At 34.5% G+C, this 130,652-nt stretch overlaps 4 protein-coding genes across 5 annotated transcripts; all 4 read right to left on the bottom strand.

Moving 5' to 3' along the window:
- Window positions 1–14,077: 14,077 nt before the first annotated feature.
- Window positions 14,078–17,242, bottom strand: LOC138308690 (serine-rich adhesin for platelets-like). Its single transcript, XM_069249722.1, has 2 exons — window positions 15,939–17,242; window positions 14,078–14,174 (listed from the first exon to the last, which is right to left on the bottom strand). Exons 1-2 carry the CDS (start codon window positions 17,240–17,242, stop codon window positions 14,078–14,080), a joined length of 1,401 nt encoding a protein of 466 aa, XP_069105823.1.
- A 1,712-nt stretch (window positions 17,243–18,954) lies between these two features.
- Window positions 18,955–34,181, bottom strand: LOC138309672 (chymotrypsin-1-like). Its single transcript, XM_069250885.1, has 7 exons — window positions 33,877–34,181; window positions 32,850–32,905; window positions 32,516–32,664; window positions 31,802–31,889; window positions 30,847–31,027; window positions 21,992–22,128; window positions 18,955–19,407 (listed from the first exon to the last, which is right to left on the bottom strand). Exons 1-7 carry the CDS (start codon window positions 33,914–33,916, stop codon window positions 19,249–19,251), a joined length of 810 nt encoding a protein of 269 aa, XP_069106986.1. The 5' UTR covers window positions 33,917–34,181; the 3' UTR covers window positions 18,955–19,248.
- Window positions 34,182–43,074: 8,893 nt separating this feature from the next.
- Window positions 43,075–59,605, bottom strand: LOC138308691 (syndecan-1-like). The gene is made up of 8 exons (XM_069249723.1): window positions 59,561–59,605; window positions 58,383–58,518; window positions 57,764–58,024; window positions 56,908–57,105; window positions 51,904–51,995; window positions 49,903–49,954; window positions 48,052–48,222; window positions 43,075–47,681 (listed from the first exon to the last, which is right to left on the bottom strand). The coding sequence occupies exons 1-8, from the start codon at window positions 59,603–59,605 to the stop codon at window positions 47,518–47,520; spliced, it is 1,119 nt and encodes a 372-aa protein (XP_069105824.1). The 3' UTR covers window positions 43,075–47,517.
- Window positions 59,606–67,592: 7,987 nt separating this feature from the next.
- LOC138308871 (nidogen-2-like) lies at window positions 67,593–117,060 on the bottom strand. Of its 2 annotated transcripts, XM_069249902.1 has the most exons (5): window positions 116,736–117,046; window positions 84,370–84,423; window positions 69,198–69,333; window positions 68,578–68,838; window positions 67,593–67,915 (listed from the first exon to the last, which is right to left on the bottom strand). In XM_069249902.1, the coding sequence occupies exons 1-5, from the start codon at window positions 116,802–116,804 to the stop codon at window positions 67,608–67,610; spliced, it is 828 nt and encodes a 275-aa protein (XP_069106003.1). In that variant the 5' UTR covers window positions 116,805–117,046; the 3' UTR covers window positions 67,593–67,607. The 2 variants fall into 2 exon arrangements, with proteins under 2 accessions (XP_069106003.1, XP_069106004.1); XM_069249903.1 differs by lacking the exon at window positions 84,370–84,423 and having other exon boundaries at window positions 116,736–117,060.
- Between the last annotated feature and the right edge of the window lie 13,592 nt (window positions 117,061–130,652).

Here is a 130,652-nt window from a genome sequence, read left to right on the forward strand (position 1 = left end):
GGAAAAGTATAACCATACAATGGAATAGTACCATACAATGGGCAAGTATAACCATATAATGGAAAAGTGTATAACACATACAATGGAATAGTATAAACCATATAATGGAAAAGTATAACCATATAATGGAAAAAGCATCACCATATAATGGAAAAGTATCACCATAAAATGGACACAATAGTATAACCATACAAATGAAAAGTTATAACCATACAATTGGAAAGGAAAAGTATAACCATAACTCAAATAATGGAAAAGTATTACCATAGAATGTATATAACCATACAATGAATATGAGTAAAGGAAAAAGTATAACCATATAATGGAAAAAGTATAACCATATTCAAATGGAATAGTAATATCAAAATGGAAAAAGTATAACCATAGTGGAAAAATATCACCATATAATGGAAAAAGTATAACCATAATGGAAAAGTATAACCATACAAATGGAAAAGGTATTACCATACAATGGGAAAAGTATAACCAGACCAATGGAAAAAGTATCACCATACAATGGAAAAGTATAACCATACAATGGAAAAGTATAACCATATAATGGAAAAGTATAAACCATACAATGAAAAGTATAACCATACAATGGAAAAATATCACCATAGATCAATGGAAAAGTATAACCATATAATGGAAAAGTATAACACCATAGAGAATGGGAAAAGAATAACCATATAATGGAAAAGTAAAAACCATACAATGGGAAAAGTATAACCATACAATGGAAAAGTATAACCCATATAATGAAAAAGTATAACCAACAATAATATGTAAAAAGTATAATGGAAAATATAAATACAATAGAAAAAGTAATAAACCATACAATGGTAAAGTATCCACTATGAAATGGAAATAGTATAACCATAACAATTGAAAAGTATAACCATAATGAATGGAAAAGTATAACCTATAATGGAAAAGTATTACTATAGAATGGAAAAGTATAACCCTATAAATGGAAAAGTATAACCATATAAATGAAAAAAGAATAACCATAAGATTGAAAATTAAAATAACCATATAATGGAAAAGTATAAACCATACAATGGAAAAGTATCACCATAATAATGGAAAAGTATAACCATACAATGGAAAAGTTATAACCATATAATGTAAAAGTATTACTCATAACAATTGAAATGTATAACCATCAGCAGTGAAAAGAGTAAACCAATACAAAGAAAAAGTATCACCATACAATGAAAAGTATAACCAAACAATGGAAACGTATAACCATACCATGGAAACGTAAAACCATACAATGGAAACGTATGCACCCATAATGGATTAAGTATCATCATATAATGGAAAAGTATCACCATAATAAGGAATCCTATATAAACCATCCAATGGAAAAGTATAACCATAACAATGGTAAAAGTATCATCATCATAATGGAAAAAGTATAACCATAAATGGAAAAGTATAACCATACAATATTTAAAATATAACCATAAATTAAAGTATAACCATACAATGGAAAAGTATTTTACCATACAATGGAAAAGTATAACCATATAATGGAAAAGTATAATTTAGCATTCAAAAGTATGACTGGGGTTCATATAAACCTCTATTATTGGAAAAGTATAACCATATTCAATGGAAAAGTAGGAACATCATATAATGGAAAAGTATAACATGTTATAGATGCCTTCTCCAAATGGAAAAGTTTGAACCATATGTTCGAAAAGGAGTAAAATAATGGAAAGCAATAAGTCCATAAGCATGGAAAATACATAAGCCTATCAGACCATATTCAAAAGTATGCCTAGGCTGTCTACAATGGGGAAAAGTATAACCATACATATGAACAGTGGCGGTAAGGTAGATGGGTACATCAACAGCATCGCGCCCACTATGGAAAAGTCGTAAAAGGTGAGGCAGGATATATGGACTGTGTATAACCATTGGCAGAATGGAAAATGTATATACCATAGCAATGGAAAAAGTATAATTACAATGGAAAATATAACCATATAATGGAAAAGTATAACCCATACAATGGAAAAGTATAACCATCAAAGGCAAGTATGGAAAAGGATATTTTGGATGGAAAAATATACCATACAATGGAAAAGTATAACCATATAATGGAAAAGTATAACCATACAATGGAAAAAGTATAACCATACAATGGAAAAGTATCAACCATACAATGGAAAAGTATACCCCGGAACATGCTTCATAGATGCAATGGAAAAGTATAATGATCATACAATGGAAAAAGTATCACCATATGGAATGGAAAAGTATATCATACAATGGAAAAGTATCACCATATAATGGAAAAGTATAACGTGTCCAATAATCACCAACGGAAAATAAACTTCAAAAGTAAGCTAAAAGTAGCCATACAATGGAAAGAGTATAAACCATGATCAACATTATTAGAAAAGTATGGAATACAAGAGCCCTTTTGGAAAAGTATCTACCATAAAATGGAAAAGTATAGACCATATAATGGAAAAGTATAATTGATACAATGGATGGAAGTATTATGGCCATATAAGCTAATAAATCTGTCACCATATAATGGAATGTTATACCATAGCGGATACAATGTCAGTAAAAGTATAAACCATAACAATGGAAAAGTACAAAAGATTTCATAGACAGCTAGTCTTAGGAAAAGTATAACCAGGGATAGACAATGGAAAAGTAAACCATATCTGCAGAGTCCAAGCGCATAATATGAATATGCAATAATGGAAAAGTATAATATAATGGGGTTTAATGGAAAATAGCTATAACTTGCCGGTCTGCGCTATAACCACCTACAATGGAAAAAGTATAAGCCATACAATGGAAAGTAAAGCCCTCGTGCCATAATGAGACGCAAAGGACTATAATACATAAAAGTATAACAGTACCATATAAGGCGTTACAATGTGAGCTGCAAAGTGACCGTAGAGATCGATTCAGACCACGTCAGAAGAAAATAGGGATGATATAATGGAAAAGTATAACAGATACATGGCGGAAGTATAAGGGGAAGGATCATATAAGTTTGAAAAGTATTTTCATATGATGGATAAGTGGCCATTCCCGTAGTCAAACCATACACCGGATAAGGAAAAGTATATACCTTTCAGACATATATGGAAACCATCTATGAATGAGGTTCGCAGTACAATGGAAAAGTATATAGCAGCATATAATGGAAAAGTATGGAACCAATGTAGTCAATGGAAAAGTATGGGAAGCTTAGGATGTGTGTAAAACATACATTGAACAAGAGAAATATAAGGACCACTTCCAAGAATTGAAATATCCTGGATCATTGGCTGGAAATAAATACTTCACATGCTTGATAAAGTCCGGATACATTGGAAATAGAATATATCATAAGGCGAGAAACAGCATTTACCGTTGGATATTTAACCGACTGCCATTTGGACTGGCCATACCAGCGGAAAAGTTATGGAGGAATGCCTGGGAACTTCATTTAACGTATTGTTTTTGGAAAAGATATAACCTTACGAGGAACATCTACTGAGGGTGGAGAAAATAGTATAGTCATAACAATGTCTCCGAAGAAATGTTAAATGCCGAGGGTCATAAATGTGGGACATATTGTCTCAAGATGGAGTATTTATACAAAGTGGAGAAGGTAATGACATGGTCTCCAGAGGAAATGAGGCAGTTTCTAAGATATCATGGATATATACCAAATTTATAAAGGATTTTTCCAAGATAGTATAACCATGACCGATTTAATGATACACCTAGGAAGACAATGGTAAAAAAGGAAATTGAAGGCATTGCCATCCCCGAAATGGAAATGGGAAGTTGAAAGATATTCATGTCACAAATCAAGGATGCATTGATTTCTCCGCCCATTCTCGGATACCCGGACTTTAAGATAGCCTTTCGAAGTACATATACTGATGCTTCCCTTAAATTAATTTAGGGGCTGTCCTTTATCATGGAGAAATTATCGCATACGCCAAGGGGTTTGAGTAAATCTGAGAGGAACGTTCACATAAGCTATGTTTCTTCTTAAATGGGCACTTTGCGAGAAGTTTCACGACTAACTATATGGACAGTCAACTTCACATAGTGATGACAATGATATGGAAATCCATTTACGTACATATTAACAACCATAAACTTTACAGGGCATAGATATGGTAAATTCATACAACTTCAATATAGTATATCGACAATAGGGGTCAGCAATGCAGATGCATTGACGGTTTCTCGACTACCATTATACCATACTCATCAACATTAAATCGTCATGCAGCCTAATCCCTACGTGTTATACTTTTCCATTATATGATGGAAAAGGATCATCCATGACTTCGCTAAGATGTTTCCATTGTATGTTAGAGGGACCCAGTCCTCAGTTCATGGACCCCCCCATTGATGTCCCGAAAGCATGGTTTTATACTTTTCCTTTATAAAGGTATATGATGGACCGTCATATAAGCTGGTTATCCCCATTGTATACTACAATGGTGATATAGACCGGACCATTTCCATTATATGGTTCTATTGGCCAATAAATTTTAGGAATATTAATTGTCATGGTTATACTCAAATAAAATGACATCAAATCAAATTTAGTGATGAAATGAACCGTTGGAAATAAAGTTGAAATACTCTAGAAATCAAAGGGTACCAGCAATATAAAGGTTAAACGGATAAATTTCAAAAAGTAAAGCAACCAAATAAAAACACCAAATACAACAATGATAGATTTAAACCGATGGAATGCCGATAACATCCACAGTGTCAAGGGGCAAATCAAATATTGATGAACTGCCAACGATCACAGGATAAGTAAAGGACCACCCCAAGATCAATGGGTAATACCAATGACACGTTTTATGAATATGCTGGAACCCTCAAATAAAATAAAGAATTGGAGAAGTATTGTCAAAGTATTATATTGGTCAAATCAAATCAAATATAAAATCTCCATACAATTCTATTTTGAAACCGATACAAATATCCACATAAATGTTTATTTTATATGATTTGATCTTATCAATATTTGGTATCATTTTATCTATATTTGATTTGATCTGACCAATATATCATTTGCTTCTATCACTATTTTAACATGTACTTTGTATGTATGTTGTCAAACTATTTCTTTTAACTTCGGGTAAGTCATTAAATCCTTAAATCAATTGATGCTTCGAATAATTAAAATTGTCAAAATTTGAATCAATTTCATCTGTGGAAAGTTATGTTCGATTCTTTATTTCTTTAAACCTTGCGGTTCATCAGGATTATATACATAACTTAATTTACAATATGATAGATGTACAGATACACCCAAGACATACACAACCACTACGCTAGTGTATAAGGTGTTGTGTTGTCAGTATGTTTTGGAAGGCCGTGGTATATTAGTGTTGTGTCACAAGGTAGTATGATTTGGGAGGCTGCGGTATGTTAGTGTTATGTCTCCTTGTGATAGTATGTTTTGGGATGATGCGGTATATATTAGTATCGTGTCTCTTTGTGATAGTCTGTTTTAGGATACTGCAGTATATTCGTGTTGTGTCTCCTTGTGATAGTATGTTTTGGGAGGCTGTGGTATATTAGTATCGTGTCTCTTTGTGATAGTCTGTTTTGGGAGACTGGAATATATTCGTGTTGTGTCTCCTTGTGATAGTCTGTTTTGGGAGACTGCAGTATATTCGTGTTGTGTCTCCTTGTGATAGTCTGTTTTGGGAGACTGCAGTATATTCGTGTTGTGTCTCCTTGTGATAGTCTGTTTTGGGAGACTGGAATATATTCGTGTTGTGTCTCCTTGTGATAGTCTGTTTTGGGAGACTGCAGTATATTCGTGTTGTGTCTCCTTGTGATAGTCTGTTTTGGGAGGCTGTTGTATATTAGTATTTTGTCTCCATGTGATAGTCTGTTTTGGGAGAATGGAATATATATTTGTGTTGTGTCTCCTTGTGATAGTCTGTTTTGGGAGAATGGAATATATTTGTGTTGTGTCTCCTTTTGATAGTATGATTTGGGAGGCTGTGGGTTTGTTCGTGTTGTGTCATCTTGTCATAGTATGATTTTGGAGGCTGTGGTATGGTAGTGTTGTGTCTCATTGTGATAGAATGTTTTGGGAGGCTGTGGTATGTCAGTGTTGTGTCTCCTTGTGATGGAATGTTTTGGGAGGCTGAGGTATGTTCGTGTTGTGTCATCTTGTCATAGTATGATTTGGGAGGCTGTGGTATGGTGGTGTTGTGTCTCCTTGTGATGATATGTTTTGGGAGGCTGAGGTATGGTAGTGTTGTGTCATCTTGTAATAGTATGATTTGGGAGGCTGTGGCATGGTAGTGTTGTGTTTCCTTGTGATAGTATGATTTGGGAGGCTGTGGTATGTTCGTATTGTGTCTCCTAGTGATGGAATGTTTTGGGAGGCTGAGGTATGTTCGTGTTGTGTCTCGTTGTGATAAACATGATACAAATAAAACATTATTTAAAACCCAAACAATATAAGTTCGCCGCTCTCACCTCAGCCATGCTTATAAGCTTTAACTTAAACTGTTAAATGGTCGATAGACATAACAGGCCTAAGCTGCCGATGCAGGATTCAATACTACGTCCTAAGATCTAGCCGGTAGCTGACCTCCACCATTGATATAATCTATCCATGTGTAAGTGCAGCTATCTGAACGTGATATAATATCTATAAATAACTTAATCTGTAGTGGACTGTGGGTCAGTTTGGGGTCTCCGTACCATTATCTCGTATACACACTAAACCCACATTACGTAATATTTCACGCCTTCCAATATATTAACAACTACACGTACGCACAATCAGGGTTTCTTACTTCAACTCAATTCCTTTTTATTCCGAATGCAAACAGCATATAGAATTACAATAAACATACATATGACAACATATTAAATATTTGCAAGATGGCGGAGAACACAGCCAATGTAATACAACACAAAATATAATATACATTACAAAAAGCATGTGTTAATATAATTCTGCCATGAGAAACCAAGAAAAAAGAATATGTATCATATAATAACACTTACCATTGCAGACAACATGAATAAATAACATAGAAAATATAGGTATATAGCTATAGAATAGGTACGGGTAATGAGAAACTTGTGTAAAATTTGCAACGTTAAAGTTGTGTTCATTACATGTAGAAAAAATATGCACCAAAATTTACATTTTTACAACTGAGAGAGAGAGAGAGAGAGAGAGAGAGAGAGTACAATTTCAATTTCTTCTTTCTAAAGCAAGTGAAATATATTAACCGAAATTATTTAATTCCTTTATATTTGTGTATTTAATAATTGAACTGACTTAAACATGTTTGGATTTCTGACATAATATGGTTGGACATAACAAAATAAAATTAACCTCATGGCTATCACAAAAAGTACACAACCTTTGTAGTCTTCAGATTTCAACGTTCAACAACTAAGCATTTAATCTGTACTGGGATATTATTCGATTGATTTTGAAAGTTAATGGTTTACTCAGGTAATTCTGTAAAATAAATTGATCAACAATGAGTTTATATATAATGCACTTTGAAGAATTTTCTAGACTAGTTCTCATTTCTTGGAAAACAAGATCTTGTAGACGTAGTTATACAATAACAAAGACTACTTTTCATTTCAGGATCATTTCATGCAAGTTTCAGCTAAATCGCACTGATAGAACTTGAGAAGAAGTTCAAAATGTGTTTTTAAGATGGCGGCTGTGGCGGCCATTTTGGATTTCGGATCGACCCGAAAAATAACAACACTTGGTCGGGACCATGTCAGGATCATTTCATGTAAGTTTCAGCTAAATCGCACGGGTAGAACTTGAGGAGAAGTTCAAAATGTGAAAAGTTAACGCACGGCGGACGACGACGGACGAAACATGACGACTATAGGTCATCCTGATATGACCTAAAATAATTGTTAATGTTATTTTAAACACCCAGTCCAGTGCAAATATGCTTTCAAAGTATGCTTCTATAAACAAATAGAAACCTTTTGTTTGTTTGTTTGATTAGATTAACGTCCCATTAACAGCCAAGGTCATATAAGGTTTGTTTGTTTGTTTGATTAGATTAACGTCCCATTAACAGCCAAGGTCATATAAGGTTTGTTTGTTTGTTTGATTAGATTAACGTCCCATTAACAGCCAAGGTCATGTAAGGTTTGTTTGTTTGTTTGATTAGATTAACGTCCCATTAACAGCCAAGGTCATATAAGGTTTGTTTGTTTGTTTGATTAGATTAACGTCCCATTAACAGCCAAGGTCATATAAGGTTTGTTTGTTTGTTTGATTAGATTAACGTCCCTTTAACAGCCAAGGTCATATAAGGTTTGTTTGTTTGATTAGATTAACGTCCCATTAACAGCCAAGGTCATATAAGGTTTTTGTTTGATTAGATTAACGTCCCTTTAACAGCCAAGGTCATATAGTGTTGTTTGTTTGATTAGATTAACGTCCCATTAACAGCCAAGGTCATGTAAGGTTTGTTTGTTTGTTTGATTAGATTAACGTCCCATTAACAGCCAAGGTCATGTAAGGTTTGTTTGTTTGTTTGATTAGATTAACGTCCCATTAACAGCCAAGGTCATATAAGGTTTGTTGGTTTGTTTGATTAGATTAACGTCCCATTAACAGCCAAGGTCATATAAGGTTTGTTTGTTTGTTTGATTAGATTAACGTCCCATTAACAGCCAAGGTCATGTAAGGTTTGTTTGTTTGTTTGATTAGATTAACGTCCCATTAACAGCCAAGGTCATGTAAGGTTTGTTGGTTTGTTTGATTAGATTAACGTCCCATTAACAGCCAAGGTCATATAAGGTTTCTTTGTTTGTTTGATTAGATTAACGTCCCATTAACAGCCAAGGTCATATAAGGTTTGTTTGTTTGTTTGATTAGATTAACGTCCCATTAACAGCCAAGGTCATATAAGGTTTGTTTGATTAGATTAACGTCCCTTTAACAGCCAAGGTCATATAAGGTTTGTTTGATTAGATTAACGTCCCATTAACAGCCAAGGTCATATAAGGTTTGTTGGTTTGTTTGATTAGATTAACGTCCCATTAACAGCCAAGGTCATATAAGTGTGTTTGTTTGATTAGATTAACGTCCCTTAACAGCCAAGGTCATATAAGGTTTTGTTTGATTAGATTAACGTCCCTTTAACAGCCAAGGTCATATAAGGTTTGTTGGTTTGTTTGATTAGATTAACGTCCCATTAACAGCCAAGGTCATATAAGTTTGTTTATTAGATTAACGTCCCTTAACAGCAAGGTCATATAAGGTTTGTTTGATTAGATTAACGTCCCTTTAACAGCCAAGGTCATATAAGGTTTGTTTGTTTGATTAGATTAACGTCCCTTTAACAGCCAAGGTCATATAAGGTTTGTTTGTTTGTTTGATTAGATTAACGTCCCATTAACAGCCAAGGTCATGTAAGGTTTGTTTGTTTGTTTGTTTGATTAGATTAACGTCCCATTAACAGCCAAGGTCATATAAGGTTTGTTTGTTTGATTAGATTAACGTCCCATTAACAGCCAAGGTCATATAAGGTTTGTTTGTTTGTTTGATTAGATTAACGTCCCATTAACAGCCAAGGTCATATAAGGTTTGTTTGTTTGTTTGATTAGATTAACGTCCCATTAACAGCCAAGGTCATGTAAGGTTTGTTTGTTTGTTTGATTAGATTAACGTCCCATTAACAGCCAAGGTCATATAAGGTTTGTTTGTTTGTTTGATTAGATTAACGTCCCATTAACAGCCAAGGTCATGTAAGGTTTGTTTGTTTGTTTGATTAGATTAACGTCCCTTTAACAGCCAAGGTCATATAAGGTTTGTTTGTTTGTTTGATTAGATTAACGTCCCATTAACAGCCAAGGTCATATAAGGTTTGTTTGTTTGATTAGATTAACGTCCCATTAACAGCCAAGGTCATGTAAGGTTTGTTTGTTTGTTTGATTAGATTAACGTCCCTTTAACAGCCAAGGTCATATAAGGTTTGTTGGTTTGTTTGATTAGATTAACGTCCCTTTAACAGCCAAGGTCATATAAGGTTTGTTTGTTTGTTTGATTAGATTAACGTCCCATTAACAGCCAAGGTCATGTAAGGTTTCTTTGTTTGTTTGATTAGATTAACGTCCCATTAACAGCCAAGGTCATGTAAGGTTTGTTTGTTTGTTTGATTAGATTAACGTCCCATTACCAGCCAAGGTCATATAAGGTTTGTTGGTTTGTTTGATTAGATTAACGTCCCATTAACAGCCAAGGTCATGTAAGGTTTGTTTGTTTGTTTGATTAGATTAACGTCCCATTAACAGCCAAGGTCATGTAAGGTTTGTGTTGTTTGTTTGATTAGATTAACGTCCCATTACCAGCCAAGGTCATATAAGGTTTGTTTGTTTGTTTGATTAGATTAACGTCCCTTTAACAGCCAAGGTCATATAAGGTTTGTTTGTTTGTTTGATTAGATTAACGTCCCATTAACAGCCAAGGTCATGTAAGGTTTGTTTGTTTGTTTGATTAGATTAACGTCCCATTAACAGCCAAGGTCATATAAGGTTTGTTGGTTTGTTTGATTAGATTAACGTCCCATTAACAGCCAAGGTCATGTAAGGTTTGTTTGTTTGTTTGATTAGATTAACGTCCCTTTAACAGCCAAGGTCATATAAGGTTTGTTTGTTTGTTTGATTAGATTAACGTCCCATTAACAGCCAAGGTCATGTAAGGTTTGTTTGTTTGTTTGATTAGATTAACGTCCCATTAACAGCCAAGGTCATATAAGGTTTGTTGGTTTGTTTGATTAGATTAACGTCCCATTAACAGCCAAGGTCATATAAGGTTTCTTGTTTGTTTGATTAGATTAACGTCCCTTTAACAGCCAAGGTCATTAAGGTTTGTTGTTTGTTTGATTAGATTAACGTCCCATTAACAGCCAAGGTCATATAAGGTTTGTTTGTTTGTTTGATTAGATTAACGTCCCATTAACAGCCAAGGTCATGTATGGTTTCTTTGTTTGTTTGATTAGATTAACGTCCCATTACCAGCCAAGGTCATATAAGTTTTGTTGGTTTGTTTGATTAGATTAACGTCCCTTTAACAGCCAAGGTCATATATTGTTTGTTTGTTTGTTTGATTAGATTAACGTCCCATTAACAGCCAAGGTCATATAAGGTTTGTTTGTTTGTTTGATTAGATTAACGTCCCATTAACAGCCAAGGTCATATAAGGTTTGTTTGTTTGTTTGATTAGATTAACGTCCCTTTAACAGCCAAGGTCATGTAAGGTTTGTTTGTTTGTTTGATTAGATTAACGTCCCATTAACAGCCAAGGTCATATAAGGTTTGTTTGTTTGTTTGATTAGATTAACGTCCCATTAACAGCCAAGGTCATGTAAGGTTTGTTTGTTTGTTTGATTAGATTAACGTCCCATTAACAGCCAAGGTCATATAAGGTTTGTTTGTTTGTTTGATTAGATTAACGTCCCATTAACAGCCAAGGTCATGTAAGGTTTGTTGGTTTGTTTGATTAGATTAACGTCCCATTAACAGCCAAGGTCATGTAAGGTTTTTTTTGTTTGTTTGATTAGATTAACGTCCCATTAACAGCCAAGGTCATGTAAGGTTTGTTTGTTTGTTTGATTAGATTAACGTCCCATTAACAGCCAAGGTCATGTAAGGTTTGTTTGTTTGTTTGTTTGATTAGATTAACGTCCCATTAACAGCCAAGGTCATGTAAGGTTTGTGTTGTTTGTTTGATTAGATTAACGTCCCATTAACAGCCAAGGTCATATAAGGTTTGTTGGTTTGTTTGATTAGATTAACGTCCCATTAACAGCCAAGGTCATGTAAGGTTTGTTTGTTTGTTTGATTAGATTAACGTCCCATTAACAGCCAAGGTCATATAAGGTTTGTTGGTTTGTTTGATTAGATTAACGTCCCATTAACAGCCAAGGTCATATAAGGTTTGTTTGTTTGTTTGATTAGATTAACGTCCCATTAACAGCCAAGGTCATGTAAGGTTTGTTTGTTTGTTTGATTAGATTAACGTCCCATTAACAGCCAAGGTCATATAAGGTTTGTTGGTTTGTTTGATTAGATTAACGTCCCATTAACAGCCAAGGTCATATAAGGTTTGTTGGTTTGTTTGATTAGATTAACGTCCCATTAACAGCCAAGGTCATATAAGGTTTGTTTGTTTGTTTGATTAGATTAACGTCCCATTAACAGCCAAGGTCATATAAGGTTTGTTGGTTTGTTTGATTAGATTAACGTCCCATTAACAGCCAAGGTCATATAAGGTTTGTTGGTTTGTTTGATTAGATTAACGTCCCATTAACAGCCAAGGTCATGTAAGGTTTGTTTGTTTGTTTGATTAGATTAACGTCCCATTAACAGCCAAGGTCATATAAGGTTTGTTTGTTTGTTTGATTAGATTAACGTCCCATTAACAGCCAAGGTCATATAAGGTTTGTTTGTTTGTTTGATTAGATTAACGTCCCATTAACAGCCAAGGTCATGTAAGGTTTGTTGGTTTGTTTGATTAGATTAACGTCCCATTAACAGCCAAGGTCATATAAGGTTTGTTTGTTTGTTTGATTAGATTAACGTCCCATTAACAGCCAAGGTCATATAAGGTTTGTTTGTTTGTTTGATTAGATTAACGTCCCATTTAACAGCCAAGGTCATATAAGGTTTGTTGTTTGTTTGATTAGATTAACGTCCCATTAACAGCCAAGGTCATATAAGGTTTGTTTGTTTGTTTGATTAGATTAACGTCCCATTAACAGCCAAGGTCATGTAAGGTTTGTTTGTTTGTTTGATTAGATTAACGTCCCATTAACAGCCAAGGTCATATAAGGTTTGTTGGTTTGTTTGATTAGATTAACGTCCCATTAACAGCCAAGGTCATGTAAGGTTTGTGTTGTTTGTTTGATTAGATTAACGTCCCATTAACAGCCAAGGTCATATAAGGTTTGTTGGTTTGTTTGATTAGATTAACGTCCCATTACCAGCCAAGGTCATATAAGGTTTGTTTGTTTGTTTGATTAGATTAACGTCCCATTAACAGCCAAGGTCATATAAGGTTTGTTTGTTTGTTTGTTTGATTAGATTAACGTCCCATTAACAGCCAAGGTCATGTAAGGTTTGTTTGTTTGTTTGATTAGATTAACGTCCCATTACCAGCCAAGGTCATATAAGGTTTGTTTGTTTGTTTGATTAGATTAACGTCCCTTTAACAGCCAAGGTCATGTAAGGTTTGTTTGTTTGTTTGATTAGATTAACGTCCCTTTAACAGCCAAGGTCATATAAGGTTTGTTTGTTTGTTTGATTAGATTAACGTCCCTTTAACAGCCAAGGTCATATAAGGTTTGTTTGTTTGTTTGATTAGATTAACGTCCCATTAACAGCCAAGGTCATATAAGGTTTGTTTGTTTGTTTGATTAGATTAACGTCCCATTAACAGCCAAGGTCATATAAGGTTTGTTTGTTTGTTTGATTAGATTAACGTCCCATTAACAGCCAAGGTCATATAAGGTTTGTTTGTTTGATTAGATAAACGTCCCATTACCTGCCAAGGTCATGTAAGGTTTGTTTGTTTGTTTGGACGGCCTATTACCTGCCATGTGCCTCCAAGGGCCTCCCATGTATGCAGTGTGTAGCGTGTGTGAAGTGCGAGGTACGTGCCCGGGGACACTGTGGTATGTGCGTGTTGTGTCTTCTTTGCCCTTTTTATAGTGCTATATCACTGAAGTATGTCGCCAAAGACACCAAGCAACACACCTCACCTAGTTCTGTACACACATACAAAACGGAACGTATTACATTGTAATTAAGTATTGTGTGCAATTCATTTTTTTCTTAAATTATGCCATCTCGAAAGCAACGTCCGGACAGACAGACAATCGGTTTTACAGGCAGGGGGCTAATAACAAAAGTGATACATTGTGGTAACGAGTATATTGTTTAGTCACTAAGCAATGCTCTGTTGGATAATTTAAGACCAATCCCAATTACTCCACGTTTCATTATACGTTTTTTTATTACTAGAGCGCATAATATAATTCCTGGTCCAAAGCACGTGAAGTCATGGCTGGACTTCAAAAAGAAATCCCCGAAGTTCCTGTAGTATGTTGATCTGTTGAGAACACGAAACAAGTTTGTCTTTAATAAGTTCTGAAGATCTGAAATTTCACTCAAAAGGACATGAAACAAGTTTGTTTTTGATAAGTTCTGAAGATCTGAAATTCCATTCAAAAGGACATGAAACAAGTTTGTCTTTGATAAATTCTGAAGATCTGAAATTTCATTCAAAAGGACACGAAACATGTTTTTCTTTGATAAGTTCTGAAGATGTAAAATTTCTCTCAAAAGGACATGAAACAAGTTTGTCTTTGATAAGTTCTGAAGATCTGAAATTTCACTCTAAAGGACATGAAACGGGTTTGTCTTTGATAGGTTCTGAAGATGTTAAAATTTCACTCTAAAGGACATGAAACAGGTTTGTCTTTGATAGGTTCTGAAGATGTTAAAATTTCACTCTAAAGGACATGAAACAGGTTTTTCTTTGATAAGTTCTGAAGATTAAAATTTCTCTCAAAGGACATGAAACAAGTTTGTCTTTGATAAGTTCTGAAGATCTGAAATTTCACTCTAAAGGACATGAAACAGTTTGTCTTTGATAGGTTCTGAAGATCTGAAATTTCACTCTAAAGGACATGAAACAAGTTTGTCTTTGATAGGTTCTGAAGATGTTAAAATTTCCTCTAAAGGACATGAAACAAATTTGCCTTGATAGGTTCTGAAGATCTGAAATTCATTCAAAAGGACACGAAACATGTTTTTCTTTGATAAGTTCTGAAGATGTAAAATTTCTCTCAAAAGGACATGAAACAAGTTTGTCTTTGATAAGTTCTGAAGATCTGAAATTCCATTCAAAAGGACATGAAACAAGTTTGTCTTTGATAAGTTCTGAAGATGTTGAAATTTCACTCTAAAGGACATGAAACAGGTTTGTCTTTGATAGGTTCTGAAGATGTTAAAATTTCACTCTAAAGGACATGAAACAGGTTTGTCTTTGATAGGTTCTGAAGATGTTAAAATTTCACTCTAAAGGACATGAAACAGGTTTGTCTTTGATAGGTTCTGAAGATGTTAAAATTTCACTCTAAAGGACATGAAACAAGTTTGTCTTTGATAGGTTCTTAAGATCTGAAATTTCACTCAAAAGGACATGAAACAAGTTTGCCTTTGATAGGTTCTGAAGATCTGAATTTCACTCAAATGCTTTTATAAAGGTTGACCAGCAAATAGAGAAATTTTGTTACACGAAAAGTGTAAAATAAGAGCTTGGCAATTTCAGGAAGATCTAATACACTGTCAGCCAAAAGTTATGTTACGTATGTTAAAATTTGCTGACAATTTATCTCAAAGAAAATTCTCTAAAATGCAAATAATGAATTAGAGAAGGTAAATAAGTTGATAAATAATATAAAATGGTGCTGTAATAACAAGGTTTACATATTTCCGTACTTTATGTATATTTATAAAAATGCACGTGTAACTTTTGCCCTGCAGGTAGGGCGTAAGAATTGTACCTGCTGCCCCTATTGCATGATTGTAAAAGGCCACTAAATTAAGGATCTTATCTTTTCTTTATTCCTAAATTACTTTGTTTCCTGATACCTCCCTTGGCACCGCCTCACTTTTGGCCTTGAGTTGAGCGTTCGCCCCTGTGAGAAAGGCTCTCTGTTCTGTCCCCTGGCCGAGACACACCCAAAGTCTAAAAAAAGTGGTAGTTTCTGCTCCTGCATAGCGCTCAGCATATATGGAGTGGGACGACTGGTTCGCTCATTGTCAGTATAATGTGACCGGGTGGGGTGTGTTGCTTGGTGTCTTCGGCGGCGCAGCTTTCGTTGTTGTAGATACTTTCGTTGTTGTGTAGATACTTTCGTTGTTGTGTAGATACTTTCGTTGTTGTGTAGATACGTTCGTTGTTGTGTAGACACTTTCGTTGTTGTGTAGATACTTTCGTTGTTGTGTAGATACTTTCGTTGTTGTGTAGATACTTTCGTTGTTGTGTAGATACTTTCGTTGTTGTGTAGATACTTTCGTTGTTGTGTAGATACTTTCGTTGTTGTGTAGATACTTTCGTTGTTGTGTAGATACTTTCGTTGTTGTGTAGATACTTTCGTTGTTGTGTAGATACTTTCGTTGTTGTGTAGATACTTTCGTTTGTTGTGTAGATACTTTCGTTGTTGTGTAGATACTTTCGTTGTTGTGTAGATACTTTCGTTTGTTGTGTAGATACTTTCGTTTTTGTGTAGATACTTTCGTTGTTGTGTAGATACTTTCGTTGTTGTGTAGATACTTTCGTTGTTGTGTAGATACTTTCGTTGTTGTGTAGATACTTTCGTTGTTGTGTAGATACTTTCGTTGTTGTGTAGATACTTTCGTTGTTGTGTAGATACTTTCGTTGTTGTGTAGATACTTTCGTTGTTGCGTAGATACTTTCGTTTTTGTGTAGATACTTTCGTTGTTGTGTAGATACTTTCGTTGTTGTGTAGATACTTTCGTTGTTGTGTAGATACTTTCGTTGTTGTGTAGATACTTTCGTTGTTGTGTAGATACTTTCGTTGTTGTGTAGATACTTTCGTTGTTGTGTAGATACTTTCGTTGTTGTGTAGATACTTTCGTTGTTGTGTAGATACTTTCGTTGTTGTGTAGATACTTTCGTTGTTGTGTAAATACTTTCGTTGTTGTGTAGATACTTTCGTTGTTGTGTAGATACTTTCGTTGTTGTGTAGATACTTTCGTTGTTGTGTAGATACTTTCGTTGTTGTGTAGATACTTTCGTTGTTGTGTAGATACTTTCGTTGTTGTGTAGATACTTTCGTTGTTGTGTAGATACTTTCGTTTGTGTGTAGATACTTTCGTTGTTGTGTAGATACTTTCGTTGTTGTGTAGATACTTTCGTTGTTGTGTAGATACTTTCGTTGTTGTGTAGATACTTTCGTTGTTGTGTAGATACTTTCGTTGTTGTGTAGATATTTTCGCTGTTGTGTAGATACTTTCGTTGTAGTGTAGATACTTTCGTTGTTGCGTAGATACTTTCGTTGTTGCGTAGATACTTTCGTTTTTGGGTAGATACTTTCGTTGTTGTGTAGATTCTTTCGTTGTGGTGTAGATACTTTCGTTGTTGTGAAGACACTTTCGTTGTTTCGGTGGTGCTGCTATATTGTATTGTCACCATTGCTCCAACATGGCTATTTATATCCACGAATATTTCTATCTTCACTTTCTTTAAAGATGCTCCACCGCCGACAGAGCATGAATGATATTTATTATTTGAACAATAATTGGTGTTTACTCCTGTATAAATGTGCCTAATTAACACAAAAAATAACATAAAATAATTTATTCCGCTTTTGGTGCATGCGCAACCATTACTTCATTCCATATAGGATATAGTGCTACGGAATTTTTTCGGGATGCAATTAATTATTTTTATATTTATAATTTGAAGTAAAATTAGAAGCTCAAACTTTTCAATGGTAGTAATGGTGTAAAGTAAGTAACTTTTGTAACTGAAGAAAAATACTTAATCGTCTGCTACCGTTTTTGATAGTGAAAAAATGCCATTTGTCAGCGGTGGAGCATCTTTAAAGATGCTCCACCGCCGACAGAGCATAAATGATATTCATCATTTGAACAATAATTGGTATTTAATCGTGTATAAATATGTCTAGTTAACACAAAAATAACATAAAATAATGAATTTTACCTTTGGTATATGCGTAAATAGTGATTCATTCCTTATAGGATATAGTTCCACGGATTTTTTTCGGATTGTAATTACTTATTTTTCATACATTTTTCACTTAAAGAAAAATCAGAAGCTCAAACTTTTCAAAGGTGGTAATGGTGTAAAGCAAGTAACTTTTGTAACTGAAGAAAAATACTAAATCGTCTGCTCCTGCTTTTGATAGTGAAAAATACCATTTGTCAGCGGTGGAGCATCTTTAAGTTATATGTGTCGTAACTGAGCGAACATTTTCACATGCCATCTGGCCATCACATTTGATGAATAATGCTGTGAAAGTCATTCAAAGGAAAAGACAGACATGTTTGATGCCTAATAAACATTAGTTACAATACAGAATTTTACACTCCAACATTCTTTGTTTTTATGCCTTATGTGTGTTTATATGGAAATACATCTGCAGAGAGAACTAATAACTAAAAATACTGTAAAATTTTGAAAAGGAATTGTAGACCACCGCTGAGCTTCATGGTCTGACCATATATTTTCATTTCAATGCACTGTGTATGTAATTTATTTGTGCTTGTAAAATTAAAACCTATGCATTGTAAGCATCGTAATTTTCAAAATTTGGCAATTTTTGGAAGTGAATAAGATATTAAAAGCTCTCACTGATTCATGAAAATGAAAATTACTGCACGTAAATACAGAGATTCCACGAATATTTCATGTTAAACATAAGTCAGATGTTTTTTACAGGGAAAATATCTTGAAGGCCCACTACCTTTCCGAAACTGCTTTTATTTTTCAAAATTAGAATGTAAAACGAGATCGATAATTTTGTAGAGTCGCAAAAGTTATAAACTTACTGTTAATACTACACTTATCATCAACTTATAAATAAAACATTAATTTTAATAACGCGGGTCGTCTTATGTTTCCCGCCGTCGTCCTAAATACCACGCGGTAGTTGACTATCACTGCACGAGACGGCAGACCAGCGAAATGTCTGTCCACAATTATCATATATCACGCGGGAAATCTTACGTTGGTGTTGTAATATCACCTTAGGCCATCGATATATTTTTCTAATGTTATTAATGTGTTTAAAAAACCTATTATGTTTTTCTCCGGAAAGGTAGTGGGTATAAGGTATATTTAAAGAAATATACAATTCCACAGATTTTTCAAATTATTTTGTTGTTTTTTTGTGTTTTTTTCCCTTAAAATAAATACGTAATGTCAATGTCTCTATTGTGACGTCACGATAACATTGGTGTCTCTAGTTTTGTTTCATAAAGGTATCCCACCACACTATTTCGTCGCCTTCAAGATTCGGAAGCTAGCAATGTTATTGGCCAATTCGAAAGGTCACCAGAACGTGACCCCAAACGGGATGTTGTCAGATCCTCTATGAATCAGATTACCAACAACATAAACAAAAGGTACAAAACATTATATTGTAAACCATCTTTAATCCCGAAATGGCATCGTGGTCAGTGTAATGGTAACTTCCATAGTTTACTCATTATCCAGTCCCGGTACGGACTGACCCGGGTATATACGTTTGGATATTTCACAGAACAGCTTCTGTGACCCCACGACGTTATACCAACCAGTCTACCATTACAGATCAAAGGTCCACCACTGTCGCCCTACAACGGAGTAATTAAAAACAATAATCAAGTGAACTATACTTGTGAAACTCATCAAGGAAAAGAACCAGAGGTAATATTCTTTATATCACTTAAACATTTTCCCATTTTATCATTATATCACGAACCATAAACATTTTCCCATTTTATCATTATATCACCTAACCCTATCACCTACCCTAAACATTTTCCCATTTTATCATTATATCACCTAACCCTAAACATTTTCCCATTTTATCATTATATCACCAACCCTAAACATTTTCCCATTTTATCATTATATCACCAACCCTAAACATTTTCCCATTTATCATTATATCACCTAACCCTAAACATTTCCCATTTTATCATTATATCACCTAACCCTAAACATTTTCCCATTTTGTCATTACATCACCTAACCCTAAACATTTTCCCATCTTATCCTTATATCACCTAACCCTAAACATTTTCCCATTTTATCATTATATCACCTAACCCTAAACATTTTCCCATTTTATCATTATATCACCTAACCCTAAACATTTTCCCATTTTATCATTATATCACCTAACCCTAAACATTTTCCCATTTTATCATTATATCACCTAACACTAAACATTTTCCCATTTTATCATAACTCCGCCGTAGCCGGTCCCAATCCCGTGTTGAGAAAGTAGGAGGGGAAGGTCTCAAGTCGAGGTTGTAACCTAAATCTTGACTATAAACACCCAACAATCAAAAACCATCTTATCATCGCATCGACTCTTTTATCGTTACATCAATATTGTACACGAGTTTTCTCATGTGTTTTAGCCAAATCTATTTTATCCCATACAATTTTTTATAAAATTGAAATTGATAATCTGTGTTTTTTAGTTTTATTTGTCTATGTGTTATCCTAATCTTTTAGATACAATAATTACTTATCCTCTGTCCTTGAAACTGCTGCATGACTTGTAGTTTGGCCTTAAAAGACGCAATGGGATACAGACATATTTAATGTAGCGCGTTAACGCTACATGCAGAAAATGTCTGTATCCCATTGCATTCATACTACCTTTAACGCAATCAAAACACTGTTCAATCTAAATATTAACATAAATAAGTCTATTTTTACATAATAATAGTTTTGAAATACATTGCTGCTATGGTAATGAAATAAAGGCCACTGATTTGTCAAAATAAGATTGTAGCCTTTGTGGTGTTGGTATTCTTTTTAGTTTAAACATATATTATTTGAAAATCTTGTAATTTTGTTTCGCTCTTTAATCATTTTAATTCAATTTTAAATAGTTTTTATCGACATAAAAGGGAAGGATAATTTAATTTGTTTCTATTGAGTTTGAGTTTGATCTGACGAAAATATATTATTTTATGATTTCTGATATTAAAAAAGAAACTATTTGTTTCACCAAAGAGTATCAAGTTGTTAGGTTTTTTGTACTCTTAGGTAAAGCAATAATAAAAATGCACTTCTTTTATAGTAGATATGTTAACTTATTTTACAAAATTCTATCACTAATTGTTGTTTTATTAATGTACCTGTGGCATGTTTTTAAAATGGTTTAATGTGTGGACAAAATTGATAGCATGCCATATATTTTGGAGCAAACCCAATACCCTTAGTCTTCATCCTGTCAATCATTAGATTGGTTTTTCTTGAAAAATCACTTTGTAGTTCAAATTCTTAGTAAATATCATTATAAATGGGGATGAAATAAAGAATGAAGTATCTTTCAGCAACAAAAATATTAAAAGTATATATATATATATGTTCAAAGTGATACAATTAAGGGGTCCCCTTGCCGCATACTTGTTAGTATGTTTTGTTAGAAATTATCATTTTAGGCCCTTTATGACTTTTATAAAATACAAAATAAATTCTAGACCTGTTACACTGCAGGATTTGAAAAAAAAAAATCGGTGATTGCCCAAAATTGATTTTTGAAATGCGAAATGATGCATTCGACCATTTGTAATCATGGCTATGATATACTGTACTCGATATAACAATCCATATTATTATTTCAACTTTTTACATTAATTTTATTAGTTTGTAGTAGAATGTAAACTTAATGTATGTCATGACGGCTAGGATAGTCTTCATTAAGTAACTGATAAGTCATGTTTCTTTACTACAAATATATATATTACACATATAAATATATATGTTAATTGAATAAAGCATAGCAATAATCTCAATATAATATTGAAGTACTTATGGAAAAAGTTCACAAATAATATTACTGAAAGAATTACAGTTTTTTTTCGCATAATATATGGAAATAATGTGACTTGACACTTTAAGATGTTAAACCAGCCTATAAAACTACTCAAAAGACAATGGAAAATAGTCCTTATAACCAAGTGGTCTTTATCCACAGGTTTAATTGTGTTGAAATGGGCCATTTTGGATCATACCGCTAAGAAAATATTCTTATTACTGGTAAGAAGGTGGTCTTTTTACAGATATGATCGCTAAGGTTAACTGTAAACAAAGCTTAATGATAAAAGGACGACCAATTCTAGAAAGACATGAGCCGCTATATGGGTGCAAAATAATTACAAAACCATTCACCTTCAGCCGGAAAAAAAACCTTACCATACAAGCTCCGTTACTCCTTGTATATACACAAATGTTGTCGAACCCGAGTGTTTTCCCCCAAAAGTTTCTGCTGCAAGTGTCCTTATCTAATAACGCTGTCTGTGCGACCTGAAGTTGATCCGTAGGAACCACATCTATTGGAGTACATAAAATATAAAAACAAAAAGCCCAATGGACTTAAAGGTCTGACTACCTTAGTGAATCTATTGGAGTACAATAACGTATAATAAAAAAACCTTGGTTTTGAATCAAATCACTGCTACAGAGAATGGAATTCGGCTTAGTCGTTTTAATTAACATTAATCCCGTACTTTTGTCATTATACCACGGAAAAGGACTACAGACAAATTGAATAATGCGCATTAGGGCATCATGAAAGTTTCTCTGCTTGATTAAAGGTACTTACGAATTCCATATCAATATTAACTTTTATTAAAACAAAATTCATTCTGTGCCATGCATTAGATTAAAAAATATTTAAAATCGAAAGTACATAATATTTGTTCATACGACTGAACAATCTACGGAACATTTTGTCGTAATATTTGATGACGTCACGTTGTTGGAGCAATTGAAAAGATATTGATAAAGGGAAATTCGACAATATTTTGTCCATAATGTTGGAATTACTTTTTACTCACATTATCGATTTTATTATATACAGTACACATTTGTTAATAAATCATGTGACCCTATGAAGACTCATTGGGCTCTCATGTGGTCATGTCATCCTCCTGAATTTAGTTTAAAATCGTGATTTTTTGGCTAGACTTCGACTCGTTGCGAGATGATACCATTTGCGTACCTAATTTTCGTGGTCCAATCTTTTTGCGATTTGGACCTTAAACTATAAGACTGAATTTTTGCGAATCAAAATTTGGCTTAAAGTATTTAAAATGTAATTCAACCGATTCGTAACATTTCATGGATCAAAATTTCGCGACTAAGACGATAGCCTGTGAAATCGCGAAGATATCTCCGCAAAATAACCGTCTATACGGTAAACTTAAGTGAAATTGTATAGTAAACAGGAGATAGAAACTTGAGAAGATTCTATTGACTCCCAATAACGTTATTTTCACGCCTGGAACACTCTGAACGCTGATTTGTTGTTTATTTGTCTAGTTGTACGCCCTATCAACAGTCAGGGTCATGTAAGGACGAGTCAGGTTTGATGGTGGAGTAAAAGCGGATCATCCTTAAAATGACCACCGACCAGCGGTCAGTACTTGGCAACTGCCCAACATGGGATTCGAACTCGCGACCCAAAAGTGGAGGGCTTGTGGTAATATGTCCGAACATTTTTTTTTACAGTACAAATATTTTATATCTCCAGATGTAGAGTGATGTGTATATATATATGTGTGTGTGTGTGGCATCGCTACAAATATATATAAACAACTTTGTTTTGATGGAGCTGCCAGGTTTGGGGCGCCCTGTGGTCAACTCCTCGAACAATATTGTCCTCATACAGAAGTGGTCTCGCACAGCATACACAAATATAATTTTGACCTTATTTTTTTCTTGTGATTCCATATTTTTTGAAGGATTACAGTTAAATCTTGAAAGGATAAATGAAACAATTATAATTTAAGGGACATAACTTTTTGAAATGTTAAAAACAGCTGTGTAAGAAAATTGCATGTGTGTATGTAATATTCTGCTAGCATAATGATTTGGAATTTTGGTTCCATGTTTGTAGTAGAGAGAATGACGTATTTATGTAAATAAACAAAAAGACACTCTCACATACACATACATGTATAAAGAACTATAGAAAATACACTAACAAACCAAATAGGACTCAAATCATACATATTGAGTACTTATTTATAATAAACATAAAACATCAGAGGTAAACAATATCCGGTCTACCCGAAGACTTGTTGTTATCTCAGATAGTAAAGGGAGACAACTTCGTAATCAAGTTAACTATAGGAACAACACCGAAAAATCTATTGAATGGCATGTGTATCCCGGTAAGGGAACAAGATTTCTAATTAATCATATTATTGAGAATCTGGATTATATTCTGTCTCGTGGCCCTGTGTTAATTGCACTTTGGTGTGGAACATGTGATCTAACCAGAAAAACCGCTAATGTGTTGGATATTAATACTGGAGTCTCGCCCTCTGACATTCTTGAGCAACTAAATCGGCTTACTCCTTTGAAACAAAAGCATGGAGACAAACTGTCAATTGTTATATTAGAGTGTCCATATTACTCCATAACCCTATGGAACAAATCCAAGGGGCACCAGGATGGAACACAGTTTATAAACAGTACTAATACCCTGCAGCTGGAAATTGATGAACTAAACAATGGAATTCGCGTTCTCAATACTGGACTGGGAACACTTGCACCTAAATTCAACGAGGATCTAACAACTACTAGGAAAAGCAATAAGAGTCGTGTTACCAAACGTATCTCGTACAGCTTACTATATGATGGTATTCATCCAGGGGAGACATTAGCTAAACACTGGCTACGCAAAGTTGTAATAAAACTTATCAAGGAGCAATGTCAGTAATAAGCATAAATTCAAATATGGATGACGAAAGTGAGTGTACAGAGAGACTGGATAACAGTGAATCTACACAAAACAAAAGGAAGATGGGGTCTTAATGACACTAACAATTTTTGTGCTAAATGTGATCTTCCCCTGAACACAAACACTAAACATCTAGAGTGTAAGAACTGCATGCAAAATTTTTGTCAACAGTGTACCAAAGTACCAGACGAAGTCTACCAACACATGGTAAACAGTGTATCAACAGGAATAGCCTACAAGTGCAGAACCTGTACCCGGGTACAGCCCACCCTCGACAAAATTGATAAGTCAATTAAGGAACTATACGTGTCCAACGAAAAGAGAATTACTGGTATCGATACACGAATAACCAAGTTGGAAATGGACACTAAACTCACCATTCAAAGAGAGATTAGTCAGACTAAATCTACCATTGAAACCACTATGAAAACCAATGTAACCGAATTAGTGGATAACAGGATGAAAGAACTTGAGGAAAGGAAAAGCAAAGAATTTAATCTTATATTGTTTAATGTTCCTGAACCATCCAACGAAGAAAGTCCACAATCAAGGAAGACAGAGGATGAGGATCAAATCCGACATATATGTCTAGCCTTAGGGGTCGAGGAATTAAATAAAGCCGCAATATACAGAATGGGAAAACCAAAAAATAACTACATCATGCCTACTATCCTAGTGATGAAAGATAAGAAACAAAGAAAACATCTCCTCCAGAAGGCGCATACAATCAAAGACACACTACAAGGACCCTTTAGGAAAGTGATCCTAACCAGGGACCTAACAAGAGAACAGAGGCAAGAAAGAAAGAACGAAAGAAAGGATAAAAGGCCAACTCCACCTATTCCAACTATACCAAGGGAACCAGAAAATGATCACACTGTCTTATTGGCAACAGTAAGGGAAGGTAACCTGATGCGTGGGGAATGCTCCGCCACAGGCCCATCCCGATCCATGCCAAACCCAAAGACAGGTTCAAAAGGACCACAAAACATGTCATTGTCGAACATTCCCAGTCATTCTGCTGCCCCTGGTGCTACTTGTACCAATTTTTTTGAACCAACCATGATGAGTACTCAACAAAATCCTCATCGATATCCCAGTAACAGTGGAAATGCCAAATTACCAATAAGTCCAATACTGGCAAGAATGATGAGCGTGGACCCGTCAACAAGTAGCTACTCAGCCTACCACAACACAACTATGTATGACGACAACGAACAAACCCTGATCTACAACAACACACATGTTGATAGTGAAAATTTAGAGATGACAGCAATGTCTCCTCCTGACAATAGGGAGGAAACAGACTAGGAGACAAGTTTTATCAGTTTTAACAATGAAATAACAGCCCCTGAAACAATTCAAAACATCAAAATTTACTACTCAAATGTGGATACTCTAACCACTGCCAAAAACTTGAATTGGAAAACCTCATTTCTAGAGAAAAACCTGGAATCATATGCCTGACTGAAATCTTCCCAAAGTTTACAACGTTACCTATCGACACAGCTTTGTACAACATTGACGGGTACACGTCATACCTCGGAAGTAGTGAATCGCGGGGAACCATTATTTATATTACTAATAATCTGAATGCAGAACAAATTAAGGAACACCATTGTCTAGATTATGTCAAATGTGAGATCAAGCTACAAAACAGAGACATCCTTCATATATGTTGTATCTATTAGGAGCCCGAATAGCACTGAAGAAAACAACATGCTTCTGAACAGAATTATTGATGGGATAGACAACAACAAGCCAACCCATATACTGCTGTTAGGAGATTTTAATTACAAGGAAATTAATTGGGAACTTCAAATATCAATGGCAGGTCCGAACAACCCCGCAAGTAAATTTCTTGAAACTATTAGGAACAAATTCCTGCATCAACATCTAAGACAACCAACAAGACTTCGGGAGAACCAAATCCCATCGCTACTAGACTTAATATTCACAAATGAGGAGGAAATGATAGAAGACATCGCGTACCTAGATAGTATTGGCAAAAGCGACCATGTGGGTATCATATTTAAAATGATCTGCTACACCAATCCGGTAAACAAAAACATCAATGTGAGGAAGCTAAATTTCCAGAGAGGAGACTACGAAGCTATCAAGGAAGATTTGTACACCATTGACTGTGACTTCCTAAACAATATAGATGGTATTGAGAACGCCTGGACGTACTTTACTGAACATCTCCAAACCATTATAGAAAAACATATACCAGTGAGTAGGGTACAACACTCCAGTCGACCACACAATCCAGAAATTGACAAGGAAGCTCGTGCAGCAATAGCATTGAAAAGACGAAAATGGTACAAATACCTTAATAGCAAGACTCCTGAGAACTTCCAAAGCTACCAAGCAGCCCGTAACAATGCAACAAAAATCATTAGAAAATCAAAATATAAGTACGAAGAGGATTTATCTCTGAAAATCAAAACAAATCCGAAACTTTTTTGGTCCCGAGTCCGATCCAAAACCAAGACTAAATCAACGATAGGGGGTATCGAAGCCGGAAACGGAACGATTACAACAAATAACGAAGAAACTGCGAATGTCCTGAACACTTTCTTTGCCAGTGTCTTCGTTAATGACGGGGATCTACCATTGCCAGTGGTTATTCCAAGACAAGTCAACAGTCTACTGACGGATATCTACATAAGCGAAGAAACTGTCTTCAAAGCAATTAAAAGAATTAACCCCAATAAATCTCCTGGACGAGATAATCTACACCCCAAATTCATTTGTGAAACTGCAAAAAACCTCTATCCATAATTTACAGGAAATCACTCGATGAATCAACATTACCAAAAGATTGGAACAGAGCAATAGTTACACCAATTTTCAAAAAAGGAGCAAAAAAGAAGCCAATAATTACAGGCCCATCAGCCTAACCTCAGTACCATCAAAAATTATGCAGCGAATAATCAGAGATATTCTTCTAGAGCATATGGACAACAACAATCTCTTTACTCCGCACCAACATGGGTTTAGGCCAGGAAGATCCTGCATTACACAACTATTAGAAACACTTGAAGATTGGTATAGTGGACTAGACTCAGGAAGTAACATCGACGTGATATATTTAGACTTTAGTAAAGCGTTTGACAAGGTTTCACACAGATTTCTTATCCACAAATTGAGAAACTACAATATTGGAGGGAAAATTCTAAGTTGGATAACTGCATTCCTGGCCAACAACGTTCAAAGTGTCATGGTCAATGGTCAACTATCGACAGAACTACCCGTCACCAGTGGCGTACCACAAGGGAGTGTGCTGGGACCAATCCTATTCCTAATTTACGTTAACGATATGCCAGATATGTTGGACTGCACAATAAAGCTATTTGCAGATGACACTAAACTATCAGCAAAAATCACATCAGATGATGACCGTTCTAAACTGCAAGAAAATATCAACAAAATGTGTGACTGGACGTCGACATGGTTAATGAGCCTAAACACAGACAAATGTAAATTCTTGGCAATTGGAAACAATCTGGGAAACCACAATTACACCCTCACAACACAAGGCAACACGTCTACTATCTCTCGAGTAACCATGGAAAAGGATCTTGGAGTTACTATAGACAACCAACTCAAATTCACAGCACAATGTAATGCAGCAGCCTTAAAAGCGAATAGGATGTTGGGAAAAGTGTTCCGCACCTTCACCTATATGAGTCCGACCATGTTTATTACTCTATACAAAACATTAATTCGTCCCCATTTGGAGTACGCAACTACAATCTGGTCACCAATGTTGACACGTGATAAAATTGCACTGGAAAACGTACAAAGAAGAGCAACTAAAAGGATACCATCAATTCAAAACTTATCGTATTCAGAGCGTATCAAGAAACTCGGGCTACCAAGTTTAGAATATAGAAGAAACAGGGCAGATGTGATTCAAGTCTACAAGATTTTAAACAAAATAGACATTCTGGATCAAACAATTATGCTCAGAGAACTAACGGGTATAGCAACTAGAGGACACTCAAAAAACTCTTCAAAAAACGATTTAGGCTAAACTCAACCGGAAATTTCTTCAGTAATCGAGTAATTATCCCCCGCGAAACGCGTTTGCGGGGGATATTGATTTGGGCTCTGTCCGTCCGTGCGTCCGTGCGTCCGTCCGTCCGTCCGAGTATCGTTTCCGGGCTATAACTCCTAAACCGTTCAACTTGGCTACACGAAACTTTCTGTACATGTTAGGCTAGTGCTCTAGTTGTGCCTTTTGCTAATGGGAACCTTTCATTTTCGATACTTTTTCTGTTACCATGGAAACTTATTCAAAAATACCATATTATTAAAGTTTCCTTTCTATTCCGGGCTATAACTCGAAAACCGTTCAACTTGGCTACACAAAACTTTCTGTACATGTTAGGCTAGTGCTCTAGTTGTGCCTTTTTCTAATGGGAACCTTCCATTTTCAATACTTTTTCTGTTACCATGGAAACTCATTCAAAAATACCATATTATTAAAGTTTCCTTTCTATTCCGGGCTATAACTCGAAAACCGTTCAACTTGGCTACACGAAACTTTCTGTACATGTTAGACTAGTGCTCTAGTTGTGCCTTTTGCTAATGGGAACCTTTCATTTTCGATACTTTTTCTGTTACCATGGAAACTTATTCAAAAATACCATATTATTAAAGTTTCCTTTCTATTCCGGGCTATAACTCGAAAACCGTTCAATTTGGCTACACGAAACTTTCTGTACATGTTAGGCTAGTGCTCTAGTTGTGCCTTTTGCTAATGGGAATCTTTCATTTTCAATACTTTTTCTGTTACCAAGGAAACTTATTCAAAAAATACCATATTACAGTTTCTATTCTGGGCTATATTATTCAACTCATTTCCAAAAAACTTCTTACGGTAGATAATAATAAGTCACCGTCATGACTGTACTTTGCTTATTGTCAATTTCCCTGTACCCTATTCAGATCATCATATTGTGTGGGGAAAGCTGTCAAGGTTATAGGAGGTAATCTTATATTTATAATTACCTCATAAATTAGGTATCCGAATGCTCCATAAAGTGTTATCCATGTACACCACCAGCTGTCATATTGTTTTTCAGTTTTAGAATACCCATATATTGTTACTTGTGAATTTGGACAATTGCTTTGATGCAGTTCCATCAACATAATGAGATGTAAATTATGCAATGTATATATTTAGATATGTTTGTGTCATAAAAAATATCATATTCATATTACTTAAACATGTTACATCAATTCTGTGTTCTTTTATTCTTTCAAATGTCATGTTACTGGAGAGCGGATATATTGTTGTATGAATTTATTCAAGGACAATACTAAGCTCTGTTCAAATAGTTAAACCTACATGGATGACAATATCAAGATTTAAACTCTTAGTTACAATGAGCTTCATTTATTTTATGTTTGAGCTTTCATACACAACTGGGCGCGGGGGATAATGCCAAGCTTTGCGGCTCCTTGTTAATACATGGAACTCGCTCTCAGAGGAAGTGGTTACATCACCAACGCTTAATTGCTTCAAATCCAGACTGAGCAAATTGTGGGTCAACCACCCAACCAAATTTCGACCAACGTTCTATTAGTAAGTTAGTCAACTGAACTGTGTAGTGGTAGTATGAACTGTTAAACAACCACTAACATTTTAAATGGAGAGGTTATTTTTAACACCCAATAGGGTCACCATGATGTACCGTATACATACAAAATCAATATTACAGGAACTAACGAACGATTATCAAGTGTCAAATACACCTTTTAACGCAACCGGAAGTTTTAAACAAATAGTACGCATATGGGTATAGTACTATACCAGTTGAAGAAAGCATCAAAGTACATCAAACAAGCCCAGAAGCTTACCAAAGATGTCATTTCAGCGATTCAGCGATTCAGCGATCATAAAAATATTGATTGGCATATTTCAATAACTACTAACATATGTGTTTCCAATTAATCCATATTTGATCAAATGTCTCAATTTGACATTCATTCTTAATTGACAGTTTTTTTGTATTTTGTATACAAAGACTCACTCATACTTATGTTTTGTTTGTACTGTCGGCACGTCTTAAGCACTCGGCAACCGCGGCCTATAACGTTTATGTATATTTAAAAGTTTATATCCACATGGAAAGATCTGTCATATTTATCTTATGATATATCTTGACCCCAAACAGACATACGCTTATTGTATTTAGCACTGTGTCACAGTTATCACCTTACCAGAAAAAACTTAAACGGAACATTTTGACTCTTTATCCTTATGTTAATGTATTCTACTTAGGCTTACGGTTATCTTTCAGGATTCTGCCCCATCCAGTGATCTTGCATGCTTGGACAGGATGGAGATTAGATTCATCTTCTAGGATTTTAACAGGTTTTGCCAGATGTCTTGATTCCTTAACTATATTCCGCTTGAACTTTAGTAAAGCTAAGTCGTAGCCATGAGTTGAAGGTTTGTATTTGGGATGCTGTTAAAATATATAAATACTTGTTTTTACAAAACATGGCATAGTGTATTTACACATTCTACTTAGTACCGTCACATATAGAAATATAGAGCATTGCTAGGATCTGATTATTGTAATGTGACGCTACCAAATTTGAACAACTTTGAAGATAATTGTAAAAGTGTTCCTTCGTGGGCTTGAATCATTATTTCATTCTTAACATTCCGCAAATAAATGCTTTTAGTTTTAATTTTATGATTTTATTTTACTTATCAGCAGTTCTTATATTTATAAATACATGTAGAGAGCTTTGAAACATGTCTGGTCCAGCTCTGTGTTTCAGCAGGTTCGAGTATCCAAAATGGAACACCTCCTAAATATTTTGTTTTTTGTTCAGGATATTTATTATTCGTTTAGATTATAATTTTCTAAAATTCTATATCACATATTTTAAAAGTGTTCCATTTGATGTAACGTTCCAATTTGTGTAGCGTTCCAATATATGTAGCGTCACGTAAAATATGATTATATTAGCGTAAATTCGAAAAAGACTACATTATAATTTTTAGCGCGGTTTAAATAGGTGCGATTCCGTTGTCCATTACCGAGAATACTCCTTTTACACAATTTAACACTGTACATGAATTAACACGTCAAAGACAACGCGCAAAGCGCTAAAATCAAGCTACTGCTAAAATCAACCTATTGTAAAAATCAGCATACTGTTATAAGTACGTTTAGAGCATTATATTTTTTCATTTTATGTTTAAAAAAATACTAATAATAATTACTTACGACAATAGCATCGTCCACAGTAATAACATATCCTCCCTTCGAAAGACGACTCGATCCTACTTGAATTGTATACAGACCTTTTCTGGAACTAAAACGACGTGTGACATTGTGAAGATATTAATACGTAAAAGGTTACCGTACATCAAGTAAGATTTAGTTATTGTGATAAAGAGCGGCCGTCCCGTTCTTCTGCTGGATATCACTTGCATTGTTATCAGCAGCAAATGATTTCATATTGATAAAATTCAGAATGATTATGGGTGAACTCTTTGTTCTTTTTATGTGTAAATCTAATTTAAAAAAACACACACACATATATATATACATAAATATTTCGTCTGTGCCCTGTACAGCCTTGGTAATTTATATTTTGTGGTGAGGGGAATAATTAACAAACAAAATGTTTTAATAGCAAAAGTCCAATCCCATATTGTGAAAAAGAAGATGTTTCATTTTATCAACTTAATTCACAGACAATATCATATCACCTCAGATTTATTACATATGGATTAGCATAAATGTATTTTTTATGATATTGTGCTATGATATAAAAATCAATATTATCGTACACTAATTTTCTTTTAATTTTCAAAACATTACGCCATTAAAATAATATCGTTCAATGATGAGCACCGTTATAAACCGTCGAGGTCATATTTTACTTTATGGAGTGGTAAAGTAAATCTTAAGCTAATCAATGATTATTATACGTACTCAAAATCAAGAACACAATGTGCTGCCGTGATGGCTGTCCATGGAGATACGATTACTGCTCCACAAACATGGGACCTGATGACCCGTAGGGAGGCCTGCCATGGATACTGACGAATGTCTGCGGGTTCACCATTTATAATCCTTGAAACCTAAAATATAAAAGTACCAAAATATATCATTGAATCTTGTATTGTGTTTGCTACGACATTGAATAAGTACACGTACATTTGCTTGAGGCGTGGCTACACACTGCCTGGCGATCGAGCAATTTGGTTATAACAGAACAACAATAAGGACACGGTATTACTTTGAGCAGTTGTTAATAGATTTATACCTTCAATCCACTTCGCATATGCCGATTGTTGATTTCATGACTGCCACTTTCACACGCTGCAAAATAAATAACGGGTGTTTTATGTATTGTTGTTACACAGCAAGTGTGAGGTATCGATGACCGGAATGATTGTAAAGTCACACCTTTTCAGACAAAGGAGTGGATCACATGACCTTTTTTATAGTGCTATATCACTGAAGCATTTCGCCGAAGACACCAAGCAGCACACCCCACCCAGTCACATACTGACAACGGGCGAAGCAGTCGTTCTACTCACTGTATACTGAGCGCTAAGCAGGAGCATAAACTGCCACTGGTTTAGGCTTTGGTGTGTCTCACAGGGGCGAACGCTCATCAAAAGTTCAAAAGTGAGGCGGTGTTAAGGGACACGTTAGGAAAAAGGAAGTTAGAAAGGAAGAAGAGAACAAATGAAACCTTAAATTTAGTCGCCTTTTACGATCATGCAATTATGGGCGGCTGGTAGGTGACGGTGTACACATCGTAAAATCGATACGTCACATAAACGGGTTGTGTAATAATTGTCACTACATCAGTGCTCCAGATATTTTTTGAGGGGTGGGTAATTGTGCTCGCACTTTTAACAGAGAGGGGTACAACGTTGACTTCTGTGCGAACCCAAAATTAACCGAGATATTTCGATATGTTATAGGGATATAGCATAAAGTAATCGATGAAAAGTTAGCAATTGTGCAAATATCTATCTGAATCAAGGACACAGATTATGTAGATTTACAAATACTGGAATAAATATGATTTTACTAAATTACTTCTGATTTTATTTTTGATGTAAGCGGTCATACTAATTGGGTTGAGTAATAACAAGTATTGTAGGGGTAGTTTGTACACGTTAATACAATTTTAAAAGGGTAATTGACAGGCTTTAATGGGTATTTTACCTGTGTACGCATCTTAATTGGTGCACTGCTACATTATCCAATTTTTTTATAACATAAACAAAATACTTACTTTACTATCTATGAAGACAAGTCAACATATCATAGCTTACCCACGAAGGTAATCAAACACATAGCTACAAAACGTTTCATGTTGCTGCCAGCATTCGCAAGGGGCGCACAATCCACAAGTGGTATTGGGTATTTCAGTCGATAACCGTTCTTCGCTATCACCTTTGGGTCAAGTTGACGTTGGTCCTAGAATAACCAAATGGGTTTGCGTTAACATAATTTACATAGTACCGGTAATTCTTTTATGTTTACTTGTCAACTACAAGACCCCTTGACAAGATTACTTTTATTGTCAAACGTTAATACTGGTGTAGGACTACACAACAGAACGTCCCACCTTTCCGTTTCGTAACCGACACATACTTCTTCTCCTTCACCCCTGTAGATTTAATATTTCCAGAACCCCTTTCCCTCTCTTCGATCTTTTTCATATCATAATTAATTAACTAATTATGATATATACAAATGTTCGGTTACATATTTAATAAATAATGTATCTTATATTAAAAACCATTATTCCGTTGTATCATGGGGAAATGCGATACAAAATACTAGTATAACCATTGTTTGTATAGCATTACTTTCTACTTGAAACATAAAACCAAACCGTACCCAACCCTTATCACTAAATAGCCATCCCCGACCTCCAGGAGGTACTGTACCAACTTATATTCGTGTTTTCATGTTCAACGACATTTTCACGGCACAGTGGGCCAACGCTATGAAAATGAAAAAACCGACTTAGGGTAACTGCAGTTACTCTAATACGTGATGGCGGCCTGTCGGATTATAGAATATTTTCAGGTATAACCGGCGTAATTTCTTGTAACACTATTAGACAGATATGGAGCGAAAGTACAGAGATCAAATGACGTTGGAATTGGTAATATAAAAGACAGTAAAGTGTAGCGATAAACGTCGTAAGAAATCGGTTTCTCGAATAACGGTACATTGCCCATGACTTTGCGTCGTTCTTCAATAGAATACGAAGTTATTACTTTGTTCAGAGGTGGATATAACGGCAGTAATTGTATAAAAGATATTATACGGCGTAAACTATCATCAGGATGTGACACTTATGATATTTATCAGGCTTCTACATCTGCTGCTGATAAATTAAACTCGCATGGATGCGCTTCATCTGCTGCTAATGAAATTAAACTCGCGTGAATGCGCTTTGTGCCTTGTTGAGTATATAAGTATGAAAAGGTGTTACCATGTGTATTTTAATTAGCTCTACAATTACCAATTGTCGATCATCTAGATATTCAAATAATAATAACTAACTACACCAGAAATGTGGAATTGATCTATAGAAAAAAAACCAATATATAGACAAAATATTCAATTTCGTTTCTATATAATGCGAAATCAGGCTCGACTTTGACGTTTACCTGGAATGAAGAATAAGTTAGTTTTTAACAAACATATGCATTGTATATCTTGTCATGTTATTCTTCTTAGTTTGCACTTAGTGCTTGATCAGTTATCTTAATTAGTTAAAATAATTATATACATAAATCAACCCTATTCTTTTGAATAAAACGTTGAAAGTGAAAAACGGATTTGTTTATTATAATGTCATCGTATCATCGCGATCACTTTTCCGGGAATGATTTTCCAAGTTTTCCTTAATGTTTATGATATATTGCGATATCATTCTTGAGTGAATTCAGCTTTAAATTGTATGGCTTATGTTCAAATCCTTAAGTGATTGAAAAACTATCTGTTTTTTGTTGTTGTTGTTGTTTTTTTTTTTTTTTTTTTTTTTTTTTTATACTAATCTTAAATATGTTCAAATGATTCATTGTTAAAATTTCTCAAAGTTTTTTGGGTTTTTTTTTACCTCAGAAACTAATTATGCCTACTCTCTAGCCATGGCGTTTACCACATTACGTGTATTTGTTACTATTTTATGTAACTTGTATACTTCATCTCATGAATATTGTGTTATTCCTTGCCTATTTTCCATTGTTATGAAAGAAATTGAAAATTGAAAAATATGAGAATCACAGGTGAATTTTCATGTTGATATCCACAGAGAAGTCAATGATTCTTACTGAAATGATCATCCTCGATATTTCAGGGGTTACTATCATTGTCGTTATATCTATCAATGGAATATGCCGTACATTGTGTATGACTGGGGTTTTTTAAGTCATGTGTCGCTCTCTCCGTAGTGTTCAAATGAAGTTTCTGCAGGCATGTGAATGGTACGTTGTTTTTTTCTCCTGAACTGCCTCTAGTTTTACTATGAGATAGTACAGGGGTGAATAAAAGGACAGTGACAGTAACCTCTGCAGTATCGATGATGTCAAACTAGCTGGCGTTCCAATATGGGTAAAACTACTCATATGAAAGAATGTATGTGCCAGTAAATCATGTTAAATACACAGTGAAAATATCTTGAAACGAAAATCAGGTCGATTTCAGATGACATTTATTCGGACAATATTACCTAAAAATAGCAAAACAAGAACTTTAAACGTGGAATTGACTTAAAATTCACTTAAAAATTTAATATGCTTATTTTGTTCACGTCAACTGGAGATGAAATTGAATTTGATGTTCTCTTCATTCAACAATGACCTCAACTTTTAGTCATTGACAGATCAACTTTGGGTCAAGCTATTTTCAGGTCAAATTGATCTAAACATATTTTATCCGTTATAATATAATATTTCACTTTCAATAATACAAATACATGAAAACCAATTAGCTATTAAATAATAACGGATTATTGAAGTCGAACAAAAAATACGAAAAGATGAAAAGAAAAAACGTCCCATTCATCCGAATAGAGAAGAGAGAAAAAGACTCGCTCTTAGATTCTTAAAACTATACTGATCAAGCGATTATAATTATCTGTATTTGATCAGAATGATTTAAAGCTTTAAATCAATAAGTAACCCGATTATATCAACTTTTTATCGTAAGCACTCTTATATATGTATTAGAATAATCATTTCCAAACTTTTTAGCATTTTTTTCTTTACTGAATTAAAACATACCTTCTCCAGTTGAGTTGATGTCACGAAGTGCGGTATCTTCCAACAATGCATTTGTATGTCACGTGTAAACGTTTTAATTGTTGACCTTCCTGTTTGAACCTGCCACGTGTTACACCTATCCTAAGTACTAATGAACATTAAATGGCGTGAAACATGGCGCCGTAAAAAAATGGTAATTTCTTGTTAATCAATATTCACTACCATTTACTTTACCTGGTCATTAATTGTCTGACGTAGGTGACAGTGTACACGTCATATTAGTCACAAATAAAATATTCACTTAAAGGCCCATTACCTTTCCGGAGCAAAATATAAAGGTTTGTTAAAAAACATTAATAACACCAGAAAATGCATACCGATGATCTAAAATAAGGTTACGACACCAAACATATGCAAGATTGCCTGCGTAATATATGAAAACAGTGGAGAGTCAATTCGCTGTTTTGCAGTCTGGCGCAGTGATAGTCAACTACCGCGCGGTATTTAGGACGACGGCGGGAAACATAATACGACCCGCGTTATGAAAATAAGTATTTTAATCAAATCTTTCAGAAGGTGATGATAAATATAGTATTAACGGTAAGTTAATATTTTTTAGGACTCTACAAAATTATCGATCTTGTTTTACATTCCCATTTTAAAAATCAAACGCCGTTTCGGAAAGGTAGTGGGCCTTTAACTCATCGGATGTTTCATTGAGAGCACCATAATTGCCTTTAAAGAGAAAAGAAAAAGTATATGTTAAAATGTTCAAGATTAAGCACGAAATATAATTTAATATACTGTAAACCAACTTTTTTCCGCGAGCGATTTACTTTCGCGAATTTCGCGATCACAGTAATTTCGCGAATTTTGATCTCCGGGAATGCATATGAACCTCACTTATATTGATATATATTTGCATTTAATTTTCAAATACGCTAAAGTTAATCTTCGCGAACGTATTTTTAAATATTTTAAATTGAAATCGCGAAATTAGGTAGCCGCGAAAGAAAGTTGGATTACAGTATCCATCATACATAGAATTTCTTTGTCCTTTTCTAACTTAACACACTCAAAACTACAATTGTAGAATCACGTTAATATTGTAGCTCACCTCTAGACAGCTAATGGTGTCGTCTTTAAGCGTTATAGTCAGGGGACGTTTATTCGACGTTTTAGTACACTGCAGGGGTTAGAAAAGTTAAGATATAAAAAATCACATTTTTCTAGTATCCTCTTAAATAAGAACTGCGGTAGATACCTAATCAGGGCAACCAACGATAAAGTTCCCCTTGTTAAACGTTATTGCGACCGTCAGGAAGGATTTGTTATTTTTTTTTGTGCCCATATGCAAAAGAGGTTGACTGTGGTTGACAGATTTAATAGTGATATGGAGAACGGACGTTAATGTGGAGCTGTTCAGGCAAGTTATTGCAGTTTCTGATTGTTTTTGGAATTCAAGAATGATGATAGAAAATACTTTCGGGAAAAGAGATGAAGAATAGTACTGGTTACTGATTTTAATTAGATTGCGTAACCACTAGTATGCCAGACAATGTTGTGTAAGATTTGTTTGCAGTATTACAACAGGCACAATAATGACTTCGAATATTAGGCTAGAAAACTTTTTCAAACCGCACAGACACTCCTTTCAAAGGGATTTAATGGCCAAAGTGATGGATTTCCTAAATGCCAGAATTTTCATGGGAAACCTAAGGTAAGTGTTATTTATTTAACATTTAATGCAACATTTGTTCTGTTTATCATCAATTTCTTTGGATACCAATGAAATGCAGTGTATAACTAGTTACCTTTCGTTATAAATCTGTTATATTAGCGCTTAAAGTTTAAGACCCCGTTTAAACTAGTATTTTGTATGCCTATATATCGCTTACAAGGTTTACTTGAACATACAGTTGCTAAAAAGTGTCTGCTTCCATTTTAACCTTAGATAACACTGTTGACTCGTAGAGTGATTTGTTTGTAAAATTTGGTAAAATATGCAAAAAAAATGTACATTTCAGTTTTAATTTAGTAAGTCTACATGGTTCAGCACATATTTTTGTCGCCAAATAACCATGCCGCTATGTTTACTAGTTTTGGAGTGCTTGTTTGACCGGGTTCGACTTAAAGCATAAACATCGAATCCTTTTTTTTTACATTTTCATCCAAATGGCGGCTAGATCTGGCATATATGGGACATCCAAATTGATACCAATGAACATAGAATATCAATACTATAAATCAATACTATAATGACATCTGAACATAGTGGGAACAATGTTTTTAATGTGTTTTTTTTTCTTTCTCAAAACTAGTCTTCGTTTCATGTTTAGTGTTTCTAAAAGTATGTAATATAAATATTTAAGATGATCGAAATGCCTTCCTATATGTTGTATTTGCATCATATAATCTACAGCCGCCATTTCTTGACAAGGCTCCGATTTCTCGAAACTAACTTAAGTCAAAAATTTCTCGAAACTAACTTAAGTCAAAAACTGACTAAAGTCATAAATTTTCATATAAGTTACATAAGGAGAAAAACTTAAGTTTTGACCTAAGTCTACACTGAAGTTTCGAGAAATCGGGGCCTGGTCAAAAATAGACTCGATGTGTATGCCTTTTGTAAAGTCGAGTCCTAGTACATGCTAGCCTAAACACTAGAAAACATAATGACATGGTTATTTGGTTAAAGATATATGTACCGAACCCTATAGACTTACTTAACTGAAATTTACATATTTTGCCAAAATTTGCAACCAACACAACAATCTACGCAATATATAAGGTAGGCATGATGCATATACACTTTTTAGCAGCTTAGTTATGTTTAAATATACCTAAGAAATGATATATAGTCAAACAACATATCTAAAACCTTAAATTTATTTCCGCGAATAAAATGGAAGGAATTAAAGATGTAAAGATGCTCCACCGCCGACAGAGCATAAATGATATTCATTATTTGAACAATAATTGGTGTTTAATCGTGTATATATATATATGCCTAATTAACACACAAAATATAATTTTTTCGCCTTTAGTGCATGCGCGATCATTACTTCTTATTCCATATTAGATATAGTACCACGGATTTTTTTCGGATGCAATTAATTATTTTTCATATTTTTAACTTATAGTAAAATTATAAGCTCAAACTCTTCAATGGTGGAAATAGTGTAAAGTAAGTAACTTTTGTAACTGAAGAAAAATATTAAATCGTCTGCTCCTGTTTTGGATAGTGAAAAAATACCATTTGTCAGCGGTGGAGCATCTTTAAAACAACCTTTTTAGTTTCTTACTATCAAAAATAAACAAATATCATAAGGGAAACCTTCTTTGGCGAAATTTTCTCTCCGCTTACAGTTGTTCATTCATCATTTATTGGAAGCTATTAGTAATATTTATGTTGACCAATATGAGATAGCTACAGAGAAGTAATTCATAACTTCATTTACCAATAGTATGCTTTGTTCCCATCCATATCCGACTCTAGACAGTTATCAAGCGAAGGTTTTGGCCCGGTTTGCTGTTGGTTTATCAGCTGGCTTAAGACTTATCTTGTTTAAAGTTAAATGTGCCGTAACTGGCCGAAAATTTGGACATGTTACTTTTTCTTGAATTATCTATTTAAAACCATAAGTTTTAATGAATAAAGCTGTGAAAATCATTCAAATGGACAGACAAACATATATAATGCCTTATAAACGTTAGTAAGAACAAATAGGTTATGCACTGTTAAATTCTTGTTTTTTATGCCTTATACATATTTAGATGGAAACATACCTTCAGAAATCACTTATGATACTGTATAAATGTGCAATGAAATTGGAAACAACAATATGGCTTCATGGTCTGACCGTATGTACTCATTTCACTACACTGAAGAACTGCCGAAAATAATTTTCAGCTCTTTTTTGTAGTTGTAAAATTAAAACCAATGCATTGAAAGTATTGTAATTCTCAAAATGTTGGTAACTTTTGGAATAACATATTAAAAGCTCTTCTTGATTCGTGACTATGAAAAACACGGCACATATAGCTTTAACCAATCCAAATTACCTCTGTTACCTCTTCTTAGACACCGTAGTTAGCTGGTTCCAGCTAGTTGTGGCGCGTTTTGTTCATTTACTAAGTTGTTGTTGTCCGGTTGTGCCATAATAAATCTGGGGTAAAACCTGCATGGTACTGAATTCCAGTGAGTGTTCAGTCGGTTTTTAAACGAGTTTAGAGTAGGGGCTTCAACTACGAAGTTTGGAAGGGAGTTCCACGAATCTACCACTCGCCGACTAAATATACTTTGTGTAACTTTAGTCCTGCTTTGTTTCTTAAAGAGTTTTAAAATATTACCTTTAGTACTAGCTGAAGACATTGTAAATAACCTGTCTTTATCTAGTTTATCTATTCCATTCAGAATTCTATAGACTTCGATAACATCGTTCCTTTTATCTCTATATTCTAAGGTGGGAAGTCCCAACTTTTTAAGTCTTGAATGGTAGATTTTCAATAGAATGAACTCTTTTAGTGGCTCTTCGTTGGACGTTTTCAAGACCGATCTGATCTTTTCTTAGCAGTGGAAACCATACCTAGGTTGCATATTCTAAGTTGGGTCTAATTAGGCTTTTGTATAGGGTTAAGAACATAGTTATATCTATATAGACAAATGTCCTGAATATTAGCCCCAGTATGCAATTTCCTTTGTTAACTGCTTGACTAACAAGCTGACTAAATTTAAGTTTGTTGTCGAAAAGTACACCTAAATCTTTCTCACACTGTACCTTCTCTATTTGTTCATTTTGTGGGAAGGAATAATGTGTGTCTTGTTCTAGATTATCTATATTGAGGTGTTTGCATTTTTTAGTGTTCTTTTGCACTACACTGTCTATGTCGGCTTGAAGTTCTTGAGACTCGGTAGGGCTATTGTTGTTTCTAAAAAAATTAGAGTTGTCAGCAAATAGTTTTATTGTGCTATGTTGGACTACTTGGGTAGGTCATTGATATATATATATCAGAAATAGAACAAGACCTAAGACACTACCTTGTGGTACACCACTAGTCACATCTACTAGTCCAGAAGTTTCACCATGAATAACAACTCGTTGTTGTAGGTTGGATAAGAAGTCTTCTATCCACTTCAGTATTTTTCAATGATACCGTAACCCTTTAGTTTTTTTTAAGTAGATGTTTGTGAGGGACTTTATCAAAAGCTTTACTGAAGTCAATATAAATTGAATCGACATTACTCCCTTTGTCTATGGCTTCTGCCCAGTGTTCAAGGACCTCCAATAGATTGGTAGTACAGGATTTGCCAGATCTGAAGCATGTTGATGTTCTGTGAAGAGATGATTCCTGTCCATATGATCTTCGAGCTTGTCCCTAATGATTCTTTGGAGAATTTTGCCTGGGATTGAAGTCAGACTTATTGGACGGTAGTTCTTCACTTTATTGTGATTCCCACTCTTATATAAAGGAGTCACATTTGCAATTCGCCAGTCGTCTGGAATTTTTCCTTCGTCTAAAAATCTCCTGAATATAATTTCCAAGGGTTGTGATATTTCATTTGAAGTTTCAACAAGAAGTTTAGGATGGAAGATGTCAGGCCCTGGAGATTTATTAGGGCTTAATTTCTTTATAGATTTTTCAATTAGATTCCCGTCGAATTCGATATCATCAAGTTCTGTTTGATATGGTCTCTCTTGGAAGTGTTGTGGATCTTCACTTTCTGGTGGGATAAAGACTGATCCAAAGTAGTTATACAGCTCGTTGGCGGTATCATAGTGGCTAGTGGTGTTAGTACCATCCGCTTTTACCACGTTGGTTAGACATTCTTGTTCGTGTTTTTTCTCCGACACATTTCCAAAAGAGCTTGCTGTTATCTTTAATGTTTCTTTTCATAATAATAGTGTGAACGTCGAATCCGTCGTATTGATAAATATTTCAGGAATGTTTCATGATTATGGTTTTTATTTCAAAATCTGTACTATTTGATATTTGTTTATCAAGTGCCGTTGAAATAAATAGCCAAACATAATACTTTTCCTCTGTCATTAAAACACGACACATCCTTAAACGACATTGTTATGTTAGTGTTAAATTGACGTTACGTTATTCAAACCAAATTAAATTGAATGACAGATATACAGCCGTGACCTTGTCGCCTATTCAGTCTCGCAGGGGTCAATTCAGTCTCGCAGGGGTCAAATAGTCCTCGACCTTATGAACTTATAAAACAAAACAAATTACAAATGTTTGTATATATATATTTTATTTTTTCTGTAACTACAAATGTACTATGGACATCAAAATCAGAAACATTCTTATATTCACAGATCGACACTCACATTAGTCAAAATGAAAATGTTTGTCATAATAACAATAATATTACAGGATGATTAGGTACATGATGGAAGTAGCTGATGACACAACAGTTATCAAATGCTGATAATAGGTCAAGCACAATTCAAATGTAATATTAGAGGAGGAGGAGAGGAATTGACAACATGTAGACAGGGCACAGCAGTTTTGCTAGAACAGAGAGTTGAGCCAGTCTGACAGCTATCCTTGTCTGTGGGTCTATCCCAGCAGTACCAAAACTAACCGAGTCTGGTCTTGTATGTGTCTGGTCACATTATGTAGACAAAGCTCTCCACAGAAAAAGTATGGCTTATATTAATTTCAGAAACTTCACAATTAATATTCAAATACGTCTTTCAACAAGTAACAAGTGTTCCCGCAGACAAGGATAGTTGTCATTATACACAGGCACCTGAGCTGCAACATTCATGAACGAGTAGTTTGCTTAATTCATCTATGGCTATAAATCTCTTGGACGGTTTTGGACAAAAGCTTTTTTCATAAGATATCAGGAAAGAAACATTATAGAATTTATTTTAATCATTATAACAATTAGTAAATATATCTTCTGACATATATTGCCCAAGGGAAATTATACAGCCAAAATTGAACAAGGAATTGTATTCCATTAATTAAGAGTGCAGATGACCTCAAAAGTCCAGCCGACGTTAAGAATGAGTCAAAAAGAGAAACAATTCATACAAGTTTTCGTCTTTTCTTGCTTCCTGAGTACAGAGAGTACATCCATGTCTGAATAGTCATCGTTCAAAACTAGACTTATAAACATTTATTCTGGTACCTTTCGTCTTGATCAAATCATCAAAGGTACTGTTAAATGTATTTTGTGTTGTTCAGATTTTCTTTATGTTATCTCATGAGATTCAGCCCCCGCCCCTTCCCCAAAGACAATTTGTTGTCAACCTTTACCTTCAACATACATCAAAGTGGCATCCTTATATTAGCAATGACAATGTGCAAGCGAAGTTATTGGTAATGAAACATTTTTGTTGTTGTGTATACTACCGTTTTTAAATTTAAAACAGATATACATACGTTTAAACGGTAAAAATTTTAATGCTTTAGGAAGGAAGGCAATGTCTTAAATGTAGATTATCATTATCACATCTTCCATAAGGAATCCGGCGAGCCGTCTGTCTATCGCACGAGCAGGCCGGGATATTTTAGGGGTGACAATGGTACATCTATAAGAAAGACATACATACAAGGAATAGGTGATAGACAAAGACAACACAATATGTTAATAAATAGACAATTATAGGAAGACTTTGCCTACCCTTATATGTCTCAATGGCACGACCTTGTAAAAACCTCAAGCGGTTCCATTGAGATAAAAAGGGGTGACTATGAATAGAAAAATGTTTAAAACCTTTCTTCCAATAACTGTTAATGTACTGGCACAAATTTAAAAGGATAAAACTTATTAAATGAGACACGATAAGATAATAAAAAGGAAGGGTCTTGTACAAAAAAAGTCGTATCCTACATTACTAGTCTTTACAACCTCACAAGGACCGAAAAATGGTCAACTTTCTATTATCGATGATTTTATCAAATTAAAAGGCATGGAATGATAATTTTAATTAGATCAATTCATGTTGTAGTATCGATTTAGATCAAAGTCTTCAAAATTAACAAAGTTTGGCATGTTGATAACTCTTCAAGAACCGACATCCATTAGTGACGTTTTTGTTTCATAAACACAGATGTTATACTAAACACATGATTAAGAAACTTTATAATTGTTAAAGAAATTAAAAAAAAACAATCTTTGTTGTCATGCCAACAACTATTTTAGTACATTTTCTTTCACATTCTCACATTTACGAAATCTCACATTTTCTGATGCATGAAATGAAATGAAAATATTTTTAAATCAAGCATATGATAAGTATACGCTCATAAAAACTGTATTGATAAACTCTCTACACGAGATAATGTGACATGAAAATATGTGTGTGTGTAGTTACGATAAACATGGAGATATTCTAGTACACTCGTTCAATTAAGGCCTGGTCACGGGTACCAGAAAGCGTTAGCTTTTTGTCTGAAATTATGCAATTTCACATTAAAGCTTACACAATTTAAACATTGTTAGAAAAACAATATTATCATAAAAATTCGGGACAAAAGAATAATTTTCTACTCGTCATTTAAATATGCCTTATCTTTAAAACTTGTTCCGTTGTTTTTTTCTTGACTCAAATACCTAAGTATCAGGAATACAAATATCTTAAAAATTTCTTACAAAAGTTAGAATATTGATAAAACCAAATCCAAGGTCAATACTACCAAGGTCAATGGAATGTCGTCAACCAAATTAAGAATATACATGACCATGTGCCTTTATAACGATATATTTGATTAGTCTGTTGGATGATCATAAATTATACAACATAATGAGTTGACATGGAAACATTCTACCTGTAGTTTGTAGTCTAGTATTTACATAGGATAATGTGTCGGGTCTGGGTTAGACATCTTCTCGTCACCTTGTTGTAGTGACAGAACAAAAATGTCAGGATAATATTTCGATATTACACTTACTATTCAATATTCTTCCATTTCTATTAGAGATTTCCAACTCGTTGAACATTGAATTAAAACATTAGGTTCATTACTATGATTTTATACTACATATATAATTTCATTCGTGACTAATTAAAATAATCCACTAAAATATTTGCACACGTTTTTGTGCAATAGAAGCAGTACAACAATATTTACCAACTAGTCTCCAATATAAAATTTGGACAAATGCATAAGAAAATCAGGTGGAGATAAATTTCAGCAATCAACAAAATACGGCCAAAAAAATACAGTATTCATCTTATATACAAGACTATTGGCCAAAATTATCTACAACAAAATATTTTGACTTTCTAAAATTTCCCTGTTTAAAAAATGTATCTGTAATTGAATCAGTTAACGAGACTGTGGATAAGCAACACTTCTGAGTCCTATTTAGTGTAAATTGTACCACATTGCTTTCTAGCACTCGTTTCTCGACACAATCACATACAAACAAATAGTGATACAACATAATAATCATTTCTCCCTGAATTTAAAGACAAAATGACAGGACACTTTTTGTGTAGTCAATTTACATGCAGTGACATGTACAAATGATATCAAATCAATTTTTTTTCTGTTGAAAAAGAGTAACATAAATACAATCAACAAGAAACTAAGATTATATTCCATCTTTTTGCAATACAAATAATAATCTTTTCTTGCGAGTAGAATTAATAGTTCTGACACCTATTTTTCAGAGTATCGAACAGTATATTGATGAGAAGAAACTAATGACGTCACAATCAATAACTATTCCAAGAGCAGATACTGTAGAACAAGGGAAGTAATCACCATCCTCAAGTTCTACATGACAATTATTACATGTAAAAAGATTCTGTATTTGTTCAAATTTATTGATACTAATTATCAAATATGACGATCCATAAATACTTTATTTTTTGTTGCGATACACAACATGGGTGTTGATTTACTTTAGATATAAATTGAAATGGAAAATTTAGAAATTAATCATTTCATTATGAAAATAATCAAGTTATGCTACACGATAATGAAAGAATTGATTCAAAAAGGAGTGCATGATGTGTTTTCTACACAATTCAGATCCTCAATGTGTAGCAAATGAAAACACTCAGAAACATGTCAAGTGAAATCTGATATTAGTGAAATATATCTATACATGTATGTACAGTGTTACTATGATTTCTAAATAGCCTCACTGCTTAATGGCATATTAAAGTCAACAATGACGTTCCAATTTGTCTTTGTTCCGGCCGGTGGATGTGCATATGAGAATCACTGTCAGCTCTCAAGTCAAAGCCTGTATGACACTTTAGCTGGCTTTCTATATGATTTGAATATCATACTAATAATAAATATACAAATAAAAAGGTGTCAAAAATTGATTACAGTATAAAAAAATAAAATCTTGTAAGAACAAGTCTTCCCACCCTGCCCTCCCAGCATGTGTTCCCGCTAACACTTATCAACAGTTACTTGAATTCCCCAGGACACCTTTGCCGACAGCGGCACCAACGCTGCTCCTCAAGAGAGTTTCATCATGGATAGACTGGGCTTATTAACAAGATTAAATTGGTCTACATATTGCATTGAAATACAAAACTCTGAAAAATATTTTGCATTCCTTTTGACATTTTCTTCACGAAAAATGACATGATATCTGTTAGGAGCTTAAAAGGTTGTTCCAGATTGGTGCAAGTTTTATATCTATTTCCTTCCAAAATGGAGATGTAAGCCAGAGTCCACCTCCTTTCTGATCTCTGCTCACGCGTAAAACTCTTTCTCTGGTGCCTTCATGTAGGAATAGTTTGTGAATTTCTGTTCCTCTAAAGCGTAGCTGCCTTCGTCCTTCTTTCGCATACGATATACAATGAACATAACCAATAGAATAGCCCCTAACAAACCAACCACGGCTCCGGCTATCACAGCTGAAACGAGAATGGTTAGTGTGTAGAAATGATCAGCATCAACATCTAACATGTGTTAAGTTGAATGTAAAATTCAATTTTGAAAATTTTTTGAAAAATTAAAAAAAAAAAAAAAAAAATCAGCTAACATGGCTGACATTAAATAAACAGTCCTGAGCAATATTTAGGGACAAAGCTTATGCAGGAAGTCTACAGTAAAGTAAATTGTAGTGAGATTAATTAGTTATCAAGGTAAAATCCATGATATGAAATTGTTTGCTTTTAATATGGAGTCGAAGAGCATGAATCAGGGAGCATGATGGATCTCCATCTGGATCATGTAAGAGGTACGTTGAAATGAAGATAACAGAAAAACGAGAAAGAAACTTACCTCCCATAACAAATGGTTTTGCCAGAAATTTCATTTCACTTTCGCTCTCATGTGACTGGCTGCCGCTAGTTAGATTATCTTCTTCTTCAGGTTCCTGGGGCTCAATGGGATCCACTACAATGTCCTTTGGCTTGGGTGTGGCTTCAAGGTCTGGGGCCCGTGTAGAAACAACTATAAACAGTATTCATGACATTAGACAAATTATAAAGCACAGCAGGGTGTATTTTGTGATATTTTACATTTTTTTAAAGTTAAACACTTGTTATCGAAGTTGTTAGGTCAAAATGATGTATATATTTCAGTGTAATTTAAACGGCACACACACATTTAGTGAGTCTATTCAGTGTACAGAGAGGTTTTGATAAACAGGAAGTTCTCATTCACTGTAATGCAGTTTACCTGTAAAGGATTTGTTTAAACCTCTAATCTTATTACATGAAGAGAAATTATTTATTTTTCTCTGTATTATACTGAGGATTGGTAATTTGTTACCACCGCTGTTTTAGCCCAATACTTATTGATTATGATATTGGACTCTTTTTTAATTCACATACATTTTAGTTGTCTATCCTAAGAGTACTTTTAGAGAAATACTAGCTTTTAATTATTCAAGTTTCAAAGCAGAAAAATTAAAGAATTGATCAATTGAAAGAAATTTTGCAATTGTTAAAATAATTTTGATCTACACATCATATGTTAACAAAGCACATGATTTTTATTGGTCTAAGGGAGGTAACTCCGACACTCAGCTTGAAGCATAAACAAGAAAGATAACTCTAGCAGCTTTAAATCCAAACCAGTCGCATTACAACTAAAAAGAGAATTAAACATTGACGGAGAGAGGAGAGCTAAAATAATCCATGCAAGTGGTAAGTAGAGAAAGAGAAAAGGTTAAGACAACATGCTAAAACATATACAAAATTCAAGGCCAAAGACTTCAATGTATGTGTCTGACTGGTAATCTGATTTTAGTTTCCAAGTCAGCACTTATTCTCAGTAACGAGTTGTAATCGTGCAGAGTATTCCAATAATTATCTTAAGCAGATATCAATTGTTACATTATTTGTAGAAGGGAGTAGTTTCTTTCTGATGTAACATAAAATATCTGCCATCAGATAACGCCATCATTGAAAGTCCTTGACCTTGGTGTTTATTGCTGTGACCTATTACTATTTGTTAGCTATAAATAACTACTATTTCTGTGGCTGTTAGTTTACACATCCGTAACACTCGGTTATTGATACCCACACTGTGTATCCATCAACATCAAAATTATTAGTGAACAATCAGGTTTTGTGTTTTTATAAATAAATGTTAGTGGTTTTTTATTTGTATTTCTTTAAAATGTAATATTCAGTGTTAAATTTTTAGATTAATAATGAATGGTATAATAAATACTTATTTTTGTTTTTTTAATACAAAGGCAAAATTTTAACTCGGATAAAAAAATTGTTGTTCACATCTGAATAACAGCTTTTATCTTTTCGTCCCAAATCCAGAAAAAAATCTCAACAATCCAAAATAAAGCCATCCATTTCTTCATCCACTGACCCTATCGCCCCCATCCAAGTCCTTCACTGACCCTATCGTCCCATCCAAGTCCTTCACTGTATCTCTCCCTGTCCCTCTGCCCCTCTGTCAACATCCCATCCTGTCCCTACTCCTCCATGTCCTCACCCTCCCTGGCTCTCGCCCTACACTCTCTATCCCCACCCCTCCATGTCCCTGTCCTCACCCTCCCTGGCTCTCGCCCTACACTCTCTATCCCCACCACTCCATCTCACTGTCCCAACCCTTCCCTGTTCTCGGCCCATACATGTTCCTGCCGTCTGCGGATCCTGCTGTACTTACATTCCGGATCAATATAATCAATGATTACTGGGGGATCTGTATCCAATTCATACTGAAAAACAAAACAGAAACAATTATCATTTTTAGGTTTTTTCACATGACTGGAAAATTCCTCATGAATTAACCTTTTAGCAGATATGTTTTTTCCCAATACCAAAATCTATTTTTAACCTTTTAAATATTATAGGTAAATTAACAAACGTATTCATATTTACAGAACACGCAAGTATTTATTTACATGCGTATAAACGTGCTTTTGTCATTTTGTAGGTATTTTCAATATAACTTTAAAGAGCATGGTGTTAGTGATTTGGTCATGATAGGGGAACTTTTTAGTGATTTATGAGACACGATTTAGAAATTATTTTGAACTAAAATCTTTTTGGAAACAGTGAGAGAACAAGTGCGAAACAGCTGCAGCCCATAAAGAAACTTCACAAATAACAAGGTTTACACCCATTGGAGCAGATAAATTTCTGTCCATTAAAACTACTTTTATTTTATTTTTATTCTCAGGCTTCATTTTACATCATAAAGAATGTATTATACACATAACATATTGATGCTTCCTTTCACCTTCATCTTACAAGATGTACTATATTTTTCAAGGTTACACAAGCATATAGTATCATTTGTATATATATAGTGTGCTAATATTCACGTTTTTATAAGGATTTTCAGTTTTACGTAAGCAAGTTGACATCAAACCAAAAATTTACAACCAATAGACATGTCAGTTTATTATAAGTTTTTTCATTCCTTCAAAAATTATATTATTAATTAATACTGAAGATGTGAAAATTTATGCGAGGGGGAATTTTATGCTAATTATGCCTGAGTTGCTTAATTGCGACAATTTTTCCCGCACATAATATTTGTAAACAGTCTAAAAGTGTATCAATCGCATAAATAAGAACACCGGGATAGGTTAAAGATGCTCCACCGCCAACAGAGCATAAATCATATTCATCATTTGAACAATAATCGGTGTTTAATCATGTATTTATATGTCTGATTAACACAGAAAATAATACTAAATAATTTATTTTGCCTTTGGTGCATGCGCAATCAGTACTACCTTCCATATAGGATATAATACCACGGAATTTTTTCGGGATGCAATTAACTATTTTTCATATTTTTAACTTTAAGTGAAATTAGAAGCTCAAACTTTTCAATGGTGGTAATGGTGTAAAGTACGTAACTTTTGTAACTAAAGAAAAATACTAAATCGTCTGCTCCTGTTTTTGATAGTGAAAAAAAATCATTTGTCAGCGGTGGAGCATCTTTTAATGCATGGAAATCAGGAAATTAAGCGAAAATATCCATGTTTGCAGCATTTAAGCATTGTTCTCAATATCTTTTGGGGTTATGAAGTCATAGACAGAAAACGGAAGGAAATTCTTCATAGTTGCGAAACGTCCTTAAAAATTTACGTGATTTTACCTTCTTTTACCATAAAACAAATTGAGTTGAGGCGCATTGATATCTAATCCAATAATTCAGTTTGGCCAATGACTGTGCCGCTTTTAAAATTCCCCCAAAAACATTCTGTATTTATGACGTCATAATAGTTGACGTACAATACTTTCGGTCTATGGAGAAATAACCTCAAAGATCTTACCAATAGAAATGAGTGTAAAATATGAAATTAAATCATTCCATACTGAATCACCTGTTGGCCGTTTCTTAAACAATTGTTTTTTATCCCAAGCCCATTAATCAATAAAATATAAAATATAAACTTTATTTATTTTACATCGATTACGAAACAAGTTATACAACTTATGCAAATCACTCTCGATGGCCTGGATGTAAGTGCGCGAGGGATCTTAGTGTGGGAGGAAACCGGAGTGCCCGGAGAAAACCCATGTGATCGGGCAGGTGACCCCTAACCTTTCACGTCCATGCCGGGGATCGAACCCCGGCCGGCTAGGTGAAAGGCGTATGTAATTTAACCACTAAACCACTCAATCACACTAATCAGTATATCATACTTACTCCGTGACCAGGTTTCTTCTTGTCCTTAGGCTTGCTGGTAACCACTGCTGGAGTCGTGCTGACTTTAGTTGTCATTGTCTTTTCTGTAGTCGCTATACACAAAATATCACCATTATATACCCCATTATAAAACAATGTGACCCTCCATCTAATGACAAGGAGCACCTGGTCAGAAATCCCCATCGGTACACAATACTATGGGTTCATTCTCATTTAAGACAATGAGAATACATCCTCTTTTAATCCCAGCTTTGATTGTTTCTAGTTAAAATCACAAAATTTATCAGGACTTAAACTCCATTGAAAGTTATGAAATCGGTATTTCTATATCCAAATACTCATGTTCAAACAAAACAATGGAATTAAAGATGTGATAAGATTTGGTTTTGAAAGAACCGAAAAACATTGCATTGGTGAAAGTTATAAAAAAGAATCTACCAAAAAAATCTATTCTACTTGTCATCCAATGGTTAACATGCAGTTGCTGACCTCAATCATGAATCACATGACCTAGGTCACATGACATGTAGCGACGGATGAGTTGGAAACATGCAACATTAACATCGAACTGTTAACTACTAACGATAAAAAACAAGAGGATTCATGATTTGCACCAAATCAACTCATAGCGCAAACGATTGTGACAGAAAAATCACTTGCCATGTGCTTTTGAAAATTAAACCGATGTGGCTGATGAAGTTGACTTATGGAGTTGAATGATGGTTTCAGGCAACACAGAAGTATAGCAGCATGTAGCTGGGTTACATAATTAGGGGAACTATCTACAACGAGCAGGACACATTAGGATCAACATTATTCATATTTGGTCATTGTAATTATCATGCCTTTACACAATAACAAACTTCCTTCATATTTTAAGCGACCTTTTCTCCATACTCTTGATACAAAAACACAATATCTGAAATTTAGACTTTTTTCAATTAACTGAACATATCCTTATGTTTCTTTGCTCAATAGGTTTTAAGTAGGTTTAAAAACTAGATTTTCTGATAGATCAACATTATTTGAAGTATTCTACACCAGGGACATTTTTTGTTTATTTTCTAGATATATACCAACTGTTCATGGTAATGTTTGATATTTCAGAGACACACCAGGGACATTTTTTGTTTATTTTCTAGATATATACCAACTGTTTATCTTAATGTTTGATATTTCAGAGACACACCAGGGACATTTTTTGTTTATTTTCTAGATATATACCAACTGTTCATCTCAATGTTTGATATTTCAGAGACACACCAGGGTCATTTTTTGTTTATTTTCTAGATATATACCAACTGTTTATCTTAATGTTTGATATTTCAGAGACACACCAGGGACATTTTTTGTTTATTTTCTAGATATATACCAACTGTTTATCTTAATGTTTGATATTTCAGAGACACACCAGGGACATTTTTTGTTTATTTTCTAGATATACACCAACTGTTCATCTCAATGTTTGATATTTCAGAGACACACCAGGGTCATTTTTTTGTTTATTTTCTAGATATATACCAACTGTTTATCTTAATGTTTGATATTTCAGAGACACACCAGGGACATTTTTTGTTTATTTTCTAGATATATACCAACCGTTTATCTCAATGTTTGATATTTCAGAGACACACCAGGGACATTTTTTGTTTATTTTCTAGATATATACCAACTGTTTATCTTAATGTTTGATATTTCAGAGACACACCAGGGACATTTTTTGTTTATTTTCTAGATATACACCAACTGTTCATCTCAATGTTTGATATTTCAGAGACACACCAGGGTCATTTTTTGTTTATTTTCTAGATATATACCAACTGTTTATCTTAATGTTTGATATTTCAGAGACACACCAGGGACATTTTTTGTTTATTTTCTAGATATATACCAACTGTTCATCTCAATGTTTGATATTTCAGAGACACACCAGGGACATTTTTTGTTTATTTTCTAGATATATACCAACTTTTCATCTTAATGTTTGATATTTCAGAGACACACAAGGGACATTTTTTGTTTATTTTCTAGATATATACCAACTGTTTATCTTAATGTTTGATATTTCAGAGACACACCAGGGACATTTTTTGTTTATTTTCTAGATATACACCAACTGTTCATCTCAATGTTTGATATTTCAGAGACACACCAGGGTCATTTTTTGTTTATTTTCTAGATATATACCAACTGTTTATCTTAATGTTTGATATTTCAGAGACACACCAGGGACATTTTTTGTTTATTTTAGATATATACCACGTTTATCTCAATGTTTGATATTTCAGAGACACACCAGGGACATTTTTTGTTTATTTCTAGATATTACAACTGTTTATCTTAATGTTTGATATTTCAGAGACACACCAGGGACATTTTTTGTTTATTTTCTAGATATACACCAACTGTTCATCTCAATGTTTGATATTTCAGAGACACACCAGGGTCATTTTTTGTTTATTTTCTAGATATATACCAACTGTTTATCTTAATGTTTGATATTTCAGAGACACACCAGGGACATTTTTTTGTTTTTTCTAGATATATACCAACTGTTCATCTCAATGTTTGATATTTCAGAGACACACCAGGGACATTTTTTGTTTATTTTCTAGATATATACCAACTTTTCATCTTAATGTTTGATATTTCAGAGACACACCAGGGACATTTTTTGTTTATTTTCTAGATATATACCAACTTTTCATCTTAATGTTTGATATTTCAGAGACACACCAGGGACATTTTTTGTTTATTTTCTAGATATATACCAACTTTTCATCTTAATGTTTGATATTTCAGAGACACACCAGGGACATTTTTTGTTTATTTTCTAGATATATACCAACCGTTCATCTCAATGTTTGATATTTCAGAGACACACCAGGAACATTTTTTGTTTACTTTCTAGATATATACCAACTTTTCATTGTAATGTTTGATATTTCAGAGACACACCAGGATCATTTTTTGTTTATTTTCTAGATATACACCAACTGTTTATCTTAATGTTTGATATTTCAGAGACACACCAGGGACATTTTTTGTTTATTTTCTAGATATATACCAACTGTTCATCTCAATGTTTGATATTTCAGAGACACACCAGGGTCATTTTTTGTTTATTTTCTAGATATATACCAACTTTTCATTGTAATGTTTGATATTACAGAGACAAGAGATTCAGACAACTAAACTTTATCTAAATCTCTTCAAAGGTTTGCAATGCAACAGGCCACTGTTTATACCATAATAGGGACCTGTGGTATCTGTAGGTACATATACATAGTTAACATGTTATTTTCTTATTTTACAATATTAAGATGTTTGTTTGTTTACTTTTACGTCCTATTAACAGCCAGGGTCATGTAAGGACGTGCCAGGTTTGTTGGTGGAGGAAAGCCGGAGTACCCGGAGAGAAAAACCACCGGCCAGCGGTCAGTACCTGGCAACTGCCCCACATGGGATTCGAACCCGCATCCCAGAGGTGGAGGGCTTGTGGTAATATGTCGGGACATCTTAACCACTCGGCCACCGCGGCCCACCCACACAATATTAAGAACCTGTGATATATACTGGATACTTATATACTTAACATGTTATCACATTGACTCTAAACTGAGCATTTCCACAGAAGAGAACAGCGTGTGACACACGAAAATGTGTGTGGTTTGGCCCGAGGTCATACTGGATCCGTTAATGCTATTGACTATATAGGATGGCGTAAGACTACAAACCCTTTGTCTAAGAGTGCAACTTAGACAAGCATTTGTACCCTAAAAATCCATTCCTGGAATGTGTGGGTTTTTTTCTCTCTTGGGACAAAATTGAATTTCAGTCTGGCAAGCAATCCATATTCAAAAGTCAGTGACTGTAGATGTTAGTACAGCAAGTATAGAAAATCTAGTCCCTCAAACCCTGCACTATGTGTACCGGCCCTGATTTGAGGAAGAAAAACAATTATTTTGCATATGAAAAATATTCTAATCTTAAAATATTTATTAAATTCTATTTGAAAAATTACTAATGAACTTATGTATTCCTAATCTTCTTACCTCACATACTTTAATCCTTATCCAACTATATATAATTTAATCTTCATCTTTCAAGTCTCATATCTCCAATGTCTAAGCTTAAAGTTTCCTTCTCACGAAGCGTTTTAGAAATACCCAGTACACAATTTCTTTTGTAGATAATTAACATTCAAACTTTATTGATTTTTGAATATCCGTTACATCTGTATTGTGCAATTTACAAAATGTGTGCAGTGCTACAAGATAAACCAGCTAAGATATAAAAATAAAGAATGAAGACAAACCACCAATATATAAAAGTTGTAGAAAACAAACCACCTACAGTTCAATGAGAGAGAAAAAAAAGTCACCTAAATCCATAAAATACATGACGAGGTAATTACGAGGAAGATGAAAGGTAAAGAGAGACTACGAGGTTAACATTCTGGTTAACACAAGAACAGAACATGTCCTAGTGACATTATAGTTTTATCACCTACAGTTTTCTAATAAGCCACTCCTACATCAACTCGTAATCCACGGTCTCTTATTTTTCTTTCTTTTTTTATCATCTTGTTATTCAATTCTATTGAAGAATTTTTCATTCCTAGTAATCTTTAAAATTTCTAAGATTTCGTTATCATTTAAAATATTATTGTTTTTAGCTTGGTTAGATATAATGCTTCATTTTCTTTATAATAATTGATTTTCTAATGATTATCCATATTACACTCATGTTACCTGGCCAATACTAACTCATGTTGTACCCTTGTTTTTTTCTTTAATGGGGAAAAAGAATATTTTCGGACCTGGAACTGAAGATATTTTATTATTTTTTTTTTTTTTTTTTTAAACATTTTTCAAAGTGGACTTGATTGTTTTAGACTATTTTATTTCTGTTTGTGAATGACTTCTGGATATTATGTTTATCGCCCTATCAGTCTTTGCAGTCTGTTAGAATTGTGTAGACAGGTAAAGGCAGGGCTGTTACCTTGACAGACTGGAGTCTTGGATGATCGCACGCGTGTGTTGTGACGTTCATTTCCATTATTGTCGACACACCAACAGTCTCCCTCGAAACACTGAATGTCCTCAAATTCTCCATCAATAGTACAACGCGGGGGATACGTTCCCAGTTTACCCCAGCTATTCTTCAGGAGTAAAAATACACATTTTTTTATCGTTGAACCTGAAAATAGAAACCATTACAACTTTCAGACATAGGATACTGAAATTAATTTCAGAGAGAAGGAGAGGGATTAAAAGTTTGTAGTTATTCTCATTTTTGTCTGGTTAATGTATGGAAGCTTCCAATGTCTACTATATGGCTTGTGTTAATGTATAATGGAATAGTTTTATAACGTTATTTGCTCGTTATTTGCTCGCTGTAGTCCCATGTTGAATGTCACAGTGTCTGGTTCATATGTTTCAAATGGTACTTGGCTTAGTTATTGAAGCCATATAGTAACCTGTCTGTAACTGACTGAGTTTTATACGTTTGGATCGGTACTGGCAGTATAACTAAATCTAGATCAATTTTACAAGTTGAAAACCAAATCTAGATATAAGAAGACTTACTTTTAAACGTATCAATGGACTCTTTCCTTTTCTCAAACATTTTTTCTTCAATACTTTGAAAGTCTTAAGCTTCCATTCTTCTATTTTTTTTTTATATATATCTGGCTCTTGTTTTTAAACATTGTCATCAATATAATATTCAAATTATGTTTATGCATACAATATAATGTATCAATCTGGGAGGTTTGAAAAACACTGACAGATATTTCAACATGACCTACACGAAGAACTACTCGGTGTATTCCAACAAGGGAGCACAGTCTACTTACCGAACTGACAATCGGGTGTCGTTGGTCCGTTCATGGTGGTGCCCTCCACACGATTACCATTGGGAAACACACACCAACATTCATCTATACCAGGCTCGCCTCGACACTGGAGCCGTTCAAAGTCACCGTCCAGTGTACACCTCGGTACAAAGGACTTTGTTTTACGAGCATAATCTGGATCTTTTACAGAATTTCGCATGTGTTCACATTCTGAAAATGATCTTGTTGATTGGGGTTGTGTTGTATCCTCTCCGAGGATTCCTGAAATCATCATATATCAATAAATTCTTATAATAAACCCTTAAAATCAACCATATCATCTGATGACTTTGAACTTAAACTGGACAGATCATCAATCTAGTATAAAACTGTGAACTTTGGTACAAGTTTACAATACTACACATGTACCATATTCGACCCAAAATAATGGGCTCAGGGCGTTTTAAAAATTGAAAAAAATGAAAAGGTGCTTAATGAGACCAAATAATTGCAAACCTATACAGTTTTAATAGTCTTGGTCTTATGCACAGGCAATTGAAATTGAGGTCTCAAAATGGGGAGGGGTGTATTTAGGGACATGGGTCAAATACTGTTTATGTATAAATTGCAGTGCTCTTACCATTACCAGATCCAGATATTTCAATATCGTCGTCATCATCATCATCGTCATCGTCACCAGACCCATCCATCAGGTCTTCATCGTCTGTTAATATTAAACCTTGTCCACTGCCATTGTGCTCTAGTTCTGACCCATCCTGAAACAAATATCAAACATCAAATATCTTTTTTTTTTTTTTTTTTTCTCTCTTTCAAAAGTTGAAATGTAAAAGTTGTAAACAGATATCAGTCATTTCATCATCTTCATTATCTCATTCATTATCATTATCATACATATGCCCAGTCAATACACATCACTACGCAGTAATCATCCTCATTGTGTCAAACAAACATCAAACATTATAAATTATGCTTAAGAGTTTCCATTGCATAGTGCATAGTGCATTATTCAACTTTAAGTTTTCTGTTGACTAACGTCTCGGAAATAGCAGATTCTGTTTTCGATCCTAAAAGCTGTACTGTCCCTCAAATTCCTGTATATAGCAAATCCTATTTATTTATAATAGTATCTAATAATGTAAAACAATATCCAACACTACACACCATATTCTAAGGTAACCACCCCCTTCTCTGCCCCACTGTAAAAGTCGGGTGTAATTGTAAAGTACTACATCATGGTCATGTAATAGATCACGTAGTTGGATACACAACAATTAGGGCAAACATCCGCTTTCTTTCCCAGGACATCTTAACCAGTGTATAACACCATGTTGCTTTCTACCCACCATAAGCTATATAGCTAGTAGTGAAAGGTCTTTCATGGCTTGTGTAATATGAACATCTCTCTATATATAGAGCACTGTTAAAAAAACTATTTTCTATCTACATTTCATTGGTATTGAAGAATGAAGAAAGACACCAACCAGATACAAAGCATGTTATATTTCCACAATTAATTGCAGCTCTCCTTATTAACTCTTTTATTTCTAATTCATTTCAGTTGCAAATTTGGTTGCTTTATCAGCATGCATAACACATAATGCTACCAACGATAAATCCAGTAATACTCAGCTTTCAAAATCAATATTACTACATAATTTACATATATTCAGTTTTTTTCTGCTAATTTCCCATTAGCGATGCTCTTTTATACAGATACTGACAAATATAAGGATGAGGAGTTTGATTTCAGTTAACTAGCAGATCGCATGTCAATTACCCATCACTTTTAAAACCTACTTCCTGTTCCAAACTTGCATCAATAGATCTTGATAGAGTTTCCATTATGTATCTTGGTGTAAATCTTCACTCATAGAATCCAGTTTTTTCCCCATTATATGTTAGAAGCTTACTTTGAAACTAGTACTTCCAACTGAGGTCTATTCTTAAAGTTTATTGAGCCCAAATCCCTAAATTATCAAGCATATTATATTGTTTTCATATTTTCACATCATGTAAAAAGTAAGCACTACATTATTTATCAGACCCATGAAATTATCTTTAGCCTGAAGAAACTTTCATTTTGACCTAACCATCTTTATCACATCTACATGAATGTTATATCATTTTGATCAGCAAGGTCAAATTAAGGTCAACAATTGTTTCACGATCCTAAAGATCTACATATACATACACATGCGAGTACCCACTTTTTTGTACTAAGTCATTTGCTTATCTTCTTTTGTTTTTCCCAGACATAAAATCATAGTATTTGTTGTTTGAAATTTTTTTTTTTCATTTTATGTAATTTGCTTATTTCTCTTTTGGATTTTTTTTTTCCAGTCATTATCTTTATGGCATATCCATTCATTATCTTTATTGTAAAACAATTTTATTTGCTTTGGTTTTTCTAGTCATTATCATTATAGTATTACTTTGTTATTTTCGTTTGTTTTTCTAGTCATTATCATTGTAGTAGTACTATGTTATTTGCTATGGTTTTTCAGTTACTATCTTTATTTAAATAACTTAATTATTTGCTGATTTTCTTTTTTGTTTTTAATTTGCAGGGACTGCTGAAAGGCTAGCTAAGTTAATTTTTGAGTTGACAATGGTATTGAAGTTCCAGAATTTTTCCTGCTTCTTTCGATAAACAGGAAGTTATCATTCACTGTAATGCTTAAAACCTTTCATTGGTATACTCCATCTTTATCAGCTGACTGTATAGGAATGCTGAGAGGCTGGCATATTGTTAAAATAAATTTTTTGGGATCTACACATCATATTTTAAACAAAGCACATGCATTTTTATTGGTCTAAGGGGAGGTAACCTCCGACACTCAGCTTGAAGCATAAACAAGAAAGATAACTCTAGCAGCTTTAAATCCAAACCAGGTCGCATTACAACTAAAAAGAGAATTAAACATTGACGGAGAGAGGAGAGCTAAAATAATCCATGCAAGTGGTAAGTTTAGAGAAAGAGAAAAAGGTTAAGACAACATGCTAAAACATATACAAATTCAAGCCAAAGACTTCCAAATGTATGTGTCTGACTGGTGTAATCTGATTTTAGTTTCCAAGTCAGCACTTATTCTCAGTAACGATGTTTGTAATCGTGCAGAGTATTCCAATAATTATCTTAAGCAGATATTTCAATTGATACATTATTTGTAGAAGGGAGTAGTTTCTTTCTGATGAAAATAAAAATAATAATATAACCTTATTACTCTCCCCTTTAAACTTAACATTAAATGAGCTGCCCAATGATATCGCCTCATTGAATGTCCTTGACCTTGGTGTTTATTGCTGTGACCTATTAATTTGTTAGCTATAAATAATCTACTATTTCTGTGGGATGTTAGTTTACACAATCCGTAACACTCGGTTATTGATACCCACACTGTGTATCCATCAACATCAAAATATTAGTGAACAATCATGGTTTGTGTGTTTTTATATAAATAAATTGGGTTTTTTTTATTTGTATTTCGTTAAAATGTAATATTTAGTGTTAAATTTTCAGATAAATAATGAAAGGTATAATAAATACTTATTTTTGTTTTATTTATACATTTGTTTTATTTATACAAAGGCAAAATTTTAAACTCGGAAAAAAAATTGTTGTTCACATCAGAAGAACAGCTTTTATCTTATCATCCCAAATCCAGAAAAAAATATCAACAATCCAAAATAGAGCCACTCCATCTCTTCGATCCACTGACCTCAATCGCACCAAAACCTGCCCAGTCCACTCATTGTATTTCTCCCTGTACCCTCTGCCCTTATGTCAAACATCCCATCCAGTCCCCAAACTCCTCCATGTCCACTCCCTCACCTGGCTCTCCCTCGCCCATACACTCTCAATCCACCACCATCCTACATATACCAGTCCCCACCCGTCACCCTGGATCGTCCGCACTAGCCACTCTCATAATCCCCACCCCTCCATCTCCACCTTGTCCAAACACCTTCACGATTCTCTGCCCATAACTTGTTACTTGCCGTCTTGCGTATCCAGCGTTGCCTTCAATACGGAATCAATATAATCAATTTATTAATGGGGGATCTGGTATCAACTTCAATACTGAAAAAACAAACAGAAAACAATTATACATTCTTTTAGGTTAATTTCACATGACTGGATAAATTCCTCATGAATTAACCTTTTAGCAGATATGTTTTTTTCCCCAATACCAAAATCTATTTTAACCTTTAAATATTATAGGTAAATTAACAAACATATTCATATTTACAGAACACGTAAGTATTTATTTTACATGCGTATATAACGTGCTTTTGTCATTTTGTAGGTATTTTCAATGTAACTTTAAAGAGCATGGTGTTAGTGATTTGGTCATGATAGGTGGAACTTTTTTAGTGATTTATGAGACACGATTTAGAAATTATTTTGAACTAAAATCTTTTGAAAACAGTGAGAGAACAAGTGCGAAACAGCTGCAGCCCATAAAGAAACAAATAACAAGGTTTACACCCATTGGAAGTCAGATAAATTTCTGTCCATTAATAACTACTTTTATTTTAATTTTTTATTCTCATGCTACATCTTCACATCATAAAGACTGTATAAATACCCATAACTTAATGAATGCATACCTTCACCTTGCACCGTTACAAGGACATGTACTGAAAATAAATATTATACCCCAGGTTTATTACAAGCAAAAAGTATCTCATTTGTATATATATATAGTAGAGCTAATATTCTCGTTTTTATAAGGATTTTCAGTTTTACACAAGCAAGTTTGACATTCATAACACAAATATTAAATACAATTGACCATTGTCAGTTTTATTATGATACGTATATCATGCCTTTCATAAAATAAATATTTATAAATGACCGCATGATGTATAAAATGTATGTGAGTGGTAATATAATGCTAACTAATGCATGAAGGTTCTTAAGTCGTGTACAATATATCCCGCACATTAATTATATGTAAAAAGTCTACAAAGTTTATCAATCGCGAAAATATAGAACACTGGGAATAGGCTAAAGCATGGAAATAAGGACATTAATGCGAAATTATCCATGTTTTTGCAAGCATTTAAGCATTGTCTCAATATCTTATTGGGGCTTATGAAGTCATAAGACAGAAAACGGATGGAAATTCTTCCTATACGCTAAAACGTCCTTAAAAATTTCCGTGTTTTGTTTCCTTCTTTTTCCATATTAAAACAGATTAACAAATTGAGTTGTGAGGCGCTATTGATACTAATACAATAAATCAGATTTGGCCAATGACTGTTGGCCGCTTTTAAATTTACCCCAAAAACATTCTGTATTTTATGACGGCAAAATAGGTATGACTAACAATTACTTTCGGTCTATGGCGAAAAAACCTCAAAGATCTGACCAATAGACATGAAGTGTAACATATGAAATTAAATAATTCCCATACTGAATCACCTGTTTTGGCCTGATCTCTTAAAACAAATGGATTTTTTATTTCCAAGCCCCATTAATCATTAAAATATAAAATACTGATAAACTTTATTTATTTTACATCGATTACGAAACCAAGTTATACAACTTTATGCATAAAACACTCTCGATGGCCTGGATGTAAGTGCTGTGAGGGATCTTAGTGTGGAGGAAACGAAGTGCCGGAGAAAACCCATGTGGATCGGGCCAGGGGACCCCTAACCTTTCAAGTCCATGTCCGGGGATCGAACCCCGCCGGGCTAGGTGAAAGGGCGTGTGTAATTTAAACAACTTCCCCCTACACACTCAATCACACTAATCAGTATATCAACCTTACTCCTGTGACCAGGTTTTCTTCTTGTCCTATAGGCTTGCTGGTAACCACTGCTGGAAGTCGTGCTGACTTTAGTTGACATGTCTTTTTGTAGTCGCTATACACACAAATATCTACATTATTTACCCTGTATAAAACATTGTGGACCCCTCCATCTAATGACAAGGAGCACCTGGTCAGAAATCCCCATCGGTACACAATACTTTTGGGTTCATTCTCATTTAAGACAATGAGAATACATCCTTTTTTAATCCCAGCTTTGATTGTTTCTAGTTAAAATCACAAAATTTATCAGGACTTAAACTCCATTGAAAGTTATGAAATCGTAATTTCTATATCCAAATACTCATGTTCAAACAAAACAATGGAATTAAAGATGTGATAAGATTTGGTTTTGAAAGAACCGAAAAACATTGCATTGGTGAAAGTTATAAAAAAGAATCTACCAAAAAAAATCTATTCTACTTGTCATCCAATTGTTAACATGCAGTTGCTGACCTCAATCATGAGTCACATGACCTAGGTCACATGACATGTAGCGACGGATGAGTTGGTAAAACATGCAACATTAACAATGAACTGTTAACTACTAACGATAAAAAAACAAGAGGATTCATGATTTTGCACCAAATCAACTCATAGCGCAAACGATTGTGACAGAAAAATCACTTGCCATGTGCTTTTGAAAATTAAACAGATGTGGCTGATGAAGTTGACTTATGGAGTTGAATGATGGTTTCAGGCAACACAGAAGTATAGCAGCATGTAGCTGGGTTACATAATTAGGGGAACTATCTACAACGAGCAGGACACATTAGGATCAACATTATTAATATTTGGTCATTGTAATTATCATGCCTTTACACAATAACAAACTTCCTTCATATTTTAAGCGACCTTTTCTCCATACTCTTGATACAAAAACACAATATATCTGAAAATTTAGACTTTTTTCTCACTTTAACTGAACATATCCTTATGTATTTCTTTGCTCAATAGGTTTTAAGTAGTTTTAAAAACTAGATTTTCTGATAGATCAACATTATTTGAAGTATTCTACACCATGGACATTTTTTGTTTATTTTTCTAGATATATACCAACTTTTTATCTTGATGTTTGATATTTCAGAGACCACACCAGGGACATTTTTTTGTTTATTTTCTAGATATATACCAACTGTTCATCTTAATGTTTAATATTTCAGAGACACACCAGGGACATTTTTTGTTTACTTTCTAGATATATACCAACTGTTCATTCGTAATGTTTGATATTTCAGAGACACACCAGGGAACATTTTTTGTTTATTTTCTAGATATACACCAACTGTTCATGGTTATGTTTGATATTTCAGAGACAAGTTATCCAGGGACAACTAAACTTTATGTTTATCTCTTCAAAGGTTTGCAATGCAACAGGCCACTGTTTATACCATAAATAGGGACCTGTGGTATCTGTAGGTACATATATATAGTTAACATTTTATTTTTCTTATTTTACAATATTAAGAACCTGTGATATATACTGGATACTTATATACTAAACATGTTATTTTCTTATTTTTACAAATTATATTAGAAACCTGTGATATATACTGGATACTTATATACTTAACATTGTTATTTTTCTTATTTTACAATTTTAAGAACCTGTGATTATATACTGGATACTTTATATACTAAACATGTTATTTTCTTATTTATACAATATTAAGAACCTGTGATATATAACTGGATACTTATATACTAAACATGTTTATTTTCTTATTTTTACAATATTAAGAACCTGTGATATATATACTGCATACTTATATACTTAACATGTTATCACATTGACTCTAAAACTAGATTTTCTGATAGATCAACATTATTTGAAGTATTCTACACCATGGACATTTTTTTTGTTTATTTTTCTAGATATATACCAACTGTTTATCTTGATGTTTGATATTTCAGAGACACACCAGGGACATTTTTTGTTTATTTTCTAGATATATACCAACTGTTTATCGTAATGTTTGATATTTCAGAGACACACCAGGGACATTTTTTGTTTATTTTCTAGATATACACCAACTGTTCATCTTTATGTTTGATATTTCAGAGACACACCAGGGAACATTTTTTGTTTATTTTCTAGATATATACCAACTGTTTATCTTAATGTTTGATATTTCAGAGACACACCAGGGACATTTTTTGTTTATTTTCTAGATATATACCAACTGTTCATCTTAATGTTTGATATTTCAGAGACACACCAGGGACATTTTTTGTTTATTTTCTAGATATTATACCAACTGTTCATTGTAATGTTTGATATTTCAGAGACAAGAGATTCAGACATCTAAACTTTATCTAAATCTCTTCAAAGGTTTGCAATGCAACAGGCCACTGTTTATACCATAATAGGGACCTGTGGTATCTGTAGGTACTATATATATACATAGTTTACATGTTATTTTCTTATTTTACAATATTAAGATGTTTGTTTGTTTGTTTGTTTAGTTTTACGTTCCTATTAACAGCCAGGGTCATGTAAGGACGTGCCAGGTTTGTTGGTGGAGGAAAGCCGGAGTACCCGGAGAAAAACCACCGGCCAGCGGTCAGTACCTGGCAACTGCTCCACATGGGATTCGAACCCGCATCCCAGAGGTGGAGGGCTGTGTGGTAATATGTCGGGACATCTTTAACCACTCGGCCACCGCGGCCCACCCACACAATATTAAGAACCTGTGATATATACTGGATACTTATATACTAAACATGTTATCACATTGACTCTAAACTGAGCATTTTCTTAGAAGAGAACAGCGTGTGACACAGAAAATGTGTTGTGGTTTGGCCCGAGGTCATACTGGATCCGTTAATGCTATTGACTATATAGGATGGTGTAAGACTACAAACCCTTTGTCTAAGAGTGCAACTTAGACAAGCATTTGTACCCTAAAAATCCATTCCTGGAATGTGTGTGGGTTTTTTCCTCTCTTGGGACAAAATTGAATTTCAGTCTGGCAAGCAATCCATATTCAAAAGTCAGTGACTGTAGATGTTAGTACAGCAAGTATAGAAAATCTAGTCCCTCAAACCCTGCACTATGTGTACCGGCCCTGATTTGAGGAAGAAAAACAATTATTTTGCATATGAAAAATATTCTAATCTTAAAATATTTATTAAATTCTATTTGAAAAATTACTAATGAACTTATGTATTCCTAATCTTCTTACCTCACATACTTTAATCCTTATCCAACTATATATAATTTAATCTTCATCTTTCAAGTCTCATATCTCCAATGTCTAAGCTTAAAGTTTCCTTCTCACGAAGTGTTTTAGAAATACCCAGTACAAGTTTCTTTTGTAGATAATTAACATTCAAACTTTATTGATTTTTGAATATCCGTTACATCTGTATTGTGCAATTTACAAAATGTGTGCAGTGCTACAAGATAAACCAGCTAAGATATAAAATAAAGAATGAAGACAAACCACCAATATATAAAAGTTGTAGAAAACAAACCACCTACAGTTCAATGAGAGAGAAAAAAAAGTCACCTAAATCCATAAAATACATGACGAGGTAAATACGAGGAAGATGAAAGGTAAAGAGAGACTACGAGGTTAACATTCCGGTTAACACAAGAATAGAACATGTCCTAGTGACATTATAGTTTTATCACCTACAGTTTTCTAATAAGCCACTCCTACATCAACTCGTAATCCACGGTCTCTTATTTTTCTTTCTTTTTTATCATCTTGTTACTCAATTCTATTGAGGAATTTTTCATTCCTAGTAATCTTTAAAATTTCTAAAATTTCATTATCATTTAAGATATTATTTTTTTTAGCTTGATTACATATAATGCTTCATTTTCTTTATAATAATTGATTTCCTAATGATTTATCCATATAACACTCATGTTACCTGGCCAATACTAACTCATGTTGTACCCTCGTTTTTTTTCTTTAATGAGGAAAAAGAATATTTTCGGACCTGAATGAAGATATTTTTTTTTTTTTTTTTTTTTTTTTAACATTTTTCAAAGTGGACTTGATTGTTTTAGACTATTATTTTATTTCTGTTTGTGAATGACTTCTGGATATTATGTTTATCGCCCTATCAGTCTTTGAAGTCTCGTTGGAATTGTGTAGACAGTAAGGAAGGGCAGGGCTGTTACCTTGACAGACTGGAGTCTTGGATGATCGCACGCGTGTGTTGTGACGTTCATTTCCATTATTGTCGACACACCAACAGTCTCCCTCGAAACACTGAATGTCCTCAAATTCTCCATCAATAGTACAACGCGGGGGATACGTTCCCAGTTTACCCCAGCTATTCTTCAGGAGTAAAAATACACATTTTTTTATCGTTGAACCTGAAAATAGAAACCATTACAACTTTCAGACATAGGATACTGAAATTAATTTCAGAGAGAAGGAGAGGGATTAAAAGTTTGTAGTTATTCTCATTTTTGTCTGGTTAATGTATGGAAGCTTCCAATGTCTACTATATGGCTTGTGTTAATGTATAATGGAATAGTTTTATAACGTTATTTGCTCGTTATTTGCTCGCTGTAGTCCCATGTTGAATGTCACAGTGTCTGGTTCATATGTTTCAAATGGTACTTGGCTTAGTTATTGAAGCCATATAGTAACCTGTCTGTAACTGACCGAGTTTTTTATGTTTGGATAGGTACTGGCAGTATAACTAAATCTAGATCAATTTTACAAGTTTGAAAACCAAATCTAGATATAAGAACACTTACTTTTAAACGTATCAATGGACTCTTTCCTTTTCTCAAACATTTTTTCTTAAATACTTTGAAAGTCTTAAGCTTCCATTCTTCTATTTTTTTTATATATATATCTGGCTCTTGTTTTTAAACATTTGTCATCAATACAATATTCAAATTATGTTTATGCATACAATATAATGTATCAATCTGGGAGGTTTGAAAAACACTGACAGATATTTCAACATGACCTATATGAAGAACCCCTCGGTGTATTCCAACAAGGACAAGCACAGTCTACTTACCAAACTGACAATCGGGTGTCGTTGGTCCGTTCATGGTGGTGCCCTCCACACGATTACCATTGGGAAACACACACCAACATTCATCTATACCAGGCTCGCCTCGACACTGGAGCCGTTCAAAGTCACCGTCCAGTGTACACCTCGGTACAAAGGACTTTGTTTTACGAGCATAATCTGGATCTTTTACAGAATTTCGCATTGTTTCACATTCTGAAAATGATCTTGTTGATTGGGGTTGTGTTGTATCCTCTCCGAGGATTCCTGAAATCATTAACAACATATATCAATGAATTCTTATAATAAACCCTTACAATCAACAATATCATCTGATGACTTTGAACTTAAACTTGACAGATCATCAATCTAGTATAAAACTGTGAACTTTGGTACAAGTTTACAATACTACATGTACAGTATTCAACCCAAATAAGCACCCAGGGCGTTTTAAAAATTGAAAAAATGAAAAGGTGCTTAATGAGACCAAATAATTGCAAACCTATACAGTTTTAATAGTCTTGGTCTTATGCACGGGCAATTGAAATTGAGGTCTCAAAATGGGAAGAGGTGTATTTAGGGACATGGGTCAAATACTGTTTATGTATAAATTGCAGTGCTCTTACCATTACCAGATCCAGATATTTCAATATCGTCGTCATCATCATCATCGTCATCGTCACCAGACCCGTCCATCAGGTCTTCATCGTCTGTTAATATTAAACCTTGTCCACTGCCATTGTGCTCTAGTTCTGACCCATCCTGAAACAAATATCAAACATCAAATATCTTTTTTTTCTTTTTTTTTTCTCTCTTTCAAAAGTTGAAATGTAAAAGTTGTAACAGATATCAGTCATTCATCATCTTCATTATCTCATTCATTATCATTATCATACATATGCCCAGTCAATACACATCACTACGCAGTAATCATCCTCATTGTGTCAAACAAACATCAAACATTATAAATTATGCTTAAGAGTTTCCATTGCATAGTGCATAGTGCATTATTCAACTTTAAGTTTTCTGTTGACTATTACGTCTCTGAAATAGCAGATTCTGTTTTCAATCCTAAAAGCTGTACTGTCCCTCAAATTCCTGTATATAGCAAATCCTATTTATTTTTAATAGTATCTAATAATGTAAAACAATATCCAACACTACACACCATATTCTAAGGTAACCACCCCCTTCTCTGCCCCACTGTAAAAGTCGGGTGTAATTGTAAAGTACTACATCATGGTCATGTAATAGATCACGTAGTTGGATACACAACAATTAGGGCAAACATCCGCTTTCTTTCCCAGGACATCTTAACCAGTGTATAACACCATGTTGCTTTCTACCCACCATAAGCTATATAGCTAGTAGTGAAAGGTCTTTCCATGGCTTGTGTAATATGAACATCTCTCTATATATAGAGCACTGTTAAAAAAACTATTTTCTATCTACATTGCATTGGTATTGAAGAATGAAGAAAGACACCGACCAGATACAAAGCATGTTACATTTCCACAATTAATTGCAGCTCTCCTTATTAACTCTTTTATTTCTAATTCATTTCAGTTGCAAATTTGGTTGCTTTATCAGCATGCATAACACATAATGCTACCAACGATTAATCCAGTAATACTCAGCTTTCAAAATCAATATTACTACATAATTTACATATATTCAGTTTTTTTCTGCTAATTTCCCATTAGCGATGCTCTTTTATACGGATACTGACAAATATAAGGATGAGGAGTTTGATTTCAGTTAACTAGCAGATCGCATGTCAATTACCCATCACTTTTAAAACCTACTTCCTGTTCCAAACTTGCATCAATAGATCTTGATAGAGTTTTCCATTATGTATCTTGGTGTAAATCTTCACTCATAGAATCCAGTTTTTTTCCCCATTATATGTTAGAAGCTTACTTTGAAACTAGTACTTCCAACTGAGGTCTATTCTTAAAGTTTATAAAGCCCACATCCCTAAATTATCAAGCATATTATATTGTTTTCATATTTTCACATCATGTAAAAAGTAAGCATTACATTATTTATCAGACTCATGAAATAATCTTTAGCCTGAAGAAACTTTCATTTTGACCTAACCATCTTTATCACATCTACATGAATGTTATATCATTTTGATCAGCAAGGTCAAATTAAGGTCAACAATTGTTTAACGATACTAAAGATCTACATATACATACACATGCGAGTACCCACTTTTTTGTACAAAGTCATTTGCTTATCTTCTTTTGTTTTTCCCAGACATAAAATCATAGTATTTGTTGTTTGAAATTTTTTTCCAGTAATCATTTTATGTAATTTGCTCATTTCTCTTTTGGATTTATTTTTTTCCAGTCATTATCTTTATGGCATATCTATGAAGTAATTTGCTATTTTTCTTGTGCTTTTCCATTCATTATCTTTATTGTCTTCACAATTTTATTTGCTTTGGTTTTTCTAGTCATTATCATTATAGTATTACAATTTTATTTGCTTTGGTTTTTCAGTTATTATCTTTATTTCAATAACTTAATTAATTGCTGATTTTCTTTTTTGTTTTTAATTTGCAGGGACTGCTGAAAGGCTAGCTAAGTTAATTTTTGATTTGACAATGGTATTGAAGTTCTAGAATTTTTCCTGCTTCTTTCGTCTTTAAAACTTTTCATCGGTATACTCCATCTTTATCAGCTGACTGTATAGGAATGCTGAGAGGCTGGCATACATCTCCACTATCTCCTCCCTGGGGAGGGGACATCATAACAACACCGCTCCACCCAGACAGGCGATCTGGTTATATCATCATACATATATACTGTAGTTAAACAATAGAAACCAAACAAACTCCAGTTCTCTACCATATCACTTCCAATGACTGAACATTATTTTTTACAAGTCACAGCCAACATATCACTAGACAACTTTACCCCTGTGTTAGACTTGACAGATTTGACCAGTAGCCAATCATATTTCAAGAATGTCATGCTGCTTAGTTGGATTTCATACGATAATACCGTATTCAACCCAATAAGTACCCAGGGCGCTTAAAAAATTGATAAAAATGAAAAGGTGCTAATAAGTCAAAATTATTGCAAATTTATACCGTTTTATGTAGTTTATGCTTGGGCAATTGAAATAGTGGGCCTCAAAAAAGGGGGAGGGGCACTAATAGGGACATAGGCGCTAATTGGGTCGAATACGGTATCCTTGACCAACCAGATTTCAAGAATTACACATACAGTCCAACCTACCTTAGCAACCACCTGTGTATAAAGACTACCTGCTCAATAAGATCACTTCTTAGGACCAGGAAATGGTAAATTTTGACACAAATTAACCTGTGTATAAAAACCACTGTGCTATAAAGACCAGTTGTTCTTGCTACCCTATAGGTGGTCTATATAGACAGGTTTGACTGTACATCAATGAAATCATCTAATAATTTAAGGAACAATTCCTGGTAGTTGATCAATCTTTTCTTTATGCTTGTTTTATATCTTACTCACTCACCCTTCATTATTTAAAAGCTGGTACAGTTCATATCAAATCAGCACTGTAATACTTTAACAACAGTAACTCTATAACAACTCGGCAGGCATTTCCTGATGTACACAAATCAATCAGTAATGTACTGGGTATCACTTCTGACGGATAACATTTTCAGAACCTATCCTTGGTCTAACAGGCATCAAACACTTCAGCAATGATATATCTACACGGATTAATGCTCTGGCACATTGAACATGAGCCTAATATATCAGTGGTAATCTATTGATGTTTTATAGCCGGGTTCGAATCAATATGAATTGACTGAAATCTATTACCCTTTATAATGAAAAGGCAACAACTTATTGGGACCATTTGTGATCAATCAGTACCATTGAGAATGTTGTGGAATACATTTGTGTCTCCATGTGAACTATACACTGGCAAAGACTCAGAGCAGCACACCCAAACTGCTCTATACACTGCCAAAGACTCAGAGCAGAACACCCAAACTGCTCTATACACTGCCAAAGACTCAGAGCAGCACACCCAAACTGCTCTATATATACACTGCCAAAGACTCAGAGCAGCACACCCAAACTGCTCTATACACTGCCAAAGACTCAGAGCAGCACACCCAAACTGCTCTATACACTGCCAAAGACTCAAAGCAGAAAACCCAAACTGCTCTATATACTGCCATAGACTCAGAGCAGCACACCCAAACTGCTCTATATATACACTGCCAAAGACTCAGAGCAGCACACCCAAACTGCTCTATACACTGCCAAAGACTCAGAGCAGCACACCCAGACTGCTCTATACATTGCCAAAGACTCAGAGCAGCACACCCAAACTGCTCTATACACTGCCAAAGACTCAGAGCAGCACACCCAAACTGCTCTATACAATGGCAAAGACTCAGAGCAGCACACCCAAACTGCTGTCAATCCTATGTTATTATGGCTTGGTCATTAGGGATACAGCTATTCCTAAAGTCGTCCTCACAGGAATTAATTACAAACACGAGACTTCAAGCTCAAAGTGAGTCACCATGTATATAGGGATAGAATATGCTAGAGAACCTGGTGGAAAACTGCAGGTTGTGGCATGCGATACTAAATAAGATTTTTTCTTCAAAATTAGAGGAATTCAAACAATGATTTATAGTAAACATAGTATAGGTACAGTTGATGTGTTAATACTAGTAAACGGTTTAGGTACATGGTTTTGTATTTGTTTTCTAAGCTTATTGAGAGTTTGTTGAATTTAGGACAACAACACTTGTTCTGTCTTTCACACACATACCAATCTTACATCACCTTTACCATAACAATCCACTACCCATCTAATACTCTATGTGTCAAGTTCAGTCTTCACACACATACCAATGTTACATCAATCCACTACCCATCTAATACACTATGTGTCCTGTTTTCTCTTTTTTATCTTTTTTACTGCTTCATTTTTTCTTCTTCAATGACATATTTTAGAAATGTATAATCAGACCAGGTAGTAAATATCCAGGCCCTTTGATCTCCTAACAGCTAAGGTATGTACAGTTTACAACACACCTGGTGAAGTAATAGTTACCATGGTCACCAACTTCAAAAGCACACCCAGCAGTTTATGTCATCAAACAAAATATGGTATATAAGGATCTTTTCTTGATTTCAATTTTTATTTTTCAGCAGATGAGTCCAACATGATTTTGACAAATTCAAATGTTCCATTTACAAACAGGTCTGAATTCTGTGGTTGTGAACATGGTTTTGCTTTGAACATTAACTCATTTACCCCTGAAGACATGTTTAGGCTCTTCTAAATCAAAGACTTGATCAGTCCATTATGACATTTTAGGGGTGAATGAGTTAAAACCCTTCAGTAAATGTTTGACAACATTGGAGGTTGTAGGGCTATTTAGGAAAGAGTTGACAACAGTTCAGTGTTCTTAAATGATAGATCCAGGTTTTGTAAAACCTACTACCATGGTACCGGAACTTCAAATTCAATAATATAAAAAGTATGTTATAGATTGGAAAATGTTAAAACTGAAATGACCATGAGAACATGAAACACCCAAGTGTACATGTACAAAATGCTCACGTGTAGAATTACTAGTTGCTAAAACTCATTGTTATATGTTGTTTTACACACAAGGGAAGCACATCAGTTAACATTAAAAGTTCTGATCAATCTGTTTTCAGCTTTTGTTTATCAGATCATCGTCGTGTTTGTCCTGTCGTAGAACCTGACAGAGAACTTGATGGGAGTACGCTATATCTATGTCCCTAGATATTACACTCGATAACGATCTAAATCCTCCCCTGTTCTGCTCCAGTTTCACATAACAATACAGCACATGATGAATGCTTCACCTTAAATACTTTCGAGCTGATTTCAAACATGTGCCGATCTCACACATTATACAGTTAAAATGGAGGCAGGCTCGATATTTTTATTTGTGGCAATTCGCCAAGTCAATTGACACAAACTGGAGCTGTAACAAACATTTACCCGACCTTTGCCCGAGCTGCAGCCCGTCAACTACTGCCGACTTTTAACTTTAAACCCAACAGCTTGTGATTTCAAAATTACTACGCAAATCTTTTTTTTTGCTAATATGTGTGAATGGTGTTTGTTCAAACTTGTCATATTGAAGTGATAATTATTGACGTACCTAATATAAACTATCTAATAGAATTTTCATTGTGTTTCCTGAAGTATTTATATATACAGAGATTAACTTTAGCATGTTAAGTAATGTAAAGATACAGTCATTCACAATGATTAATTTGATGATCTTAAAATGTGAAATTCGTGACCAAAAAAATTGGTTATATATATTGTCATGCTGTAATTGAGCAGTCATCAATACCATTTTGGTTTGTGTAGTTTTATGTCCTTTTAACAGCCAGGGTCATGTAAGGACGTGCCAGGTTTGTTGGTGGAGGAAAACCAGAGTACTTGAAGAAAAACCACTGAACAGCAGTCAGTTACCTGGCAACTACCCCACATGGGATTTGAACTTGTGACCCACAGGTGGAGGGCTTGTGGTAATGTGTCAGGATATTGTAACCACTGGGCCCCCATCATCAACAGCATTCACACTCATACTGTATGCCTATAGCTGTTTATACACACATTATATGATAGGTGATTCTCCCCCACCTGGAAAATATATTATGACCACTATAACATAGGTTTAGTACTGAAGACATCAATTCAGGGCTATAACAGTACTTCTTACAGACAAAGCTGCCATGAAGTGACCCCCAGATAGGTCATGATCCTTGTAAACTGACCCACAGGTAGCAAAACAATTCATTGAATCACAACTCTGAACTCCCATCTTTCAGGCGAAAATATTAGGGAAAATTATCCTCAGCAAAGGTAACTTCAAAACCAAAAAATGCTGTGCTTATTAGAAAACTTACGAACTATTATTTCAGTGTCACACACATGCGGCATTCCTTTAATCCCGTAAACAGTATTATATTCATACAATATCATTTTCTGTTCACTTCCAATTTGGTTCAATATAATGAAATTCATTAAACAGATTAAATTCAGAGCAATATGTCAACTAAGAGTGGTATTTGTTAATTGGTTTTGAAGCTGTATTCAACATTAACATTAATTACAAGAAGCCGAACTAGAAGTATCTATAGCAAATCATTCTCTGACTCAAATCATTTCTTTTGGGTGGCACATTGTAAGAACATCTTAAGCTCATTTTTCCCCTAAAAATAAATTTAGACTTGTCCAATTTCTAAGACTGGAACAGTCTATTAAGAATTTATAGGTATACGTATCCATATTAAACTCAAATTGTCTGTTAAAATTAATGCAGGATGTCTGGAACACACTGCAGTAAATGTTTTTTTGCCTGGCAATGTGCAAGTTTAACCCTCATACCTAATATTTAAACTGACAGTGAACCTTCTAAAGTATACCAAATACCTTTTTCCCAAAATACATTTGTAGGAGGACTGAGGAAGGAAGGCCGACAGGGGTTGGGAACCAGGATCAGAGTTATTTAGCTGACAGGGGTTGGGAACAGAGATTAGAGTTATTTAGACTATTACATAGATCTGCCTTTATTATAAAATGTGCAAGCACCTTGTATAGCCAATTACTGAAATATCTTGGAGTTTATCCAAAGCCTCAGCGATATACATTTATATAATACTTGGTGTCTTGTAATGCGAGGCTTGCCCTGAACATGGGAGTTAAATTTGTGTGATGCTTAGATCTGAAGCTCAGCAGAGCAATCCTGCACAACTGTTAACTAACAGCATCTGACACCCACAATAGATTTAGAGGTTATAGTGTCCATGTTTATAACATCAAAGGAAAGTAAGGATGGGCTAGACTTCTGCAGAATTTATAAACTTCATCAAATGTAAAAAGTAAAAAGAACTGCATATGTCACAATATAATCACAGAAGGAAGAATAAAAAGTACCGATATTAAAACAAAAGGGAGACAATCTAGAATCAACAGAAAATGGAAAAAATATCTTCAAATCTACACGTTAGATTTGTTCGCCAGTCTAGAGAAACATTTCTTTGGAGAAAACCAAACTTTCGGCAAAAACACATTTAATGCAATTTTTTTGGGATGGTTTTATTTAATGTTTAAGGATATATCAAAAGCTTTAGAGGTGGAGGTCGTCAAAGAGTTCATTGAGTAAAAACACCAACCTACTCCAATTTAAAGTAAATGTTCTGGTAACTCCAAAATTTACCATTATCACCAGTATTCAAGACCTTGGTACTTCCCAACGGAAAGGTTTGGCTGATGAACAACCAGTGTATGTAGATGTATAATCAAGAACCTACTCCAGCTGTAGGTTTGTATGCAGAGGTGCCTACCTGATGTCATTTGCACCTAATGGACTCTGGTACAGGTTAATTACCCATGAACACTGAATACCTACATTTATGTTCTACAGAAAAACATTGTACCTATAACCTACAAATGTCTATAATGTCACCCATAATGACTGCTAGTCGACTATAAACTCATCCAACCAGAGTCTACGACACACACACATGGCTTCCAAGTCATCATGTTATGGGATGATGGTGGTGTATGTTATTCTATTTCTTTCATTACAGGCACAATCAATTTTACTTGTTGGTAACATCTGCAATAATAGAAAATGGTCTGTAGAACTTTATCAATATTCCAAACAAAATCATCATGAAGAGGTCGGACATTTCTGATAGTTCTGTGATCATGCATAACAGCCAACTAACAAAACCGAATAAGAAGTAACAGCCAACTAACAAAGGTTATAAGTATGAAGAGAGGTAACTTACCCATATGAATAGGTTATAAGTCTGAAGAGAGGTAACTTACCCATATAAGCCTGAGAGTGTATCAGCCTCTCTTTTTCTGTTCAAATTTAATTTTTTTTTCATAAACATCACTTTTAATCTATATTTCCTACCTAAACTCTCCCTATGTTACAGGTCTAAAACTTCATTAGGAACAACTTACAGGACTAGATGGCAAATAAATCTTGCATGAATTGTTCCCCTTTGCCAAATAGTCAGCTGGAGTTATCTCCCTTGACTCTGCCTTTCTTACTTTACATCTTTTTTAGATGCTTTGACTTCAGGTAAAGATAATTCCACAGGAAATGGGTTTCTAATATGTGATAATTTAATTTGCTGGTGTTGAAAGCCTATAACTATAGATATTTTGTGCTGTTTTAAGTTTACCCCAGGGATAAAATTTCTCTTCATACCAACAAAGAAGCATACATATCCAGCACATCTGAACATCTACAAGAAATCTAAACAACTGCTGAGCACTGACACAAACACACAAGTCAGAAACCACAGAAAGTCCAATGTATTGTTTGAGTTCCTATAAACCTGTATTGGGTTTGAGGACATGCTAGCTAGTCGCACATGAATTGGAATACTACACCATGCTTATATACAGCTGTCAGAAACAGTAATATCAACATGAAGGTTTAACTTATTCATCCCTAAAGTTTAATAATGAACTATTCCTCACCCCTAAAGTTTAATAATGGACTATTCCTCACCCCTAAAGTTTAATAATGAACTATTCCTCACCGCTAAAGTTTAATAATGAACTATTCCTCACCCCTAAAGTTTAATAATGAACTATTCCTCACCGCTAAAGTTTAATAATGAACTATTCCTCGCCCCTGAAGTTTAATAATGAACTATTCCTCACCCCTAAAGTTTAATAATGAACTATTCCTCACCCCTAAAGTTTAATAATGAACTTTTCCAACTTTGGAACCAATAGTGTTCATGAGCACCTTCAGAACGTTTGACCTCTGAGCCACCCCCTCCTCTTCCCATTTTTACAATATTTCATGATATTAATCATACTAGAAATACCCCCACAACAATAACGTGGCACATTTTTATAGTACTCGGCTAACTGTGTCAATATTTAATATAAATCACCACCAGAGAGTGGAGGTATGATCAGGTGTAAACCTACCACAGGATGTGTGCAGTCTACAAACAAATACCTGATATACAACGATAACCCTATCTATGTATACTCAAAGGCTGATCACTGCATGACCACTCCATATTTCTACAAGGTGTATTTCTGTAAATTATACAACATTATTGGTCCATAAATCTATAGCCTGTGTATCTCTATGGGGCCCAGAAGAATGGTTCATCATCATCAGCCTATACAATAACTACTATACACCTACCGATACATAGATGTACACATGGTCTATTTACTATACTTCTTGACTTTTATGGTCTGTAACCATTCCGAGCTAATGATGACTGAAATCATCGGCCTGTGATGTCAGGCTAAAGATGTAAAGGAAACATTAGTGACTTGACAAGATTTACTTCAAAGTGTGTATGTTTAATATAGATCACCAGATAAAATATTTATAGAATGATCTAAATTAATCTGTGATAGCTATCTGTTTCATTGCCTACTTATCCATTGAAAATTTTCACTTTTTTTTTTTTTTTTTTTTTACTATCGGTAACTTATATATATATATATATAAACATCAAAAAAATAAAAGAAGCATCTCTTGAGTACGTACCCTAGTATATATATTACACACCTAACTTCATGTCCACATGAGTATAAAAAAAAGTTTTTTACAGATTTAACTGTATCAATAAGTCAAACTTGATAATGCCATGATCGGCAGAGCTATAGCTCAGATCTTCATGTGGTATAAAGAGCTTCTTGAAAAGAAAACAGAGAAGAGCTTAAACAAAGGATCCCAGAGGGTTCTTGGCGCCCACCAAAGAATGATCTACATCTGACAATGGAAAGGTGTATCTTTTCTCTGCTTTTCAAATTTTTACTACAAACTATACATATAAAATTTGAGACAGATCCTGTCATTACTTACTGAGATATATCGCAGTAACAAACTTCAATTATCAAAATCGAAGATGGCTACCTGTCGGTTATCTTGTTCATCGATTGGTCCCAAAATGCAATATGCACAACTAAGGTCCTTGGGGAACCTAAATATGAAATTTGAGACATATCGCTTCAGTACTTTCTGAGAAATAACAGTAACAAACTTCAACTATCAAAATCCAAGATGGCAGCCTGTCTGCCATCTTGTTCACTGATCAGTCCGAAAATGAAATATCACAACACCCTAGGGGAACCTGCACATGAAATTTGAGACATATATCCTTTCTGCACTTTCTGAGAAATAGCGGTAACAAAACTTCAATTGTCAAAATCCAAGATGGCGTCTGTTTGCCATCTTGTTCACTGATCAATCCCGAAATGCAATATGTATAACTAGGGACCTAGGGGAACCTGCAAATGAAATTTTTGAAAGATCCCTTCTGTATTTTCTGAGAAATAACGGTAACAAACTTCAATTGTCAAAATCCAAGATGGCTGCCACATAATCGTAGTCTATGACGGAGTGGTTTTAACAACAAGAAGTTATTTGAAATCCGGCAGTCTAATCAGAGTTTTGTCTTCCTACTGAATTGAATGGCTTTACTCTGAGATAACGTGAAATCCTTTGAACAGTACTTTACCCAGCTGGGTATAGAGGGGGTATATGGATATCACTCTGGCTCGTTTTATCATGCCAGCCATTGTTAGTTCTATGTGGTATTAGTGGCCCCTAGCCTGCCTTCACAATGACACTGGATCACATTTCACCTCCAAATTCAACCTTACGACCCTGCAGCTTAAACTTATAGTACCACAACTACAGCTTACAACTTCAGATTTTACATCTCATCTCAATCTCAAACTAAAGACTTTTTAGAAAATTTGAAGTAGAAATTTTGAATTGGCAAAAACTTCATCACAATCATCAAAATGAATCTTCTGCTTTCACATCAGAAAATACAAATTTAAACTTTGATTATATTTTTTTTAATTTCAGTAAAGCATACAGTAAAATATCGCAGACCATCTCAAAGGACTTCAGTGAAAAGTGGACACAATGGTCACTACAATGAATAACAGAGGCTTTAATTTATTTATTCAAATCTGCCCATGCCAGGCTTTAACAGAGACACAAAATACCAGGTCTGATACTATCTAGTCTAGAGTATGGCTAATTTAATTTCAAAGAAAAATCTGAGAGGGGTGTTTAATGGCCATGAGTTATCTCCCTCATGTTGGTCGTTTGGAGATTTTCTGTGCTAGTCAAAAGGTCACAAGGGTCGGCCAATCACTTTGATGGATAGGACAACTGGGAATTGAACAATGTTAAACATATATGTTAACAGCAGAAATAGCAAAAGCCAGGAATTCATATACTTCCAACGGACATTTTCCTAATTCAAAGAAATAAATCCTGTTTTAATTTGAGATATGTTATTCAAGAATTATACAGTAAGAGATACAAATTACTTAATTATAAATTATACAGTAAGGTTTATTTTGTGTACCATATCAACAGTTATAGGGTCACTTAAAGCCATATTTTATCTTAATTAGTATAGTTACTCATAAATGTTTTGATAAAAGTTAGAAGTTTATTTCCTTTCATTTCCTTTTTTCTCTGAGTTGATTCCCTTTGAGGTTACATGCATGTGCATGTTCAATGTAACTAATCAGTCTTCAAAGAAAATTTGTAAAAGATAAATAATTAATTGAGAGATTTTTTTGATAATTTCTAGCATCCAAAATAGCTACTATGACGCAATAAATCAATCTTCAAGTTCTTTCAATGAGGTTGAACCGAGACCGTTTGGCTTTTAAGACCGTGATGCTATAATTAAAATCCCACACAAAAAAATGCGGTGAATGTTGAAGACAAAAGGAAGTGAGGATATTGCTATACGGAGAGCACTGAAATTAGATCTGGAAACACGCTTTAAACACAGGCTTGGCAGGTAAAATGGTTGAGGGAGAATTCCACAGTTCCACCATGCTTCCTGTTGATCAGAAAGGTTTTCTTTGGCATCAATCAACATAATAATAGATCCAGTTTTACCCGATCAGAAGATAAATATTAAAAGGCCACCAAACACATTATGCATTACTCTGCCAGTTTATTTGGTTGTAAATTGGCTGTGACATTGCCATTTTAATTGCTTCTGTATCATAGACTATAACATGTAATGTGTAGAAATGTTTTTGTGTTGTTTTTGTTGTTCTGAGGATCCACAAATAAATGTTTATTTAAATCAAACATACTATAATCATTAGAGTCAAAGTCCCCGACCAACCATGAATATTTTTACTAACAAAATATTTTTAAAACTCTTAATTCCTGAAAAGAGAATACTTCATGAAGTACATACAGTAAAACACTATAATAATACTATTGAATTATAATTTTCTGTTCCCCACAAAGTAACTATATTACGTTTGGAGTACATGTAAATCTTATTAACTATACCTATAATGAAGTGATTGGTAGCTCCCCAGAGGTCCATAACCATGTGTTACTGTAATGCTACTCCTTGAGTTTACAGTTTGCCTTATATAATATCCGTGACAACACCTTTACAGTATATATAGAGAGATCAAAAGGAACAGTTTACAATACAGGTAACAAAGCTGGAGCTGTTTCTAAATAAACTGAGAAATTTTTTTATCTGTTTTAACACTGTCTTTTCACAATTGATTTCACGTTTCATATATATATCTTTCAAAATTATCTTCTTCTTTTTTTTGACAAACCTCAAACATAGCTTGGCTGATTCTGGTTGTCATGGAGACATGAAAAGAACTACAAAATCCTTAAAACCTATACTAGCAATCCAAACTGTTTTTATAATTTGAAAATGTCTAAAATCATACCTGAATTTCTGTAAACAAACAGCATTTTCTTTGAAAGTTTTCTTCATTTTTTCGAAACATAGGTAAGAGTAATTGACTAAATTCGGTTTTTTTCTTGAATTTGTTTTGAGAAATCAGAGCGAGGATGATTTTTTAGTATTTTAATGATTTAGTAAACTAGTTATGCTAAGTACTAAGATCTTGTTTTTCATGATCAATCAATGTATATATTGATGTTTTGCATTTGGATCAGTTTCAAAACAAAAATAGTCAGTGTTATGTTTACACCAAGATTCTATAAAATACTCTAAATATATAAGCTGAAAGTTAAATGAATATATTAAATTTGATGAAATTGCATTAAAGGGCCACTACCTTTCTGAAACGGCTTTTAATTTTTAAAATGGAAATGTGAAACAAGATTGATTATTCTAAAGAGACACAAAAGTTATTAACTTACCGTTAAGACTACACTTACCATCAATTTCTTAACGAATTCAATGCTTATTTCATAACGCGAGTCGTTTTATGTTTCCCGCCGTCATCCTAATTACTGCGTGTCGGTTGATGATCACTGTGCCAGACATCAAAACAGTGAGATGAATCTTCACTGTTATCATAGTTTACGTAGGGTTTGTGTTATAACATCCTATTAGGTCATTAATACACACTTCCGTATATATATATCTGTTTTTAAGAAACTTTTATTTTTTTCGCAAAGGTAGTGGGCCTTTAAGTCAAACATACGATATATATAATCAAATATCCCAATAAAAATCCAAATTCAAAGAAATAGAGTTTAATTTTCAAATTCAAAGAAATAAACTTTATTTTCAACCCCCTCCCCCTTTCCACAGTCACACACTAAAAAACAAACAAATAACAACATGTCATGTCCAAAAGATGCTGATGATGATGAATATGTACAAAACATACAACAATATCAATATGACTACAGAAGGAAAGACAATGAAAAGGCTGTGTATTAATTCTACAGGAGAGACTCAAAGACAGAGAGAGGCAGTTTATATAAGGAGAGAGAACATTATATTTGTTGTTGAGGTCAAGGGTCAGTGATCAATATACTGGAATTAACTTGCAGAGTTTTGAAAACAGAGAATGATACAAAACGACATTAACTTTCAGCACTGATCAAAAAATTAACTACCATATTCAACCCAATACGTGTTTTTTTTAATTTTTTTTTTTAAATCATTGCAAGCCATTAATCAATTTGCTAAAGAAATCAAATAACGAAACCTATACGGTTTCTTATTTTTTCAGTCTGTTTTTCATTTGATTCAAGTGAAATTAAGGGTTCGAAAAGTGAGAGGGCATTTAATCGGTCGAATACGGTATATACAAAGGTTTCTCGTGGAATTGTACTTCATAACATCACTTGAATATCAAAATATAATATAAATCAAAGAATTGGTATCCAAGAATCAGGAGAAAATAAGAAGAAAAAAAAATCCTGAAGTATTGAAGATGAAGCTACATAATTCAAAAGCAATTCAAGAGGTCAAACTTATATGAATTCTTCGTTTAAGCAATTATGTTAACAGATATTGGGAATGAAGCAATATCAAAATTGATTTAACTTATTCATCCCTGAAATTTCATAATGGACCGGTCTAGTCATTGGATTAGAAGAGTCCAAATTTGTTTTCAGGGGTGGATACGTTAACACTCTGTCTGAAAACACTGCAAGTTTAGTGTAGATTATGAGTTGAAGGAATGTTATAAAGCAGAAGTAGGTTTTATTGTACCGAGAAGGTAAAGAGGTTAGAGAAATCCTACAGAGTCATAAATACACTGACTCAAGATTTTCCATGGTCAATATTTCTCAGAGATTTCCGGAGTCTGATAAACACTAGTGATAAGTTAGAGTATTACTTCAAACTTCATCACTCTTGATTCACATCAGACCTGTGGCCATATGCGGAAAAAATCATCGCCAAAGAAAATCTAGTATTGTTAGTGCACCTAAAACCCAAGGGAGATCACTCTATGCACACTGCAGGAAGAGAAGAGACAATTTTTGTTTGCTTTTTTACTTACTGATCTAGAGTCAATATCTATAAAGTCTCTCTGACGTTCACCTCTCCGATTTGTCTGTAAAATAGGAAATATAATAACTGCCATGATGCAATGCTAAAAAGCTACAAAATTCTACATTCAACACATAATGATACAGCTACTATATACATGTACACAATGTTACCAATGACATGTGACCTAGATAAATGTGACCTAGATAAAAATATAAATGTGACCTATATAAATGACAAGTGAATGACGACATGTGACAGATGTGACGTACATATATAATGACTTTGGTGTAAATGTTCATAATCATGCTCTCTGATAAAAATCATAAACTACGATAAATTAACAAGTACAGTAAGGGTATTCAATCTTTAGTAAAACACAACGAATGCAAAAACGTGTAAAACATTAATTCAACAGGCTTCATATCTGTCTAGAATCCATGCTTCCTATAATCTTTTCTATTTATTCTTCAGTAAAATAGCCACCAGCTACTACACTTTAATATGTCCAAAGGGAGATAAATCAACCAAAATATTAACTTTACTGCATATGTTAACACATTAACCCCTGAAATTTCATAATGGACTGGTCCCGTCTTTGATTTAGAGGAGTCCAAATATGTCTTCAGGGGGGAATGAGTTAAACACATTCAACATGCTGTGTAATGATATACTTAGTCCTATATTGTAATAAAGGACAAAGTGCACAGAAAAGATGACAAAATAACACAGTCCAACACGTGATCTAATTCAGATATAGATATTTTAGTACATCTTTAACCTCATAATTATCAATGTCTACCCTATACAGTGTATTGTGTAAATCTGGCACATTGTTTTGTTTCCTCCGAAAACTCGTGAATAAGATCAAAAGAAAGATGAGTAAGATAATTGTTAAAAATTGACAAATGTATGAATATTTCTCCCCACAAATTAGTATCGCAGAAGATATTGGGAAATTGTGTTCTTTCCATGAAATTAAACAAATACCGGTAAACAGTCCTGAAAATAGCACATGCAATCAACCATTAGCTATACTACATAGCATCTCTATATTGCTGTTCCAGCACATAGCACCTCTTTATTGGTGAAATTATCTCCGGGAACAAGGTTTCTGTACTGTAGTATGTACCTATACAACGTACACTGCTTATCAGTAGGGAAAGACAATTATAAAGTGTCTGTCAAATCTGTAGACAAAATAATCAGCGAGAAGGGATTCAGTGAACTTTCTGTACAAGTATAATCAATGTACTACTATATCACATGTAAAGTTGTCAGGATTTCTGAAGGAAGGCAACATCAATTCAGAGTCCAGAAATTGAACAACTATCATCTGTATGGCTATGGTTACAATCTTATAATCAAATATGTAATCCCCAGTCAGGGTAATAACCACTGAGCTAATCTATTGGTTAATTTTCCTAGAAGACTATGTATGTACATCAATTTGATATATCTACATTCATACGAATGGGAATTTATTTAACTTATACAGTATTAGTGTAATTCTAATGGTATGCTATATGAATGTTCTACATCAGAAAGTTACATAAGAAGCACTAATTAAATGTCTTTTCTTGACTCTATAGAAAAGGTGAGTTAGTGTAAACATTACTGTGAAGCTGCTTGCTGGTAATTATTTTTTTAAGTAAAGGTTTCTGGCTTTGTCTACCACTTCATTAGCTGAGCATCTCTCTGTGGGCTTCGGTGACTAATCATTGAGATAAAGGTGAACATGTATAATGTTTAATTCTATTGATAGCTTATATCATGCTTCAAGACCTAGTGGTCATGTTCACTGTGAAGTTGCAGAGGAAAGGGCAGTTAAGGCTCAAGAGGATAGGGCATTTGAAAGGCTTAAGAGAATAGGGCATTTGAAAGGCTTAAGAGAATAGGGCATTTGAAAGGCTTAAGAGAATAGGGCATTTGAAAGGCTTAAGAGAATAGGGCATTTGAAAGGCTTAAGAGAATAGGGCATTTGAAAGGCTTAAGAGAATAGGGCATTTGAAAGGCTTAAGAGAATAGGGCATTTGAAAGGCTTAAGAGAATAGGGCATTTAAAAGGATTAAGAGAATAGGGCATTTGAAAGGATTAAGCGAATAGGGCATTTGAAAGGCTTAAGAGAACAGGGCATTTGAAAGGCATAAGAGGATAGGGCATTTGAAAGGCATTGAAGAGAGATAGGGCATTTGAAAGGCCTAAGAGAATAGGGCATTTGAAAGGATTAAGCGAATAGGGCATTTGAAAGGCTTAAGAGGATAGGACATTTGAAAGGATTAAGCGAATAGGACATTTGAAAGGCTTAATAGGATAGGACATTTGAAAGGCTTAAGAGGATAGGACATTTGAAAGGATTAAGAGGATAGGCATTGAAAGGTAAGGGCATTTGAAAGGCTTAAGAGAATAGGGCATTTGAAAGGCTTAAGAGAATAGGGCATTTGAAAGGCTTAAGAGAATAGGGCATTTGAAAGGATTAAGAGAATAGGGCATTTGAAAGGATTAAGCGAATAGGGCATTTGAAAGGCTTAAGAGAACAGGGCATTTGAAAGGCTTAAGAGAATAGGGCATTTGAAAGGCTTAAGAGAATAGGGCATTTGAAAGGCTTAAGAGAATAGGGCATTTGAAAGGCTTAAGAGAATAGGGCATTTGAAAGGCTTAAGAGAATAGGGCATTTGAAAGGCTTAAGAGAATAGGGCATTTGAAAGGATTAAGAGAATAGCGCATTTGAAAGGATTAAGCGAATAGGGCATTTGAAAGGCTGAAGAGGATAGGACATTTGAAAGGCTTAAGAGAATAGGGCATTTGAAAGGCTTAAGAGAATAGGGCATTTGAAAGGCTTAAGAGAATAGCGCATTTGAAAGGATTAAGCGAATAGGGCATTTGAAAGGCTGAAGAGGATAGGACATTTGAAAGGCTTAAGAGAATAGGGCATTTGAAAGGCTTAAGAGAATAGGGCATTTGAAAGGCTTATGAGGATAGGACATTTAAAAGGCTTAAGAGAATAGGGCATTTGAAAGGCTGAAGAGGATAGGACATTTGAAAGGCTTAAGAATAGGGCATTTGAAAGGCTTAGAGGATAGGACATTTGAAAGGCTTAAGGAATAGGGCATTTGAAAGGCTTATGAGAATAGGGCATTTGAAAGGCTTAAGCGAATAGGGCATTTGAAAGGCTTATGAGAATAGGGCATTTGAAAGGCTTAAGCGAATAGGGCATTTGAAAGGCTTAAGAGATAGGGCATTTGAAAGGCTTAAGAGAATAGGGCATTTGAAAGGCTTAAGAGAATAGGGCATTTGAAAGGCTTAAGAGAATAGGGCATTTGAAAGGCTTAAGAGATAGGGCATTTGAAAGGCTTTAAGAGATAAGGCATTTGAAAGGTAGGGTAGGGCATTTAAAGGTAGATAGGCATTTGAAAGGTAGAATAAGGCATTTGAAAGACTAGGGTAGGAATTTGAAAGGCTAGGGTAGGGTATTTAAAGGCTAAGGTAGGGCATCTGAAAGGCTAGGGTAAGGCATTAGGCTAGGATAAGGCATTTGAATGGCTATATAAGGGTAGGGCATTTAAAAGGTTTTAGGATATATACTTCGATCTAAATGAGAGAAGGCAATTAGCAATAGAATGCACATGGAACCTGGAGAAAGAATTCTCTCAACCATGAAATAACCTCAGAGAATCGAAAACCCGTTACCAGCAGAACGAATAAGGTACTAATGTAGCAGGCATGCTTTTCAAGCATGAAATAATCTAACCCTGGAAATCAACATCAATATTTTTGCACTGGATGCTGGGAATGGAAAAGGTTGCAATATCCTGAGTTTGCTGAGAGGAATTACATAGTAACAGGGCAGCCATTGTTTACACCTACATGGCTTCTGACACATTAGCGAACCGTCTGACGATGTACGGAGTGTTTCCATATGTCTGTTTTGTGGCGATGCATGTTATTTACATTTGCTGAAGAAGTTGGACAGTTGGAGAACATCCGTCTCTCCACAGCTTCTCACACTTAACTCAAGGGCACTTCTTCCCCCTGACAACAATTAAGTACTGTTTACTGTACAGAATCAACTTACTTTCCTTACTTAAAACATTCAACAAAGATGTGAGAAGCACTCAATCTGTATAACAGTGTAGTAAGGTACAGTGAGGGTCAGTCTGAGGGGATATGGGGCGAAAAAGGTTTAAACTTGTTATAGAGGAAGGTGGGGGGAGGGGCTTACTGAGAGAGTCAAACAAAATATCATCTGAATCATTAATTTCTTCATTCAAATGCTTCATAAGTGTAAATGTACCCAGACAATAAATATATAATGTTCATGAACATTTGATTAGCAATATTTCAATTTCATGGAACATTTTGAAAAGTATTAAGTATTTATTTATTATTTATTTATTATAAATTTGGTTTTGCTCAAAATTTGTTTTTGTGGAACTTTCTTTCAATGACAATATAAACCAAGAGAAGATGTAGAAATGAAGCTGAAAGTTGTATACTAATACTTGTGATATCAGATCTATATCACTGCAATGTCATGTGTAGCCGGATGTGGCACTCTCAAAGTGACAAGTGCCCCCTTCAGATATATCCCCATCTGAGTCAGTATTTACTAGTGGCAATTGAGCAATGCAGATCACATCTCTGTTTTAAGTGGTGTCACAGTATTGTTTATCATTTACTTAATGCTTTGTGATCAGATGATGTCTTCTTTGATTGTCCAGTACTCTCCTTTTTCCTTTAAAACCCTCATCCAGTATATATGATCAGCAAAATATATAATATCCAGCATAATTTTACAAGCGACTATTGAACAAGTAACAAATCTTTACGCTCAAAAGTAGTATCATTTCTATAATTAGACTTTATACTTCACAGTCATGATCATCAGGTTCTCACTCCAGAAATTGTTCCTTATTCTAAAATTTACAGGAAAATGACTTGATACCAGATCAAAGATATAGAAGTATGTGACTGTTATCTAAGACCAGGACTTTAATATTATCTATTAAAAGCCAACACAAATTCATTGAAGACATAGTGCATGTATTTGGTAACTATAATAAATTTCTATTTTGATTCTTTGCAACAGAGTATGAAATAAATCTTTTTTTTTCTTTTTGACAATCTAGTGCTCTCATTTAAATGACAACCTGATTCTTTGCGATAGAGAAGAAAAAAAATCTTTTTCTGTAGTGCTATCTCACTGAAATCTTAACTGAAGAAGACATTCAGAATAGGATTTTTAGCCATTCTAACATTTTACTAAGAACGGGATGATCAGCTGTGATCCACTACAATACTACACCAAGCCTTATAAGCATGAATAGCAGAGGAAGAACGATTTTAATTGCCTCCATCCTACACAGTCGTACAGAAATTCCCTGCACCGCCAGCAGCCTCAGTAGGGAACGCTCCGTGTGTCTGTACATTATTGATTCAATACAGATGTAACGAGGAAAAATAAAATCAAATTTAATTCAAATCCCACCTGTTTTAGTAACAATTCCCTTCTATAAATATTTAAAGACATTAAATGTTTTGTAGTTTGTTTTGTGTGTTTGATTTTATAGAACAGAACGATAACGATGCAGCCTTGTCAGAGATGGTTAACATTGTCAGATACAGTTAGCATTGAATCATTTATTACTGTTCAATTCACTTCAACGTTATAGCCGCAGCCTGAAGTATGGATTCAATTTAACACACTGAGGTAGGTTAATATATTACAACTAAAAATTCAAAAGTTCGAAGGTAAAAAGATTAGCAATTACTTAATTATACCATTTTCACCGTAATTAGCGCCTCTCCCCCTACAAGCACCCCTCCCTTCTTCTAAAGAATGAGTCAATATATGGCCACCCCTGAATCCTCTGTTTTCCAAGCATCCAATGATTCATTTTATCAACAATTACCTGAAATTCGTGTTGTACTATAGATATGTTTATAACCTTGATTGCTGATTATTTCATTGAGAACAAGATGAAACACACCTACTGAAATAGTTCAAATACACCCTTTTTCACTTATTTTTGGTGTCCTTATAAGGGCCAGCTCTAGTATAAGATTTTTAAGTACCCTGTGCGCTAATTACGACGAATGCGGTAATTTAATAACATAATGCTCAATTAAAGATGCTCAAATGACAAATGGTATTTTTTCTCTATCAAAAACAGGAGCAGACGATTAAGTATTTTTCTTTAGTTATAAAACTTACTTATTTTTACTCCATTACCACCATTGAAAAATTTGAGCTTCTAATTTTACTTCAAGATAAAAATATAAAAAATAATTAATTGCATCCCGAAAAAATTCCGTGGCACTATGTCCTATATGGAAAGAAGTACTGATTGCGCATACACCAAAAGCAAAATACATTGTTTTATATTATTTTTTGTGTTAATAAGACATATATATACACGATTAAACACCAATTATTGTTCAATTGATGAGTATCGTTTATGCTCTGTCGGCGGTGGAGCATCTTTAATGAGATGTTTACACAGATGATGTCACCTTCCCCTAATCAGGACATTGGATCCGCATAAGAGGTTAGTTATGAGCTTTATATTTCTGACTCCTTCAGCGATTTGTATATTGAAAAGACATGAATTATGTCCTCATCGGTACATATATAAAACCTATGCAAATAAATTATAAATTTAATGTCAAATAACATTGATCGCAGACAATTCAGAATCGTGTTTTCCTTTCAAATTTCTTAACATTTTGAAAACTGAGAGTTGCTTAATTATCACCTTTTATGAAATTAATCCTTCAAATCTTGCATTAATTGTTATTGTAGTCTTTCAAGAATTTTTCCCAAAACATTTGTTACAACAGACTGTGCATATTTATTGATTATCTTGATATATTGTTATTATATCTTTCTCAGTGTGTACGTTCACGAACAGGGACCAAGTACATTTAACTCCAGTTCCTAATTTGATTGGATGCTCGCTCTAGATCACTTACCTTGGCTTCTGAATTATTTTCTGGAATTAAAAAGAACCCGATACTGAAACCCAAGAACTGTACTATTCGTCAAGTTAATTAGTTCCTTACAGTGTAAAGGGAAGGCATTGAACTTTTTAGGGAGTTTGGTGTAAATTATCATCGTGAAATAGCTCTCCAGTAGATCACAATGACTACAGTTGTAGGTTTTCAAATGACTATATCACTTAATTAATGCCTCTATGGAGACATCAATTTTTTTCTGGAGCAAAAAAATTCTAATTCATAAACAGTAAAATGTTATCTGTAATTGTGTTAAAATTGTACTTCCTGTACGTAATTAAACCAATCTGCTATCTTGATAGGCATTTTAGGTGAAGTAATCGCTACAAAGGAGCGTAGGAGAACCTCACGATGGGATAATAAGATTTCAGACTTTACAGATGCTCATCTGCAGTGGTGTCCCATTTCTGTGTCCAATTAATGGTAACGGGGAGCATTCCTGTATTCACTGTCCTCGTTTACACCAAAAAGATAGCATCATTTTACTGGTAATCACATCTACACGATGTTAGATAATGAAGTTAGATAATCAGTACAGCGTTGAGAGCCAGGTGGGTTGTGTGTGTGGAGTTGATTACAACATGAAGAACCTCAGTAACGTTCACACAAAATTCTGTAGCGATTGGGTATATGGAACATTTTGTCACTGCTTGTACAAATAGCTGCGATTCATTATTTGTGACTGCTTGTACAATGAAATAGCAATTTGACAATCTTGATTTCATTTTGGATATTACGCAGTAACATTCATGTAAAATTGTGTAAGGGTTTGGTATGGAAACTTTCATAAATGCCTGTAGAAAATGCAGATATTCATTTGTGACTGTGTCTCGTACAAATGGCAGAGAAATTTAACAACCTTGATTTCTTTTTGGATCTTACGCAGTAACATTCATGTAAAATTGTGTTGATTTTGGACATGAAACATTTTAGGACTGCTTGTACAAATGACAGAGAATCTTGTACTAACGACATAAAAATTTGATAAACTGGATTTCATTTTGGATATTTTGCAGTAACATTCATGTAAATTTAAACTTCTGCATGTTTTGGATATGAACCATTTTGTCATTGCTTGTATGAACTACAAAGATTCATTCGTGACTGTGTGTACAAATGGTAGGGAAAATTATTGACAATCTTGATTTCATCTTAGATATAACATCTCATTGTAACTAGATCTCTCAAATGACTGGAAGACAGAAATGCCTACCCATCAACCAGTATTAATAGCCGTTCTGAAATATGTTCACGCATACAAACTCAGATCAACACTGGAAATCGCATTTTGCGTCAGAAATTGAATTTCATGTCCTTGATTACTTTCAGCTGTATGCTGGTCGCAATCATCAATGTCACAAATTGGTATCTGGCGTGTCCTAATCATGCATATTTCACTTGCACACCTTGAACTTCTGACCTGTCTAGCTAGCACCATTAATCCACCTGCTATGAATATTGCATAATATCTAATTATAGTGCCGAAGACCATGTCACATGCCTTGTAGTTTGTGGTTAACTGTGTCCTTGTCCTCCTGAAACAGACAAAATTATCTGGTTTTCGGAGAGCTAACCAATGGTTCGTCTCTGTCAACCCTGGAAGTGTTCGGATCTTTCCCCTAATCAAACCTGAGCAGTCCATGGCTCTTTCTGCCTGATCATTATGTCCGGTCAAAATATCCTCATCAGACAAAGCATCCTTCCAATTTTACAACTATTTGCTTTACGGTTTTCACCCACCGCAAACACCAATCTCTTGTTGAAGTCAAGCACAAACAAATATGCAATCACATCGTCAAGTCTATTACCCTGTACTGTTGTTATTGTGCATGTGTTGTTGGTGGCAGGTCGATCTTCATATAATCGTCCGATATAATATAGTCCAGATAGGCTATTCCAGCCACAGCATCTCTGCTTGTTCCAATACAGCATCTGTGATTTATTTGGTATTCACATGTACCGTAAAACACAAGTTGTAAAGAACCTCTTCGGAGACCAATGAAATGGCGTCGTTATAGACATAATTTGCTATACAACGAAATGAAGTTGTTTTAGACATAATTTGTTACACACCTATTAGAAATATATCACAGGAACCAGAGAACATAAAGCACGTATGAAGATCACCTGCTTATTAAGAATACGTTCTCTTTAGGTCCCAAATGACCACTTATAACGCAATTTGACCCGTGTATAAAAACCACTTGGCTATCATAAGAGGCATCCAGTAGACCATTGACAGTATTTTTTTGACTCTCAGAAATTAGATTTGATTCTTGAGTTTGAAACAAATGTCTATTTGTCATTATGTTCTGACTCTTCAGATTTCTGAGAAATAGTTATTTGACTTCTGAAACAGCTAATAGTCAAGGGTCAACTTGATACCCTGAGAGACCATTTTTCCATTGACCATTGAATTGTACAGACAGGTTTGACTGCATGTCGGATCCCAATTAGGACTCTTCCAGTTTTCCTTATTTTGTAAGTTTCTGAATGTCTTAGTCTACATACAGTATGCAGTCACTCTTTGCAATGAAAACGGCCCATTGGATTAAACAGCCTTGTTCCAGCCTACAGAATGATTGCTACCACAGAACATGTTTGCTGTAGAGCCAACACTCCATTCCATAAATTTGATCCGAGCATAAATCAGGTCAGATCCGCTACTACTTCTCCATACATATAAAATTTCCCATCAAACTGCAGATTCAGTCTGACAATTCCAAAGATCAACAGATAATTGAGCTGTTAAATGTTCTAACACAGCTACTGTTTCATGTCAGATCTAGGCCATGTAAAGGTTACAGCTAGCTATCAAATCTCTCACCTTCCCTCAAGGTCACCGTCACCATAGTGAGGCTATAGTCGTATTATTATATCACTGTAGCCCATGAGGCTTACATCTTTTCAGGTGTGACCCAATATCAATTTTCACTAAAACCGTTTAATTTCTCATATTTCTGTAATTTACTTCAAAAAGTTCAAAACTGTACATGGATACTGTTACTTCATTCATGTAAGAACATCCACACTTAAATTTGAATGCAGACAAACAAATGGCACAAAAGTCTAATTTCTAATTTTGCTTCTTTTAGAATACAAGTCTCAGTAATTTCCATAATCTGTATGCTTTGCTTTTCTAATGTTATACATAAAGTGATATGATCCTTAATCTATTCAGAAAGGAACTCAGAACAACATCTCTGTCACAGATTCACAGACATATAAATACTAGATTATACAATCTCAATAGAAAAATATCCTGCTGAGAACAAGACTCCAGGAAAACTGTTTCTAACAAGGTCAAGATGAAGGTCCCATAGTAAGACAAACCCATGGTGAGACTGCTCAAGGTGTCATTGACATCAGAGATATGCTCACATTCATATATCACAGTACTCACTTGATTTACCTACCGCATTAAATCATTCACCCCTCAAAAAACATTTGGACTCTTCTTACTCAAAGGCCGGAACAGTTTATTATGAATTTTCAGGGGTGCATCGGTTAATATCAAAATAGTTATAGATAAAGTCCCGAAGAAAATTGGATGATCCAGACATAAATAGCCCTGCCTCTATATCAAATCTACATAGGGTGTAACGACAAGATGAACATTTATGGTGAAAGCTAAACATAATTGGAACCAAGAATGAAAGTCAGGACCCAACAACACAGGTCTCTGTCACTAGTATATAACTACCCATGAACCACAATAATCATAAAATTAAATGTCAAATGGTGCTCAATACTTCATTGAGGCTACACATAATGAGTTATAATAAAATAAAATCACAACGATATAGCAACTTAAGAACCACAAGAACCAAAAGGGGAAGAGGTGCCTCTCGGTTTGATTATCTTGTTTGCACATTGAAAATTACACCTACAAAGAGTTAGTCAATAAAGACATCTAATTTTATACAGGTTTGGGTTATGGCGCCTCGCCTTTACGATTAAATGTTAATAAAGTGTAGATATAGCCCTGCAGGAAGTTACATAACAAAGGCCCGTCGACACCAAAGGTTTAAAGGAGTCTAAGACACCAGGTGAACCGTGACGCGGTTTTTTGCCCAAGCTAAAGAATTTACAAATTGCCTGGAGTAACAACATCACACGGTGCAGTATTCTATCTGGTGGATCTCTGTAGATAGGTATGCACTACTCACATCTCCAAACTTTATCTTATATCATGTGTATACTCAGGCCATTAAGCTTTCAATCTGCCTACAGTTTACATTAATTCTTTAATTCAAATGGGGATATATAATTCTCCACCATGGATAATTTATTTTACAAACCGTTTTCATTCTCAGTAGTTAGTTCTAGCAAGGCCATTTTTTTTTTTTTTAAATCTAAAATTTTCATCCCTAAAAGCACCCCCTTCTGTGTTTGAAGCCTAAAGTTCACCAAGAGCTTGAATTTAAATATTAATGCCCCAATTTCATGGTTGGGACATAGAAAATATATTTTCTACAACTGTTGTAGCTATACGGTTCCTGTAGTGTAAAAGGTCTCGGAATATTCTTTACACACAAGTAACTGGTAAGGCATCTATCGGGCGTTTCCACGGAAATCCAATATTCTGACAACTGTACAACATTTCAGTTACACATTCGTAGTCAGAACAATAACACACCAAATGTCTGTACAACTGTTCCTAGTGTTACCAGTGAAATGATACAGTTACACAATACAGTAGTCTAACCGATAGCCTACAACTGTTGATCTATGTAAAATAGATAGTCAAACCTCATTTAGGACACCAAAGGGACCTATGGCAAAAATGTCCTTTATAGACAGGTGTACTTTATGCAGAGGTCAATTATAGTGTAACCTGTCAAAATTGGTCCATGTCTAATCTGGATTCCTGTCCACTCCGACTTTCATTGTATAGCATATTGCTTCATAATTATAGGAATTGTAACTTGTATTCCGGAAAATGTTGGTCCTGATGACATCCACTTTAGACAAGTTATACTGTATATTGTAAATTGCAACAAATCGGGTTGATAAGTCTGTTTTTTTGAACAAGTGTCTTTTTTATGGAGGACATGTACTATTTCAATAGACCGTTTTCGAACTCAGGGGGCGCTTAATAGAAACAATTCTGGACTTGCCTTTCATAAAAATACTCTACAAAGTAAGCCATAAATCAATTTGTAAAAGAAATTGGGAAGAAAATTTTCATATTTTCAGTTTGCATTTAATTCAAAGTAAGTGAAATTGAAGCCCATAGGGATGGGGGCGCTTATTGGGTCGAATCAGTACCAATATTCCAGTTACACATTCATATTCAAAAGAGAAAGAAGGAACACTTTCTAATTATCTCGTGCAAATATCCAATATATAAATCCTTTGAATTTCCAAGTTTTCCCTAGCATTCTATCATCCGTCTTTTTCAGAACAATCACAGACAAACGTACTCCATCACCCTCAACTTAATGTGTCTGCCTGTTTCCATGACCATTTTATTTTCCTCCTAATGTGACAAAGTAAATGGTGATGAGCATGTGCAGTGTGTCTTCATTTAATCCAATACACAATGGAACATTTAGACGTTTACACTGGTCCAATGTCCATAACAAGGACAGACAGACAGACAGCAATTATCACTTAATTATCCCAAACTAATCAGATTACTGACCATTACAACATTTAGTAATTGACAGACAACTGGATTAGTGAGCGGCTAGATAAATGGTACCCCAAATTTCAATTGATCATCCGTCCTGTATTAATAACATCCAAGATCAAACTCATTCACCACTGAAAATCCATAATGGACTGGTCTAACCTTTGATTTAGAAGAGTCTATATGTGGCTACAGGGGTGAGGAACTGATCGGATTAAAGTTAGATCTAGAGATGAACACATCAAATAAGCTTAGACTGAGTGAATGGAGGTATGGACAGATTTATAACATTATGTGTATTATGTGATATTTGTCAGATTGTTTTGGGGGTTTTATGCCCTATGGACAGCCATATTAGGACATGCCAGCTTTAGAAGTGAAGGAAAGGCTGAGAACCCAGTGAAAAACCACCAACCAATTATTATTACTGATAAGTAGCAAGTTCTGTAATATTCACATTGGGCAGTTGGATGGCTAATGTCCTTAAGAATCGAGACACCTTGACCACCCAGCTACCGCAGTTCCGGCTTCTTTTTATTTGACGTAATACACTTAACCAGGATTTTTTAATTTGTTCTTAAAAACAATAGAACAGGACAAATTAATTTTTCTAAGGGTATAATGTTTTAATTTGTTTATAAAGAAGTTAATTCCTCATAAATTGATCATGAACTAAATGTCCTTAAGACTTCTTACAGTCAATGTCAAAAAGTAATAACATCCCGGTGATCATTATACATGTTCATGTCCTTTAATTAGAATTCACCATGTTAAATGATATGTCCTACACTGTCTGTACAGCATTTATACACTTTGATGGACAGGCATGCTTAGGCAACTGAATTCATGCATAAATTAACACAGAAATATTTCAAGCCATCATAGTTTTAAACTTACAGGGTCACTCGGTCTTATCTCAAGGGAAATAATCAAATTTTTGATAAAATTGTTAGTTAGTTATATATGGTATATTATTTATATTACTCCAATGATCAATCAAAGAATCAAACTGAAATCTAAATGTGTAAAAGTATACAACGAACAATGGAGTAGCTCATGCACAAAATATATTTTTTCATATCCGTTTATTTTATACTTTATTCAGGGGTTTCAATATATCAGACAGTACCTGGTACTTTTTGCTGGTTAAACCTGACTGTGATACCACCTGATTTGGGCTAAATTTAGATATCATGCATACAGATAACATCGAAAAGTACCCTCTTAAATTGCAAATGTACCACCTCTCCTGAAAGATAATGAAACTCCTGTTTATTATATTGTAAAATCATCAGCAAATTCCATATAATATACAAATGTGGGGAAGAGCTTTATTATGTGTACCACCTAAGAATATGCTTGCCCCATATTAACTGACCTGGTATGATTATTATTATCTTAATTTGATCATGTATATCTCATTACATGTTCCTATAATCAAGAACATGACCACAAATTGGAAATGACCTCATGGCCATAAATTGGAAATGACTTTATGGCCACAAATTGGAAATGAACTCATGGCCACAAATTAGAAATGACCTGAGTTTCCACACCCCTTGAATTCCTGTATAGCCTATAGCCCTGGTCAGACCAGTAGTGTAGGATGTGAGATGGCTGTCCTCTCCATGTTGATGGTTCTGATAAAGCCGGGGTGATAGATAGCTAAAGTGTATTACAGGAGACACCAGTGAAAAGTCGAGGAGAAAATGAGAGATAAAATACAGAGATAGATTCCAGAGTCTGACTGCAGATCAATACCAGTTGCCTGATTGTGCTAAGGCAGAGTCGGAAGTATTGTCTAAGTCTAAAAAACCTATAATACCTCAACTATAGCTATAGGGCATACCAAATCTCCCATTCACCCCAACACAAATCAGCTGTAGTAGTGTAAATTCTAGGAATCCCATTCACTTTAACTTACACCAGCCGTTACCAAACAATGTGTTTTTCTTTGTAATTATATAGATGCAGACATTTTAGATATTTTCAGTAATAAAAGTGTTATCACAGAAATAATTGAAATTTTGACAAAAATGGCTAAAACCCTCTAAAATTTATAACTTTATAACGATTCATGGCAAATTATGATGACAATGTATTTAGATAGCTAGTTTTTCATGGGCGATAAAAATTGTTGAATAAATTGCCACAAAGACTTTTCAAGAATAATATAAACTGTAAAGCGTGAAATTAAATTGTTGCAAAAAAGTTGATAAGCCTGAAAAAACTTTTCTTTTTACCTCATTTTTGGAAGAAAACTTGTTGGAAGAAAATTTTGAATGCAAATGAAGACCTGAATTATCAGCAGAGAAAAAGATTGCATGCAGTGCTTGATAAGATTCTAACTTGGTATATACAATATACGGATTTCGCGATCCTAAAATGATGTGAGTGTAAAGTACAATTTAGAATCAATTAGCCCCACCATCCGGTGATTATGACGTCATGAAACTCGCGTCAAATGATGATGTCATAATCACTGGACAGTGGGACTAAACCACTGTAAATTGTACTTTACTCACATTGTTTTGGGATCTCGAAACCCTCGTGTTGAGAGTTGTCTCTTCTTAGCTAGTAGTAAGGAAGTGTGTGTTAATATTGCTCCACTGGTCTTTGTAGGAGGGATGACCTTTGTAGGAGGGATGACCTTTGTACGAGGGATGACCTCTATTCAGCTTCTGTGTTATAAACAGGATAATTCTGTCATATTACATATTTATATCATACTGGTAAAACATTTTACACTTCAGGAAAAGCCTTTAACATTGCAGGCCACATATAAATCATACTAAACCATCTAACACCTGCTATACCCATAGGCTAATTATTAGACAATTTTCCTACAAAACTATGTGGTGAACTTCAATGACATTGCAAAATAAAATGTGAAGGGGTTCGTAATAATGCACGTACCATGTGATACCCGATAACGTTTGTTCGGGTCAATTGTTTCTATTGGGTGATGAAATTACGTCAAAAGATGATATATGCTTCGCCAACGTCATTTCAGCGGGAATAATACAAATAGTTACGTTCCACCACTAGTCCTGTTCAAACGTTATTGGGTATCACGTGGTACGTGGATTAGTCCTATTATTAAAGCTCAAAACAGTTTGAAGTATAAAATCTGTTGATGAATGAAATGGTTACATTACCTACATAGCTACTGTATATTGCTTTACAATCAAGGGATCAATATTTCGTAGTTTTCTATAAGGAACATTTTGGTGAAGGTTCACCTACAGATCCATATAATTTCTAATATTTTATAACATACTTTTTTTCTTAGGTATATTTCACTGGTGTTGAGAATCTGCAGATTATACTCAAAATGCAAATACAGCAAAAACAAACCACTTACGAAATTTCATCACTTTAATACAATAATATTTAACTTTTAAGGTTTGGATAGCATACTTTTAATCAATACAAGGGGCAGATAAATCCATGAGAATTATCGAAGTATTCACTTTATGTCCATTCTCCTCAGTCTGGTGAAGACAACCGGATATTGCTCAAAGTGCTTCGGGAATTGGAGAAACACTAGAAGTGAATATATTTGGCAGATGAATAAGCAGAAGATCTATGATATGATCCAGGCAGGCGGGCATGGGGTACATATCCTAAATATGAAAATTACTATTGTCATTTATATGTTTTGATTTACTATATATCTCGCGTATAAATAATTTGATTTACTATTTATCTCGCGTATAAATAATTTGATTTATTATTTATCTCGCGTGTAAATAATTTGATTTACTATTTATCTCGCGTATTAAAAATTTGATTTACTATTTATCTCGCGTATAAATAATTTAATTTACTATTTATCTCGCGTATAAATAATTTGATTTACTATTTATCTCGCGTATTAAAAATTTGATTTACTATTTATCTCGCGTATAAATAATTTGATTTATTATTTATCTCGCGTATAAATAATTTGATTTATTATTTATCTCGCCTATAAATAATTTGATTTACTATATATCTTGCGTATAAATAAATTTCCAACAGTAAAGCTTATGTAGCAATATTAAATAATAATTTGTGCCACACTTTACGAAGGCCTGATCATCACTACTTTAAATACTCTCTAGATATCTCTAGATCTGGAACCTAGAATCGTCCAATAAAACATCTCGATACATATGTGTCTGACATTAGAATTAATATCGGGATAACCCAGAGAGAGTTCCAGCCGATCAGTCCAACGACTGCAAAACAAGCTACAATATTTGTCTCAATATACCACCTATGAAGATTGTGGAGGGGTTGTCATTAACAGAGGTTGAGTTAACGTTGCGGTCGTCCCAATACATTTTTTTTAAGCACAAAAAATGAAAAATTAAAGGACCCCACTTTTTTTCCTGAATCTCGTCCTTTAATAGATAATATACCAAATAGGACATAAAATATAAACTGCCACTTCAGTAGATATGCAATCAAAATACCAATACAGCTTTTGTATTCAATTCATGACAGAATTATTTCACCGTGTTAACCTCTAGCATTACACCTACAACTCACATTAATCAATATACCTCTGCCAGGTAAGAAACAGTATTGAAGCGTATGGTGTATTACCGTAAAAAACCATGGTCATGAAACCATATTCCTCGTGAAACACCCCAGTGATTTCAAGCTGTCATGATCATAACAAAAACATAATGAAAAGTTCAAACATGACCTTCAAGGCATTAAATGTCTTTAAACGTTGAGTTTGTAGTATTCACAAACAGCATTGCCTTTCAAAGTTGGATCATAAAAGGCTGATTTTAATATGTTAATACCGACAACCAGCCAGGTTCAAAAACACTGACAATACATTTTGGAATGTTTGCTGAAAACACAAAGAAAGTTCACCTTTAGTTCAGTAATATATATACCATGCCGGCTAGTGTTGGTATTATATTTAGGTCAAATCTAAATTGAATTTGTTAATCACCTCCACAATACATTTGTCCTGTTCTGTTATGAATACATAATATTGAAGTATTTCTTAACCTTTCTTAATCGAAAATTGGTTAACATATCCTATTAATTACCACTAGCCCTCTGGATTTCAAGTTCAGATCCCACATTGGCAGTTGCCAGGTACTGACCATCGGTCGGTGGTTTTTTTCAGGGTACTTCAGCTTTTCTCTACTTCTTAAAATTTTACACAACCGTAAATGACTGTGAATGTTAATACATACACCCAAATTATGACTACGCAATACCTGATCATACAGATGGTTTAGACCACAAAGTATGACTCAATATCATTTAACCATGCATACAAACGATTTAAGCCACAGAGTATGATTCTAATTTCTACATGTAAATTTTCTGACCATACAGAGGGTTTTCATCATAAAGTATGACTTAACTGTGAACACAAATGTGTATATGACATACAGATGACTTCAGCCACAAAGTATGACTACACATGTGAAGTATCTGATCATACAGATGGTTTAGACCACAAGGTATGACTCAAACAAGAGTATGGTAATCAATGATACCAATCCCTGCTATATCCAACATTACCTTTGCCTACAAGGTGAGTATACGTACTAAACCACATATTTTATAGCCACTTCGTGTCCTGGACAAGACCTGGCTCAGCTTGTCACAGACACTTTACAATATATCACAGTACAGTGTCTGAAGGAATATATATAGCACAACGTGATTATGAATGATTAACATATATCATCATTGCCATCATGTACAATCAAATATTTAATTGGATTCGAGCATTTAAATCCCAGACACATGTATTTATATATTTTTATGAGGTGATGATTGGCTTTTGACCTCCATAAACAATTGTATGTATTATAAACTGTCTTAGATTATGTATTGTTACGTTTCAATATATATACAATACATAAACAATTAACAAAGTTTATTGTGTACTATAGAAATATTTAATTGAAAATTGTAATAACAATTCTTTTTCAATTATTTAACATCAAATTAGCTAGACCTCGCCTGACATACAATTACATATAGATACATGATATACCAATTATTTCTAGTCACACAATAGTGTGTTAAATAATTAGTGTTTAATAGGACTTGGTTTTCTATTCCAAATCAACAATATGTAAGCCAGTTAAGGGGAGCATTCAATTCAAAACTCTATCACAGTTATAGGTCACCCAGGGGAGATAATATTCCTGATTGTATCATATATATCATATTGAACGGTGTTTAACAATTAACTACACAAGATAATTTGTCTATATTGAATGGTGACACAACATTAATCATAAGAAAACATGTATATATGGCATTGTATACTAGTACATTTTTTTCTGTTGTGTTGATTTTTAATTAATGTTGAAAATTCAATTACAATATGTTGACATTTCTGACAAAGAAATTTCTATAGATAGCTGTTACATTAACTCAACAGATACAGAAAATGAGATTTAGGGCCATTATAAAGATAAATTGATTAGATTACAGGGCAAGAAATATCCCAGGTCCGATGGGCTGAGACCAGTAAAATATGCTCCCGGGCAAGTGTAAATTGGTGTAAACTTGCCCGGTTTTAATGTTAATTACCCTGTTTTGGGTAAAATTAGACTGAAATCTTAAATTCGCGCAAGTGGTTTTCAAAGTAGTTTTTTGCCCTGTAGAATAAAACATATTTATTATTTAATGAACATGCTTACAACAAGTTCATGGCTATAACATAGTAATTTCCATTCCCTGTCAAGGTTCCTAGATATCCCTGTCAAGGTTTCTAGATATCCCTGTCAAGGTTTCTAGATATCCCTGTCAAGGTTCCTAGATATCCCTGTCAAGGTTTCTAGATATCCCTGTCAAGGTTCCTAGATATCCCTGTCAAGGTTCCTAGATATCCCTGTCAAGGTTCCTAGATATCCCTGTCAAGGTTCCTAGATATCCCTGTCAAGGTTTCTAGATATCCCTGTCAAGGTTTCTAGATATCCCTGTCAAGGTTGTCAAGGTTTCTAGATATCCCTGTCAAGGTTCCTAGATATCCCTGTCAAGGTTTCTAGATATCCCTGTCAAGGTTCCTAGATATCCCTGTCAAGGTTCCTAGATATCCCTGTCAAGGTTCCTAGATATCCCTGTCAAGGTTCCTAGATATCCCTGTCAAGGTTCCTAGATATCCCTGTCAAGGTTTCTAGATATCCCTGTCAAGGTTTCCTAGACATCCCTGTCAAGGTTTCTAGACATCCCTGTCAAAGTTCCTAGATATCCCTGTCAAGGTTCCTAGATATCCCTGTCAAGGTTTCTAGATATCCCTGTCAAGGTTCCTAGATATCCCTGTCAAAGTTCCTAGATATCCCTGTCAAGGTTCCTAGATATCCCTGTCAAGGTTCCTAGATATCCCTGTCAAGGTTCCTAGATATCCCTGTCAAAGTTCCTAGATATCCCTGTCAAGGTTCCTAGATATCCATGTCAAGGTTCCTAGATATCCCTGTCAAGGTTTCTAGATATCCTCAAGGTTCCTAGATATCCATGTCAAGGTTCCTAGATATCCCTGTCAAGGTTCCTAGATATCCCTGTCAAAGTTCCTAGATATCCCTGTCAAGGTTCCTAGATATCCCTGTCAAGGTTCCTAGATATCCCTGTCAAGGTTCCTAGATATCCCTGTCAAGGTTCCTAGATATCCATGTCAAGGTTCCTAGATATCCCTGTCAAGGTTTCTAGATATCCTCAAGGTTCCTAGATATCCATGTCAAGGTTCCTAGATATCCCAGTCAAGGTTCCTAGATATCCCTGTCAAGGTTTCTAGATATCCCTGTCAAGGTTCCTAGATATCCCTGTCAAGGTTCCTAGATATCCCTGTCAAGGTTTCTAGATATCCCTGTCAAGGTTTCTAGATATCCTCAAGGTTTCTAGATATCCCTGTCAAGATTCCTAGATATCCCTGTCAAGGTTTCTAGATATCCTCAAGGTTTCTAGATATCCCTGTCAAGGTTTCTAGATATCCCTGTCAAGGTTTCTAGATATCCCTGTCAAGGTTCCTAGATATCCCTGTCAAGGTTTCTAGATATCCCTGTCAAGGTTTCTAGATATCCCTGTCAAGGTTCCTAGATATCACTGTCAAGGTTTTAGATATCCCTGTCAAGGTTCCTAGATATCAGCAATACATGTATGTTTAACAGACTTTGCTTACAACAAAGTGATTTTGATGGTCCCCAGAGGTTCGTTATAACATGTTTTAAAATACTGAATTGCTAAACTTAAAGATGCTCCACCGCTGACAAATGGTATTTTTTCACTATCAAAAACAGAAGACGATGATTTAGTATTTTTCTTCAGTTACAAAAGTTACTTACTTTACACCATTATCATCATTGAAAAGTTTGAACTTTTAATTTTACTTCAAGTTAAAAATATGAAAAATAATTAATTGCATCCCGAAAAAAATTTGTGTCACTATATCCTATATGGAATGAAGTACTGATGGCGCATGCACTAAAGGCGAAACAAATTATTTTTATATCTTTTCTTAGGTTAATTAGGCATATATATACACGATTTAAGTTTTAACACTAATTATTGTTCAAATTATAAGTATCATTTATGCTCTGTCGGCGGTGGAGCATCTTTAAGGAGCATTAATTTACAACATAGGGAACGATAGTATGAAAATGCCCTTTATCAATTAGATCACAAAAATAACATTGAGAACCAAGACCTTTTACTATATAGTAACATTTAAATGTACAATCACATTATATTACACAATGCATGTACAAGGAGCTAGTTTAAAATATGTCGTTGTCCGACTAATGAACAGGATCTTCAATTAAACAATACATACCGGTATAACCTTTACAACACAAGCAGTGTTATGTATGGCTATAGCATACCTTAATAAATTCATTATTGCTTCATATCACAATTTACAATGCTACTAAATGCCTATATTACAAATACTGCAAATATATAACTTTAAATTCTTTCTGTCCAATTACCACCCTATTTATTTCAACATTGCAAACTATCTATAAATTATTTGACCTCTTGCTAGTTTATCATAACTGCATATATTTATTATTATCATAACTATTGCATATTTATTCAAATAATACATATTTTCTCCAATGCACCTATATGTTTAATCACAGCCGTTTCCGTCAGGTAAGAAATGATACGGAATTTATATTTACGTGTGCACACATTAATGTCTGCCTCGGATTTTCAATCCTAACTATCAATCACGACTTTAAATTTAAATGAAACCCACTACATGTTTTAATGTGTAACAGAGTGATGTACCAGATTAATTATGTAGTTTATAACTTAGCAATGAAAATGTATATAAAAAAACATTCAGCTCTATCAGACATAAAGTCTGTTACAAATGAATAAAGTTAATAAAATATTTCTGTAAATCTAAATTATGTTTTATTACAGGAAAAAACACACTATCAGTAAAGCTTTCTTCATTGGCTTTAGGATTGGTTTAGCTATAGCAAATAAGTCAAATTTATTTACCAATAAGAATGCAAACATACAAACATGCATTATCCATTTAATCTAGGTGAACTCTGACACAAGGAAATGCTTCTTTTAAAATCAGTCAAACTAAAGATACTCCATTGGAAACTTAAGTACAGAACTTTCCGTAACTGAAGATTTTTTTTCTTAACCTTAGCGATGTTATTCTATGAAGAATGTTAAGTCAATTAAGTAAATTCTTGAAGTTAAGGAGTGTTCATGAAACTGGGCCCAGCTGTTAATTATGACATGGTCGACATCTGATAAAATGTAATCTTACACAATTCGCCCCTATCAAGTTTCTTAAAAAACCTCATAAACTGATCACAACAGGCATGTATGGTCAAAATTCCACAAACACACAGCAACTTCAGCATTGATTACTTTTTTATTTTGGAAAATTTAAGGAAGGTGGGTTTTTTTCCCCCTAATTATGGATTAGTGTACTTTAATTAGAATGCGAAACTTAATGAACATTTCACTTAAAGTTCTGACAAACAAAGACTTCTATACCGTATATTGTGTACCCCCACAACTGCAGTCAAGCAGAAATTGGAACATCTAGAACAGTATCCTGAGTAACAGTGTCAAAATTACCACTCAAAATTATTGCTCTGGACTGCTGAAGCCTTTTATATGGACTGAAGCCTTTCTCTTCAGTATCTGTTCGTGTCTAATCCTAGAAGAAGACACCAAAGTCCTGTAAACCCATGACTACCACAAATCTGAGAGGACAGCAAATCCTTCAGCTCAGAAAACTGTACGGCACGTACAGTGATTAAGAGGATTTAACAGAAAATGCTGCTATTTACAGTTCTAAGATTCAGACTATAAAACTTCTAAGCTGTGAGTTCACGAATCTAGCGCATCATATTAGAGGCCGTTCCAAAACATTGATTGTCGTAGAAGAGTGATTTTCGTCGTCATCAAAATGTCACATATGATAAAACAGGAAATACAACCCGTGTTATATAGGATAATGGTTTTGTATAAGTATACCAAAAGGTTATAGGACATTGTAATGTTGTCAAATTTTCATGGCAAATCATTGTACATACCAGCATATGAGTTGACCTTTTCCTGATAATAGAATGACTTCCCTAAAGATATATATATATCATATGCCATTTATCTTAGCATTATACCTTTAAGTAATACCATTGATAAACAAAATAGTGAGAGCAACAATACCATGGCGAAGTGGACAGATTTCGGAGTAATGCAGTCGGTCTTTGACTAATTACATAAGCCACAGTGATTAAGATGTCCCCACATATCACCACAAGCCCTCCACCTCTTGGTTACAAGTTAAAATCCAATGTCGGACAGTTGCGTGAAGGTAAGCGACTGCAGGTTGGTGGTTGATCTCATGGTACTCAGGTTTTGCTCCATTTTGTAAACCTTGCACCTCATTAAATAACCCTAATACCGTATTCGACTCAGTTAGCGCCCATGTCCCTATAAGCGCCCCTCCCCCTTTTTTGGGTCGAATACGTTAATCAAGATAAGCAATTTTACCACCTTTATGACTTTGTCTATATATTACCAGTTCTTGTCTCACCAACTATACACCAGTCTTACTAATTAGTCCAAATTGACCTATAGCATAACTATAATGTATAAGTATAAATGTATATCAGAACACCAACAGAACCTTTATCACGATGTTTGTCACATTGCCTATCAAGCATATATAATATGAGGGGAGTAACGTAGTCCTCGTGGACTGACTACAGGTAGATCTACGTGTATAAAGGACGTATTATAAGTCAGCTGCCACAGTGAAGAAAGGATCAGTGTTGTATGCATTCACTAGGTGTCAAACAACATCTTTATTAACTCATTCATCCCTTAAAATCCAAGATAAACTCTTCCATCCTTTGATATTAGAAGAGTTCAAACCTGGCTTCAGGGGGTGAACATGTTTAAATTCTGTCCCCCTTGCTACAGATCAGTGCGTTGATTTAAAGACAGACCTACATTTTATACATACACATTTAATAATATACCTGTATTAAAATATCATGTCAAGTAAAGTTTTTGTAAACCTGCCAGCTGGCTTTTGGAACAAGATTAAATCCACAACGTAAATACAATTGTGTGATCATGAAAACCATTTAAAATGTTATTCCAGCTACGGAAAGTTATTTTACTTCATTGGAAATGGGATCTTCAAATATTCCAAAACAAAGACTATTTCATTTGCTAAGATTTAATAACTGTTTTTTATTATTTATACATAAATATACTAACATTCTTTTTACAATTTCAACTAGGGACTGCGGTGACAAAGTGGTCAGGATGTCTCGACAAATAATCACCAGTACCTCCACCTCTGAGTCGCAAGTTTGAATCCCATATGGGACAGTTGCCAGGTACTGACAGCTGGATGGTGGGTTTTTTTCTGAGTACTTTGGCCTTTTCCAACATGTATAACCTTGCATGTTCATAAATGGCCCTTCTATCTGTCAATAGGACGTTAAAATTGATCAAACCTGGAATCACAACTACTATAGATAGATAGTATGGTTCAATATCTGTTACCTCAATATATGCTAACATTTTTTTTTACTGTTTCACTGTTATGGAGTGTGGTTTAATATTGGTTACTGTAACCAGTTGTTCATGGTACTTGGTACTGAAACCCAGTGCTGGCCCATGCCAGTGTATATGTTGAGAGTGCAAGATCAATATTTCTCCCGAGTTTTTTTAATATGGCCTCGTTTGCTTCAATTTTTGACGATGGCCTCGTTTGCTTTAACTTTACACCATTTGAAATTGCATGTGACATGATGACCTTCATATCTATATAGGTGGTGGCAGGCTGTACTTGATGGTCGACTGTCAGTGATATGGATGCTGGTTGGATCATTCATCACAGAACACGGTACTGGGAAAGAGGCCGACACATATATCCCCTATCACTGTAGTATAATCCCCTTACTAAATTCTTCTCTATTTAAAATAGACTGTATCATGAACACATAAGTAGAATTTGTTTAGGATAGCATATACCGTATTCGACCCAATAAGAACACAGGGCATTTAAAAAATTGAAAAAATGAAAAAGTATTAATAAGACGAAATTATTGCAAATCTAGACAGTTTTGTGCAGTTTTGGTCTTTATTTATGCGTGGACAATTGAAATCAAGGCTTCAAAAAGGGGGAAGGGCCCGTATAGGAACATGGGCGTTTATTGGGTCGAATACGGTATATAATGGTCTGGGGTTCATATTCTGATTTAGTTTTTTGGGTTTTGTATTTTTCCAAACGACTCATGTACAACTTGTAAATGGGAATCAGAGTCCAATGTGCAAAAATCAGTTTTGAAAACTTTGAATCTTAGTCCATGAAATATCATGCAAAAGAGCAACTTATTCTAGATAAATTTATCATGTTCAATATCATGAAGATACTAGGATAGACTAATTATTAACCTTAATATCATTTATATATTGAAGACTTTGGCAATAAATATTGGTCACAAAAGGTCATGAGCCACCATGGTTGATCACTTCTAATCAATGTAGCATTATTTATCTTTTGCACACCTGACAGTATTGATATCATGGGTGAGCTCTAAGAAAGGTCAATACTTGGTTCATTAAAGGTCATGACTCAGATGACTGAGAAGGTGTGCTATATACAGATACTTATTAGCTAGGCCCATCAAGCTTTGTGCTTTAAAATTTTATAATTCAAAATTGATGGCCAAGTTTTGTCACATTATATCATTACATCAGTCAGAACAGCAGGGGTCATTTTTAGCTTTGTCTCCTAAATTTTGAAAATGACCCCTATATTTGGGAAAATATCTCTTTGTTGTAATGGCCCCTGAAGAATTGTCAAATTCTTGAAAATGACACATTCATTTTTTTTAGCCTGAAATAATCTCTAGTACAGTATCTATAGGTAATTTATAATCATAAGTCATTTAATCAAAGCCATATAATCCATGTCAAACATCTACAGTTAAAATTTAACCCATCAAAAGACTGTACATTTTTTCCACCAGTTTGTACCATGTATATAAACCAGAGTTCTATAATTATATCAGACCAGACAGACAGTGTCTATCTATAAGTAAGTAACATCCACGATTACACCAACTTATCATATATAGAGGCCTATCTCAAAGAGGCCATCAGCACAGGTCCCTGCCAAATTGGCCATGAACACCACCACCCATGTGCGAATTTGATTTCTCATCAACATGTACACCACGTCTGATTTATAAATAGCACATTGCTAGGATATAAACTCACAGGTTTCCAACACAACTGATAAAATGTTCTAAATTTTCTGGCTCTAGGAAGTAGCTGTGATGCAATCGCCTAGCAACATTTTTCGCAGCATATCTGTTACAGAGTTGGAAACGCTGCCCTCCAATATTGCGTTAAACTCTCTGGATCTACCTTTTTCGCTTGACCAGTCTACTATAGCTAGTTACTTTATTGACTGTGTTTTTTCTCTGACTATGCAGGTCTACTTTTATATTGGTTTTTGATTCATTAAAGTTATGAAGAAGTATATACCAGTATGGTATGGTAAAATCCATGAACGGTACAACCCCCCCCTCCCCCCTACCCATCCACCGCCACCCACCCCTCCCCCAACCAAATCTATTCATACTTTACTTAGGATCAGTGAAGCAGTACTCTATCTCCCTTTCCTCAAATGTGAGAAACATCTAAACTTAATCTGTGTATAAATAAAAGCTCTGAAGAGAAGATTATGAACCGATACCAGGACTAATTTAACTATCCCTGAATTTTTAACAAAGGCTTTACAATCTAATGATAAATTAATACTACAGGACCAAACATCTGTTCAGGCTTTACCTCCAGCTCTTTCTATATGGTTTGATTACAGATTACAAATGTTGATTTTATCTCCATGGGGAAACACATACTACACAGTTAAGATTCCTCAGATCACCATTGTTCCACTGCCTATATTGATCAAAAGAGCAGGGGGCCTCATTTGTTCTAGCAGACAGAACATAAACCCTGTATGGTAGTGCACATACATGGCTTTAAGCCATATAGCTAGGCACAAACCTAAATATATTCCACATTAAAATACCTATAAATCACCAACACGATGCTGGCTTTCTTCCTCTCTTATATTATTTCAAGTTTTGTGAGGCTTAACACATTCCAACATAAAAGGAAATTGTGTAAAAAAAAATTGACATGCTCAAATTAGAGATTGGTATATTTGAAAATGTAAAATGTGTATGATCCATATATGAATGAATTTAATGAGAAAAATTTACATACATACATACATTTTACAGGCACTGCTTCTTAATAAAACTTTTTTTTTCAAGAATTTAATTTTTAGCAAATTTTACATCTAGCAAAGTTCTAAATATTTAATATTTTTATCAGTATGTTTTCCAAATATGTCATTATTCTATTAAATTTTAGTCCATATTTATCAGTATGTTTTCTTTTTTTCAAATTATGTCATAACTAATTGAATCTATTAAATTCTTCAATTTTTACTCAAGGTCACCTCAAAATTAGAATATCAAATTAAGTTATAAATACTTCTTTTATTCTTTGAAAATATCCAAACTGACACAGACTAAAATACTAAAAGATAATTTTGTAATGGGTCCATTTATTTTGTCATGGATTTGGAATATTTAAATTTAATATTACCAAAATTTTATTGCAGTGGGATGTGAATCCAGTTTTTGAGCATCAGTTATAAAAGACTGTTGTAAACTTGTCAAGTTTGGTTGGAATGTAATCATAATTTCAAATGGGCAGGAACTGGTATTGGACCAGAATTTACCAATAAAAAGGGTCGTAAAAGTGCTTGTACAAGACAGAAATATTGGCAGGCCGTGTAGAACCATATCTAGTAGTATGTACAGTACCAGGTGAACAGCTGTCATTACAGGGCATAGGAACACTACAACAAAACCCTCGCTAATCAACACTCAAATCAATAATTCAACACCACTCAATGAACAACGCAGCACAATTCTGTCAGCAGTTTTTTGGACGGTACTGGATCTTTATAGATCTCAGAAATACGATCCTCAATCGGAACTCGACATGAAAGCATCAGTGATTCAATGATATCAGATCAGATAGGTTTAATTTGGAGGCCATTCTTTCCATGTAAACATGAGGTAAATTTTGTTTGGATTAATTTTAAATGTGAACAGCTTCGCTACAGGAATGCATGGATTCTTTTCCTAGTTAGTACGGCAAGATAACCTCGACGATCTACTAAGGATGGCACATACAGCGAACCCTCGATAATCCGGACACCTTAGTTCTGTTCTAAACAATCTGTATAATGAATTTTCGGGACTTCTGTATTTTGTGTTCATACTCAATTTGTAATGTCTTGGTAATCCGTTCCCTGACATTTCTGTCCGGACTACGAGTTTTCCTAGTTTTCCCAAACAATTGGCGTCCTCTACAACTTAAGTAACATTGACCTCAAAGGATATACACCTGACCTTGAAGAAAACAACCCTATCATGCTAAATAAGACTAAATCGAGTAATGATACAAAAACAGCACATGATCGATCACTGCCACATCATAAGTGTATTATGACATCATAAGTGTATTATGATACATATCATGATATTTTGGTATTATTTTTGTATAATAAGAATTGCATGTTTTTTTTTTTTCTGTCAATCACCTAAAAAGAGTATGAAATAAATGTTTTGTCAATATATCACTTTTATTCTTGTTTTTATCTATAAAATGCGAGATAATGTCTGTGTTACTTCCGCTCGATGTTTTGCAAACACTTAACGTTACTACTGGACGGGACTCAGTAGCTGGGTGATGGCGACGCAGGTGAGTCGTCAGGTTCCTTGTTCCGCCACTACATTTAACGATTGCCGTACACAATCGACATCCAGCGATGCTTTCCTCGTTATTTCTTTCCCCTTTACGTACTGTAAGGCCAAAATGCTGCCATACAACCGCCTTTGCTTCGGATTTTTTACGAGGTTATCATTCGTGCCTATGAAGGCCGCCATTTTGAAACGTTACTAAGCACAAGATCAATCATAATCTACGTATGATAACATCCCAAAAATCCATCTTAACCTGTACATTTGTCTGAAATGTTGTTAAAATATATATTTTAGTTTTAATTTTTATACAAATTCTCATTTTAAAAATATTTCCCGTCAAAAACGAAATTTTCACTGAAATATACGGGAAATCCCCGAATGATTCCGAGTGAACCGATACGACTAAATCGTACCGCGATACGTATCGTTTTCAAAATGAACCTGGATATATCGCTAAATAAGACTAAATCGAGTAATGATACAAAAACAGCACATGATCGATCACTGCCACTGGCATTACAAGGCAGGAGGAGGAAGGGATTAGGAACAAATCTTATGAGAGAAAAAGATGATGAGATATTATACATGGTCATGAATATCTTTTCCTTTTTTCTTTTTCTTTAGCCGATTAAAAAGGATCAAAATGTGAAGAGTTCACAGGATTAGAACAAATGTTTCACCCGTAGTGTGATATGTAAAGAACAGAAGTGCATGTACACTTGTAGTATTGGAAGCTTTTATCAAGGTCATGCAATCACTTGGGCCTGTAAAACTTATTCTACATTTACTCATTTTATTTTCAAAAGCATTGAAAGATGAAATAAAATAGTTTAATGACCTAAATTTTAAGGTCATTTTAACAAGCATACCTTACCTTGTACAATGCCCTATGTAAATTGGGGACGTAACTGAACATTCATGACATTTACTATGGATGCATGTAAATCACAAATGAGATTATAAAAAAAAAGAATTCAATTTCAGCCAACACAAGGGAAATTAACCTGATCTTAAGGTCTAGGCTGACAACATTAATTTGTTCAAATAACAAATCATCTTTTTAAAGAAGACTACAGACCCTATAAATTATCTACTATAAATAACTAACCAACCTCTACTACAAAACTAAATCCTATTCCATTCAGTCCTCTTTATATGTATAGTCTTGTAATCTCATCATTTTCAGGAAGAAAGAATAATGATAATCATAATATATATAATGATATACAAAAGAAAATTATCCTTATCATCATCCTGCAAATCATTAAGCATATACAATTAATACACCTTATAAACAAGACATCAAGCTGACAATGCTATCTATGTCCTGTATGTTATGTACCACAATGTATAACATATACACAAGAAGGTTGACAATGCTGGTGTCCAGATATGTGAGGCCACTAGCCACCACTTACATTGATAAGAGCTTGACCAATGTCAGCTAATTAACAACACCTGGATCTACTGGTCATCTGGTCAAGTTAGACTCTTGTGTATCTTACAGCCAAATCACAGGATATATCAACCAAACTAACAATGCATGGACTGACAAAACTTCTTGTTGCTGGAGTTAACTATCAATAATTTCAAAAAGGCTTGTCCCTCGCCTGTCATTAAAAGACAAATTCAAACTATCAATGTCTGACATAACCTCTAGTTGCAGAAGGTTATCAATGCTTCAAAAAAGACTATGTAACTACTTACATATATCTGTGTAAGCCAAATTAACCAATTTCAAACTAACAATGCTTGAACTAATAAAGCCTATGGCTGTTTAGGTTATCAGTACTTCAAAAAAATACTTAATCTGGCCATTACCTGTCTTGTGAGCCAATTTCAAACTAACAATACTGAGATTGAAGCCACATTCTAGAGCTCACCTTTTTGACTGTCTACCACTGTACATCACAGACTACAGGACTTGGCACAACAACAAACAGGTATGTCTTTACCTGTGACATTATAGGTCTATAAATAGCCACAGGGCACCTCTAACCAGAGCACCTGCTGGCCATCTACAAAGACTTATAAGGATACTCCCACTCGAGTCTCTACATAAGTAATTAATTCATGTAACATGCATACTGTCACACCTTTGGTAAATGGGTTACGAAGTATAAAATAATTTCTTGTAATACATATATATAGGACATAAATGCTACGGATACTGGTAACATTTCTAATTATTGTGAAATAAGTTTAATGTTATATAGTCAACATACAGAGAGGTTGTATGTCAAATTTAATACATGAAATTAATACATTAAAAAGGTTTGAAAATAAATAATAAAGACAAATTTCAGAAACAATATAGATTTATGATACAATGAAAACAATTAAGTATTTGGGTTTCCTTGTCTAGTTGAGCTCTAAGCATATTAGTAGCTTTTTGATATCAATTGATGATTTATATCGTTCTGACTGATCAACATGGAATATTAACACCACAATGATAAAAATTATAAATGTGTGGGAGTATGCTTGTGTAATGTATCAACTTTCGGCCTTGCTTCCCGCTTTGAGTCAACACTGAGTGATCAGGAGGAAGAAAGAATCTTAGAAATATGAAATTAAATCTGAAAATGTTTCAGACTAAATCATTTACATGTGATGGAGTGTAATATGGTTTTAACAAAAGACTTATCCCTTGGAAAATCTAGTAACATCTAGGCATCTACTAGCAGTAGAGTGGTATTAAAATTAAAAGAAGTCAAATATCTTTTTGAAAAGAAATATTTCGCACAAAAGGTTAAAGAAAGCTGGATAACTTTTACATGACAACGTTGTGGCGATAACGCATTATTTAATTCTCTTATGTCCGGATTTGAAAATGCGAGACAGAATCCACTTTGATGGTATCTTATCAGTAGAAACAATCACTTATGACAAATACTCGTCAGTCCTTCCCATGGAAATCATTCAGGATGAATCACCGACCCCATCCACACATACTTGTAAATCATTGAGATCTGTTTTACCCTGTCTTCTTTCACACGAACGTGTACAATTCAAAAAAGCAATGGGGAAGATCAAATAACCGGCCTGATACGATTAAATTTATCACAAACCTGAAAAGAAATCGGTAACACGAGGTGTTCGCCTCACCTGTGTGTAAAAATAGGTCCTAGAGGCCTAGATACCCGCCAGGCAAGGGGGAATACACAGGGCATGTTTACATCTAAAAATGGGGTCAACCTGGTCATTTTTGGTAAACAAAACGGCAAAACATGCAAATCTAGAACATTTGTACTTATTGTAATTAACCGTTTACATATTTTATGTATATCTGGGATTGGTTTTCGTTGAGAACAGCACAAGTTTCAGCACCAGTGGACCACTGACATGGAACTTGTGTTGGTGTGTATTCCACTGACCCGATAGACATTGTACCAAGTGTTCACTTACCTTCATCGCGGCGGTACAGCTGCCCACAAGGAGCACTGCCACCGTCAAAAACAGTAAGTTCCAACTCATCACACCCCTTTACACTCTCTGTCTTATTAAAATACTCCCAATAACACGAAATAAGAATAAACTATAGTCCGAACGAACTGGTAAACGTTCACTAAATCCCACACGGCCTTTCCTGGCTTCCGGAACTACATTAGGTCTGTCGAATATTAATCCGCCTTTGTAAGTAACAGAGTTATTCCTTCTAGGACTCGTATATAATTAATCGTTTATCAATGTCTTGTTTGTGATGAACAACGATATCGTTCGATTATCTAATTTGTTGTAACGTGTGGATCGTGAAGTTTGGTGTTAAATAAGAACGGACTATTTTCATGCGCATTGTTTGTTTTGGATTTTTTCTTTGCAATTTTACGTCACTTCCGTATCGGATACCCGAAGAATGTCATTCACCCAAGGAACCCCAAAGGCTAAAAACTGGATGTTATCACGATTGAGAACAATAAAAGATATGCAAAGTATTTAATTGCATTAGTTGTTATGTAAGTTGTATTGTGTGAAAATACGTTAAATATTCCATTATAGATAAAAAGGTAAATAATTTTATTCTAGATTGTTAAATTTGAGCAGGTGCCCGTCCCCATATGTTCGCCCCTTGTGTACCCGATATGCCCACATGGGTTTTTGACATATAAACTTGCAGAGAGAAACGAAACAACAACTTAGCGCGTTGACGTAGCTTTAGACCTGTTTTCCACTGGGGCGTCCCGAAATTTCTCAGCCAATCACATTATTGTATAAACTGACATAGAATACTCTGAAGACTATACATTGATAATAAATATTTATTCGGATAATTCCCGAGCTGTTTGAAACTTCACAGGCTAATGTACCCATATTATTTCTTAAAAAAATACTAAAAAAAAGGATAGGAAAAATCCTTTTGTTGTTCAATAAAATATTTTGAATTGAATGAAATAAAAAATAGGATGTTAAAGCAATATATTATATGTATCTTAATTGTAATTACAGTACATGAGCAATGAAATACCATTATAATCGATAGATCTTGTTGATTTATATATACATAAATGAATGTCACGAATCATATAGAAACTGAAACTAATATGACGTATTGGAAATGAAATTATTGAAAAAAATGAATCACAATCGTCAAACTGTCAAAAATTCATCAGCAGTGCGAGAATCAACTTTCGTAATCAAATTCTTTCTTCGCTCTTTTATTCCCAATATCATAAACAGACGAAACTTGTATCAAATGAATTGTAATAATATGACGGAAATCCGCCAGCTGTGTTGAATAAATTAACGGTATATCTGGTATATTATTTTTTATGACGACATGGCGTGTGATAAAATAAAAACTCTGTGATATAAACAAGGCCAAAAGGTTGACAACAATTGACTTGGCACAAATAGCCAAATTGCTTTTGTATTATTATGTCACTTGTAAGTTATTTTCAGACTGAGTTTTGGAAATATGCCATTTCCCCATGTGACGTATATATCTAAGCGTGTAAGTATACTGGTAGGACTTCCAATGACAATATACTTCCGTCCAAAACTACCACTTCTTTATTCGTGTTAAGTCAGGTGTATAGCGACACCTTTTTTGATGCAATACTTCGCAGTAAGAGAAACGTTGATAATTTTTAATATCTCATTAATGAGAGAAAGGACTTAGATTTCCCGGAATCAAAGCTCACGATCTCGCAATACAGTCGGAATTTTATAATCTATCTTGGTACGATTACTCAGAGATACGGAAACACGAGAAACATTTGATTAAATACGTACATTGAACAAACACTGTTGATATGAAAAACATCTCCATTTTCTTTTCTTGTGATAACCCAAGAAAACAGTGCCCACTTTTAACAATTATAGAAAAACTTGTCATAACTTCAACATAAATTTCTATGTTACTGTCGCGTGAAGATGATAATTCCCTAAGGCATTTAACCGTAACCCATTCACATCCTTTCATTGGCTTTATTAATTAGCACATAAAAACATTCATGTAAAAAAATCCAACCAACGCATTAAATTCCATTATCGGAAGGCCCACACTTAATCTATTGCCATCAACAACGATTCGTGATTCCGGTGAATTATCAAAGACACTGCATTCGTACGTATATTATTCTCCATCAGTTATCTTTGCTTTGCTATGAAATTCTGGAAAGACCACCGACCCACGGTCACAGCCCGACCACTGACCCACGTTGGAAATTGGAAAACCAAGGGAGGGACCATATAGTATTATGTTGGAAACCACCTTAACCACTATATACATTAACCACTCGGTCATCGCGGCCCCCTATTTCTCGAACACCTTAACCACTCGGTCATTAACCATTCGGTCACCGCGATCCATTGTTTGTTAAATTAATTAACGTCCTATTAACAGCCAGTGTCACGTACGGATGGCCTAGTGCGTGGTGTGTGTTACGGGAGACTGCGGTATATTCGTGCTGTGTCTTCTTGTATAATGGAACTCTTGCCATTGTGTATGACTGAAGCATACCATCGAAGACACCAAGCAACAAACCCAGCCAGTCACATTATACTGACAACGGGCGAACCAGTCGTCCTACTCCCTATATACTGAGCCAGGAGCAGAAACTACCACTTTAATAGACTTTGGTGTGTCTCGGTATGTAGGGGATATAACCCAGAACTTACCTCACAGGGGCGAGCACCCAACAGAGGACGTGAGGCGCTGAGGCGATGTCAAGTGAGACATTGGGGAGATAATATTGCAATTTAAAAAAAATGGCTTTTACTATCATACAATAGGGGCAGCAGGTACAATTCTAACGCGCTACCTGCAGGGCAATTTCCGAACACCTTAACCACACCACAGGTTTACCACGCCGTAAACCTCTGATCGCACGGCCCCTTATTTCCCCAAACACTTTCCAATATTTAAAATGTATGTTTCATTCCATCCCGTCTTCCAGGAGTACAAAGGTTATCAGTTTGTGTATTGAGAATGTGATCGTAGGACTTTGGCCTGGATTATTGTTGATGACAACTCTCACGTGAGCTGCAGAGGAACCGGAAATAGGTAAGTGTGTATTGCACCAATCGGATACGGGCCACTTACAGCCTTAACCACATACTTGTCTGATATCACTGTGTAGACAAGGGAGTACACCTCAATGATTCAATGATCATTACTAGCAGTTTAATGTAAATAGTCACGTTAATTCCGAAACATCTGACTGTCCGTCTAACCAAACAGTCAACTGTCCGTCCGCTCAATCAGACGTCTCAGCTTTAAAAATGTCAGTTTAAGTCAGACTGCATAACATAATTGATTAGAGCCAATAAATTAAAGGATTTGTGCAGTCAAAAATGATCATTTCAGTTTATGCTGGAAATGGCTTTATTAGCACGTGTAGAAACCTCTCCGTGCCGCGCGCGACCAGAATAACCTGTAAGCCGTCGATATCGAGATCCAAAATTCTGACGCCCGATTATGCATATTTTCTAGCCCTTAACCGTGTGACGTCACAATAGTCCGTGGCTTATAGCTGTACTATAACGGATGTGCTATCACTTACATCGACGGTCACAGGAAAAGCCGATCAACGATTTTTTATGATTACTTTTGAGTGAAGTTAATCATACAATAACTTTGGCTCGAATGTAAATAACTAAAAGGGTGAAATTCGATGTTTCAAATACTCGACTTCATGCTCTAATAGCAGGAATCTTCTTGTAATTATGAAATAAAATCCACACATAAATAAAGGTTTCGGATTTTTTGTCGAGGAGTTCAGCAACGAATAAGCTTTGATAAGATGATATTTTCATGTAGTCTGTATCTTTGATACATTGTGAATTACAAAGTTTGTGACTGTAAAATGAAATTTTACGTAACAATTTAAGAAATCCTTGATTAAAGTATTGACGTACGTACACACCGGTGATTGATCATTACAAACATTGTGCTGTGTGTTGCTAACCGAATAAAATTGAGACACATTTATTACAATACCATAAAACGTTTCAACATATGGCAGAAAGAATTTATTTTTGATATTATAAAAGATCTAAATATTGAGATATTAAGCAAAACAAACTACAAATGTATTTTTTAGACCGCTATTCGGTAATGACTATATCGGGTATTTGCTATTGTCTTACTGTCAATCAGCTTAGGACATCCGTTAATTGGATTGTGATTTGAATTATGGAAACCCCTTACACCTATGCTCTAGGTTTTTTTTATTGTCACCTCCATTTTTAAAATGAAGATGTAAAAGCAAATGGAAATAAAATATCCCTGATCATACCTAGGAATATATATTACATATATATATGTCGTACACAGGTAAGACAATAATGGAATTTGACTTCTTGAAATGGTTCTAAGAACTATTTCAACTAAAGATTTAACCTTAAAATTATTCCAGTCTAGTACTGTAATTACGGAATCGTGGCATATAGCAATCTCCCGTAATTTCTAAGGTATTAATAAAAATTCTAAGCATGTATTTTCACCATTTCGAATCTATATGTATAGTCATACAAGAAGGATTACAGAATTACCACAATAAATATACTTATTTAAATATCACTAAGTATATTTTTGAAAAGGTACAAGATATAATATCTATTTATAATGCATGTATACAAGTATTTTTCATTTTTCATTTGAACACTATATATGGTTACTTTTTTTGGATTCAACGATAAATGTTCATATATCATACTATTAAAATTCGGTATGATATACAAAAGGATCGACAATGAATATACTATTTTAAGGATTTAGTATAAATTTGAAATAATGAATTTAAATCTACACTTATACTGTAATTTAAAAACAGATATCAGAAATATCATTGATGTATTTCTGCTTTTTAGTAAACGTTATGGATAAAGGTTTAAAGGCAACAATATAGATATACATTTATTTTCGGAATAAGTTCGGTACTGTTACTTCAATATCATATAACTGATAACCGTCCACATTTTATTTTTACTCAAAAACTGTGCCGTGACTGCATCGTTATGGCAGAAGTTTGAAATAAAAACACGGATTCTAGATATATTCATGCTAAATTTTGGGAATTTACTCGTAAAAAGATAGTGTTACATTATACTGTTTTTTTTTATTACACAGAAATTTACATAATATGCTATCTAAATTTCAGTCCAGACTGATCCGAACCGCTATCAAATTGGACTGATTAATTATCTAATCTAAAGTTAGATATATGCTTGTTTGAATGTTTTAAATTGTGTAAATGGAATGTTTTGAAACTGAAAATATCTGCACGATAAAGCTAGAATAACCATTTACTCGAAAAACTCAAAATTGTAGATCTAACGCATACGTATATGTGCTGTATAGATGTATAGTACAAGGCTTACCTTGTGTAGCCACGGACTACTGTGACATCACAAGACCACGTGACCACCTAGCTCATTATCTCTGAACCGTAGTCGACACTACCCGTAAATCACGACCAAAACCAACTGATAGCGCTAAAAGCTAGGCGATTCGTTGGGTGGGACTTAATTTTTCATTCATCCAAAGCAATATCCTGACCAAGGACGTATCTCACTTATAAATCCTTGTCCTGACGTATTATAAAAAAAAAAAAAAAAAAAATTGGCTGCACAAATCGAAGAGATCCCGGAGAGATGTAAGCATGGGCTCTAGCATTAAATATACAAATGAGGAGGATTTCTTCTGTACCTTCTGGGACATAATGCTATCAATGATTGTTTATAAGACGGCAAAAACATATATTATGTGACAATGTTCGGTCACTTTTATGTAACGTCATTGAATGTAAAAAAACGTCATTATTTTATAATGTGACGAGCGCAATTGACGTCATTTCCGACAAACGCAATTTTTCGAATACTTTTTTGAATTTTCAGCAGAGATTTCGCATACGTATATTTGAGCACAAACGTATTTTGTATTCTGAATAGAAAACATAATTTCTACTATAAAGTCATTTTTCAACGTCGTGAACTTGCGTGACAGAGCAGTCAATTAAAAAATGCATTTTGAGTCATTTCTGCAAGACAAAGGTTTTGTTCGATATAAAAGTAAAACGACGTCGCAGACTTTATTTTCTCATATATAATTAAAATAGAAGAAAAGCGTATTTCTAAATTAACAATTCATAATTCACCGAATCTAGGGATTATACTACTTTCATATCCCTATGTCATGAATTTGTACCGTTTTGTACTGTGTGTATTTGTGGTTTTCATTTTTTTATTTTTTATTTCGGATCTGTCGATCTGCAAGTCTGCAAACAAAGTCCACCATTTTGAAGTATGACGTCACAATTCATTATAACAAAATTCCGTCAAAATAATGCGCTTTCGGGGAATTTTTGTGTCAAATTTTTCTCCGACATGTGGTGTTTAGTTTGCCAACAGTGACACTTTGGCTGAAACCACATAGCGATGCGTGTTACATCTGTCGCGCCAAAAAACGTCATTTTCTCACCAAAAACGCACCAATAGAAGAACAATATTGCAAATATTTTAATTAAAATCCTCACGTAATTAAATAAACATATCCTTTGTGTTTTTCAATAAAAAAAAATAGTATTGCGCTTATATATTATTTTACTGTTCTACGCTTTTCCAATGAAATTCCGGCGTGACGTAAAAGTGACCGAACATTGTGCGTACAACCAGGCTCCCTAGCATCGCAGTGGAGCGGAATCACAAGTCTCATTTTAATAAGATTGGCGTCATTATGACATTCTGTTGTTGAAAATCTAAATACATTAAAAATATATTCTGATTTTGGTAGTATTTTAACTAAATGTAATCATGTAGCGTCATTGATTCTGAAACATTTTCCTATTGTTACCTAGTAACATGAGTTTCAGTTGTTCATTTGAAATATCTTACATTTTCAATACAAAATACAAGGAAATCTTCGCCAAGCTATTACAGATTCATAATCGATATACTCATAGATGAGGGCACCCCGAATACTATTGCATCCAATTGTTTCAAACCTTGTAACGCCCATGGGTTTTACTAGACCAAGCGTTTGAGTTTTCTCAATTTTTAAATTCTCTTGGGACTTTTTTTATCGTCGGAAACATTTGTCCCTGCATGTTTGTGATTGATTTACAGTCATAGCTTGCGGCGTCCCACCCTCTCTGAGTAGTTACAAAGGGAAGCGGTGCCTGTGACAGACTACTCTCATAGAATATTTATGTATTAAATCTTAAACTTATCTCCGATCGTGATTAACAAGTGCTTTTGAAAGCGATAACAATGTATAATCTATAGATTTCTTTCTTTTTGGACTAGATAACGTTTTTCCTACCTGGAAGAAAGTTGTGAAGTACACACTCATGGGTGTGTTTTTTAATAACCAACAAACAGCTTTGCTCGATTTAGACAATACGAAGTAACACAATCTTGAACTACAGAAGATAATGACAGGAAATAGGGCTGGTTCAGATTCACAGTGAAAATGAAGTAAAATATAGGTTAAGCTATTCCTGAATTATGTGCTCTTGCTGAAACAAGTTTCATCATAAGAAACAAACAACAACTTTGTAGTTGTAAATATCATCACAGAGGCAACGGTAAAATTAATGTATTTTTGTTTTGAACATATACATGTACAAGAAAGACACAAGTGACCATTGCCTCCGTTTTGCATTTTCTATAAAGGTGGTTGTTTGTTTCTTTATGACGAAACTTGATTCAGCAACAGTATGAAATTTCCTCCCATGTATATGGGGGTACACATGAGTGTTAGTTTTATACGAGAATTTATGTGAAAGACGTCTTTAATTTGCCAAGCAAAAGCTTAAAGTTAAACATCAATTAAATTCATTTCCAAATGTTTTTACCTGAATGCAACATGATGCACTAGTAGTTGACACATCGCGGACCTATCCTCAGATGGGTCCCCCTTCCTCGATTAATTCAGCGCTGTCCACGACAATATTCAGAGGTGTGCTGATAGGGGTGATCAAGCCGCAGCTAGGGACTATTTTCAGCTATCCACCAATCTGGAATTGTTGCAACACAGTTGGTATGTTCTCAAGGAATGTTCACCTACAATATATCTTACTTGTGTTACAGTTTGCAAAGCTCATCTCGTTTCCTCCACAGCTACAACGAAGCCATTTTTGTCTCTCGGCACAAACATCCTTTCAACATCCACCTCTACCGATGATTCGAAGGGCCTTCTAAATAGACTGGTCAACAAAACGCCTGCATCTGAAAGCGCCATGCTTTGCATTCTTCATGCTGACAGTCTGTTACAAATAATAATTACAAATATTTGGCGAACTTTATCCCTTTAACATCATCCATTCGTTCATTCCATGGTGCGATCAACTCCACCAAGATAACCTATTTGGAAAATTCATTTCTGGTTGTTATCTCTTGTGGAAACCAAGTAAGCCACTCCCTTCCACACCATCTTTGTAATATGCTCTCATTCTCGGACGAATTTGACAGTTTTATATTCCTAGTCCCTCATTGGCTTCTTCCTGTTTGTTGGTGAGGGCAATACATCTCAGACTTCAGCTGGAACTACAGTCTCAGTGCGTCCATGACCCGATATCGGTACATGTCGACTTCTTTGTAGATACACCTTCCCAGTTAACAATCTGTCTTGCTTCTTCATGCTGGTCTCCTGGGTCGTTCTTGTATTTCTCCCATCAGGCGGACTTATTTTTGTACACGCTCTCTCTTTTCCCCATCCGTAAATGCTCTCCATCTTGCTCTAGTTGTTACACCGCGCCTTTGCCTTTGCCTCAACAGTGTCCCCATGCCTCAGACGTGACTCTGCCTCTTTATTTGCCCTCTTTGCATACAATTTTAGCCCAGATCTACATTTGCTCCTGTCACCTTAGCATCGTTACCGTAACCAATCACCGGTAACTGTCTGACTTTGGTGACCCTTTTACTCTTCTGTCAGTGAAATCAGAGGACGTAGTAACTTTGTCACTGGACAGTACAACGCAATGCTACTGAAACTCTGAGATACTACCAGCCATCTTATCACATATCTGCTAACTAACCGCTCCATTGTCCCGGCTGTCGTCATATGCACGATTTCGTGGTAGCATGCCATGTTGATAAATTCAGGCTGTGTATTTCCCAGGCAGACCACTTCTGTCTCTGGTGTCCATCCACATCTCCGACTGTTGTTGGGTTTCACTCACGTTGTTGATGTCATTCAATGAGTCTTTGTATCATGTACCAGTACATTCCGCTGGTTTTAGTTTGAATTGTGCTTTCTCTTATCTAAAATTTATGATTGGCTACTCTTCCTTTCTTCAGTACCAAGCTTCTGGATTTGCGGGTTTGATCTTCATTCGAGCCCAACTGATTTTATTCTCAAATCTCCTTTAAAGTCCACCTGGCTTCGACTACAGTCTTAGTGCTGACTGTCATGTCGTCCATGAACACTCTGTTAGTAGGTTGCTGTTTATCTTCTTATATCCATGTACCATGGGAGAGGGGGGCCGATTCAGTAGGACAAGTCCAGACGACTCCTCGTGTCGGTCAAAAAACTGTCCCTCTGTCAAACAGAAACATTCCATTTGAACTCCTCGGATATAAATGTCCTGTCCCTCTGTCAAGCAGAAACATTCAATCGGAACTCCTCGGATATAAATGTCCTGTCCCTCTGTCAAGCAGAAACATTCAATCGGAACTCCTCGGATATAAATGTCCTGTCCCTCTGTCAAGCAGAAACATTCAATCGGAACTCCTCGGATATAAATGTCCTGTCCCTCTGTCAAGCAGAAACATTCAATCGGAACTCCTCGGATATAAATGTCTTACATTGACACCGGCTGTGATACGAGAACATTCATTTTGAAACGAATGGACTACTTTCATAAAAAAACATGGTTGCCACCCAAAAGCGTCAGTTCATCGATGTTGTGTGTATCGTAAATTGACACCGGCTGTGATACGAGAACATCCATTTTGAAACGAATGGACTACTTTCATAAAAAAACATGGTTGCCACCCAAAAGCGTCAGTTCATCGATGTTGTGTGTATCGTAAATTGTGTCTTAACAATTCTGAAGATTTTACTTTTGTAACGTTAATTATATTAAAGACTTTCTAGCTATACATAATATTGACATGCATGTGTAAAGGGCACATAACCTTAAGGAGAAAATAACTGATCAATCACATGCATGCAAAGACTTCCTTTGGAGATCAAATTACCTGCGTCTTCTAGTGCCTTCAATTTAACAATGAGATAGTCCAGGGGTAGATGTAATGTCAGTGACAGTAACCCCTGCAGTATTGATAATACAGCCAACGGTGCATCGCTTGGACTGGGGTGGAAGAAATTTCTCCATTTATGATTAAACTATCTATGATAACAGAGGAAATCAGTAAAGATGCTACACCACCTATGAATGGTAATTTTTATCTATTAAAACAGTAGGAGATGAATAAGTATTTTTCTTCAGTAACAAAATCACTTACTTTGCGCTTGTACCACTACCGAAAAGCTCGAGGTTCTTCTTTAACTTTACAATTTAAAAGTATTAAAGATAATCAATTGTATCCCGAAAAAAATCGAATAACACTATGCCATATACGGAATGAGGTACTAAAAGTAAAACTAATATTATATGTATTGCTCTGTTAGTTAGACATCCATGTATACACGATTTAACTATCAATAATCGTCCAAATGATAATTATCATTAATGCTCTATCGGCAATGATTTATGCATTATAGACCATTTAGTGCGATTCTATCTCTTTACCCGTTCGGTTAATCACCCATCGTCACCACTGAGGTTTTCATTTATTAATTTTATTTGCTGACATTTTCTTATGATTTGGGATTAGAACATTTGTAATTCTCAGACGCCATTCTCGTCAAATGTTACCTATTAAAACACCTGTCATTTCCTACACATGAACAGTCTAATTAACATACTACATCCGCATTCCGTCATCAAAAGAAGTAGTTTTTACACTTTCTTCTTAAAGCTAAAAGCAGGATAGAATAGACTCAGAATGTGAAAATTAGCCAGCATGAGGTGAATCGCACAAGTATATTGCATTTGAAAGCTGTCTTTAAAAACAGATTTTGAGACAGATGATCATGAACTAAGAAGATTTGAACTATTCCTTCAAACAGTAATGCAATATACCAAGATTTGAACTATTCCTTACAACAACCATACAATGTACAGGACTTGAACCTTTCCTTACAACAGTCATACAATGTACAAGATTTGAACTATTCCTTACAACAACCATACAATGTACAGGACTTGAACCTTTCCTTACAACAGTCATACAATGTACAAGATTTGAACTATTCCTTACAACAACCATACAATGTACAGGACTTGAACCTTTCCTTACAACAGTCATACAATGTACAAGATTTGAACTATTCCTTTCAACAGCCATACAATGTACAGGACTTGAACCTTTCCTTACAACAGTCATACAATGTACAAGATTTGAACTATTCCTTACAACAACCATACAATGTACAGGACTTGAACCTTTCCTTACAACAGTCATACAATGTACAAGATTTGAACTATTCCTTTCAACAGCCATACAATGTACAGGACTTGAACCTTTCCTTACAACAGTCATACAATGTACAAGATTTGAACTATTCCTTACAACAACCGTACAATGTACAGGACTTGAACCTTTCCTTACAACAGTCATACAATGTACACGATTTGAACTATTCCTTTCAACAACCATACAATGTACAGGACTTGAACCTTTCCTTACAACAGTCATACAATGTACAAGATTTGAACTATTCCTTTCAACAACCATACAATGTACAGGACTTGAACCTTTCCTTACAACAGTCATACAATGTACAAGATTTGAACTATTCCTTTGAACAACCATACAATGTACAGGACTTGAACCTTTCCTTACAACAGTTACACAATGTACAAGATTTGAACTATTCCTTTCAACAACCATACAATATACAGGACTTGAACCTTTCCTTACAACAGTCATACAATGTACAAGATTTGAACTATTCCTTTCAACAACCATACAAAGCACAAGATTTGAATTTTTCCTTACAACAGTCATACAATGTACAAGATTTGAACTATTCCTTTCAACAGCCATACAATGTACAGGACTTGAACATTTCCTTACAACAGTCATACAATGTACAAGATTTGAACTATTCCTTTCCAACACCATACAATGTACAGGACTTGAACCTTTCCTTACAACAGTCATACAATGTACAAGATTTGAACTATTCCTTTCAACAGCCATACAATGTACAGGACTTGAACCTTTCCTTACAACAGTCATACAATGTACAAGATTTGAACTATTCCTTACAACAACCGTACAATGTACAGGACTTGAACCTTTCCTTACAACAGTCATACAATGTACACGATTTGAACTATTCCTTTCAACAACCATACAATGTACAGGACTTGAACCTTTCCTTACAACATGTCATACCAAATTGTACAAGATTATGAACTATTCCTTAACAACCATACAATGTACAGATTGAACCTTTCCTAACAATGTAAACCTTTCCTACAACAGACCACAATGTACAGAACTATTTGACTAATTTCCTTTCAACAACCATACAATTATACAGGACTTGACTATTCCTTACAACACCATACATCGAACAAATTTTCCTTATCCTTACAACAGTCATACAATAAACAAGATTTGAACTATTCCTTTCAACAACCATACAATGTACAGGACTTGAACCTTTACTTACAACAGTCATACAATGTACAAGATTTGAACTATTCCTTTCAACAACCATACAATGTACAGGACTTGAACCTTTCCTTACAACAGTCATACAATGTACAAGATTTGAACTATTCCTTTCAACAACCATACAATGTACAGGACTTGAACCTTTCCTTACAACAGTTACACAATGTACAAGATTTGAACTATTCCTTTCAACAACCATACAATATACAGGACTTGAACCTTTCCTTACAACAGTCATACAATGTACAAGATTTGAACTATTCCTTTCAACAACCATACAAAGCACAAGATTTGAATTTTTCCTTACAACAGTCATACAATGTACAAGATTTGAACTATTCCTTTCAACAGCCATACAATGTACAGGACTTGAACATTTCCTTACAACAGTTACACAATGTACAAGATTTGAACTATTCCTTTCAACAACCATACAATATACAGGACTTGAACCTTTCCTTACAACAGTCATACCAATGTACAAGATTTGAATTATTCCTTACAACAACCATACAATGTACAGTTGAACCTTTCCTTACAACAGTCATACAATGTACAAAATTTGAACTATTCCTTTCAACAACCATACAATATACAGGACTTGAACCTTTCCTTACAACAGTCATACAATAAACAAGATTTGAACTATTCCTTACAACAACCATACAATGTACAGTTGAACCTTTCCTTACAACAGTCATACAATGTACAAAATTTGAACTATTCCTTTCAACAACCATACAATATACAGGACTTGAACCTTTCCTTACAACAGTCATACAATGTACAAGATTTGAACTATTCCTTTCAACAACCATACAAAGCACAAGATTTGAATTTTTCCTTACAACAGTCATACAATGTACAAGATTTGAACTATTCCTTTCAACAGCCATACAAAGCACAAGATTTGAATTTTTCCTTACAACAGTCATACAATGTACAAGATTTGAACTATTCCTTTCAACAACCATACAATGTACAGGACTTGAACCTTTCCTTACAACAGTTACACAATGTACAAGATTTGAACTATTCCTTTCAACAACCATACAATGTACAAGATTTGAATTTTTCCTTACAACAGTCATACAATGTACAAGATTTGAACTATTCCTTTCAACAGCC

Source organism: Argopecten irradians, chromosome 15 (genome assembly GCF_041381155.1).
Source record: "Argopecten irradians isolate NY chromosome 15, Ai_NY, whole genome shotgun sequence".
Taxonomy (NCBI): domain Eukaryota; kingdom Metazoa; phylum Mollusca; class Bivalvia; order Pectinida; family Pectinidae; genus Argopecten; species Argopecten irradians.

Coding starts and splice junctions, on each gene's coding strand:
- LOC138308690 (XM_069249722.1), bottom strand. CDS start 17,242: ATGGTGACAATACAATATAGCAGCACCACCGAAACAACGAAAGTGTCT. Junction 14,175..15,938: donor GTATCTACACAACAACGAAA/GTATCTACACAA, acceptor GTGAAATTTCAG/ATCTTCAGAACTTATTAAAG.
- LOC138309672 (XM_069250885.1), bottom strand. CDS start 33,916: ATGAAACGTTTTGTAGCTATGTGTTTGATTACCTTCGTGG. Junction 31,028..31,801: donor CTGTGGACGATGCTATTGTC/GTAAGTAATTAT, acceptor ATATTTTAACAG/CATCCCAAATACAAACCTTC. Junction 22,129..30,846: donor CAGAATCCTGAAAGATAACC/GTAAGCCTAAGT, acceptor GTACTCCAATAG/ATGTGGTTCCTACGGATCAA.
- LOC138308691 (XM_069249723.1), bottom strand. CDS start 59,605: ATGGAAACTCTATCAAGATCTATTGATGCAAGTTTGGAACAGGAA. Junction 58,025..58,382: donor AATATCTGGATCTGGTAATG/GTAAGAGCACTG, acceptor TGATGATTTCAG/GAATCCTCGGAGAGGATACA. Junction 49,955..51,903: donor AGAAGAAACCTGGTCACGGA/GTAAGTATGATA, acceptor TTTGTTTTTCAG/TATGAATTGGATACAGATCC.
- LOC138308871 (XM_069249902.1), bottom strand. CDS start 116,804: ATGAGTTGGAACTTACTGTTTTTGACGGTGGCAGTGCTCCTTGTGGGC. Junction 68,839..69,197: donor AATATCTGGATCTGGTAATG/GTAAGAGCACTG, acceptor TAATGATTTCAG/GAATCCTCGGAGAGGATACA. Junction 67,916..68,577: donor GACACCCGATTGTCAGTTTG/GTAAGTAGACTG, acceptor TTCTATTTTCAG/GTTCAACGATAAAAAAATGT.